General features: G+C 40.4%; 2 protein-coding genes across 4 annotated transcripts; both read left to right on the top strand.

Annotated features, from left to right (window-relative positions):
• The first annotated feature begins 12667 nt into the window (after window positions 1–12667).
• Window positions 12668–72782, top strand: arhgef40 (Rho guanine nucleotide exchange factor (GEF) 40). Of its 2 annotated transcripts, none has more exons than XM_047385596.1 (27): window positions 12668–12884; window positions 21578–21667; window positions 25431–25538; window positions 29205–29490; window positions 30724–31855; window positions 32024–32259; window positions 32342–32533; window positions 32730–32844; window positions 35050–35143; window positions 35259–35348; window positions 36748–36864; window positions 37537–37635; window positions 37754–37905; window positions 42022–42160; window positions 42586–42705; window positions 43168–43359; window positions 43443–43967; window positions 46278–46651; window positions 47027–47276; window positions 48595–48684; window positions 50484–50690; window positions 58130–58309; window positions 58393–58573; window positions 59843–59953; window positions 62558–62667; window positions 65078–65133; window positions 65291–72782. In XM_047385596.1, exons 1-26 carry the CDS (start codon window positions 12882–12884, stop codon window positions 65102–65104), a joined length of 5220 nt encoding a protein of 1739 aa, XP_047241552.1. In that variant the 5' UTR covers window positions 12668–12881; the 3' UTR covers window positions 65105–65133; window positions 65291–72782. The 2 variants fall into 2 exon arrangements, with proteins under 2 accessions (XP_047241552.1, XP_047241551.1); XM_047385595.1 differs by having other exon boundaries at window positions 65078–65121.
• An 18583-nt stretch (window positions 72783–91365) lies between these two features.
• Window positions 91366–117563, top strand: znf219 (zinc finger protein 219). Of its 2 annotated transcripts, none has more exons than XM_047385585.1 (5): window positions 91366–91600; window positions 104925–105009; window positions 105189–107511; window positions 107658–107804; window positions 111219–117563. In XM_047385585.1, exons 3-5 carry the CDS (start codon window positions 105192–105194, stop codon window positions 112403–112405), a joined length of 3654 nt encoding a protein of 1217 aa, XP_047241541.1. In that variant the 5' UTR covers window positions 91366–91600; window positions 104925–105009; window positions 105189–105191; the 3' UTR covers window positions 112406–117563. The 2 variants fall into 2 exon arrangements, with proteins under 2 accessions (XP_047241541.1, XP_047241542.1); XM_047385586.1 differs by lacking the exon at window positions 91366–91600 and adding an exon at window positions 91874–91937.
• Window positions 117564–144179: the final 26616 nt, after the last annotated feature.

Raw genomic sequence — 144179 nt, forward strand, 5'->3', positions numbered from 1 at the left:
GCGTTACCGGGCCAGGACAGATTTAGAGTCCCTCCAGCGAGTTCTGGGTCTTCCCCAGGACCTTCTTCCTCCTAGTGGGGCATGCCTGGATAATCTCCAAAAGTATGACCGAACCACCAAACAACTTCTATGAATGTGGAGGAGCAGCAGCCAAACCTGCCACCAGTCCCACCAACCTACTGAGATAGACTTTGGTTGTTTTGGCCATGGGTCTGGGAACACCTCGGAGTCCCCCAGAATAAGCTGGAGACGGTTGACTGGGAGAGGGATGTCTGGGTTTCCCTCCTGGACTTGGTGCAGGGGCACCGAGTCAGATGATGGATATATGGACAAACAGGTGGAGGGACAGATGGATAGATTAGTGCAAAGTTAAGATCCAGACTGGGCTAAAGAAAGTTGCTAACACTTAAACATATAACATTAGCTCAAGGGCATTTTTAGGGTCTTGAAACATTGGGGGCTTTAGCCCAGACCCAAAATATTTGAATTTTCTTAAGACAGCAACCAAGTTTCTAAGTCTTTTAAAGTTAAAATGACCTAAATGACATGTACCAGTTCTCTGTCTAGGCCGGGTTTTGATTGAATCTAAATTATTGTGAATCAAACAAAGAAACTTTACAATAATTTTACTTGGTTTTTATTTTTTGTTAGAAGCTGAATGAAGGAGAAACAGAGTTTAGGAATGATTAAAAAACGTTTTGCTTAAGGAGATAATGACACATTTTGTTGTATTTAGAAAAAAAAAAAACCTAATCTAAATGTTTGCTGACAAAACCTAAACTCAGAGATATTTACTATGGGCCAAATAAATGTGCTTCTTTTCCCATCTATGTAAATGACCTTTTTAAACGTTACACTCTCATCCAAATGTGAGGCTTTGTGGTCTTAATTTCTTACATTTCCACAAAAGGAAACTGGTATAAAATTTATTTATTTAAAGCTTAGTCAAATGATAAGACCTTAAAAACACACTTATTTAATTTAATTATGCTGAGAGCTTTCCAAACATGTCATTAAAATTGTTCCTTCTTTCATTAACCTGGTCTGTTTTACTGCCATCTTTCCGGCCCTTCATTCCACTTATGAAGACATTTGGTCTGCCAGAAATAATACAGGTCCTTCTCAAAATATTAGCATATTGTGATAAAGTTCATTATTTTCCATAATGTCATGATGAAAATTTAACATTCATATATTTTAGATTCATTGCACACTAACTGAAATATTTCAGATCTTTTATTGTCTTAATACGGATCATTTTGGCATACAGCTCATTAAAACCCAAAATTCCTATCTCACAAAATTAGCATATTTCATCCGACCAATAAAAGAAAAGTGTTTTTAATACAAAAAACGTCAACCTTCAAATAATCATGTACAGTTATGCACTCAATACTTGGTCGGGAATCCTTTTGCAGAAATGACTGCTTCAATGCGGCGTGGCATGGAGGCAATCAGCCTGTGGCACTGCTGAGGTCTTATGGAGGCCCAGGATGCTTCGATAGCGGCCTTTAGCTCATCCAGAGTGTTGGGTCTTGAGTCTCTCAACGTTCTCTTCACAATATCCCACAGATTCTCTATGGGGTTCAGGTCAGGAGAGTTGGCAGGCCAATTGAGCACAGTGATACCATGATCAGTAAACCATTTACCAGTGGTTTTGGTACTGTGAGCAGGTGCCAGGTCGTGCTGAAAAATGAAATCTTCATCTCCATAAAGCTTTTCAGCAGATGGAAGCATGAAGTGCTCCAAAATCTCCTGATAGCTAGCTGCATTGACCCTGCCCTTGATAAAACACAGTGGACCAACACCAGCAGCTGACACGGCACCCCAGACCATCACTGACTGTGGGTACTTGACACTGGACTTCTGGCATTTTGGCATTTCCTTCTCCCCAGTCTTCCTCCAGACTCTGGCACCTTGATTTCCGAATGACATGCAGAATTTGCTTTCATACAAAAAAAGTACTTTGGACCATTGAGCAACAGTCCAGTGCTGCTTCTCTGTAGCCCAGGTCAGGCGCTTCTGCCGCTTTTTCTGGTTCAAAAGTGGCTTGACCTTGGGAATGCGGCACCTGTAGCCCATTTCCTGCACACGCCTGTGCACGGTGGCTCTGGATGTTTCTACTCCAGACTCAGTCCACTGCTTCCGCAGGTCCCCCAAGGTCTGGAATCGGCCCTTCTCCACAATCCTCCTCAGGGTCCGATCACCTCTTCTTGTTGTGCAGCGTTTTCTGCCACACTTTTTCCTTCCCACAGACTTCCCACTGAGGTGCCTTGATACAGCACTCAGGGAACAGCCTATTCGTTCAGAAATTTCTTTCTGTGTCTTACCCTCTTGCTTGAGGGTGTCAATAGTGGCCTTCTGGACAGCAGTCAGGTCGGCAGTCTTACCCATGATTGGGGTTTTGAGTGATGAACCAGGCTGGGAGTTTTAAAGGCCTCAGGAATCTTTTGCTGGTGTTTAGAGTTAACTCGTTGATTCAGATGATTAGGTTCATAGCTCGTTTAGAGACCCTTTTAATGATATGCTAATTTTGTGAGATAGGAATTTTGGGTTTTCATGAGCTGTATGCCAAAATCATCCGTATTAAGACAATAAAAGACCTGAAATATTTCAGTTAGTGTGCAATGAATCTAAAATATATGAATGTTAAATTTTCATCATTACATTATGGAAAATAATGAACTTTATCACAATATGCTAATATTTTGAGAAGGACCTGTAAATGAAACATTTACAGCACAGTCTGTTGTTCTGCACTGAGAATATGGGCCATGAGTTAAGTTCTTACTATTAAACACTTTGAGAGGAAAGAGTGTTATATTCTGGTATTTGAAACAAAAGATAGAGCCTCATCCTGGACCTTTCTTAGACTGTCATCTTTTGTTCTGTTATTAGTATTCATATTACAGTTATTAATAACTGTATACATATGGTATAAATATATTGCCTTGAGTAATCCTGTGTTATTCAGAAAAATAAAACGGTTAACTAGTTAACCTGTGATTAATTTCTATGATTTTTATGTTTCATACTGCACCTTTAAACAACCCAGAGCTGTATGTTTAGAATCAGCACAGAAGATATGAAAAAGAAGCTGGAGGCTTACCTTTACACTTTCTACTATGTCTTAGTGGCACCAGTAGATATTTTCCCAGTGTATTCAGTAACTATTTATTCTGTCTAAATGTAGAACTTGACTGTAGGCCTGGCTGCAGCAATGATATGCAATGTTATGATCTGAAGAACCTTTTTAATGTGTTTAGTAACTTTCATTTTGACTGAACTAAAGGACCAGATATTTTTCACATCACGGTTAATCCAGCTAGAAGCTCACAGAGAGGATTCCTACTGTTTTCAATCACGGCCAGGCCATTTAAGTTTACCTGTAGCTCAGGTGAAAGTCCTTCATCAGGACCCTGATGATGCTCAGAGTAAACCTCGGAATCATGTCTTGCTGGGTGAATCGGTGATTAGCTTTAACTTACAATCAGGCCATTCTGAGTCAGCATTCAGGTTGTATCGCTAACTTAAGCCTGAGTTATGCTGCTCTGCTTCCAGCTGTTCCTGGACACAAAAACCCACCAGGCTCCTTCTTTCTGGTTGGCTCCACGGTTGCTCTGAAATGAGCCCTGTTCGAGGTGCTCAGTGTAAATTTTCAGGTAATGATCGATGAAGGCCGACGGTTCTGGACTGAACATAAATATTCCTGTCAATCTCTAAGATGCTTCACTAAGTATATAGGGCAAATCAGCTTTATTTAGAATATAATTTGCATAGATCAATTCATAATTTCAAGTATGGAAGAATATTAAATTAATGGCTTTGGATATTTACTTAACTTTTTATTTAGATCACTTACTGCAACGTGATAGAATTCAGGATGAGAAGTGGGGGTCATGGTTATTACTTTTTCAAAGGATTTTTTAAAGCCCCAACAAAAGCACAATCCCCACCTAATTTATAACATTACTGGCAAAGTTTTACTTAAAAACTATATTCCATGATTAAGTTATTAAAATAATGGCTTTATCTCATAGCAAAACACAATACATGCTATAATGTTTAGAATACAGAAACAGGGATGGATAATTACTAAAAGTAAACAAGAAAAACTGGAGAGTTCCTTTGTATACCCCTTTAAGATCTAATTTTGCCCTATTTTATATGGGAATGTGAATTTTTTTACTTTCAATCCACTAGCCACAGTGTTTAACCCTTTCTCTCTCCTAGACATGGCGATTGACTGAGCTTTTACTGTAACTAATTATATGTGCTCTCTTTCAAACTCTAACATTGAAAACTGGCTCAGAGTTTATCTGTTCTTTCTTTCTAGGTGAAACGACTAAAGGAGCTACATCCACTAATATTTACTTTTCCTTCCCATAGAAAGTACTCCTGGATCAGTGCTTCTTTGTTCTCTTTGTGTCTCTGCTCTGTTCTCTCAAACCCCCAGTCGGTCGTGGCAGATGGCCGCTCACACTGAGCCTGGTTCTGCTGGAGGTTTCTTCCTGTTAAAAAGGAGTGTTTCCTCTCCGCTGTCGCTACATGCATGCTCAGTATGAGGGATTGCTGCAAAGTCAACGCCAGTGACTGTCCACTGTCTCTACATGCTCATCCGGGAGGAGGGAATGCTGCAAGTCACTGACTGGATGCAATCTGCTGGGTTTCCTTAGATAGAAAAACGTTTTATCCAATTTGAATAAATAACTGAATCTGACTGCACTGTTCAATGGTTAGGATTAATTGGAATGTATGTACCTGATTTTTGTGAAGTGCCTTGAGACAACTTGTGTTGTGAATTGGCTCTATATAAATAAACTGAAACTGAATTTTCAATTTACTTTCCTCTATTTTATTTTGTAACCTTTTTTTACTTTAACTGTGTCTTGTTCTAATAGCTTATGTAAACGGGGTGGTGGGTCTGGCTGCCTTGGAGTGTCAGGGCTGATTTTCTAAGTAAAATAAAATGGGACATTGACCTTGTGCCTATTTGATTTTATCATTATAAAAACACAATAGTGAGCATCTGGTTCAGGAAAGAAAGTGGACAGGTTATGACATTTGTAAAAAGATGGACGTGATATAAAAAATTACATTGGATTTATGTCTGGACTTTGACTAGGTCACTTCAAACCCATGATTAAATTTTTTTTAAAGATGAACTTGCTGGTTTTCTCAGGATCATTGTTCGGCTGCCCAATCCAATGCAGTGGAGTTTATGGCCACAAGTGGATGGTTGGAAATTCTATTTCAGGATTTTTGTTTTATCTGTTACATCAGGTTGACCAGGCTCTAAAGCAGCCCCAGACCATGACACTACCAACACCATGTTTGACTATCGGTATAATAGCACACATTTTTCTGAACTGCTGGGTCAATACAGAAAAAAGGTCCACCTTTTGTCTCACCGGACCACTGAATATTTTCTTAGAGGAGTCTTTGTGTTCCCTGTGTATTGTTTTACCTTCAAACTCTCCAACAGAGTTACTCGGACTCTTTCTTATTGTTGAATCATTAACTCTGACCTTAAATGAGGAAAGTGATGCATACGGTGCTTTAGATGTTATTCTGGGTTGTTTAATGGCCTCCTAGATGAGACATTGATGCCCTCCTGAAATAATATTGGTAGGCCTCCTGGAAAGGTTCATCACTGTTCCAAGTCACCTCTGTTTGTGGATAGTGCCTCTCACTGTGATTTGCCAGAGCCTCAAAGCCTTAGAAGCATCTTCGTACCCCCTTTCAAGACTGATAGATACAATTGACATTTTTTTCTCATTTATTGCAGAACTTCTTTAGATAAGGGCAAAGTTTCTTCATGATTAACAAGGGGCGACTTTATTGTCATAAGGGGGCTGGTTGGTTAGGATTGCTTTTTTCCTTAATAAATAAAATAAAAAACACAATTTTGCACTTGCTCGGGTTATCTTTGTCTGAAAATGTGTTTGATGATCTCAAACATTAGTGTGAACAATAGTGGAGATAAACATGTCTAAAATTACTCTTTGGAGAAGCTCCATAGGGGGAGGGGGAACCAAGCTCAGAACAGTGCTGAAGCTTTCTTTTGCAAAACACCCAGTGGTCCGTAATTGTTCTCTTTGTAACATTTATAGCCTGCTAAGGTTATCTGAGAGCTTTTAAATATCTCATACGGAACCTGAAGTCTATCTGGTTTCTGCAGATGTTCCACTCTTCTGCCTGACGGAGTAAGAACAAGGGGCTCACTGTTTAACCATGTCTTAGTAATGGGTTTGTGTTTTCTTATGCTCACCACTGGAGCATAAAATACCTTTAAGCGTTGAAGTAAATCCAGAGACCAGTTGATCTGTGTTCATTTGAAAAGGGGTGGTGATTTTGGATGTTGAACACAAAGCTCTAAAGGGAATTCAGGGTTTGACACAGGCCCCTCATGGTCTCCTGGGCCCATGTGTGGGTCAGACATCTATAACCATGCAGATTCAGCTACTTTACCCATGGGTCAGTCTCCTATTCAGAAAAACACATCTGACAATAGCTCTGAAGCTACGTGGATGGTTGCCATTATCCATTATCCACACTGTAGAATAGGGAGGTCTATAGATCACTCATATGATTATGCATGAGATGCTTCAGCTAATTGATAAAAAGAAGGTATGAAGAAAGATACAACAGTTATTGCATTGGAAAACTCTCGGCTAGATACCAGAGACTGGAGAACACTGGTGGTTTTTGATATGGCCCATGTGGGCAGTGACCCAGAGAGGCATTAGAAGGGGCGCACATGGTGTGTATTAAAAAACACTTTTTTCTGTCACTTGTGTCCTGAATAAGTTTTGTGTTGCATTTTTTTTTTTTGCCTGTGCAGTTGATGGGGGAGCTGCTTGCTGCCAGTCACAAGAAATAGCATTTTCATTGACTGCATTGAAGTGCGGGTCGGGAGTTGAGGGTAGGAAAGGAGGGGCTTCCCCAGGGCGTCATTCATGCAAGAACCACCACTGGTGGAGAACAGGCCTAACTGTAAAAGTCGAAGTTGTAACACACAGGCCCCTGCAATAGTGTTCATTCCCTTTAAACTCTGATTGTTTGTTGTATTAAGACCTCCATGTATTGTATTGGGATTTCAGATGATAGATCAAAACAAAGTAGTGCATGATTGTGAAGTAGAAGGAAAAAGATACAAGCTTTTCAACGTTTTTATTGACAAAAATCTGACAAGTTTGATGTGCATTTGTATTCAGCCCCCCTGACTGAGTACTTTGTAGAACCCTCTTTCCTTGTAATTGAAGTTACATAATATTTTGGGGTATGTCTCGACAAGCTTTCCACTTCTAAAGACTTTGCCCATACTTCTTGATTAAATAGCTCAAGATGAGTCAGAACAGGTGGAGAAAGCCTATGGAAATGGATTTTCTTAACTGTTTAACTGGGAGCTTTCTCATAAAGCACAAATCTGAAGTTGTGTACTCTAAACCAACTAACTGCAAATGATAACAGGTGACAGATGAACTATTTATTTATTTTTTAAAACAGCCTTTGGCTATATCACAGCGGCAAATCTTTCAGGGTGCATCTCTACCAGCTTTGTTTATCTGCAGGCCGGAGCGAGAGTGAACCAAACCAGATAAGTTTGGCTGGACCCAACCAGTTTACAACATTTATTGTGAAATAACTCTTTTGCAAATAGGAGATCAGTGCTTTATCTTGCCTTTCGGCCAGAGTTCTATGGAGAAAATAACAGCAATTAATAAACGACCCCATTCAGGATGTGCAGCAGTTACACTGTCTGCTTTTCTTCCATTGACTCAGAATAGGATCCTCTGGAGCATGAAGAGTGATTGTCAGATAGGAGTGGATGAATGGGCAGTTGACTATTGCAAAGAAGCAATAGAGGTAATGGTGAGGGAAAAATTTATGAAGGTGAAAAAGGGGATGATGGGGGGGCGGTGGCAATAATGATGTAGGGTTGCTGCCAGGTCTGGTTAGAGAAGATAAGTTGATGGAGCAGGATTGCAGAGAGAGTGTTAGAGCAGGCAGAGACAAAGATTTTGACTATCCTTGATACAATCTAACCCAGCAATACAATCAGCAGGTCTTTGTCAGACACAGAATATTCACTGCTTACAGGAAGGACAGGGGGGATGCAGATGGCAAGGCAGGCAGAAACCTGATCATATACTAGATGCATGAAAATGGACCTGATTCAACAGAGGTGAGAAACTGAATTGATGAACAACAAAACAAAATGCTTGAAACATGAACATGAACTTGACAATGCTGGAACTCTGACACCAAATGCCAAAAACAATCTGGCAGAGAGAAAAAGGAGCATTTAAAGCTGAGCCAGCAGATGCAAGCATCTAGCTAATCAGAAACAGAGCTGCTGCTGACATCAACAAGTTTATAAGCATGAACTCAGAGCAAAAAATGGTTAAACTGTGACAGAGATTGTTGGTGAGGATGAGTTTTCAGATCTTGCCATGCCATTTTTGATTAGATAGAGGTCTGGACTTTGACTAGACCATTCACATGAATATGCTTTGATTTGAACTGTTCTGTTGTAGTTCTGACTGTGTGTTCAAGGGTTTTCTCCTGCTGGAAGGTAAACCTCCCACCCAGTCTCAAGCCATTTTTTAGCTCTTAACAGGTTTTCCTCCAGAATTGTCCTGTATTTAGTTCCATCCATCTTCCCATCAACTCTGACCAGCCTCCCTGTCCCCGCTAAAGAAAATAATCCCCACAGCATGATGCTTTCACTACCATGCATCAAAATAAGGTGTTGTGTTGGTGCTTTTTTATAGTGCTGTGCTATGTAAGTTCTAATCTGAGCAGGGCACATTCTTTCACATGCTTGTTTACATACAAAATATTATTTTTCTTTCAACAGTGACTTTCTTCACTTTTTGTGGAGTGCATGACTAATAGTTGTCGAAGGACTCTCCAACCTGAGCTGGGGATCTCTGCAGCTTCTCAGGAGTTACTATAAGCATCATGACTGTCAGTCTGAGTCTGTGTGTGTGTTGCGTGTGTATTGTGTACTTGTTTTTCTAACCATTCAGTGTTTCAGTTGGTGCTGGAGTTCTCAGGTGCGCTGGATGACAGGTGTTTTCCATCTGCTGATTGCTTGGAGGAGTACTTAGGTGGGAGGCTGCCAGCACTTCGATGCCAGAGTTTTTGCCTTAGTAGTAACAAGCTCAGCCACCACTAATTTTGTGCTTCGTTTTTGGAACTCAAGTAATCTTGCATTTTGTTCCCACGCAGGTTTCTACCTGAGGCTTTGTTTACCTTGCTGAGTTTCGACTCCGTTCCAGAGTATCTCTGAGCATCTGGATTATTAACTACTGAGTTAAGGAACTACCTTCTTTTGGATTTATCTCACTTCCATCTGAACCTTTCGGACACGGACCAAGCTGGCGGCTCCCCGTTTCCTTCGACTCCAGGACCTAGGCATCAGCACACCCTGCTTCTTCCTCCTTCTTGAACATCGCCACCTGAGCTCCTTTTTGTTGGCACCAAGCTCACAACAAAGAAAACAACTGGACAATCCTCCTTCGCAAGTTAAGACTCTGAATCTCTCTACCCCTGGCGGTCCTAGGTACAACAATTTAGTTAGCCATTTCTCAGATCTATGTAATCAGTTGCTTCATATCATTTGTTTGTTCACCAATCCATTCTGCTTCCTTCCCTTACAGTTGGTGTTCCCGGTTCCCGTCCCAGACTACTTTATTGGCAATAAAAAATTTAAAGCTTTTCCTTCTGGGTGTTCTCTGTATGTGGGTCAAATCTATACCGAACATGACAGAACAGTCTGGCCAACAAGACCCTGCAGAAACACTCAGAAGAATTATTTCAGAACATGCAAATCAGCTTCATTCTCATGACTCTTCTCTCCACTTTCTTACAGAGCAGCAGCGTCAAACCAACCAGCAGTTAGTGCAGATTACCTCCATGCTACAGCAAACCATCAATGCCCAGTCCACCACACAGGTAGATGGCACTGCTGCAATCCCGGTAACCCCACAACTGTTCCACTCTCGTGACGTCATTCCCCTAACCCAGATAAGTTTTTAGGAGAAGTAGGTAATTGTAAAGGATTTTTATTCCAATGTTCTTTAGTTTTCAACCCCTCTCCAGGTTCCTTCCCGCATGATGATGTTCAAATTTCATACATCATTGGTTTATTGACCGGCAAAGCTTTGCAATGGGTGGAGGCCAGATTTTCTATTTCTTGTAACTTTGGTTGTACTTTTGAAGAATTTGTTTCTGAATTTAAGCAAACCTGTTCCACTGAAGTGGATCAGTCAGACACCGGAAGGCAGCTGCAAGCATTAAAGCAATGCAATAGACCTCTCACTAAGTTTGAGATAGAATTTCTTACTTTGGAGGAAGCTTCCGGTTAAAATGATAATTCTTTAAGGTGAGCATTTATTCACGCTTTAGACGAGAATTTAAAAGACGAGTTAGCTTTGGTTGATGTTCCTGCCACATTACATGAAGTAAACTCTTTGGCCACAAGAGTGGATAACAGAATAAGGGAGAGAAGGAGAACCAGAATAAAGGAATCGGGTATTAGTTCACAGACTAACGTTTCACCCATTGCAAGACCCACTCAGCCTCTAGCTACCAGGTCGGAACCTATGTTCATAGGACACACTCGGTTAACTCCAGACGAAAGACAGAAACACAGACAGGCCAAACAGTGCTTTTATTGTGGTTCCCCTGATCATTTTGTTGTTGACTGTCCTATTTGTCCCGGACAGCCAAAAGACAGGGTCCGCTAACCTTAAAGGGGGGCTAGCACAATCCTCATCTTGATTGGTCGAAGGGACGTGTTGAATCTTGGTTCATTATTTGCCACTCATCTTGCCTTCAGTCAGCATTTTCCCCGAGCTTTTCTGAACAGAGAAGTGAGGAAAATGAGGAGATAGATCTCTCACATGTACCCTTAGAATACCATGACCTCAAGGGAGTTTTTAGTAAAAACAAGGCTCTGTCCTTACCACCCCATAGGCCTTACGACTGCGCTATCGACCTTCTCCCTGGCGCCCCCTTACCATCTAGTAGACTATATAATATCTCCCACCCAGAACAGAAATCCATGGAGAATTATATAAATGAGTCTTTATCAGCAGGGATAATCTGACCATCTTCTTTGCCTCTTGGGTCCGGATTTTTCTTTGTAGGTAAAAAGGATGGTTCTTTAAGACCATGCATTGACTATAAAGGTCTTAATCAAATAACCGTCAAAAATAAGTATCCTCTTCCACTACTTTCCTCCGCTTTTGAACCGGTTCATGGTGCTACAGTTTTCTCTAAACTAGATCTGAGAAATGCTTACCATCTTGTTAGGATCCGCCGGGGGGACGAGTGTAAAACGGCCTTCAAGACTCCTCTCGGTCATTTTGAATACCTGGTCATGCCTTTTGGACTATGCGATGCTCCTGCTGTCTTTCAGGAACTTGTTAATGATGTACTTACAGACTTTTTGAACAATTTTGTTTTTGTATATCTTGATGACATATTAATCTATTCCAAGAAGATTGAGGAGAATTGTCGCCATGTACGCTTAGTACTACGTCTTTTAGAAAACCGACTTTGTGAAGAGTGAAAAGTGCATTTCATCAAACCTCTGTCAACTTCCTAGGATACATTCTCACCACTCACTGCTTTAACCTCTTCCAAGGTCCCATTTACATGGTCACCCGAGGCTGAAGAAGCATTTCAGGCTCTAAAAAAGAAGTTCTCTCAAGCTCCCATCTTAATTCACCCTGACCCTTCGAAACAGTTTATTTTAGAGGTTGATGCCTCTGACATTGGGGTAGGAGCAGTCTTATCACAAAACTCTGAAAATGGGAGATTACATCTTTGTGCTTTTTTTTTCATGCAGACTGAACAACGCAGAGAGAAATTATGACGTCGGAGATAGGGAATTACTAGGTATCAAGTTAGCTCTTGAGGAATGGCGCCACAGGCTTGAGGGCGTGGAACATCCAGTCCAAGTCTGGACGGACCATAAGAACTTGGTTTACTTACAATCTGCTAAGAGATTGAACCCACGACAGTCCCGGTGGTCTTTATTTTTTTCATGTTTTGACCTCTGTATTCCTTTCAGACCTGGAACTGCTTCTCTGATTAATGGTTACCTCCTTGGTAGGTTTGCAGTTCTTTCATACTTTTTGCATGTTCAGATAATGGACTTTGGTCTATCACATTAAATTTCAATAAAACACATTACATTTGGGGCTGTAATGTGACAACATGTAATGAGTTTAAGGGCACGGCATACTTTAGCAAGGCACTAACATTGAGCAGAAATAGTCTTATATTGCAGCTTGTATCTTGACTCGTTATAGAACTCCATTAAGCCTATTCACAGCATGCTTAGATTCCTCTAGATAAGAAGAAAGAGCATGCAATCACATCAACATAGCATCTTAGGATGACAGTGGAGATTTATTTTATTTGGAGTTTCAGGCTGGGTGGGGTTTTCATTGTCTATTCATTAAAGTTAGTGAGGAGGGAGGGAAAAAAGTGGAAAGTTTGAGAGTTGAGACGGACTGTAGTGCCTCTGTTAGGTGAGAGGAGGCGGGAGGGGGGTGGAAGCGTGTGTAACTGGCGGGCAGTCGGAGAGGGGAGGGGGAATGAAAATGCAGCCTCGACAATCCCACTCTGGGAAATCCAGAGCAGACAGTGGAGGGGGAACAGGGGAGGAAATGTTCCTTTTTCTCCTTTCATACTGAAGCCTATTCAAAAAGGGAGACATTTTAAATGGAGAAAAACATCTGATGAAGAACGAAGTGAGGGTGGATGATGAGTGAGAGGAGAAAGTTTTGAGAGGAAAATGCAGAGAGGAAGCAGAGCCAGGAACGGAGCTGAGGACTATGTAGGAATTCCTGACTGAAGTCATGGTAAGTCCCCGAGTTTTATGAGCCTCTCTGTGTGGAAAATACTGACGGAGAAAAAGACTCCACCGTTAGTTCCTTTTTATGAAATTTATTGAATTAGCAGTGCCTTGCAAGAGCACAACAGCACTCCTACTGTTTGATGTTTTCCCCATGAACTTTAAAACCCCCAAAATCCACAAAGTTTTTAAATTTGTTTCAGAGATATAAATCTTAAAAGTATGACGTGCATTTATATATAGGCCCATTTACTCCGGTACCCCTAAGTAAAATCCAGTGGGACAAATTGCAAGTAAAATACATTGAAGGTTGTGGGTAAAAAAAATCAAAAAGGTCAGTTGGAATGAATGTGCATAATATTCTTAAAACTTTGACACTGGACCTTATTATATGCTTTATTCAGCTATATATCAGACAGCCATGCATTGTTTAGAGCAGAAACTCGTTCAGCAGATCCAACTTCCTGCTTACAGCATTGTAAACTCCCCCAGGCTGTAAATTATGACAGGATTTCATTTGTGGTGACTTTTGCCGCTGGCTTGCACAGGGAACCCAAATAACCCTCTCAATTGCATCCCTTGGGATAATGCTCACATTCCCCCACCCACTGACTGGTGTTCTGACTGGTGACACTCAGAAGCACAGAGAGAGGCCAGGCGATTGCAGACGCATGCATGTACGTATGAACATAAAATTAATCCAAGGGAAAAAGAAGTCACCATAACTGAGCATATATTCCAGCTTCTGTGTGCCATGCAGGGTGGAGCCGTTTGGCACGGAGACGAAGAGAAACAAAAATCAGAGAGAAAAGGAGAGCGAGAGAGGGAAGAATAAAAGTGGAGGGTAGGGTTACTTTTTTTATTTTAGGAGACTTTAACGGTTGCGATGGTGGTTTCAGTGATGCCGCATTTTCCACAGAGGAGCAAGGAGAAGAAAGAGAGAGGAGAGGGGAACAAGGGCATGGTCTGAGGAGAGGGAAGAACATTTGCTCTGCGGTTTCTTCCACCTTGAATGACCAGTTTTGGAAGCTTTGGAAGATTGAAACAGCTACAGATGTGTTTGTGCAATGAAGGCAAAGGGTCACTGCAATTCAAAACTCCCTTTGAACATTTTCACATTTTATCACCTTACCACTCCAAATGTCACTGATTTATTGGTGTAATGTAGTGTAGACTTGCAGCTAGGATTGTGATGAAATGTGCTTCTAGAAGTATTGCCTCAGGGTTGCTGGAAACAAATCCCGACCTCACTGGACTACACAAAACTACATTTTGAGAGTCATGCATCCTTCTATTTCCACCTCCCAAATATGTCTCACTTTATTGGGCTGTCATATACAACCCTAATAAAGTGCATAACAGAATAGGTTGCAACGCGACAAAATGTAATGTCCATGGGCTTTAAATACTTTTGCAAGGCACTATATATGCACATGACAGAAACTTAGCTCCTGTACATGTAGGTGTTAAAATTCACCAGCAACTTGGTCTGCACACACACACACACACACACACAAAGTTATAAAGCTATTCACACATTGGCACTCCTTTGCCAAGAATATGTGGCAGAGGGTATTTCCATTGCTGCTCTCTGGAAAGATTTTGTAACTAGGGGGTAAGTATCAGCCCCTGATTTCAGTCAGTGGACCGCCTAATTTGGCCTAATGAAAGTTAAAGAAAACAGCTTTGCCCGCAGAGGTGGAGATAACAAACCAGACACGATCAAAATCACGTTGTCAGTCACAGGAATCTTGCATTGACGGAGTTTCCTGCAATTGTCCAGAGCACAGTGTATGCCGACCAAGGATGGCCATGTTCCTGCTCAGCAATTCTGAGCTTGTGGCTTTTTTTCTTAGCATCTATGCTAAGCCATCCTCATTATCATATAATATATTTTTAATGCTACAATGAAATTGTAGTAACAAACCCCAAAGATCTCTTGTACAGAGTATTCTATCAAGTTTCAACTGCTGATATCATTTTGAGCCTGTGTGCTTGCTGTTTGGGTTTAGTCTCATTATTAGCAGTGGAAATGCCCTGATAAACCAACATTTCCACATTACTTATCTGCTCATAACCAAACAACCGACAAAGATAGCGATTTGGCAAAGCAGAGCATACAAATGCTAAAAACAGATGATTCCCTCAGGAGTTGTAGAAGAACTGCTAATCAGCGCAAAAAAGAGAGGGGAAGATTTAGAGGGAAAACAAATGCACATGGGAATATACAGTGACATTCTAAAGAAATCAACAAGTAGGAAGCATCTACTTGCAAGAAGATGATAAGAGAAAAAGATCTTTAACAAAATCATAACAGTTTGTCACAAAATGCAGTGAATTGATTTGTATCCTGATAATATTTTACAGATGATTAGGGAGTTTGTAACTGGTGCAATATTCATACTTTAACTTTTAATGGCTAAGTTAAGTGTTTTAAATATTCATGGTGTTGGATTTTGTTGCCTGTAGTTGATATTCCAAATACATTTTGAGTGATTTATACCAATATGAAATAGGAAATAGGAATTTCCCCACTGATGTGGCCACATTTCCATGAAAAATAAAATGTAACCAATCACTTTGAAGAGGTTCTGATGCTGGGGGACGGTGTAATGAATTGTGTGGGTTATTACACCAAACAACTGATCTGAATTTAACCTCTTGGAGCCTAGGCATACTTTAGCTTGTACCACAAAATTACAGTGAGAAATAAATATGGCGGATACACCAAACTGATCAGCCAGAAGTCCATGACCTTGTTTAGCTGTTCCGCAGCAAATACTGGGACCTAACAGTTCAAAAAACGTAACAGATGATAGAGAAAACTGAATGGGCTGAAAAATATGACCCCAAGAGAATGAAAAGATATCTCCGCAACACCTGCAGAGACTAAATTCAACTTTTCTGCTCTTCTACAGACTCCAAGTACACAGCAAAATGTATTGGCTAAAAAAAGTGGATTTTGCATGATATGTCTCTTTTAAGTTTAGGTGGTAAATTAGCTTGCTTGACTTTATGGATGAAACGTAACTGATTTTTGCTAAAGAATCAAATCTGATTACAAGATCAATCTTTATGCAGAATGAATGGGTGTTTTTGTACATCAAGCCCAATGTTGGAATGGCTGACTGAAGAAAAAGTGACAGTTTCAACATTACATAAAGGGAATATCTAGAATGCAACTACAAATGCGTGATGTTTCTCACTAATGGACAGGAATTTAGAAAGTTGAATCAGGTACAATTATTAGCACATTAGATGAAAACACCTTCCTCACGGCACATACAGAGATCATCACAGCATGGTTCATATGAAAGCAACTGTCATAGTTAGTTATATGTTACAAGATTATGCATTAAGGTATGAATACCTTAAAGCAAAAATCTACAAAATTAGCTACCCTTTAGGGAGCTGAATTCCCACAATATATAAGAATGAAGGTACGCCATCCAATGGAGATGAAAATGCTACTGTGGAAGGCTTGACCAAAGGGCAAGTGAAGGCACATGGTAAAGATTCAAGGTGAAACAATTCAAGGTGAAACAATTAAAAATGTCTGAGGTGTCTAGAAAGAAAATGTTAAAATAATTTTGAGATTTACCTCAATGAAACTCTTGATTCTCTCATCTTCTAAAGTGCTACAATATTCTAGCTATGCATAGACTGTTTATTACTTGGGGCTAAGGCTCCTTTTTGACACAAACCTAGTTTCTGATCTTATTTGTGAATAGTTTAAAACCACTTTCAGGCCATTTAGCTCTGTCTGTCTGTATTCTGACCATGTTTCACTTCAGGCTGTGGTCAAGAGAAACTGCCTGCACCTACAAGATTTAATTTGGGTGGACGTTCAAAAATTGTGACCTCTCAGCACCCCAAAGATGAGGCTCAAAATGAGGTTTCTTAAACTTGTCCAATTATCTACTTTAAAAAAGGTAACCGAGGGAAGACCAACACATGGATCAAACTGTCACCATCACCTTGAACTATAAATGGTTTTTGTTTCATAGAAGAATCATGGCAGTATTATTATCTTACCTGGATTTGATTTGGCTGTACCATGAAATACCCACTATAGTTTAGGTTAGATTACGCAAGCTAATTTAAGAAAGGAAATCACTATCAGGCCTGACTGTTTTACTTTTCTTTATCCTCATTTCCCGTTGTCTGTCTATGGTTTACCCCTTTTTCTTCCCTGTTTCTTTTCAAATCATCTCATAATCTTGTCATCCTCTATCAGCTCCACATTTTGTAAAGTCCTCTCAGCCCACTGCTCTTCCTCTCCTTGTACATCTGGTTTCCATCATGGTTGCTGCTGCTCTTGTTTCCCATCGATCTCTCCCGCTGGTCAGCCTCCTCCTCTTTTCTTTCTGTCTGAGCCCATACTCACTAAAATTCTGTCTGCCTCTCTCAATCTCCGTTTCTCAGTCTGCAGCCCTTTTTTACTTCTTTTTCTAAACTTCTTTAACTCACATTTACTCCCAGTTTTGGAGTTTTGCCGGTTTTCTTCTTCACTTACTTTTCTCCTCCCATTTTATTGACCCTTGAATGGATTTTTCTTTGGTCTGTCCTTGCAAAGCATTGGTTTTAAACCTGTATCATTTTCAGTGTTCATACAACACATAAAAAACTGGAACTCTGAGTAAAAACAACAACTATATTTAATGCTTTCTTTTCATTTTTCACCATTTTGCAGACTTGTACATAAATGAGCACTATAGTGATTTACAGTGCACACATGTAAATACCAGCAGCAGACAGAAACAAGACAAAGCAAGAAAATGTTTCCCATCAGGTTGAAATCAAAAGATCAGGCACTATTTTCACAGTTCCACCCATACTGCAATAAAACTAATCCACTGTAACAGTTCTGTCATAGCCAAAGTTGAGGCGCTGAGAGCTTGCAATGGTAAAACTCTCTCCTGTTTTCATGTTCAAGACGTTTGTTTAAACTACTCAAATTTAGATTTTTGCTTTTTGAGGCTTCTTTTTCACATACACTCTCCACCCATTCTGTCAGATCTTCAACTATTTTATGAAAAAGAACAAGCAAAGATTTCAGTCTGCAGAAGCTGCAAAGCTGGTCTAGACATACCACAAAAGATTTGAAACTTTGGTTAAAAGGAAAGGCGTTTCTACAAGGTACTTACTCGGGGGGGCCTAATTGCAAACACACACAATACTTTTCAGATTTTTATTTGGAAATGTTTTTTAAAAACTATACATCCTTTTCCTTTCATTCCTTAGTTATGCACAATTTGTTTACAAATGATATGAAAACTTTCCATGGCACTGTGCACAAAAATATTAAAGATAGAGAGATGGATTCTTATACAGCAGGACTACTCTTTGAGTGACCCTTTAAGTGTGACTGTTTTCATTTTGGCGATAACAACTAGACAGCTTTCCTGGTAACGTTTCATGCTTTAATGGTTCCAGTTGCTTGAGAATACATGTAAAATAATTTTTTATTTCAGCAATGTTGTCACAGAGGTTAGCATACGTATATGCAAGGTTAACATGATTTCTGATTAATTTTGAAGTGTCTGATTTGGGTCTAACTCAATTACGCCCGCAGACCCTTGATGCAGAGGTGCCAGGTTTCACGTGAGGGTCTTTTTATGCCTGTTAGCAAATTGAATTCTTGTATTACCACAGCTTTGTCTCATGTGCACAAATGAGTCTGTGAACACCAAGAGACTTTTTTATTTACATTAGTAGGAATATTGTTGCATACTTGATGATACACAGGAGTAAACATGACCCTAAAATCCTGGTAGTCGTGTTGCTGAAGTGGTTTAAGGTTTAATCACTCTTATACTGTGTATTAGAAATGTTTGTCATATTCTTTGTTATATTATATACAACTGCGTATAAACAGACAAATTGTAATTTTAAATGTAAACATTGGTAGGAATGTGTGTGCACCGCCATGAGAATGCTAGTAATTCAAATGTGTTGAAAAAGACGGTTTGCGGCTGGTGGCCGGTAATAGCCTAGTCATGGGAAAAAGAAAGTTGATACAATCAGAAGAAAAACCTGGAGTGGTTAGTCTCTCAAATTGTTGCCGAGGACTTTTGTTTCCTTTTGTTGCTTCAGTTTATTAATGTCTGCAGACATTCATTTCTGCATAGGTCTCTTAAGGTCCCACCACAGCATGTCAATTATGTTAAGATCTCAACTTTGACTAGGCAATTGCAAAACTTTGAATATATATTTTTCAACCATTCTGTTGTAGATTTGCTGCTGTGTTTCTGATCATCGGCCTGTTGATGAGCTATTTTGTGGTGTTGTGCATGTGGCCTTACATTTTAATTCTGCAAGGTTCTGCATTAGCCCAAACCATCAAGCCTCCACCACTGTGTTTCAAAGTCGGTCTGAGGCATAAAAGAAAACATCACATAATAATTGCTATGTTTACATGAAATCATGGTTCAGTTGATGCTTTAGGAGAAGCTCTTGTTGGCTGTCCTAGCAATCCCCTGAACACCCTGCTTTGCTTTTACTGCACCCAGTACATTCTGTATGTAAGGGATCCTACATTAACCTTTGATATCTTTGCAGAGTTTACAGCATTTTCTCTGATAGACTCTCATTGACCTTAGCCTGTACACAAATCCACCTTTTCTTGTACACATATGTACCCTTGCAAAAACTACTTACACCTGTTGAACCATTTAACATTGTACCATGGTACAAACACAAACTAAGCTCAGCAATATTCAGAGAAAGACTCAAGAGGCCTATGTCAACTCTGGAGGACATGCAGAAATCCACAAAAGCCACAAATCTTCTGATGTTGTTGAATACTTTTCCACAAGTCATAGTGGACACAGTAAACAGGAAGAAGGTGCTCTGGTCTGATAAGGCCAAATCGGGACTTTATGGCCTACAGGCAAAAGCTATATGTGGGAGAAAACTAACACCTGCCGTTGTGAAACATACAGTAGTTGTAGCAGCAGTTTCTTCAGTTGAGACAGGGAAGCTGGTGAAAGTTGATGGAATGTTCGATGGAACTGAATTCAGTGCAATCTTGGAAGAAAAGCTGTTAGAGGCTGCAAATGTCTAGATACTAGGGAGGAGGTTTCCCTTGTAGGAGGAAAATAACCCTGAACATACAGCCAGAGCGGAATGGGTTAAATCGAAGCATATCCATGGGTGAGAATGGCTTAGACATAAATCAAATTGAGAATTATTGGCAGGACTTGATGTTTGATGTTTACCTATAACTGCAGCAAAAATCCCAATAGAACACAATTAAATTTGTGGTTCTAACAAAAAGTGCAAAACTTCAATCTGAATTATTCTGGGTTCACTAAGATATACCATTTTTTAATAACATACAATTTACTGGATTCATGGAGTAGTCGAATAAGTCGAATTAGAGAAGTTTTTTTTCCTTTCTCTTATCTGGTTTGAAAAGTTTTGAAATGTTACACAAGCAAAATCATTTCTAAATTGGTTCTAAATCATAGCAAATCTGGAATTCTGTTTGTTTCACACGAGTTTTGTTCACCAGGACCCAAAGTAATTTTTGCTCTGTCTCTGGAAAACCAAGTCTTGCTGTTCACTGACATTTATGTAAGTGTCACTGTTTGCTTCTTTCCAAATTGGAGCCTAGCACCAGTCCTCTGTTGGTTACTGCCTTTTGCTTTCCAGCCAAGATGGTAGGTAGCTAATTCTCTGTGGTAAATGGAATCTAAGCAACGTTGGCAAAACAAGTTTCAAACGTTTATCCAGTGTCTTCATTCAGAGCTCCAAATTTCTATCAGAAACAATGTGACACTTGTTTGAACCTTGCTCGGGGAACCTAAGCTCTTGGATCTATTTTCTCAAGACATATCTGTCAAAACATGGACAAGAAGGTAGCCATAAAAACTGCAACCTTTTAAAAATATTTTCCTGTTTTTGTTGCTCATTCTGCTCTCCAGCATGGCTAAACGTGATTTGTCTCTATACAGAAAAACAAACCCAAAGAATAACTCTTTATACCCATGAACCCAGTTCTTCGGCCATAAAAATGGCTCGTTCATTTTTTTTATTTCCAGCTCATTCATTCCTGGTTGTCTCTCACTTGCTGCTCACGACGTTTTCCATACAACCTGTTCTCTTTGTTTTCCTTTAATGATCACTCTCAATCTATCCCCTTGGTCTTTGTAATTGTTCTGCCCGGTGTATGTTGTCAGATGACATTCAGAAAGTGTTGTTAAGGTTCAGCGCAGCAGAGGGAAATAATTTGAGATCAGGGGAGAAAATGGGGTGGGATTGAGGACGAAGCTTAGGAAAACAGGGAGAGAAAAAGATTGAATGTCTAGAGGGAAATGTGAAGGGAGGAAGGAAAAAAAAAGTTGTGGGTTGCCATGAAAACAGCACAAGCAGAAGAATAAACAGCAAGATCCTCATGCTCTGCTCTATCGCCCTCCACCTCCTGGGCCAGCCCTGTGTTTTCAGATGTGCACGCCTCTGCATCTATTGGGGAATTTGGACAATGTATATGTTTACTGGGGGTAGGTGTGTGTGTGTGTGTGTGTGGGGGGGGGGGGGGGGGTGTTCGACACTTTCCAGATCATAAGACAAAGAGGAAGTTGACAGTGGTGTACGTGTATATATTTGTATGTGCGGGTGTCAGCAACCCAGACATGGGCGTTGACTAAGTGTCCGGTTGTGGATTAACCCTTTTTTCACCACCCTTGTGTTCCTTAGGGTTCGGAGGCAATGGAGGACTGCGTGCAGGGAGCCCTCTCATCCCTTTATCCGCCTTTTGAGAGCACGGCACCACCCCTCCTCTCTCAGGTACACATCACCATCACACACTGTAAATTTATTTTGAGGATACACGCTTGCAAAAGTAAATGTTCTTCAGTTTATGAAGTGCTTGGAGAAAGAGTACTCAGCTGATGACAGCCAAGTTAAACCTAAATTTAGCTGAATGGTTATTAATAGCTAAATACTGCATCAAGTAACGTAAAATGTCTAATTTCACCAACATATAGATGTTTACATAAAGTCTATAAAAAAGACACTGTTTTTTTCCTCACTGTCTGACATTAAGAATTAACATAAGCACTTCTATTATCTGAGTTCTGAAGATTAAATACATTTCCTTAGTATTTGATTGAATTGTTGTATGACCTAGGTCAAACCTTTTTTGTATCTTTCCACAAAAAATCAATAGTCTGATAGAATTTTGGCCCATTCCTCCTGACAGAACCTATGTATGTTTGTGGGCTGCCTTGCCTATACACCTTTATCCAGTTTTGTCCACAGATTTATATAGAACTGAAATCAGAGCTTTGTGATGTGCCATTTGGAAACATTGGGTTTTTAGTCCTGAAGCTACTTAGTGGCTACCCTGGTGGCATGCTTAGTGTCAGTGGCCATTGGGAAGATCCATTTGTGCCCAAGCTTCAGCTTTATGGCTGATGTCTTCAGATATTGCTGTAATGTTTCTATGTTCTTTCTTGACGATGCCATCTGTGTTCTGAAGTGCACCAGTCCTTCTTGCAGCAAAACATTCCCACAATATAATGCTTTTACACCCTTGGAATGTTGTTCTCAGGGTAGCAAGTTTCTCAGTTTTTCCTCCAAATGTAACAATGGCCATTATGGTCAAACACTTTATTTTCTGGCCCCTAGTCTGAGGCTAAGGTTCTCGACCAGCAAAAAGTGGATTGCTCCCACCTGGATTTCAGGGTATATCTCTGCTTCAAGTATTTAGGTGTCATTTTCAGAAGTGGTTGGAGCAGGTGATAAGCATGTGATTGAGTTACAGATTGGGACTTTATCTGCAGTGATGCAGGCTCTGTTTCTGTTTGTTGGGGTGAAGAAAGAGCTGAGCAGAAAAGCAAAGCTAACAACTTACCAGTCCATTAACAATTTGACTCTCACCTATGGTCACAAGATATGGATCGTGACCAAAAGAACAAGATCCTGGATACAAGCGGCCGATATTAGCTTTCTCCATAGGGTCACTTCACTGAGGCTTAGAGAGAGGATGAGGAGCTCCGATTTCCGTAGGGAGCTCAAATCAGAGCAGCTACTCCTCCGCATCGTAAGCTGTTAGTTGAGGTGGTTCTGGCATTTTCAGGATGTCTCCTGGACGCCTCCAATTGGTGGTTTTCCAGGCAGGATCTACTGAGAAGAGATTCCTGGGATAACCCAGACGTTGCTGGAGGGACTTTGTTACCCGTCTACCGTGGGAATGACGTCTGATCCCAAAGAATGAGCTGAGGAGTACTGGTGGGGAGAGGGATCCATTACCTGGACCTACTACTTGTTTGACTCATTCTCAGATAAATAAAGACAATGGAGGGATGGGTGGACCTTAATTTTAGTTTCCTCAGACTACAGGACACACCTCCAAAATAGAAGGTCTTTGTTACTGAGTGCATTTCAAACTGTAACCTTGCTTATAGTTTTGATTTTGTAGTAATGACTTCCTCCTCTCTGAGTGGCTTTTCAGCACATGTTGGTACACGACTCATTTTACTGTGGACAATGACAACCTTCACCAGCTTAAGTCACCATGTTCACAAGATCTCTTGCTCTTCTTCTTTATATGCACATTTTACACCAAAACACATTCATATCAGGGACCCAGACATAGTTTTTGTCCTTAACAGTATGATGCCTCAACATTCTCAGAATATTTATGTTGGAGTACAATTGCAAACAGATAACACCTTCAGGCATCTAATAATTTTACCCAATTTGATCCAGATTTGTTGAGGATTTGTAGTTTTTAGACGGACATATCAGAGCCATAATTGCCCATAATATGTTTTTCTCATAATAAGTTGGTGTACTACAGATTACTGGAGACTCTTATCAACTACTCAAGTTTAGTAATCACTTTGTTTCTGATCAGTTTTCTTTGTTACTATGAAAGAGTCATTGTGATTTTTCTCTTGTGATCTCAGGTCACAAACTTAGGGCTTTGCCACATAGAGCCAAATTACATTTTTAATACCCTTAAAAGTTTTTTTTTCATCTGTTGTCACATTGTTACCACAAACTTTGTTGATGTTGTATAAACTGACCAGCATCGGCTGCACAGTGGCACAGTTGGTAGTACTGTTTCCTTGCAACAAGAAGGTCCCGGGTTCGACTCCTGGCCAGGGGTCTTTATGCATGGAGTTTGCATGTTCTCCCTGTGTGGGGGTTCTCTGTGGGTACTCTGGCTTCCTCCCACAGTCCAAAAACATTACTGTTAGGTAAACGGGCTTCTCTAAATTGCCCTTAGGCCTGAACATGTGTGTCTGTGTTTTTATTTTTTTTACATACAACAATCTGAAAAGTGTGGTTTGAGTTAATAGTGTTTGACCCCCTTTGCTCTGACACCTAAGTTTAAACCAGTTTTCTCTCAGAGGTTTGTTAGAGAACATTATGGAAAAAAACAGCATCATGAAGAACAAGGGAAACAGCAAACAGGTCAGGGAGGAAGTGGAGAAGGTTAAAGCAGGGTTAGCTTGTATAGCAATATCCAAAGCTTTGGACATCTCATGAAGCTTTGTTAAATTTATCATCTGAAGAGTATGGCACAGCTGCAAACCTACAAAGACATGACTGTCTACCAGGGAAAAAGATTAATCATTAATCACAGAAGCAGCCAAGAACCTTATGATGTCTCTGGAGGAGCTCCAGAGATTTGCAGCTCAGGTGAAAGAATCCCCACTGCCAATCTGACCTTCATGGAGATTTGGCAAGAAGAAAGCCATCATTGTAAGACAGACATAAGAATTCCTGTTTGCAGTTGACAATATGCTCTAGGTGTCACAGGAGACACATGGAAGAAGAAAAGACCAAACTTGAACTTTTTGGCTTACATGCAAAATGCTGTCACTGTTGGAAAACTAACAGTTCATGTAAACCTGGAGGAAAACTTGTTGAAGGCTGCAAGACTTAAGACTTGAGAGGAGATTCATCTTCCAGCAGGACATTGATCCTAAACAAACAGCTAGAACTACATGAAATGGTATAGAACCATATATGCATGTGTTAGAATCACATAGTATATGTAAGCTTCTAAATCTAATTGAAAATATTTAGCAATACTTGAAAATTAATTTTCCCAGAAGCTCGCCAACCAGTTTAATTAAGTTTGAGCTATTTAGCAAAGACGGAAAGATGGAAAAACAGTTTAATCTCTAGATGAACAAAGCTGGTAGACATACTCTCAAAGACTCGCAGTTGTATTACATCTAGTTTTACAAACTATTGCCTAAGGACACTGAATAAAAATGCACAGCACACTTTTTTGTATTTTTATTGTTTAAAATGTTAAAACCATTCATCCTTTTACTTATGTGCTACTTTTTTTTTGGTCTTGAGGAGTTTGTGGTTGTAACATGATAAAACACAAGGCACTGCATATACATTTTAAGATGTTTGGTCTGAAATAACAATACTTTTACTTCATAATAGGTTTATGCTGTGAAATGGACTAGAATTGTTCTCTAATTATGAGATGCAATTCATTGTGAATACTCTAATCTACTTTTTAATCTTAATATTTTTGCCTATTTGTTTGTTTTCTGATCTTCCATCTTTTCTCCAGGTCTTTTCAGTCCTGGAGTCGACCTATCAACACGACAGTCTGCGCTACCTCCTGGACTATTTCGTACCCGCCAAACATCTCCTGCACAAACTTCAGCAGCATGCCTGTGTGAGTTCCAGAGTGCAAGCTCATTGCATAGCAAGAACACCCACAGTGCTGCCTAATCAGAAACAGAATCAGTTGTTCCATGCAAAATGCATACTGTGGGAAATGTGTCAGCTGCTGACTTCTTGAATCCCTTGCTGAAAGTTGTCTCCTGGCGGTCATGCCTTGGTAAAGGTGATTGACCACTCAGTCCAAATCAGGCCTTAAGTCGTCAAAACAAATCGAGCTTTATAGAGATCGCTGGGCTGTTAAGTGGAATGTCTGAAGTCAGTTTAGACAATAATCCAAGTCAAGATTTATGTTTTCTTCATGAGCCTAAACATAAAGTTCAAGTAATCTGAGATAGGACTCACATTCAAGTGTGTCTCAACTCAAATTCCAAAATAAAATCCCTGATTAGGGTTTTCTTCTCCTTCTAATGCCAGTCATAGTCTAGATAATTAAACCAAAGTCTTCGGATTATTATCAAGTCCTAAAATTAAGGACAACTGAAACAAATTTCTTGGTCGTTCAAGCCTGAATACAGCCTTTAGTCCTACAGAGAAAACCCTCACCTTATGTTTTGGGATATAAAGGTCAAGCAAGAAGATGCGTTACCAAATGGAACATCTGAGCATGTATCCAATGGGTCGAGGGTTGTAGGAGAAGATCTGAGACTACATAAATAGGAAACTACCAAAGGCACCAAAATGAGTAAAAGTAATAAAGGCACAAGTTATAAGTGATAAAAAGAAGCAACTTTATAGTAACACGGAATCATAACATTTTGACACCTCAGTCTACAGCATATACGCACCCTTATGATGATTAAGCAAAAACTTATTTATACTCCTAGTATATTTAGCTTTAAAGGAATCTTTTGACTCTTTACCAACATTTTTTACCATTCCAGTTTTGAGACGTTACGACAACGACGAAGTAAAAGCCCCGTAACAACACTTTTTGGAACAGAGTGGAAGAATCTACACCTACGTTTTAAAGTATATAACCCAAAGGGAACACTTTCTTCTCTGTTTTTAGTTTTATGTCAGTGGCTGTGGTACAGTACCACATACAGACCTGCCATAGTGTTTTTCCATGGATGATGACAAAGCAGCATTGTGTTTACTTTTGACAAGCTCAGTTTTAATCAGGAGAAGACGGTAAGAAAAGTGATACAACAAACTGATTAAGATAATTTTTTACACAAGACAGAGATGAACTCGCAGACAAGTGATGCATAAGTATGAGGTTTTGCTTATTAATTTAGCACTTCTATATACAAAAGTCTAACACTATGGTTAAAATCACACTTTGCTAACTTTATATTAGTGATTCCCTCTCGAGCAAATTCAGCATAGCACAAGACAGAAAAAATAATATGCAATGTGTCCTGAAGCTAATATCTGATCTTTAAACTTAGCAGCTCTTTTATTTTACATTCCTGGACATTCACAAAGGCAAACAACTGATGGGCTTCTGTGCAAGTGTTAGTGCTTCAGCTTTCTGACATTCTCTGTAGAGTTTTCCACTCTAGACACATACTAAAATACACGTCCACAGGCAGGGATTGTGAGTAAATGATGTTTTCATTGTTGCTGAGTGGAGTTGCCTAGGACGGGAGTCAGACTGTGAGTCATGACAATAATTCCTTCCATATGTGATTGTATTACTGCTGTGAGAGAAGGAGGAACTTGCGGAGCGGCAGTAAGACTTTGGAGGAGAGACTGGAGAGAATGAACATGACCTTCATTTACTGTGCTTGTGTTCATTGGTTGAAAAAAGGGAAGATGTAAGTAGCAGACTATAGTGGAGTGACTGAGAAAGTTTGCGGAGTGGGAGGTGGGGGAGAACGCACAAACACTGGGGAGAAGTGGGTGGAGAGGAGAGGACCACGGGGTACAGAAAGTTTCAGAAAGTATGTATGTCTGAATCAGACTTGATTTTTCACGCTTATATCCAATTGTGAAATATATTAGCCTTTTACTTGCCTAAAGCGTGGCCTGAGCTGGAAACAGACACAAAAAGAGACAGAAGAGAGGCTTAAGGAGAAGAAATTAAAAAAGGGCAGGGAGGTAAAAGGAGGAAACATGGAGGAGAGGTTGAGGAAGGAAATTTAATGTGATCACGTTTTGTGTGTCTGGAGGGTATGAGGAGGGAAGGAAGCAGCCGTGTGTCAGTGTTTTAGACGTGACTCGGAACAGCGGAGCTGTGCTCAGGCTTCGAGCACTGGGATATATATCTGACACAGCATTCAATAAGCTAGAATTAAAGCTTGAGTTAAGTTATATTACAGTAATAGATCACACTAATAATGGGGCACGGGATGCCACAAGACACTTTCATTCTTTGCCTAAGGTCTTCTATGTAAATGTCTTTTGTTTACCCTAATTGATTTAAACAACTGCCTGTCTTTCACACTAGCTGGTTTATTTTCCTGCTATAAACCAGTGGGCTTTGTGAAACTTGCTGGCTTTTGTGTTGAGCTGGTCATCTGTAAGTTGCTGTCTAACTCACAGCTCTTCAGAGTTTTCCCATTGTGCCAGTTCATAAAAGCAGTTTTACAATTTGGAAAACACCACGTCAGTCTAACTTTTGTCTTTGGTACCAGCATAAGGCCAGTTGATCAACCCTAATGCTGACCGGTGCAGAGTAGGTTCTAGAAATTCTGTTTGTCAGATTTACTAAGTTGATGTGAATCATGCAGAAACTCTCCCTATGTCTAATGAGATGGGATCCATGAGTCCATCAGTTAATACTGACTTAAAACAGAGGGATAATACAGCTCATATGTTTTTGCTACTTAGAGGTTACTTACTATGACCTCTACGATTACGAGATACCTTCTACAAAAATTTCCTGAAACTTATCAGATACTTTCCCAAAGCTTACGTGGTACTTATCTGAAACCTTTATTGAACGTACTGGTTGCTTTTCTAGAACATACTCAGTACCTTACGGGATCATACTTGTTACTTTTCTGGTAAATGCTTTCCTGGAGCTTACCTGATACTTATCAGAGCCTTTTTTTGAACATACTTTTCTGGAATATACTTGTGACTTTCCAGAACCATTTTAGATACTTTCATCAAACCTTTTTTAAATTACCAGGTACTTTCCCAAACTTATTGAGTACATTTCTCAAACCTACTGCATATTTTTAGGCTGTTTAATTATTTTATTAATTATGTAGTATTTTCCCAGTACTTAAAAGTTGTGTTTCTGGAACTAAGAAAGTATCTTCATGAAACTTTCTTGGAACTTTTGGGGTACTTTTCTGGAACTTATTGAGTACTTTCAGGTACCAGACTATGTTGCGAGGTGACAAAAAATTTGAAAATTTCCCAGAATCAATAGAACATCTTGATTACTTTCCTGAAACTTACTGGTTACTTTCCTGGGATTTACTGTTTACTTTTTGTGGAATATACTGGTTCCCACAGCTCACAGATTACTTTTCTGAAAAGTACCTAGTCAATTTTGGGGAAAGTACCAAGTAAGTTCCTAGAAAGTTTAGGAAAACATCCTCTATGTTTCAGGATTAAGGACAGTATTAGTGAATCTATGAACCTGATGATATTGAAATGAAAAACTTGTCTCACAAAATTTACATTTTATTAATTAAGTTTTTTCTCTCTTTCCTTAATCTATTTACCACATTATCTCCCTGTGCCCTTTTCATGGCTTCAGTCTCAGTATTTGGGATGCTTGTTCCTCCACTCCGGCTGGCCCCTCTGTCTGGGCGAGAAAGTGGTCGTTCAGCTCTCCACCTTGGACTGGAGGCTTCTGCGCAGTAATGACTTCTACCTGCAGGTGGTGCCCTTTTCTACACGCTGCCCAAGACTGGCCTTGAAATGTCTGGCCCCTGGGGGTCGAACCGTACAAGAAATCTTGGTCCCTGAGTCACAGCATCCCCTGGTGTTCACCTCTGAATGGCTCCATTGTATCAATAAAGAACGGGGTCACAAGAGAGAAGGTGACGTGTTTTGCTCATACATACAGAGCTTATCGGTATCAGTTGTGCAAATAACTTCGTTCACTAAATAAAAAAATTATGATATGATATTTATCTTTGATATGAGGGTCACAATGTTTCTTAAATATCTTATTATAATTTGACAACTGGTTCAGATCCTGTGTCTTAGTGGGTGAACCTATGTTAACTTGCAGTAGCTTCATTTTTTCATTTTCTGGTATGACTTAAATGGTTTCTTACTTACATGTTGAAGTTTTTTGGCTCTCTTGCTAAAAAGTTGTTTTACTTTCTAAAACAGCACTTTAATAGGTGTTGAATTTGACTATTCCATTGCAAAAACCTAATTCTAGTTTTTATCTTTTCTACTTTCATTTTTTGCATGGATTTTGAATCTCTGTCCTATTGCATTTCACTACTTTAGCTAAACTTTCACTGTTGAACAGATGGTATCATATTTGATTTTAGAATTCGTTAGTGTACAAAGTTCCCGGTTGACTATGAATTGTAGTCCAAAAAAAATCATATCATCAACTCTCCAACATCATACTTGTTAGGTGCTATGAGGAGATCTCAACTCTGGTCTCACCTTTCCCTATAAAAACAATGTTTTCTTTATCAAGGTAACGCTTATGCAAGCTGAGCAGCCTTGGAGTTCTCTCTCGCAAAAACTTAGCTTAATCACCAGTGAAACAAATAATGAGTGAGTGAGTCTGCAGAAGTGAGCCTGACAATTTACAATAGTTTGTAAGCCAGTTAGTATCCAAGATGCAATGTCTCTTCATCTTGCATGCATCCAATGAGCCAAGGGTTGAAAACACATATTTCTTATTTCAATCAATCAATCAATCAGTCAGTCAGTCAGTCAGTCAGTCAGCCAGTCAGTCAGCCTGCCTCTCTCTCTCTCTCTCTTTCTTTCTTTCTTTCTCTCTCTCTCTCTCTATCTATCTATCTTTCTTGTCAATTTATCAATAAATCAATCAGCCTTAAAGTTATTTTTCAATGAATTATTCAGGCTTATGATTGAGATGTGTAAAAATTTAGCAATAGCTAATACATAATGTCATGATTTAATAAATCATAGGGAGTTTATCTGAAGTAATATTTACCTTTTTATGCTTTGTTTTGTTGTTATTTCCTGAAATCTTTTTTTAGCATGACTGTAGTTCTTCTTTGTTTATTTTACAATCAATAATAACGTCAGAATAAGAGAAACCTTCTGTCATCTTTGTACAGTTGGAGGAGGACTCGACACCTGTCTGGTCAGTACATGTGATGGCGTGGTACGACTGCCGTGGAAGGAAATTGTCTACCCAAAATTGCTACATGACCCTTCTGAAGAGCTTGGCCTGGTTTCTAACCGCCTTTCCAGTGAGGGGGGCGGCAGCCTTGGTGGGTGGGGTGGCTCTTCCTCAGGAGACCTAGACTGGTCTTGGGATGAGGAAGAGGATGACAGTCTACTGCCGAACAGCATGAACTCTAACACTGCCATCAGACGAAGGTGCAGCGAAGATGGGCTTGGGCGGACTGCAAGGCAACCTCAGATGGATGGGGATTATGTGGAGCTTTTGGAGCCCAGAGGAGGACCAGATGGAGGGGTTGATCCCAAACAGAGGTACTTAGAGATGCATGGGATTTGTAAGACCAGAACCTTGCCCTTTTGCAGGAGAGGTAAGGCCATCAAACTTCGCAAAGGAAAAGCTTGGGGTTGTGCAAAAACAGAAAGATCAGGAAGCTTTCGTGGTGCCTATAGTACCAAGGAGAAAGAGGTAAATCGAAAGGATGATTTGCTACCAACAAAGCCTCCAAAAACAGTAGAAGGAACTGCGAGAGGAAGGCTGTCTTACGTCTCCTCTTCCCATGACTCAGATGAAGGAGATAAAACAGGCAGACGCAGCAATATCCTGGAATGCCGCAGCCTTTATGTTGATGGTCCACTGAAAGAGAGGAGGCCTGGTGTGGGCAAGGAGAGAGACAGCAATGGCTTCCCCCAACCGTCTAGAGATGGACACCAAAGTAAAGACTCCCAGAGCAGCGACAGCTTGGTAGTAAATGAAATCTATGACTTAAGTAGTAAAAGTGGCCACGATGTTGAGGGTCAGTCGGATCATGGTTCACATTCAGACTCTGTGTTTGAGGATGCAGATAAACCACTGAGTGGAGACAGTGATGCTGTTACGCCAACATCGGATGCACCAGAGAGGCTATTTACTAGAGTTTCTGAAAGTAAAGATACAGTCAACATTCAGTCTAAAATGAGGAGGTCATCTAAACCAAAGATCCCAGATGGAAGGGTTGAAGAAGAGACCGAGGACAGAGCGTGTCCCAGAGGAAAAGAAGTTAAAACAGCAGGATTCAGAGCACCACGGTATGGAAATATTAAATTTTGTTATAAGATATTGCATACTTTCCATATTTGCACACACACATATTAGACTGAATTGGATGGCACAAAGAAAACTTCCAACTAGGGAAAAATATGTTACGCTAACCCCCTGCTGTACCGCAGTAAAATTTTCCTGTGCTTTGTGTTCAGGAGGAAAAGGAAGGGAAAGGGTGGCAAAGGAAGGGCTAAGTCTGGTGGCAAAAACCAAAAGGGTGCAAAACTACAGGGTAAAAGTCCCCTACCAAGTCCCACAGCCTGTTCTGCATCTACAAAGCTGTCAGTCCCAGAGGAAAACCAGACTGAGGAAACAGAAAAGGCTGATGAACCTGATGGAGTGCCCACAACTGTTACTAAAGGGAAGGAAAACACAATGATTGGCAGCACAGGTGGGGGACAAGCCGCTAATATCGGATTTTACTTAGTCCCCGGGTATCCTTAGTGTTGTTTCTGATTTTTTTTATCTTCCAGTTGAGACAGATGATGGATTGTTGCCTGTGTGTAATGACCAGTCTGGCACATCTTCATTAAACCACTCGACTGAGGAGGCTGTATCATCAGAGACATGTCCTGACCAAATAAATGGGGTTACCACGAAAGAGCCTGCACTTCTAAGGGACCTGGATGCAGAATTACTCCAGTCAGGGAAGCTACAGCTGACAGGTGAGCCTCTTTAATTTCCATCCTTCCTGTTTATGCTTCTTGTTTGCATTTCTTCCAATCGTTTTATGTAGTGTATAAGATGAAACCACAGAGACAGGGTAGAGCTATGGATACAAACAAGCAGGTCAGAAAGTAGTTCCAGTATTCATCATGTCAGTGATCTTGGGCTTTAATTATTGACACCTCATCTCTACAGGTACAGTGGACAGATTGGGACGAGCTCTGGTTTTCACAGATGCAGAGACATCACAGGAGGGCATCTGCTCGGAGGAGATGACACGGATTCTTTTTTGTTACCACCACATCACTCGGTAAGCTTGTGTGCTTCCACACTAATTTATTAAAGCAGGATTTATTGTTCTGATTCTGATGTGAAAAACGCCCTAGATTAATATTTTATTGTAATTTCAAAATGTCGCCTTGAGCATTTGCCACACCTTCACTTTGTTTAGTGGGGAGAATAAATCTTACTAAAATCACTGGGAGCCCCTTTAACAATTCCTACAGTATAAATTATATGCAACTGATGTGTTTTCATCTATGCTTTTTAGCAGTTTATTTTTTGATCAGAGTGTTGAGGAACTTCTTATTAGCAAAAGAAAGGTCAGTTTCTCTTAGCCATTTTTCAGAATAGGAAAGACAAGAGAACATATTTAATTTGGGCAGATTTTTGTTGATCCTCACAAGTCAGGAAAATGCAACATTAAAACAGACTCTCACCTAAATGTTTCCATGGTTAGAACAAGAGCAATACTTAAAGAGTTTAAAATACGTGAAACTTTTTTCCACCAAGTGTGTAAAAGGACCCAAGTTGGTCTTGCGACCTCGTTAATCACTCATATTACCACAGCTTTTGTCAACTCGCCCTTACGGCTGACTTTTGCCGGTGTTGCGGTTGACTGTTGTTGTGTTGTGAATGCAGGCAGTCTGTGCAGCCAGCTGGCTGAAAGCACACAGTGATTCTCTGGGCAGCTCCTTTCACTTCAGATCCTTTCATTCCCAGGCCAGCCGAGAGACATAGTCCCTCCAGCGTGTCCTGGGTCGTCCCCTAGGCCTCCTCCCGGTGGCCCCTCTCTTCACCCGAGTGTCCAAAACATGCGGCCGAAGGTCTGATGATATGACAACAAAGTAGATCACTGACCTCCTGCATAGGGTATCCTGGTGCCAAGTGCACTGATGGACACCCTTATGTTTGAACATGGTGTTCATTATGGACAATCCGTGACTAGCACAGAAGTCCAATAACAAAACACCGCTCGGATTCAGGTCGGGGAGGCCATTCCTCCCGATCACGCCTCTCCAGGTGTCACTGTCGTTTCCCACGTGGGCGTTGAAGTCCCCCAGCAAAATAATGGAGTCCCCGAGAGGGGCACTATCCAGCACGCCCGACAGGGATGCCAAGAAGGCCGGGTACTCCGCACTACCACTCGGCCTGTAGGCTGAAATGATAGTCAGAGACCTCACCCCAACCCGAAGGTGCAGGGATCCACTCTCATCCACTGGGGTAAACCCCAACACTAGACGGGGGGCAGCAAGCAAACCCACCCCAGCCCGCTGCCTCTCCCCGTGGGCCACTCCAGAGTAGAAGAGAGTCCAGCCCGTCTCGAGGAGATGGGTTCCAGAGCCCACGATGTGCGTGGAGGCAAGCCCGACTATTTCTAGTCGATATCTCTCGACTTCTCGCACAAGGTCAGGCTCCTTCCCCCCCAGCAAGGTGACATTCCACGTCCCTAGAGCCAGCCTAAGAATCCGGGGATCGGGCCACCGAGGTCTCCACCTTCGTCCGCCACCCAATCCTCTTTGCACCGGTCCCTCACGGTTCCCCCTGCAGGTGGTGGGCCCACTGGGGGATGGTCCCGCGAGGAGCAACCCTCCACCACGTTAAGGTGGCGTTTCAAGGAGGGGCAGGAGGATTCTCTGGGCAGCTCCTTTCACTTCAGACCGGTCGCTCTTATGTGCGCTGAGACAGAAGATCTTTAGTGTGGATAATGTCAAACGCTATCGATATAGCCCCTAACGCATCAAGATGCCCGATACAAATAGCCTAATATGTCTAATGAGTTATTTTGAACTCAACTTCTTCGGTTCCACGCCCAAAGCTCACATCTGTGCAGGATATCAGCAGCTTGATTTGTGTTTTGTGGCTTGTCTGTATGTTTACGATGGAACTGTTTTGTGAAAGAGGCTATTCAGTCAATCAATCCATCTGTCAATTAATTAATCAATCAATAAATCTTTATTTATAGATTGCTTTACACACCCAATTAGACCAAATACTGTACAGATCCATGAAATTAAAGAAATAAAATACATAAAATTAGCAATAATTTGCCATTGATGTTCTAATAGGTACTTCATACTGCTGTTTTACTTGACGAGCTTTCTACAGACCTCATATTAAAAAAATTCAGATTTACAAACTCTCACTGACTATTGTGTCCCTTTGAAAACGTTACACTTATCTTAGGAAAAAATGTTTTGTCCACATTCACATTTCTTGTTTTATCTCTCACCAGGCCAGAAGCCAAAGAAAAGGGGCTAACGGTGCTAATAGACGGCAGACGCTCCCAAGCATCTACTCCTTGCATTTCTGCACTTAAACGCTTCCAGGTGAGGCGAAGGGAAAACAAAATAGTTAAGATAAATGTGCCAAATATTTGCTTGTATGCTTTAATTATCCTGCAGATGGGCTAGTAGCACAAACACGTGTGTTCATGCGTTCCAGGTCTCAGTTCCTGGTGGCCTAGGATCTGTCTTGGTTTTGGTGGAGGAGGAGCAGCAGGAGTCCTTTCCCTTATCTTTGGAAGGGGCAGAGGTGACCTCATCCAGATAGCATGTTTACAATTTATCCTCCAACTCACCATGAAAGAGTATTGTTTTGGTGTTTATTTTTGTTTTCTTTTAAACTGTTTTTATTTCTTGTAGTTGTAAATCTGAAAAACTAAAAATGAATGTGTCTTAATGGTATAATTTAGATTTTTATTTTAAATGAGCAGCAGTTAGCTTGTAGAAAAGTGAATTAATCCTCTAAGAGGAGGAAGGCTTTACGGGTTGAGCAATGGTTCATGTTGCCAGCTATATTCACGTCATCAAGTGTGACTCGAGAGTTCGCTAAGAGTGGAGTAAACGTTTGGATTTTGCAAAAATTTTGGAATATATGTCAAGCTTTAATTTTGATACATTTTCCAGGTGTCATAGTTGTTCAGAAATTATCTGAGCAGACTCAGGCTGATCAGGCGGACTGATACAGCCACTACCCTCGAACAACCTAACTTTACTTCATGTTAAGCTGAGAAAACAGGGACAAACTTAACTACTCTCTCTTGTGAAAATGTAGAGAATTAATATTTTCAAATATATTGCTGTTTCCCACAAATATGAACACTTTAAATTTAAGTATTTTAAAATAGCTAAAATCAGCTAAATAGCTGTTAGTCTTTCACAACCCTTATTCAGTTTTCTACAAACTCATTGCAACATGATGTCTGTTGTACAGCGGGAAGAGAATTATTATTAATAATAACTTCACATCCCAAGTATTCAGATAAAAGGAAATTCAGATTTGTATTAAGTTTACTTTAAAAAAGCACTTATGTAGCACTTATGAGGTGTCAGAATCTTACCTGTACCAGACAGCCGTCTGAACAAACTTAGTTGGAAAAATCAGTGAGTCACTAAGCTGAATTTTTGACATCAAATATTGTTGCTGTTCATGTGGGGTTTTTATTTATTGGCATGGTAGTCCAAGGTCTGGTGATATAAACTAATGCTCCACATGAATCTTGATGCCTCACAGGGGCAGTGGACCAGGAACCCACGTTTTTGAGGGCCGCAAATTCTTTTACTTAGGTTTTGCTAGCATTGTACTTTATGTGGTGATTTCTGCACATCTACTCTTTTCTAGTGCCTGCAAGAATCAAGTTATAACTTGCATCTGTCAGCTCAGATTTTTTTCAAGCACACTTGCTGCGCAAATTTCTCTGTGATATGTTGTTTGTATTACAGCTTAGCAGTATAAAAACTTTGCTTGTGAAAGGGAAACCCCGCCCAAAGTATGTTAACGCTGTTAGGAAAGAACAGTACTCCTGGACTTTCACCTCATTTTTCTACGCTTGTGATATTGTTTGCCAGGAGCCTGCTTGTTTTAAGTTCTCATTATGTCCCGGTCCTAATAATTTATTGCATCGTTATATTCTCTTCCTTTTTTTTCTCAGATCCACGTAGTGAGGGGTACAGGAGTTCTTCAGCAATATGTGGACCGTCAGCAGCTTCCTAAAGAGCTGGATGGAGACTTCAGTCACAGTCACTCAGACTGGCTGGCATTCAGGCTGGTAAAATCCTGCTTTGCCTTTTCTGTTTAAATCAAAGAAAGCTTCTCTGTTGTCACTATTAGAGACACAGATCCGAGGCCTCTGCATTTAGTGAATTTAGTGTGGAATTGAGCAATTATGGGGAAATTGTGGTGGAAAACCTTACCTAAGGTGTCCAAGAATTACTGACAGGCATGTTTTTGTGCCATTTTTGTGAGATTTGATTAAACTTTTTCTGGAGGGATTCCATACTGGCTATGAAAAGTTACAGTGTTTGCAACTTTAAAATGTAAAAAAAGTTCAAGGGCTCTTCAAACTTTTCCCAGGCAATGTATGTGTCATCAAACTCATTAGTTTAGATATATTAATTTTCCTCTTTTTATTTCTCTTATATCAAAACTAATATAGTACGATAAGTAAAACCGTGTATTGACTGATTAAGGTGGGGTAGTTTGCTAAAAACATTAGTGTTCCTCCAGTTTATTGGAAGCAGATAAGGAAGAAGTGAAAAGGCGAGCTAAAGAGAGGAAAGGAAAGTTGAGGAGAACGTGGTTGGGAGGTGTGAACTTCCGATCTGAAGTGGATGACGAGGACTTTTATGTCTTTACCAACATATAGTTCCTGCTCCTTCAACCAAACTGAGCTCACATCAAAGTCACTAATTCCACTTCTGCTCTGCTTATTTCCCAACAGAGGTTGGAGAAACTGACAGAGCGCTGTGAGAGCGCCCTCTCTCTGCTTGGAGAGGCCCTGCAGTCAATGGAGAAGGAGGAGATGCCAAATGACATTAAGGTTTACTGCTGTCCATCTGCTATCAGATGCTTTGTGTCCTTTCTACTTGTTGTGTTAATATTATTATGTCAAAAACAAATGGAACGAGGTCAAATTTGAAAAAAAATATATTCTTCAGGCTGTTCCTCAGAGCATTGACAAACACAGACAGCTCATGGTGAGTGTGCTGGCTGACCAACGCTTAACTGAGCTGCAGCAGAGGGGCGGAGCCTGGCTAGCAGGACTGACTAACTGTTCATCTGGACTGGCACAGAGGTCACCTGACTGCAGGTACCAGACACCTCATTTTACCTGTAGCTTCATATTAACTTGTTTACAACTCTTTTGTTCCATATACAGTGGTTTGTAAAAGTATTCATACCGCTTGAACTTTTCCACATGTTGTCTCATTACAACCATAAACATAAATAGATTTTATTTTGTGTGAAAGACCAACACAAAGTGTTATACAATTGTGAAGTGGAAAGGAAATTATACATGATTTCTGTTTTGTTTTTACAAATAAAAAACCTAAAGGGGCATTATGCAAAAGTATTCAGCCCCTCTGACTCAATACTTAGTGGAACCACCTTTTGCTGCAAATACAGCTACAAGTCTTTTAGGGTATGTCTCTACAAGCTTTGCACATCTAGTGACTGACATTTTTGCCCATTCTTCTTTGCAAAACAGCTCAACCTCAGTCAGATTAGATGAAGAGCGTTTGTGAACAGCAGTTTTCAGATCTTGCCAGAGATTCTCGATTGGGTTTAGGTCTGGACTATGACTGGGCCATTCTAACACATTAATATGTTTTGTATTAAACCGTTCCATTGTAGCCCTGGCTTTATGTTTAGGGTCGTTGTCCTGCTGGAAGGTGAACCTCTGCCCTAGTTTCAAGTCTTTTGCTGATTCCAACAGGTTTTCTTCCAAGATTGCACTTTATTTGGCTCCATCCATCTTTCCATCAACTCTGACCACCTTCCCTGCCCCTGCTAAAGAGAAACACTCCCAGAGCATGATGCTGCCACCTCCATTACTGACAGTGGGGATGGTGTGTTCAGAGTAGGTTTACACTTTACAGTTGTGCCATACTCTTTCCATTTCCAGATGATGGATTGAACAATGGCTCCATAAAATGTTCAAAGCTTGGGAAATCTTTTTATAGCCTAAGCCTGCTTTAAACTTCTCCACAACTTTATCCCTGACCTGTCTGGTGTGTTCCTTGGACTTCATGACGCTGTTAGCTCCCCAATATTTTCTTAACCAACCTCTGAGGCCGTCACAGAGCAGCTGTATTCGTACTGAGATTAGATTATACATAGGTGGGCTCTATGTAGTCATTAGCAATCATCAGGCAAAAGTGTTTGAAATCATGTATAATTTTCTTTCCACTTCACAATTGTATAACACTTTGAGTTGGTCTTTCACATAAAATTCCACTAAAACATATTTGTTTGTGGTTGTAATGTAGCTATATGTGGAAACGTTCAAGGGGTATGAATACTTTTGAAAGCCATTATACAGTACAAAACGGTGAAAGGTTTTTGAACTACCTTTTGCTGTAATTACAGTTCAAGCCTTTTGTTGTATGCCTTTATCAGCTTTGCCTATGTAGAAACTTAAATGTTTGCACATTCTTTTTTAGTTCAGTCAGTATGAAGAAAACCTGGGAGGTGGAAAATTAACACTGCACCTCAGCCTAAAAACACCATCACCACCTTGACACATTGTGGTGGCAGCATAATCCTGTGGGAATGTTGTTCTTCTGCAGGAACAGGGAAGATCATGGGGAGATGAATAGAGCTAAATATAGAGCAATCCTGGAAGAAAGCTATTTCAGTGGAATGGTTTTCATAAAAGCATATCCATGTGTTAGAATGGCCCAGTCAAAGGCCAGACCTAAGTCCAACTGTGAGTCTGTGGCAAGACTTGAAAATTGATCTTCACAGAATCTATTCATTCAATCAGGGTAAGCTTTAGAATCAGGAATCTTTATTGTCATTATTTATACCCATAAGGAAATTGTTTGTCGAGACACCGCTCAGAATGCACATAGATAAAAGAAACACACATCAGGAGGAGAATTGGAGCACTTATGGCAGCTGAAACCATCTCTGAAGTATTTACATGATGATGTGGTATGACGTTTTTACATAAAGGACAGCTCATGCTAGAGCAGCCTATGAACGGACATCGGTCATGAAATGAACTATTGAGTGTCTGCAGGGGGGCGATGGCCTTCACAACTCCGGGAAAGAAAGTGTATTTAAGTCTGTTTGTTTTAGATTTAATGCAGCTGAACCGCCGTAGCTTTAGCTATTTAATGAATATAATGGGCAAAGAATTTCAGTCTCTGCACCTGTAACTGCAGTGAAAGATGATCGTCTGTCTGCAGTCGACAGAATACAAACACATGCCACACTTTATTTGTGAAAACATTTCTTTCCCCTTCACAACTCTGCCCCTTTGCACATAGTTTGCATTTTCTTGCATGTATGGGTTCTCTGGCTTCCTGATGGAGATAGGCACCATTCACCCAAAACCATGCACTTGCAAGTGGGTGTAGATGATGGGTGTATTGATAACAAAACATGAAAAAGTGTAAGGGGTGTGAATACTTTTACTTGAGGCATATGGATTCTAAATTCTGTGGACATCTGTGCAAAGTACAGGATGTCTATAGCACATTTGCATATTTAGTTTTGATCGTGCACTGCAGGTTTTTGACAGTCTATCAGACATGACACCAGGTCTTTTGACTATATTTACATCTTGTCGGGTCTTTAACCACATGTTATCGCAGACTATCCCTAAAATAACAGGCAGATAAATATTGTTTGTTAGTGTTGTCACTGCCACTCAGCTAATGATGTATCCCCCCTCCTACGTTCTGAAAGTGGTTAGTGGTTCAGCCGCAACGTCTCACTACCCCCACACACACAGTTTCAGCACACTCAGAATACCAAGAGTTTATCAGGAAGTACCGATTCCGAGTCAGACTTTTTAAACTTTTTATTTTAGTATCTGCGATTGGTTGTACATGTTGTTAATTCATGAGTGCAGTGCTGTGAAAAGTATTTGCCCCCCTACAGATTTCTTCTGTTTCTGAAACATAAATGTTTCAGATCGTTAGACATGAAGAGCAACCAAAGCTATCCAAACCAACCTGGCTCTATTTGAAAAATTAACCAACCCCTCTTGTTAAATCATGAATTAACAGTAATTAACTAAATTTTTCAGAAAGTCACGTTCAATTTCTTTAGTCAAAAACAGTCCTGATTACTTCCAGGCCTGTAGAATCAAAAAATCACTTAAATGGAACCTAGCTGACATCATGAAGTAGGCTTGAAATTTTAAATAGCAGCTAATCATGTCGGATCTAAAGGAATTCAAGAACAGAGAAGGAAAAGAAAGTTATAAAGCTATTTATAAGGCTTTGGGTCGATAACTTGCGGAGAGCGCTATAAACCAATAGGGAAATCATGAAAAATTGCTGAAACTTCCAAACAGCAGAACAATGGTCCAAAAACACAACAGCAAGTCCACCTATGAACGGCTTCAACAACAAAATAAAGGCTTTGGAGTGGCCTAGTCAAAGTCCAGAGTCCATGCTGTGGCATGACCTTAAGCATTCCATGGCTGATTTCAAACAATTCTGCATAGAAGGGGAGTCTAACTTTTCTTCAAAGCGATGAGAATTAGCCAGTATTCACAAACACTTGACTACGGTTGTTGCTGCAAAAGGTGGCACAACTGGTGTTGATTTTAGGAGGCAGGTCGGTGTGAACAGCTTTTGTTCCCCCTAAAAAGTGAAATCATTAATTGAAAATTGTTATTTTTTTGCATTTACTCAGCTTATCTTAGTCTGATAATAAAATCTGTTTGAAAATGTGAAACATTTAGATGTGACAAAAAAAGAGCTGATTCCTTGTTCACATCAAAGCACTATAGTCTGCTAATTTGTTGTGGATACAGAAGCTGCAAGTCCTCTGTTTCAAAATAGTTGCCTGAACGTATCATCCTTTTTTCAGTAACCGCAGCAAAATGCTCGTAGCTGCTGCATTTTCCTTCCTAATTGTAAAGCTCCGTTCAGGTTTAAGATTTATAATGAGGCTGCATATATAGAAAATCAGACACAATATTGATACTTTTTCAATTATAGCAAAGTAATGACAAACACAACAGCTCTATTTGACCCACCCATTTGACTAGTTTGGTCTTAAGTGGCACACTGTTTTCCCATTGAATGGCTCCTGTTTGCCTGAAGCATTGATTGGTCAAGATAAATTGGGTTTAAAAACTAGTTGCTGGTAAAACCCACAAAAGTTGTGACAAAAATGAAAAGCTGAAAATAAGGAAGCTGTTTGAAGAAAAATAAGAAGAATATTCTGGTCTTTGCTTCTGCAGGGCTGCTCTCGCTGCCACATCTAAACTCTACGACAGCGTAGACGATGCCCTCCATCAGCTCGTTCGGGTTTCCAACCGGAGAGGTTGTGATCTGGAAGCACTGGGACGACTGGCAGGACTGGTGGACAAACTGGAAAAGGTGTGTGAATATATATGTCTGTTTTTTTATTTTGGTAAAGAAACAAATATTTGAAAGGTCATATTAACATATTAAGATGCATCAACAAGGAAATAATATATTGCAAACTGTTTAAATTTAGGTTTTTACAGCTCTTAACCCTTGTTGTTACTTCCCTGTTTTGCTCCTAAAATGGACTTGATGGAAACTCCCAGACTTATTTCTACTTCTCAGATTTTCTTCCTCACTTCCTCTCAACACCAGAGCCAGCCTAATGTTGCTTGCAATGAGACAAAACAATAAAGTAAATACTTCACCAATAGCAACAGGCTCACTTCCTCTCTCATGCATCTTCAGGCATCTTCTCCTGTGATTTCATGTTGTGTACAGTGACTCATGTCCTCGTCTCCCCCCTCTTCCTGTCTCTGCTGGCCTTCAACCCACAGTGTGACAAAGAGATTGAGCAAGTGCAGTCCCAGCTGGAGGAATACAAGGACCCTCCTCTATCTCTCAGCAGGCTCTCTCTGAAACAACAGAAGTTCAGGACGTTCAGAGAAACAGCCAATGTGAGTGACACAAACACATTTGTTAGTGGGTCTGCAGTTGTTTCATACAGTTAATAATCAAACACATCAGACATTATAAGAGCTCACAGTGGGAATCAGATCCAGTCAACTGATCTGATGGGATCTGTCTGTGTGAAGCCTAGTCCACAGAGACGCCACATGCCTATAGGATTTATTGCTAACAGCCTGATACCAGAAATCCAGAGAAAGTTTTAAAACTGCATTTCTTTGTTTTCAAAAATCGAGTAAAGGTTTTACAAATTACAAGCTGTGTAAAAAAGAATCTGTAATCGGTGTAGAAAAAATCTTTTTAATTTTCCTTTGGGATTATTACAGCTTTACTAAAATAAATTTAATTGAATTTTGTTCCAAATTTCTAGAGTTCACCTTTAGAAGCTTCTACGGTTGATTGAACCTTTTTCCACAGAGGGTCTCCCTAATGGGTTTCCTGGCCTCTTTTAGGAGCTGCACAGTGAGACTTTGTCAGTGCTCAGCGATTTGGAGGGCTGGTGCGAGCTGAACTGGGCTGGTCTCAGCAACATCCAGATCCGCCTTCCCCTTGTAAGGGAGAAGCTGAGAGACATGTCCCACTGTCTGTCAGACTGCTGGACCACTCTGGACAACACACAGAGGCTCCTGTCCACATTGACAGAGGTAATGCAGTGCAAAGTTGCAAATTCGCAGTTCAGAAATCACTTAGTTTTCAATCTTATTTTATTCTCCTGTATTCCGTGCAGGCGACCCAGTGGTGCGATGCAGTCTCTTCTACCCCCTCCTCACCCACTACCTCTTCTTCCACCTGCCCTCTTGCGTCCCTCCCTCCAATCCCACCTTCTCGTTTCCAGGATGCACGGTCCTTAGCCCTAGAACTTGGAGGCGGGGCACTCCTCGATCTATGGACCCAGACAGTAGAGCGCTACCAGCGGACTGTAGCACAAGTCAAACCCCGATTACTCCACTCTGAAAGGACACAGAATCAAAGCCAAGGGAAGCCCAAAATGCCCTCCGGCAGCAACTTTTGGGACGTGGTGGGGCCTGACGGAGAGGGCGACTGGGGGTTTGGAGCTACAGGAGGGGAAGGGGGATTACAGTCTTGGGGGTCCCTGGCGTCACTGTTCAGACCACAAACCTGCTCCACATTGAAGATAGGGGAGGATAAAGGGAACAAGAAAGAAGGTACAGGGGGAGGAAATGGAGGTGGAGCAGGAGGAGCTGGTGGAGGGAATTTCCTGCAGAATCTTCTGAATCCTGTAAAGAAAAGTGTGAGTTATTTTGGTTTTGTCTTAAAATCTACTATTCTCCTTTTGAACTTGGTGCTCTGTACAATATTTTCTTAAAATCATTTCATGCACCTTACCCAGAATACTTTAATACATTTTGTCCAGTCACAATTTTTTTAAATTGAGATTTTATAGGACAGATCAGCACACAGTGTTGCATAATTCTGAAGTTCAAACCAAACAATTCTTGATTTTTTTAATGAAACTCTGAAAACTGTGGATTGCACTGCATTTTACCCCCCTAACCGGGTAAGTAGCTTGTTGAGCCACCTTTTGCTTCATCCACAAACTTTTTAACGCTCGTGCTTTTTTAGATTGGATGGAGAGTGTCTGCAACTATCAATCTTTAGGTCTTTCAACAGATTCTCAGTTGGATTTAGGTTTGGACTTTGATTGAGCCACACTAACACATGGCTGTGCTTAGATGTAAACCATTCCCTTGCAGCTCTGGCTGCATGTTTCATACTGCTGGAAGGTGTACTTCTACTCCAAACTCATGTCTTTTTCAGGATCTAACAGGTTTTCTGAGAGGATGTTTTTGTGCCAAGAAAATGTGTCCCACACCATTACACCACCACCACCAGCCTGAACCGTTGGTACAAGGCAGGATGGATCCATGCTTTCATGTTGTTGACACCAAATTCTGACCCTACCATCCGAATGTCGCAGCAGAAATCAAGACTCATCAGACCAGGCAACGTTTTTCCAATTTTCTATTGTCCAGTTTTGGTGAGCCTGTGCGAATTGTAGCCTCAGTTTCCTGTTCTTAGCTGACAGGAGTGGCACCCGGTGTGGTCTTCTGCTGCTGTAGCCCATCCGCCTCAAGGTTCGACGTGTTATGTGTTCAGAGATGCTCTTCTGCATGCCTTGGTTGTAACTTGTGGTTATTTGAGTTACTGTTGCCTTTCTATCAGCTCGAACCAGTCTTGCCATTCTCCTCTGACCTCTGGCATCAACAAGGCATTTGCGCCCACAGAACTGCCAAACACTGCATATTTTCTCTTTTTTGGACCATTCTCTGTAAACCCTAGAGATGGCAGTGCATGAAAATCCCAGTAGATCAGCAGTTTCTGAAATACTAAGACCAGCCTATCTGGCACCAACAACCATGCCACATTCAAAGTCACTTAAATCACCTTTCTTCCCCATTCTGATGCTCGGTTTGAACTGCAGCAGATCGTCTTCACCATGTCTACATGCCTAAATGCATTGAATTGCTGCCATGTGATTGGCTGATTAGAAATTTGCGTTAACGAGCAGTTGGACAGGTGTACTTAATAAAGTGCCCAGTGAGTGTAGACCAAAACATTTAATTTTTGTTTTATCTGACTTGAGCACCTGTGACCTGTCCAGGGTGTACACCACCTCCCGCCTATGGACTGCTGGAGATAGGCACCAGCTTCCCTGCGACCCACTATGGAAGAAGCAGTAGAAAATGACTGACTGACTGACTGACTACTGGAGCACCTTCTTCCACGAGTTTACTGCCCCCTACAGGGTTTTTAGCAACTTGTTTATGGGATTCCTCTGGGTTCCTTTAAACAGGAACTTTCTTTTTACTACTAAAAGCCAGAGTTTTGGAGTGCAGGACTAATAGTTGTCTCATGGAGAATTCTCCCACCTGAGCTACGGATCTCTGCAGCTCCTTAATAATGCTCCTGGAGTACAAATATGGTCTTCTTATCCTACCTAACCACGTCCTACCCCGTGGTTTCTGGGACCCTACACGGTATTGTACATGTCATCTATATGGAGAACAGGATTCCAGTGGCTTTATTCATCAACAACTTTCTTTTTTTCCACTCTTCTACAAAAGTCCAATGTGTGAACTGCATGACAAACAGTTGACCTGTCAATACATTCTCCCACCTAGCTCTTGGCAGCTGCTCAAGAATTACCATGTGCCTTTTGGCAGCTTTTTCAGATTTACGCTGTTACTGCCCAGTCTGAGATTGTAGCCATGTCTTGATGGGTTTGCAGTTGTGCTATGTCCTTTCCTTTTCAAATTTTGGGTTGTGAGAGTTTGAAAGTTTGGGAAAGTTTCCCCCTTGACCTGCCTGAGAAAGCAATTTATATCAGGCCACTCTCATCTATTTGCAAACCATGTATCCTTTTCCATCTACCGCACACTCATGCACTACTTTGTGTTGGTTTGTCACATAAGATCCAATTAAGTCTTGTTGTAATATGATGAACTTTGGGAAAGCTCAAGAGGAATGAATAATTTTGTAAGTTGCTTCATAACAGGTTACAAACTACATTCTCAGTTTCGACATCTAAATTATCTTACAGCCCACAGAGGCCCCGCTCCCTGCGAAGCCTCCCAGGAAGCGCCACCCCAGCTTTGACCTCCAGGCACTCCTGGCCCCCCGCAAAGGCGCCGCCACCCCAAAACCAGAGTCTCCCGTTGGTGGGACGAGCCGTAACTCGCCCATGTCTTGGCTGGGGCGAAAGAATTTAGCCGACCCTGTCGTTGCCACCAGCCTGGCTGCAGCTATGCCTGGGTGGGGTGTTGGAGGAGGAGGTGGAGGAGGAGTGTTGATCCGAGGTGTAGAGGTCAGCAGCAAAGAAGTGGTGGATCACACAGGGTCGCCGCGGCAACACGTCCTGCTAGGGAGGACAGAGAGGGACATGGGGGCAGACAGAACTGGGTCAACAGCACAGAGGTATGTGGCATTCTATCCTGTTTTTCTTCTGTAAATTGTTTTTGAAAATATGGAAATTTGACAGAGTGCATAAGAAGCAGCACTTGGCCTAAAACTCCCACAACCAACACACTGAATAAATTACATTAGATTAAGCGAGACTGAGATGAAAAAGAAAAGCGATGCATCATTTTAGGGATCAATCAGCATGCAATCTCTGATCATTTTTTTTCATCATCATCTCTTTGATCTCTGTCCACTGCCTGCTGCTAGCTTCCTTGCAACCTCTCTGCTTTCTTTCATGATATTTCTCATTTAAAAAAATGAGCCAATTTATTTTCTTATTCGCATTAACATTTACTGATTCCTGTTCCCGCTTTCCCGTTCATCCCGCAGTAAACTGTACCTGCTCTGGTGTAGGATGCTGAGCTCAGAGAGACAGTATGTAGCTGTCCTGAAAGGAGTTGAAGAAACATACCTCCCACTACTGGAGCTCTCTGACACCCAAGCATCCATCAGGGGGAAGGGAGAGTTGCTCTTCCCTAACTGGGGCAGCCTCAGTGCCTTTCACTCGCAGAATCTGCTCCCTGCCATGGAGGGAGCTCTTGTGCAGAGTTTGTTGCAGCAGGACTGCTTCAGCAAATATGTAAGTTCCAAAATCTGCTAGAATGTCTTACTGTCACTACCTACTGTATGTTAGAAATTCAAACTTTTAAGAATTAATAAGCTTTATTAAAAGGATAGTTTACAGTTTCTGAATATGGAGAAACTGACAGAAAAACCACTCCCCTGATGAAGCGCATTCTGTAAAAATAAAACAAAAAAATACTTTTCAAGTAATTTATTAGAACCAGTTTTTTTCACATACGGAGTAAATGTTTCACAAAACAAAGGTAATATTTAAAACCTATCATTAATTGTATTTTCTCAAAATAAAGTGCTCTTAAATTTTAAAATTGTGTTTTAAACAATTTCTGTTTAATGTTAAAAACATAGGCTAGCTTAAATATTTATGACTGAATGAGAGGTATAGATATGTGGTCCAGAAATCTTAAAGGCACAGAAAGAGACCTTTTAATTTAGCACTGAAATGTGACCTTTACATCAGATACCATCTTCAGCGTCATTTTCCTACAGCTGTTACACTGTAAACACCACAGGGGTGACCATGCCCCATTAACTGGTCTTAGAACCCCCAAAGAAAAACAGTTATTTAGGTCCAAATAACAAAGTATGTGTTTTTTTAGATTCAACTTTACATTCTACCTTGTGTTGCCCCCATGGGTGTGTTGCCCAGGGTGGAGACATATACGCTATATCAAAAAAAAACACCTCTGATTTTAGGCGTTTAAAGTAAATGCAGCATTAGTTGGTTTTAAAGCTCTAGATGTAGACTATTTTTTTTTTTCCTTTACTGAACGCTATCTAATATAATGCTCATTAGAGGCCCCACTTTAGCTAGCAGCCATCCTAGATGTAATTGCTAGTCTTTTCTATGTTACAGTTCCTCGTTGGTAGTCCAAACTCAGTTAATCTATAAGGCACCGACTAATATGTACTTAATCCCACCGCTTCAACAGCAGTACAGTAAACTTTCATTTTAATAAAGGTTACATGTGAAAATGTGAATACAGACACATCACACTAAAGTTTTGTAATACTGACCCAAATAGTGATTAATAAACTTAGAAAGATAAATATTTAAAGACACAGCTGGAGAAAAAAATAATTGGTGACGGGACAAAAACCAGAGCTAGCTAAAGCCATTCTGAGGTTTAGCTAGCTAAAAATGTCTAACATTAATGAAATTATAACCTATAACTTTTCTAAGCTTACTTTAAGAAATTTGATCTAGTTGACATTAGGTTTTCTGTAAACTGTATTGCTTAACTTGTGTTTCTTTGAACGAAAGCTAACATAAACCAAACCTGTAATCTTTATTTTTTCCTCCTATGCATCCAAAGCGGGAGGAATTTATCCAGTATTCCCACTACATCCGCTCTAAACCAGACATGGATTCAATGCTGGTCACACAGGCTGCTGAGTTTTTTAAGGTAGGAATCCCTACATTTCTCCTGGTAATTTAAACAGCTGTATGTAAAAGCCCAGTTCTGCTTCCATAGATATATTAGCAAGAGATTCACAGTTTGTTTTAATGGATTTTACCAACATACTATTAACTCATTAAAAAATAATTATTTAACCATAAAAAAGGGGAAAGTTTTGGTTTAAAATTAACTAAAGCTTGTTGTTGTTTTCAACAATTTGTTTTCAAAAGACAATGCAAGACTATCAGTCCAAGTAATTTTTTTGAGCTCAAGCACAAACCAGCTTTATTTGTCAGTTGCAGCAATTAAGCTGTATACAGTGATGTTAATTATCTGGTCAGTATAAGACCAGAAAAACCAATTAAAGGCAGATTATAGAGAAAGTAATTTGAGCATCCAAGATACAATTAACTAAAACTAATCCATCAACAGCATGATGAGATTACCAAGACAACTTTACACGAAGAGATCAAAGAGCCTGAGATCTCCGAGTGCGCTAAAGATGTGCTCACAGACAGATCACCACCAGGTGGCAGCATCCACTCATGATGTCACAACCTGCCACTCTTACAGCAGCTTGCACACATGGCAGATAATGGGAACAGGCAGGTCTATGGTTATGGTAATGACTGTGGAATGGCATGACGGTGATGATTGTAATGGCAGTGAAAACAGGAGCAGTATGGCTAGTTTTGCAGTATACAGCACTCGGTCTTGGCTCAGGTTGAAGAAACAAAAAGGAGGTCTAACAAGAAAGTCGAGCTACTTCTAGCTTATCAGACTAAAGTGGCTTTTCCACTTTGTTCAATTTTGCAATAAGTTTCACATCAAACACTATTAGTAATGGATTGCAAACCAATTCTGTCCTCAGATAAAAGAGAATTTAGAATGTGTACTGCTAAAAAATGGCTTTCTGTAGGTTTATAAAGTAGTGCCACCATCAGCTACCATGACATTTTTTAGATTGGATTTGACTACAGATTACTAGCTGAGCAGCTAGCTTAATCCTTCAGGGAAAATAATTTATTTTCTCATTACTGAAGTTGTTCAGAGAGCTGTTAAGACTGTTAAAACTTCTAATTGCCTTAAAAAAAAATGTCCGATGTCAAGCATTCAATCATTGTCACATTCACATTGGGCGGTTATTTACAGAGAAGCCAATGATTGTTTTTACAGGAAATGGAGGCAGGAGGCCGCGGGCAACCAATGTTCTTCCAATGTGAAACATGTTCTAGAAGCAAAGTGAAGTAGCTGTCTGATGTTAAAGCGGTGTAAAAATTTGGCTTTTTGAGATTAGGCTTGTTTTAAGACAGTAGATGCTGTTAGTTTCAGCCTCCAGGACCTGCTGACCTGGACTTTTACTAAATTAAGACTCTATGAGTTTTCCACTGCAAATATAATATGAACTGCTTATAAGTTTCTAGCAGAACCTTACTTCAGAAATACTAAACTATCTCTTTAAGTCCTACAATTTGCATGACTAGATCTTCATGAATTGCATTTTTAACTCATCCCAGTAGTCCCCAATCAGACTGCTATCTTGGAAAGTTTCAGGCTAAAACTTGAACTCTTTCATTTGTTCATTGAAATGTTCCTGAGCAGTTTCTGTTAAGCGCAAGCAGACATTATACTGTCAGCGAATATTTTTGCGACGGAGAGCCGTTTGATCTGTAGAAAGTGACACCCACACACCAGAAAGATTTTTTAATGTGAAACCAAAGGACAGACATAGCTGGCACTCACTCTGCTTCTACATTTCGGCTTTTGTCAACCTCTGCATACTCTGTCATTCTTCCCTTCTAAAGTCCAAACTCCCCCAGGCCTCCCCCCTCTCCCCCCTGTCTTTCCCTTACTGCCTGCAGGCTCCCATTCAAAGGCTGGAGCAGTACTGCGAGGCCCTGGAGGAGTTGGGGGGGTTAAATCTGGCCTCAGACTCCGCCCTCTCCGTTCTGAGACACGCCCAGAGGCACGGCGAGGACCTCAGGGCCAGTGACCTCATCGTCGGTTGTCCGGTGAGAGCGCCTGTCCCACTTTATATGTCTGCAACTGTCAAGTCCCACTTTCTTTTCTTAGATGGAAAAACCTAAATAATTTTGATGAGGTCAGGCCAGGGGGAGGGAGGGAGGGAGGGAGGGAGGGAGGAGAATGTTTTCATTTTAGTTTTTATTCGTTTTTACTCATCAACTAAGAGATGTAATTATTAGGTGCACAAGGTTTACATAAAATATTCATATCCTTTCAACTTTTTCTTATATTAAGACAGTAGACTTAAAAACTGCAACATATTATACAGATCTTTTTTGTTTGACAAAAAGAACCACACAACTGTAAAACTGGAGGGAGACTGATATTTGATTACACTATTTTTACAAAGAAAAATCTGAAAAGTGTGGCATCAGTTTTTATTCAGCCTCCATAAATCAGCACTTAGTAGAAGCACATTTTGTTGCAATTACAGCTGCAGTTTCAAGTATGCTCGGATCTAACCCATTGGATGTTTAGTAGTGTTGCTCTGTTGGAAGGTGAACCTTCACCCCAGTCTAAAGTCTTTTCCAGCTTTTACCTGCCTTTCTTCCAAGATTGCCCTGTATTTAGCTTCATCCTGCTTCCCATCAACTCTGACCATCTTCCTTGTTCTAAAGACAGATGTATGCAATGGATTTTATTCACTGGTAACAGAGTAAAGAAGGCAGAATACAAACGAACACCACATTTTTCAGATTTTTCATTTTTGGAAATTAAAAGAGGAAACATTTCCTTCCACACTACATTGTGTTGGTTTGTCAAATAAAATCCCAGTGAAATACATTGAAGTTTGAGGATGTAACATCATCAGGACAGGTTCAAGATGTAGGAGGCACTGGAGTGCTAACGAATCCTACTAAAGATCTGAAAACTGCTATTTAAAATCTTTTGTGAAAACATGTTTTTTCTCATAAAAATAGTTAAGTACTTATTCAAAGTCTTTTGAAACATAGGTTCATCTTATCTTACTGAACATATTACCCCACTTGTGACATGTACAAATGGAGGAAAATGGGACTGAGCAAAATAAAAAAGAGCAAAGATATTATTTTTCTATTCAGACCAAAGAAATTGTTTCGCCTCGTGAAATCATTTTGAATTTTCTGAGCTTATTTAGGATTTGTAAGAAATACTTTGACAAAAACATCTCTTGACCTTCACATTGTTAGTCTAACGCAGGAGTATCGTTCAGAGACAGTCATGATAAGGGTTGAACACCCACACACAAACACACACACACACAGAAAATCACAACGTATATATGAGGGGAGAGATTAGGAGTGCACAAACACTTCCACTGAGCCACTTCACATCGACAGCTCTCCACGCAAAAAGCGATTGTAAGTGCAGGTGAGCGTGTCTTTCAGTGGGCGTGTGTGTGGGTGCTCATGATGTATGTGAAGCCTCACTTGTATGATGACCCCCTCACCTCTTCAGGGTTTTAAAAATAAAGCTGCGTACCGGTGAATCGCTGTATCTCTTTATTCTACTTCAGCAGGAAAATGTTTGTGTTGCTTTCGATGTCTGTTTGTGCTTTTTTAAGCCTGGTATCTCGTCCCTGAAGGAGCACTATACAATTTCTGACTTTTATGAGTGCCTGTCTGCCTTTGTTATGAGTCCCAACAGTACAAAAAAGTCTCAGCCCTGTAATTGACGCGAACAATGAAGTCACATATTTGCAAAAAGACGTGACTCATCTGGCCAATTAGAGCAAAGATCCAACAGATAAAAAAGCGTCCATGCGAAGGCAGCGTATGCAACAATAGAAGGCAGTGGAACAATAATACTGCTTTGTCTTTTTCTCTATTGGACTGCGAACAAGGCATTTCAATCTTTACAGATTAAATGTTTTTTGGACACAAAACTAGAGAATTTGGTAGCTGGAGCCGGGCTGGTCACTAGGGTGTGATTAAGCTGTCAAAGAAAATGACTTTTGTTTATATCTAGTTAATATAAAATGCAACAGCAACTTCATTCAGCCCCTTAAATATGTGCTAAAGTGATCAGTTTCCAGTTTGAAGGTAGTTTTTAAAAGTTACAGTTTCAAAACTACAAAAATGTTGCCTTTTCAATGGGATGCTTGAGAAAATACCATAGTGGCTGGAGTTTTCTTCAGGTTTGTTGAGGTTAGGGTAATGTGAGTCTGCCCCTCCCACATATGGAAGCAAACCGATACCATATTTCAAATGAAAAAGTATTTCCAAAAATGCTTTTTCATTTTAAGAATGTGGCTGCATTGTTTGACTCATAAATGAAATTAGTAATCAATAATCCTATTTGCATTTTAATTTTCTTCTTCAAGACTGCTCATTCTTTCACTTAATTAAAATGAAAAAGAAAAAGACATTTGAGATTTATTTTTCAAAATATGCCTCAGCAAATAGATACCAAAATTCAATTTGAAATGTAAAATTTGAAAATGAATAAGCATTTCCAGAAATGCTTTTTCATTTTAAGAATGTGGCTGCATTATTTGACCCATAAATAAAATTAGTAATCAATCATCCTATTTGCATTTGCATTTTCTTCTTCACGACTGCACATTTTATGCCATAATCAAAAAGAAAACAAAGCAGACATTGCTTTTTCGTTTTCGTGGTCTGCCCGCAAAGTACTGCCCAGAACTCGAAAACGAAAAAGCATTCCGAGCGGCGGGCGCAGCAGAGTGACGTCAGCAGCCGCTCTTCCTCAGCTCCCTGCTGACCGAGCTACCCATCTTGTTCAGTAGGGGGCGCTGTGCACGTCTGCATTGCATTACATTGCAAACGTGCCGAGAAACTGATTGAATTGCAGCAGGGCCGAGCTCATTTTGTGGCAGGCAGAACTGGCAGTTCCGGTGGCAGGCTGTGGCATCCTTTTGGCAGCCTTATGGCCTGGGACATCCAGCGTGTTTTTAAGCATTTATTTATAATTTTCTGTGAGTGACAATTCAGAATAGCCGCTCGTGCTCTATAATAAACCGGCGGTTTGTGCAATAAATCTTCGTCATCCTTTCAACACGTCACACATATACATAGTGCTATTTATTTTCCATGTCAAGTAAATACAATCACCTTATGTTATGGGTCTAAAGCTGTTTATTAAATAATAATCAATAATTAAATCATTATTTAAAGGTAACAGGTTATAACAACAATGACATCCCGTTTGCCGATAATCAGCATTGGCATCACCTCCGGTGGCAGCTCCACAGACACTATTAACAATAATGACAACCCCTTTGCCGATAATCAGCATCAGCTTCCATAAAAACAGCGGCAACAGCATTGGCAAGCTTTTACGGCCGGTGTGGCACCTTCTGGCATCCTCGCAGAATCCCCTGCCACCCTGCGGCAGGCTGTGGCAGTTCCGGTGGCAGCTTCGGTGGCAGGCTGTGGCGGAAAGTGTCACAGCCTGCCACCGGAACTGCCAGTTCTGCCTGCCACTGCCACAAATTGAGCTCGGCCCTGCTGCAATTCAATCAATTTCTCGGCACGTTTGCAATGTAATGCAATGCAGACGTGCACAGATGGGTAGCTCGGTCAGCAGGTAGCTGAGGAAGAGCGGCTGCTGACGTCACTCTGCTGCGCCCGCCGCTCGGAATGCTTTTTCATTTTTGAGTTCTGAGCAGTACTTTGCGGGCAGACCACAAAAACGAAAAAGCAATGTCTGCTTTGTTTTCTTTTTGATTATGGCATAAAATGTGCGGTCTTGAAGAAGAAAATGCAAATAGGATGATTGATTACTAATTGTATTTATGGGTCAAATAATGCAGCCACATTCTTAAAATGAAAAAGCATTTCTGGAAATGCTTATTCATTTTCACATTTTACATTTCAAATTGAATTTTGGTATCTATTTGCTGGGGCATATTTTGAAAAATAAATCTCAAATGTCTTTTTCTTTTTCATTTTAATTAAGTGAAAGTATGAGCAGTCTTGAAGAAGAAAATTACAATGCAAATAGGATTATTGATTACTAATTTCATTTATGAGTCAAACAATGCAGCCACATTCTTAAAATGAAAAAGCATTTTTGGAAATACTTTTTCATTTGAAATATGGTAACGATTTGCTTCCATACACCCACTTTGTGACGTGTCTTGTTCACCAGTGATGGTAGGATGAAGCTGGATAGATGAGTTGGGGCCTAGTCTCCTACATAATCTGTCATGCTGAAGAGAGGATTGAGCTGAAAGGCGGAGGTTGGGTTTTATCAGTGTATGTACATCATGACCCTCACCTATTGCCTTGATATATGGACTATGACCAAAGGAATGAAATTCTGTATGCAAGAAGATAAAAGCCCTAGAGATGAGCGAAGAGCTTCGTTATCCGGCAGGAGGTTAAGGTGGAGTCACTGATCCGCATCACCAAAAGGAGTCAGCTAAGGTGGTTCAGACATTTGATCAGGATGACTCCTGGAAATCTCTCTTTGGAGGTTTTCAGAGTACATCCCATTGGAAGATGACCCACCTCCAGAAGACCATGCAATGCATTAACTCTAATTGCGCAGCATGGGCTCCTGCTGGTTCTGTAGCAGTCTTCATTATATATAAGATCACTATGTCACACTCGTTACACAGTCCCACGTAACCCCATGCAATTAATAGTGGCTACAAGTTTGTGACTGCATGCAAGAAAATAAATAATATTGGTGGAATGACTTCAACCCCCAATTCTGTGTCATGATTGTTCAGCTGATAGCTAGGCGTGTTGTAAATTACTAAAGTTAAACCAAGTCTCAAGTTATTGCTTACACAGAAGAAACCAGACTGAGTCAGAACATCTAACATTTTGCTTATGTAGCAGAGTTGATTGTTACTAGCATGGAGATATTGGAGTTATTAATTTTGACGAAAGTCTAAATTTGTGAACTCCTGGAGTGTCACGAGTTATGATGTTCTCCTAAATATAATCAGTGACATCTGATGTTAGAACTCTGATGTTTTGAGTCCTATTGTGACCAGTGACAGCTGGTTTTAAGCTAATCACTTGGTACATCAAAAATGTGCAGTTGTGGTTTATTCATTCACATTTATGGACAGTGCAAACTGTTCATAATAATGCCCACCCAGGGACGCCACTATGTTGTAAATATGAATCTGAGAATATTATTGTATATTTAATATTAATATTTTAATATTAATATTTTAATATTTTATCAAATAATATTTCAGTCTGTTAAGGATTGTCCTGTGAATACCAGCCCCATCAAGGCGATGGTATTAGGACAGAATGGAAAGGTGTGAGACGAGCTCTGGCATTATTGAACAGCATAAACTCTGCACATATATGGAATGAATTCACACAATTTCTTAAAATACAAGAATTTATTAACAAAAATAAGTCAACTCAAAGTCAAACATATTTCAATCAACAAACTCTTTACTATGCTAAAACAATCCATCTAAACTACCAAGCAGAATTAAAGAATAATCAAGACTAATGGGCTATGTACAATATAAACAAGTTGATTAAAGATGATTGGAAATCATGACCAAAAAGAGTGATGCAACATTACCATGCAATGTTTATGTTTGAGAACCAAGGATTATCTTGAAGAATCTGGAAGTGAAGTGAAGTTAGTCTTGGAACTAACTTAGGAAATAATCAGCAAACGTTTAGACAACCCTGCACAATGCAAGATCAGGAAAAATATTATTTTAATAAAATAATGTTTTAAATAATGATCTGCTGAATAACACCAACCTCCTGGATGACTAATTCTCAACGGTGTCTAATTAACTGCCTTTATTTATTGAAATAATACTTGAAGAAATATTATTGAGTATTTTGGAAAAGAGCCAAATCTTTCTGGAGAAATGGGGCTTAATGGTGTTTACTTAGTTATCAACTCTAGTAAATGATGTTCAGGGACTATTATTCACTAGCTTGAAAACCAACAACCTTTCTTTTGACTAGCCTTAATGCTAGCAAACACGTGTCCTTACCGTTAGCAGTTAAGCTAATAAAGAAGCTTAGCACCAGAATCAACACATACCTTTAAAATACCAGGATTAATAAAAGGGTTCAAATGCATAAGCGCGGACGGCGCGTTATGAGTAATGTTCTGGTTAAAACCACCCTTTAAATAAAGTTTATCTTAACTTTAAAACATACAAAGAACACAGAACCTGCTGTAGCTAGCCTACTAGCGCTAAGATAGCAGGATTTCACAAAAACAAAACTTCATAGAATGAAAACATTCAGATTATTTAATCCTAAATCTGTCTCTATATTATTCTGCCCAAACACTTAACCTCATGAATTGTGGTGAGGAATGTTGTCCAAGTGACGAAGGTTGAAGAGATATCCACCGTGAACAAAGGTTAGCTTCCCGCTAACCTCCAGGTGTGGATGAAGAACGAACGTTGTCCGCTGCAGTCTTCCTTCCAGACTGCGTCTTAGCCGGGGCTCTTCTCGAACACCGCTTGCGTCTGCTGGGCCTCGGAGAGACAGTCAAGTAATGCTTGTACCTTAATCATCCCCGTTCATGAATGAAAATACCGGATACACAAACAGTATTTCATTCTACTTAACTTTGTATATGATCGATGATCGTATGGCTTTGGATCTAGTTGAATTTTATGTCTTTTTGCCAGCAAAAGACATCAGCGCGCTTTGTTCCCTCCTATCCCGATGGTCATCGGTGTGGAAGAGAAAGACTTGTGGAAAGGTGGGGCTTATATGCGGGCAGTGTCATCGTGGGAAGTCCTCTGCTACCCCCCTTTCCCCTTCGGAATTGTGCTTTTATTTGGGTAATGGTGCCACAGGAAGTCCGCAGTTATCCCCTTTTCTGGCTGTGGCGGAAGAAGGTTAATGCACTTTATTTTGGAAAGTTCCAGGAATGTCCGTACCAGAGTTTTAGTGTTGAAATCCCAACACTGTGTTGAGGTCCCAACAGGCGTAAAGAACACATGTAAACCATCAAATGAAAAAATGATCTGAAATGGGCTCTTGTTACCCGAATATTTTATGTCTAAAAGACAAAAATTCCAGGGGATATGTTAGTTCTCGTAGCTTGTTGCCAAAATTAGTTTTCAAACAGTATTACCTTAAAAAGACTGATGGGTAATGCTCTCTCTGTTATCTAAGCCATGTTTATCTGAATTTTGCTACCAGAGAAAAAAACACTGTGGCAATGATACACAGCTGACTGACAGCACAAGCTGTCAGTCAATGGGAAGTGGGAGCTACTCTATACTCAATCTGACAGTTGAAAACACCCTACTCTTTTAAAGGTTTTGACATAGTAATCTTTTTTAATTGGTCCATGCCTCTTTATAGATACTAACACGATACAAGATCAGTAAAAAAAAGCATCCCTTCAAAACTCAATTCAAGAATAATTGGCCCATAAAGCTATGATTAGGTTATCATTTCCTTAGGAACTTTTCTAGGTTAAAAAATATAAACCAGAGGCTAATATGTTTTGCGATGTTCAGATCTCAGTAGCAGAACGCGGTGACCTGGTGAGGCAGGGTGAGCTCACCGTGTGCGGGGGACCTCGGAGGAAACGAGCAGGTGTCAGGAATGTCTTCCTCTACCAGTACGTCATCATCTTCACCAAGCAGAAGAGTCCGAGTCCGGGACGCACCATCTACAGTTACAAGCACAGCATCAAGGTGCAGTTAGAGGCTGTTTTCTTAAAATGCTGATACTTGAACAAATAATTCAGACGTGACTCCATCTTCTTCTTATTCTACAGACAGGTGAAATGGGTCTGACTCAGAGTGTCGGTGATGAGGGAGTGAAGTTTGAAATCTGGGTCAGACAGGCTCCCCGGACCAGAGACTGCATCACCCTTCAGGCCCAGGACAGGGAAGGAAGGGAGTCCTGGGCTCATGACATAGCCCATCTGCTGTGGACACACGCCATAAACAATACAGGTACACTATAATCTATAACATCAGAGGCATCCAAATGCTATTTTTAAGTTTTTTATACAGTGAATGGCAGTGCAGCATTCCTTAGGTTTCTCTTGGATTTTTTGTTTTTGGTCTGAAAATCTAATATTAAAGAAAAAAAAAGAGCACTAACCTTAAATTATGAACTATCACTTCAAAAAATGACTTAAACAGAACTTGTCTGACAACATGATGTAGGCTAACACAGATCAAAACGCAAGACATCAGGCCCAGGTCTAAAGAAATTCAACAACAGGTGAGGAATAAAGTCTTTGGGACATCAGCAAATTATAAAACAAACACACAATACAAGAATCAAATATTGTGGTGGATGTATTATGGTCTGGGCTTGTTTTTGTGGTCTCGGACCTCGAAGACATGCCATAACTGAAGAAATTTTACTCTCCAGCAAAAAATCCTTAACATGTAGATGTGAAGGCCCACTCTATGTATGCAAGCAGCGAGGCTGTTTTTCAAGAATTATTCCACATTTGTCTCCCTTTGTCCTGACTCTGTTCCCATTAAGCTTCAGATTTAAGCTGAAAAAGTGATTCACTCAAAGGAATCTGTAAAAAGCGTTAAAGAAAAGTCAAGCTGAGAATATTTATGAAGAATCGTTAGCCTTTAAACTGCTTTAGTAATGGTCAGGATCTTCTTCTATAGATATGTGGTGTAGTTAATGTTGATGTTATCGCCACTTGCTGCCGGAGCATAGGTATTACAGCAGTTTTGACTGGAATCTAATAAGATATGTAGATACAGGGTTTTTAAAAAACTGAAAGTCAGACATTTCCTGTTTAAAATGCAAATGAGGCCTTTTTTTCAAAATGTGTAAGACAGTATTAATAGCATTTCCAAGAAGTAGAAAACATGAAAAATAAACCTAAGATTTCAGTTTTCTTAGTTTGTGTTTAGAAAATGAGCATAAACAAAGGCAAAAGAATATCAAAGAACTGCTCTTTATCTTGTGTCTGAGCTTTGCTTCTTGCAGTTGGCTTAGATTTCAGTATCACACTGCAATATGGTGCTCAGAAGCTTCTTATAGATAGGGATTAATTCTGTTTAGATGGCAATGTCCCTGTAAACATTGTGTTGTTCAAAAAACAAAGTGGCAACAGATTGATGCAAGCAGTGAAAGAAAACTTGTGATATTTCTGTGATTTTAACTATGATCTAAATGAGAATGTGTGACTATTTGAAGTCACATTACTAAAGTGTTTTTTTCTGAATATGTTTTACTCTTCCCATCAGAGTTGTGTCTGAAGGAGTCACTGTGCATGGGAGTTTCCAGTAAGCTTCTGCTGGATGCTACAGGAACTCCAGGTTCAGAGCTGGACTCTATCTGCAGTCTCAGCGACAGAGGTAGGAGCACAGTTCTGCTTCTAACTGTACCAGTAGTCAGCCCAGAGAGGAAAAGGATGTATATACTGTGCTTGAAAAGGTATCCAGACCTCATGAAATCTTCCACATTTGTCACATTCAAAACACGAACTTGTGATTTTGTGTGATCAACACAGAGAGGTGTGTAATTGGGAACTGGAAAGAAAATGAAACATGGTGTTCAAAATTTGTTCTGGTGGTGTTCAAAATCAGATGTGCCTTTGTATTCAGACTTCGCTTTGGTGCCCCTAAATAATATCAAGTGCAACAACTGGCCTTCAGAGGTCACCTAATTACTTATAGCAGTAATCAATAGGAGCTGTTCTGTGATAGCCTCATAGGTTTTTTTAGAGAACATCAGCAAACTAACAGCATCATGAAGACCAAGGAACCCAGCAGACAGGTCAGGAAGAAAGACATCTCACAAAGCTCTATTCCATCCATCACCTGTACATGAAAGGAGTACGGCACAACTGCAACCTACCAAGACATGGCCGTCCACCTAAACTGACAAGGAGAACAATGATCAGAGAGATAGCAAAGAGGCCAATAGTAACACTAGAGGACCTGCAGAGATGCACAGCTCAGGTGGGAGAATCCGTAGACTTGACAACCTTTAGCTGTGCTCTCCACAAATCTGGTCTTTATGGAAGAGTGTCAGGAAGAAAATCATTGTTGAAGGAAAGACAATAGAAGTCCCATTCCAAGATTGTCACATGCCAGCAAATATGTGGAAGGAGGTGTTCTGCTCTGATGATGGCCTACATGCAAAGCACAGTGTGTGACATCTAACACCCTCAACAAACTATCCCCTGGGTGTAACACAATGGAGGCAGCATCATGCTGTGGTGATGATTTTCTTAACCAGGGACAGAGAAGCTGGTCAGAGTTGACGTGAAGATGTACGGAGGTTAATACAGGGCAATATATGAAGAAAACCCATTACAGGCTGCAAAAGACTTGAGACTGGAGCAGCGCTTTACTTTCCAGCAGGACATACAACCAGAGCTACAATAGAATGGTTTATATTTAAGCATATTCATGACTTGGCCAAGTCTGAATCCATATGTTATCGAGAATCAGTGGCAAGAGCTGAAACTCGATGTTCATAGATGTTCTCCATCCAGTCTAACTGAGCTTGACATATTGTATTTGGGAAAGACAAATTGGCAAATATTCAGTCTCTAGGAGTGTGGAACTGGAGGAGACATACCTAAGAAAGACCCAGGAGCTAAAAAAAAATGCATCCCACACTTTTCAGATTTTTTTATTCCATGAACAAAATAAAAACCTTGAATCGTTTTTCTTCTTTTCTCAACTCTGTGTCGTTCTGTCACAAAAAATCTTATTAAATTACATTGAGGTTTGTGGTTTTAACAGCAGAAGATGTGGAAATATGCACACTTTTGCAAGGCCCTGTTTCTAATGAGATTCAGGAGCTTCTGCCTATAATGCACTTTCGCAGCAATAGAGAGTTTAAGCATACATTGCATAATGTTTCGCCTGCACCTTTTGTTTGATTGTGCCTGTAGTGGTCGGCCATTACATCATACAGTAATTGAAAAACGAGCTTTTCGGACACATTAATGAAATCTCTTTGTTCTTGAGCTACTTGGAGCAGTGGATCAATCTCTTAACAGAAAATGTATCAACCTTCTGTAAAGTTAATATGGTTGATGAAATCACTGTAGACGATACACTGCGAAGCCTTTCCGTGCATTTGCAGTTATATTTGTTTAGTCAGTGCATGATACCTCCAGAGGTCCTGAACCAAAATCCTCTCCAAGGATATGCTGTTTGTTTCAGTTATGCAACATTAAAAATGAAACATTGTAATATAAATCCCGAACTGTCCAACTTATCTATTTTCTGAGTAGGTTTTAGGGGTTTTTATTGCATCTTTGTTGATCTTGCAGAAAATCACATCTTTGGCTTTTGGCAGCTGAACAATTTCAAAGTAGCCAGTTGTTTCTGGAACGATCATGAAAAACTGAGGCGTTTAGAGAGAAGGAGACAAGTTATAAATAGATAAGATAAGAAAGCTAGATCACACTCATAAATCTGTCTCTTTAAATACAGGGACTTAGGGAACACATTCATGAGAGTCCGGGGGAAAGAAAACTAGCCTGCTCTGCAAACTGCTGCCGTATAAACATCAGGGTCTCATGCAGCATTCGTCCACAGAGTTTAGCTGTTAAGCACCCTGTCTGAAGTATGATTCCTCTGATTTTAGACCCATTGAGTCTCCAAAGGCAACTGTAACCCCTGAGCCAAAGTGATTCCCTATTCACACCTTGGTGTAATGCACATTCTGTTCACCAGGTGTCTCGTTGAGCAGTTGTCAGGCCATGAAATTTCCTCAGGCACAGAAACTGATGCTGGAGACATAAAAGATGACAAAAAAAAAAAAAAAAAAAAACATTGCCACAATCGAAGCATGCAGACAACCAAAAAATGCTAAATGAGATGATTCATTGGGGAGAATGTTCTCTACCCCCATCATGGAAACATGTGCTTTTGGGCTCAAAATTCTCAACGTGTGTTATATGTTGCGTCTCTGTTTTAATTGGACCCTCTTTGCCTTAGTCCACAGTAGCTGCTCAGACTCTTCCTCTGTCGGCAGTCAGAAGGAGGGGGGATCCCCGGCATCTGGGAGGGACCCCAGGTCAAGCTCCGGATCAACAAGCTATTCACAGGTGGGATCAGTGTTTACACACAAAACCCCAGCCAACCCTAGGTGAATGAAAGCAGTTTTTATTTGTAGGAATTACTCAACACTGGAGAAGGAGCCATCTTTTCCAGTGGCACTTAGGAACCTTTGTAGGAGTGTACGAGTGTTAATGTGTTTCTCTACTAGCCAAGGATCTATCAGAGTGCAGTCCTCAACATTAAACATGGTCAAAGTCAGACTTCAAAATCATTAGAACCCCTAAAAACAACAGACATATTGACCCAAACAAGCCAGCAGCTCAAATTTGAATCACATTCTGTCTCTTAACATTGCTTTGCAAAACTATGCATATCCCATCAACTTGTTCTCATCTTGTCTTGTAACAACCACAAACTTCAGTGTATTTTATTGGGGTTTTATGTGATAGGTCTATACAATCAGAATCAATCTGTTTTAAACATTTTTACAATAGAAATATGAAACGTTTGACATGTATGTGTATTCAACCCCTCTAAGTGAATACTTTGTAGAACCACCTTTTTCTGCAATCACAGCTGCTGGTCATTGGCGTATATCTCTAACAGCTTTGCACATCTAGAGACTCAGATGTTTTCTCATTCATCCTTGTAAAGTAATTCAGACTCAAAAAGATTAAATGGAGAGGGGCTGTTACCCTCAATTTTCAAGTCTTCCACAGATTCTTATTGAATGTACCTTTAGACTTTGACTGGGTCATTGTACCACATGAATATGCTTTGATCTGAAGCTCTGGCTTCATGTTTAGAGTTGTTGTCCAGCTGAAACTTGTGTCAGTTGAACAGTTTGTAAGTCCCTGCTGATGAAAGGCCTCCCCACAGTATGATGCTGCCACTACCATGCTTCCCTCTGGGTATGATGTTTTCAGGGTAATGTGCAGTGTCCACAATGGATAGGGATTTACATGATATATAATTTCACCAAGTTAAAGCTTACATGCCTTGTTTCAAACTTTAAAGACAACTGCAACACACCTCAGTTCAGAGACAATGTCATTCTGAAGGTTAGTGGTGGCATTGGGTTAGTTTTGCAAGGCACTGTGTGTCTTATTTCTGTCATTTATAATTTTGAACTGTACGAAAATGCGTTTCAGTGAAAAATGTCTAACATACATACTGTAGAGACATTTTTGAGGCTGGAAGAAGGCCTTCTACTCTCAAAGATGTGGAGGTCCTCACCAAATAAATTGTCATAATACCTCAGGAAATGTACAAAAAGCTGCTCAGCAATTTTAAGAAGAGTTTGATTGCTGTCATGGCAAAAAAGAATTTTCCACTGATTATCAAGAAAAGTATAAATCATTTTTGAAATACGTTTTTTTTTTATGTAAATGAAAGCTTTTTTTTTTTTTTCAAACTGACACTCTTTTAATCTACTCCCCTTCTGATTTCATTTCAGAAGCAAATTTATTTACGTATTCAATAATGATTTTAAATATAAATCTGTGTGAAAAATTTTGAGCCTAACTGTATCTGCCTTCCCTAAATGGCATGTTTTTTTGTCTTTCCCATTTTGAAAATTGGCTGGGAGAAATTGGCATCTGTGTCACATCATAAGACCGTACCCTAGGAAAACAGGAAGTCAAGTGAAGTATCTTTTTACAGAAATTGTTTAGAGATTAATATGTTATTGGAAATGCAAGTGGTGCTTGTTGTGACACCAGTATAAAACACAATAAGGATTTTTTTCCCAGCTGCAGGACTGTAAACATTAGTACTTTCAGCGTGAGATTACAATTCAATTCAGTTTATGTATTTAGCTCAAATTCGCAACGCATTATCTCAAGGCATTTTATACTACTTAGATAAGAAAAATGTATTCATTTTTTTTTACTGTTTGCAAATTCTTTGTATGTTTTATTGGCTCAATATAAGCATACAAATTCATTATTAGTTACAGTGTATGAAGAAACACTGATTACTTATATCCCAGGACCATTTGACTGAAAGTGTTGGTTTAGGTGAAAGTCTACAATTAATACATTATGAAGAGATTACCGTTTCTCTGAGGTTTAAAAGTGGCCATCCTTAAATCAGACAGGCACTTTTCATATGCTGTGCTGAAACAAAACACTAGACTTTAGCTGTGAACAAACAAGAATGCCAACCCAGGATCTGATGCATTTTTACTATTAGCAGACATCCACACATACACAGACACACACAGACACACACACTGTACAAACACACACATTCCCCTGATCTCCTTATCCAGCAAACAGAATATGACAGATTGGCAAACAGACTGCACCGGGAACAGATTGACGGACAGAATGGATAGGGGCAAACACGCACACAGCGATGTGCACATATTCGATAACAGGTTGAAGACGCCTTTGGTATGAGCCTGGTCTTTAACACAGAATCTAAAATATGACTTTTCTTTTTTTCCCTCCACAGAGTCATTCTCCCTCTACAGCTGTGTGACTGTCATCTCAACAAGAGTGAGTTTCATTGCAGGTTTCTTCCTCCCCTGTTGCTCTGTTTTAATTGTGCTGCTCATGTTGTTTAATCTGTGAACTGCTCACTTTGGGATGTTAGTAGTTTCACCTATTCCTTCTTTTTTCACTGTGAAATTGTTAACATAAATGTATGTTTCTTTTGCCTTTTAAGAAGCGGAAACTGCACTCAGGACTTTTTTAAGGCTTCCATCATCTCTAACCAAACTCAAACTGGACTTCACCGACTCCATCCAAACTTCTGCAATAAACCAGCGCCCTCTCTTGTGCCCTTCAACCAACCTCCTCCGAGAGTGCAAACAATGCCAGGGGATTAGGCGCAGCTGACACCCCTCCGCATCCAAACGGGATCAAAAATTGCCCCCTGTTTAAACCATGACAAGCACCAGTGGGGCTCTCTAGCACTCCGCCATTTTGGGTCTGCCAGTCTCCGCTGCTGGCAGAGTCATCGACACCAAGGCACTTCAGCTGCACAGTGCGGCCATTGTCTGCTCCGCAACTCCCCACTAGGCCAAACCACTTGGTCTGAACCACTGACTGGCTGACTGTACACATCACATGCTCTGGCAACGGATAATAAACAGGAAGTAATATGCAGGGTGTAAATGTGGTGTGGGATTGCAGAATTTAGGATGTATTATGTACTTTATCACCCTCATAATACTGAATGGAAGACTGTATACTTTTTATCTGGCCGGTGTTTTATTTGTGTGTGTGGCTTGGGTTAGGTGGGATTGGATCTATGTAAATTAGGTAACAAGCACACTCACACAAATACACACAATGTCCCTCGACACATGCAGTCACTCTTATTGTTATCAGACAGTGGAGCACTGTTCACATTCACATGTTCTCTCCCTCTCACACACACACACACACACACACACACACACACACACACACACACACACACACACAAACACACACAAACAAACATTGCCCAGCTTAGAGCCTGGTACAGTGGCTAAATGAGGCGAGCCTATATCTGAACACGTACAGATGATGAAGAAAAGTGGTTAGCAGATTCATAACTGTTGGAGTGTATAAGCAAATTATATTGCTTTTTATGAACAGTAGTAAGAATTTAAAGCAATAATTATATTTAGTCATCTTTTAAGTGTGATTAACAGTGCTGTGAAATTTCTTTTTTTACCCCCATTCAAATTTCTTTTTTGTCACACTTAATATCAAATGAAGTCTAAGATCAGATAAATATAACCTGAATCCATATCATATTTTTCAGATGATTATAGTGTGTTGAATCCTGCATTAAATGAAATACTGAACTGGAACAGAACCTGCTTGACAGCATGAAGTAGGGGATCCTAAAAGCCAAGATGTCATGTCAAGAACAAAAGGGAAAAAAGTTATTGACAGCGATCAGTCTGAAATGGGTTACTAAGATGTTTCTAAGACATCGGGACTCCAATGAACCAAAGAGAGAGCCATTATCCACAAATGGAGAAAACATGGAACAGTGATGAGTGTTTCTAGGTTGGCCAGCCTGAGGATCAAGGACTTCTCTAGGAGGACACAAAGCAATACAGGAAAATCAAAGGGACCGGAGGCCTCCCTTGTCATTAAAGGGCAGTGTTCATTTTTCAACATAGAGAAAGTGACTGGAACTCACACATGGATGCCATTGTTGCACAACACGTAAAGCCACAGGTGGATACAAGGGATCCAACATTTGTACTGAAGCTAAAAGCTGACCTTTTGGGGGGGCTGTGTTCTTTTACGTTTGGGGTAAAATTAGTACAACATTTCAGAAAAAGAAGCTAATACCTTGAGTTATTGGTGATGGTGGTGTGACTGCTGCTTCTTGACCTGGTTGAGTTGCTGTAACTGAAGGAAAAATATCTGTTCTCAAGCAGAAAATCCTAATGGAGAATCCGGCCATCAGTTTCTGACCATAGGCTCAAGGATATGCAGCTGAACAGTGTAGCATACCAGCAAGTCCATGGCAGAAAAAAGAAAGTGGCCTAATCAAAGCCCGGACTTAAAAACAATTGTTTAGCTGTGACTTGATCTAAACCAGGTAGCTCATGCTGGAAATATGGTCCAATTTGACAGCATAAAAACTATTTTGCAGATTAGAGTGGGCCAAAATACTTTATAAGACTTCCTGCCAGCAAGGGTGGCACAGCCAGTTATTAGCTTTTCACATAGACCAGGCTTACTTTGATAGATGTTTTTTCCTTAATAAATGAAATAAATTGAAAACAATTTTGTAATTAATTTGGTTTATCTTTATTCAGACTTGTCTGATGATCTGAAACATTCAAGTGAGTCAAAAATACGCTAAAACACATCTGTAAGGGGGCAAATACTTTTTCACAGCACTGTATATTAACATCTTGGTGCCTTAAGAATCTCCTTTAGTGTACTGATAAGTAGTGAAACAGAATTTTAATGCTATACCTTGTATTGTAAGATGCCATATTCTATATTCCAAAGGTATAAATGGGTGTCAGTGCAATGTTTATTTCTGTTTTAAACAATATCGACTAGTTTTGTTTTTCACAAATTGTCTGCACTCTCCATAAAATGGAGGAAAGTGGATGATTACATTTGCTTTATTCTCTCTTTACAAGTTTTATTCTTTCAGTTAGCAGACTTGAACAACATCTGAACCTTTTTAAAGAGCAATATAACAAATACGACTAATGGCAGATTTATGTTTGAAGAAGGAAGTTTTTGCAGAGTGTACAATTTCAGCTTTGTGGATGAATTTTGGGTTTTATCCAATGGCTTTCTAGAAGTTACATATGAAAGTAATTATGTCCATACAGCAGATTTGGAGGTTGAAGGAAGTATTTAGCTTATCTTTGCATTGAAGCAGGAAAGCGTGATGGCTAAGATAACCACATTTCAGCACAGCTAAACATCTCTACATACTGGGGATAAAAAAATACAGTGCATGGTACAAAAATTCAAAATAGAATAGCTTTTTACTGCTTTTTTAAAAAGCCACCCATTTGTACAGTTCCTTGCAAAAGTATTTCAACTCTTTCTAAATTTGTCAGCTTCAGTGTATTTTGGTTTAATTTTATGTGATAAAGCAGCATAAAGCAGTGCATAATGGAGAAGTAGTGGAGAAGAAAAAAGAAACAAGGTTTTTGAATTTTTCAAATAAAAATCTGCAAAGTGTGGAGTGTCTTTGTAGTTGGCCTCCCTGAAACTTGAGACTGAAATCTTTGTTCATTCTTCTTTGCATACACGCTCATGCTCAGTCAGATTCCCAATTTGATTTAGAGTCTGTACTTTGATCGGTACGATTCCATTGTAGCTCAGAGTGAATGTTTAAAGTTATTGTCTGGCTGGAAGGTGAATCTTTGTCCTACTCTTGGATCTGTTGCAGCCTCGCTTAGGTCTTTATCCATGATAAACATGTATTTATTTAGCTTCCAATCAGCTCTGACCCATTTCCTGATCTCTGCTGAATAAAAACGTCCCCACAGCATGATTCCAACAACACCATGTTTCACTGTGAGGATGGTATGTTGGGTTTCTGTAACAAAGCATTTTACATATAGGCCAAGAAGTTCCATTTTGGTCTAATCAGACCAGATGTTTGCATTGTCCCCTACTATATTGTTCCCAACTTATGGTGGAGGAACATGCCTATTTAAGTCTCGATTTAAAGCTGTGACATGCAGATGCACACACGAGTGGCAAGGGGGAGGCAATATCAAAGAAACGTCAAATAGATTTTTTTTCTAAATAACCGCGGAGAAGAAAAGAGAAATCAACCTTGGTGGTTTATGCCCTTGTACAGATGCTCGTATGGACCAAAACTATAATTTACCTGGCGTTTTATGCCAGGTCAATGGTGTCCATTTCAAATACAGCATGTTCGTAGTCCTCCCCCTCCCCCATTTACAAATGATGGATTGGACAGACGTCCATAAGATGATAAAAGCTTGGGATAAGTAAACTTAGAGTTCAACCTCTTCACAATATTATCCCTCACATTTCAAGTGTCTCCTTGGTCTTTATGACGCTGAAGTATCAGAATAAAGGGGGCTGAATACAAATTTATGTCACACTTTTAAAGATATATTGATAAAAAAATTTTTTGAAGTTTCCTCAATTGCTTAAATATTCACTGCTCTGTGTTGGTATGTCACATTATATCCCAATAAAGTACACTGAAGTTCGTGGTGTAAGGTGACAAAATGTGGACAACTTAAAGGATATATAAACATTTGGAAGAGACTTGAGTTAAAGCTAACAACAGATGCAAGGAAGTTGGAGAATAAAGCTTAAGATTTCAATACTGCACACCTTGATTTTTTAATCAAGGTGACATCATTCAAGGCCTGATCTGGCAGAAATACATGAAATGACCATGACCTCTAGGTGACCACCTAGTAAAGTGGAAGGACTTATTGTGCTAAAAATCTCTAATGGTGCGTTATATAGCAACAAGGTTGTCCTTGGTTGACTGAAACATGTAAAAAATTCATAGTCCCGTCATATCTTTCCATCAGAGCAGCCTCTCAGAGAAGGATGAAAAAATTTTAATTACTCAATTAATTCAGCCTTGCATTGATTCCACACCACTTTTACCTCCTCTTTCTTTGAAACTCGTATTTTTTTTGCTCTATTAATTTCTGGAATTGCTCAGTGGAATTTCTTTATGAAGCACAAATGGAAATATGTGTTTATCGTAGTCACTTGTTGGTAGTCAAGAATATTCCGACAGTGACCTTGAAGTGCTCCGGTTGATACAGATCTGAGACATGTAGAGTGAGTTATGGTTCTCCAACAACACCTACCATAAAGCGATCCTTAAGCTAATCTAGAAATCATCCTTGAACTAAATCAAAATTGTACAAAGCATTTGTGCTCATTTTACTAATCCCATTTTACAAATAAGGTCAGTTTGTTTAAACTAATTGCTAATCAAAGAGCATTCAGAGGTGTATTTTGAGGCCACATGAGGCATTTATTCACTTATTTGTTACCCTTGTCTAGAATATGGTTTGGATCAGACGGTTAGAAATGAATCCTGCTCTCTCTGTGGTTTTAATGCTAAATTTAAGGCTAATCTGTTAACGAGGTAGGGGTAAAACTTGTTATGCATTTTGAAATTTTCACACTATACAAAACTGTAGTTTGCGACTTAAAAAAAACATTTTTTTTAATATATATATTATTCTAATGAACAGAGAAGCTTCTTGCATTAATGCCACCATGGACGAACCCCTCTTCTGCTGCCATAAGCTAGTCTCCCCATTCTTTACAGGCAGCAGGGGACACCAAGTCAACACACAGGAACACCAACTCACCATTGACTGCATTTGTATAAAAGAAATAGACAACTTTTTCAGAGCACAACTCCCACCCACTTTTTAATGCCTCCCCGGACAACTGCCCATATCAAAAAAATGGCTTTGCTTATAACTGAGCGTCAAATATCTTGCATCCAAACTGTTCAAATCGACAGTGACACTAGCTCCAACTCTTTCTCAGTCTCAGATCCAGGTAGATTTTTACAGGCTTGTTTAGGTTGCTGTATATGTAGGACATATTCCAGGTAGTTGACATCTATGGACATTATGTGGTTATATAAAGTTGTTCAGCCCTTGCATTTATTTGGCCCAGAAAAATACAGTGAAGGTGTGAATTCTTTAGCCCATAAATGTAGTTTTATTAGAATTTTTATAGATATTGAATTTATAACACCGAATTTGTACCCTGTGCAATTATGTATGTGATTTTTTTATTTTTTTACTTTAAATTCGCCAGCAAAAATCTCGCCTGCAAAAATTTGCCTGCAAATGTGTTGACCTACTGGTGAGCCAAGCAATCAGCACTAAAATGAGTTGAGCTAAAAAGTCCTGTCCAAATTTTGCCTAAACAAACATGCTAAAAGACAGGCTTGGTTAGTTCATTTTACCAACCATAACCACATTTTAATTACATTTCAAAATCAAAATATGTTTTGTTTTTTTATAGACATCTTTTCAAATTTAACTACTCAAACACATTTTTATGTTCCTTAGACTGACGTCATTGGTGTCTTTCTATGTTCCACAACATTTTGCTCAGGGCCTTTTCTTGGGCTAATGGCTCAGGGTCATTTAACTTCAAGTCACACTCAGATATTACCATTTTACCTCAAGATACTTACTATTATGTTTCTCTATGCCACACCATTCCCCTTAGATGTGAAGTGTTTTTGATTAATTCTGGAGATTAATCTTATAGAAATAAATCAAATTAGAGTAAAAATGTATTTCATTTATCTGAAGATTCCAAAGACCCGAAGCACACATTATTTTTTTGTTTGTTCGCTTTTTTTTACCAGAAACTTCCTGGGAAAAAAGACTAAAAAGTACAAAAGCTGTAAATGGGTGAAACAAGGAGCAGCTGGAATAACATTACTTCAGTTAGCTTATGTTAGCCAAATGTGCTTCCATACATCACTTTATATGTACCACATCTAAAAGCACATATTTTGAGCTTTTTAGAGTCCCAGGAATACTTTTTTCAACCTACGTTGTGATGTAGCTCTTTCTTTAATAGGTACATTTTTGAGCCATTGCAAAACAATTTCTCAGTTCCTCTTGTTAACACACTGCAACTTTGAAAAATCTTAAAATATTCATCATCTTTGTGAAGCAATTATAACAAAAACAATTATGTTTTTTTTATTTCATAGTTCGCTATTTTCATAAACAACGTTACTTGCCGTCTTGTTCAGAGTTGCCTACATGGAAAAACCACACCGAGTTAGCTAATGCAGATTTGATGCTAACGTTTTGAAACAAAGGGAACTAACTAGCTAAGCAGCTACAGTGGGCAGTTTTTGTCCACTCATATTTGAATGGACTAGATGCTGAGCTAATACTGCTCCTGGTTATTGTGGTCATATGGTTTTCAACAGTAAAAATATGCAACTGATATTTTCATAGCACAAAAACCCATATCACTACAATGTCAAAAACTTTCCTTTAAGAGACCTCAAAACTACCGTAAGAAGGGATAAAAATAACTATCACTTCCTTCTCTACTGTGCTTCAGTTCCTGTAGACCTATTAATAGCTGTTTGTTACACTGTGGAGTGCTTTTTACATACTTGGATATGGAAATTACAGGAATAGACGGATGCATAGAATTTACAAAATGTAGCTAATATTTTAAACAGATCCAATGTAATTAAAAAAGATGCATTGTTAAAAAAATGTCATGTTTTAGGTACAGTGGTACAGTTACAGGATGCAGGGGAGTTTGTGGCTGGTATGACGTTTCATATATGCATCCGAATTCAAAAGTTGCAAATGGCTATTGAGCCGTTTCTGAATCAATATGTAATTTCTTGCCTTGAAGAAGTCGGCACACTTCGCAGCCTTTAGCTCTTTGGTACATTGCAATATATTGGAAGCGATGCAATAAACACCATCATTCATTTATACTGGGGCATACATTGTCTTTTGCAGAAACCTCTCACTTTTGTGAACAGTATTATTGCAATGACACTTTTTTTCTCGCTTTTGTTGGATGACAAACTCTGCCAGATGTTTACATGTTTTTATAAGCAAAGTGGAATGTTGGAAATGCATGTTTCGTTTACTTTATGGTCGTCCTTTTGTACTTTTCTGTGACGAATAAAAAGTGGGCTCTGAATTTAAAGCGCACCTATTGAGCTTCAGGCTTGTTTTCTCGCAGGCCTAACATTGGGCATGTAACCTTGTAAGCACCAGAACTTGCTGTAATGAGTGTGTGGTCTCCTCTGTGGCAGCCAGCTGTGCTGCTGCGGCCGCACAAAAACCAGAATGATTAGATAACTACAGTACAGAGCCATATCAAATAGTTCCAGGGATCAAATTCCCTTAAGGAGGGAGTGCAGCTTCAGAATCCATCTGTGCATGTGAGGGGCACCGAGAGAGAAGTGGGAGATAAAGTGAAGAGGGTGGGGGCAACAGGAAGGGGCATAACAGAGGGAACGAGAATGGGAGCGACAGAGGAGAGGGACAGGAGACAGTAGGTGGGAATGATGGGAAATGAGCGAGGGCTAAGGGGCAGACAGACAGAGAGGCACAGTCAAGGGGAGAACAGGGAGAAGGGGGAGGGGGGGCTTATAGAAAAAGGGAGACACAAAGTAGAGTTAGAACTTTTTTTTTCTAATGTTGAGAACCAAGAGAGCTGCAGAATAGATGGAGGAGAGAGTGTGCGAGGGGTAAAAAGGGGGGATGTTGACAAAGCAGCGAGACTGTGGCGAACAAAGAGAACGTGAAGAGAATGAGTCGGGGGAAACATCAAAGGGATTTTTCAGGCCCGGTTACCGGGACAACAGACATTTGCATGCGATTAGCTTTTTACATCATATTAAGAAGGGTTAGAGTGAGGGAGAGACGGGGAGGGGGGTTATGGGGAGAGGCAGGGAACTATAGATCGTACACACACACAGACACAAACACACACTGTATGGAGAAAAAGAAAAAAGGAGGCAAGAAAAAGAGGGACATTGGTCATCTCAGGCGGATAAACTGACTTATAGGCAGCCAGCCAAGCGTTTCTTTTGTAAATGAGAGTACATGTTGGGGGGAGATACAGTAATATGCCAGCGCAGACATTTTCAGTGAGGGGAGGTCAGAGCAGGCACTGTGTATTTTATTTATTTATGATTTTCTTTTCCCTAAGGAATTCAAGTTTGACACCAATAACTGAAATCGTGTTCTTCAAAGCCACTTACATTTTTTATTTCAAAACTCACCAAATAAGCAGAAACGTGTATGAAATTTGCAGCTTATCCAATAAAACAAAGAGGTTACACCTGGATGGACCTAGTTTTAACATTAGAGGTGCAATATGCAATAATATCTAGAAAATATTATTTAAATTATTTTTAAAACTGACATGAAATCACAACACTATCTGAAAGTAAAGATATTTTTTTATGTTGACTTATTATATATAAACACATATTGTGCAATATATTTACATATAAAAAATAAATCGTAAATAATTATACAAATTATTTATTGAATTTACCTGAAATCATAACATTTATTGTCTTGAATTAAAAATATTAGGAATTTTGACTTAAAAAAGTGTTAAACATATAAACATATATATATATAGATGTATTTAAATAGATTATTTGAGCACATAAAATTAAACACATGTATGTGATGGATTGTAGTTTTACATACTGAATCCATCAGTCATCAAAACGCCAAATAAGAAAGAACACCTCACACTACCTTCCCTCCAATCACAAAAGCCATTAAACATGTTTCTATGGGCACACACCCTCCGGCGTTTTTACACATGTAATATTATCCCACCCTATCTCCTCTCCTCCACCTCCCTCCTTCATTCCTTCCCTCACTCCTGTCTCTCCATCAGTCCATGTCCCCTACCCTTCCCCTTTGCTGCTTTTCATCTTGGTCCCTCTTTCTTTTTTCTATCTATCTTCCTCACTCCTTCTTAATTTCCACCTTCCTCCCCCCTCAATTGTCTCTTACCCTCTCTTTCTTCTGTTTGATTCCTTCTTTTCATTTTTTTCTCCTTCTATCTGGCCTTTTCTATTGCTTCTGAGTGTGTGTGTGTGTGTGTGTGTGTGTGTGTGTGTGTGTGTGTGTGTGTATGAGATGCTTCAGTGCCCTCAGTATTGTGGCTGCATTGTGCCAGTAGGCGTCGCCGAGACAGCATTGTGATAGTGTGTGTGTGTGTGTGGGTGTGTGTGTGTGTGTGTGTGTGTGTGTGTGTGTATGTGTGTGCATGGGGGGGGGGGGGGGGTGTATTACAGTATCAATACCCTGACACTGCGACAAAAAAGGACAGCAGCCGTAGCCACATATCACTCCACCTCTGCACTCCTCCTTCTCCTCCTCCTCCACGCACACACACCTGCTCCTCCTCCACTCCCCCCTTCCTCCCCAAATCAATTTCTCCACCCCTCCTTTCAATTGATTTCCCACCATGTCTCACTGAATATGTGCATATTGATCCTCCTCCTCCTCTTCTTCTTCTCCTCATCCCTCACTCTTTTCTTTTTGACTCTCTTGTTTTACTCAAATATCTATTAGATTTCAACCCCCCCATCTGCACCCTTATCCACCACAAGCACACACTCTCATTCCTCATCTTTCATTTCATCTCTCCAATTCTTTCTCTCTCTCTCTCTCTCTGTACCATCTCTTCAGCCCCCCTTGCTCCCCCATTGCACCTCCCTCCTTGTCTCCCTCCCTCACGGCTGTTTTTTTTTGTTGTTTTTTGTTTTGTTTTCTGTATGTGTGTGTGTGTGTGTGTGTGTGTGCGTGTGTATGTGTCTCCGTCTCACTCACTCTCTGCATATTAATTGGTGCATTTCTGCTGCGGCGGAGAAAACAATCAAAGCGTCAGGGGCGGGTGATGATGCCATTGTGGCACATATGTACCAAGTGCATGCACACAAACACACACACTCTCACACACTTCTAGGGACAACGACAGACAGACACAGCATACCTACATATATGCACATGTTTACATAGATCTAACCTGCTGACATGCAAAACAGGCCCAGATGCACATTGATTTACTGCGTGCACACACGGAAACAAGCGTGTGCTGCATACATGCCACAGACACTAAGTCAGTAACACAATAGCGGGCTTACAATGGCTGATCCAGGAGATATGTTCTGCGTCAGCAAAGACATTTGAATTTCTGAGCCAACATTTACCTTCACACAGTGTGTGAGCACAGCACATTTAAATGTGAAAAAAATAACAAAAAGCAAACAATAAAAAAACATGCCTGCTGATGAAAATGTTCCAACTTTTTTTTCTGACGAGGTTTTCCCACATTGTGAGACAAACGCTCAGAGGTAAAAGCAATATTCAAAATGCAGATGGAAGACAATACAAAAACTGCCCCCCCAAATGATGAAGATCTTTTTTTATGAGTATTTCAGGTCGGCATGTTATTGTCAATCTTCAGTAGGGTTGGAACGAAATCTTGTAGCGCGAGATGTGATATTAAAATGCTACAAAATGACTCGTCAACATGATCTGTGTCTCACAAAGGGCTATTTAGCTGTCACTAACATGGGACTCTTGTCTGGTGAGGCAAGTGAAGGAAAATATTATGAATGCTTTAAGCTTGACACCTTGTATTCGTGTTTGGCCCTCTTATTTTGAAGTAAGAAAGGAAGTAGTTCTTTCTGTTGGAATTTTGGGTCAAAAGAGTCAACTAATAAAGACTGCTGGTCAGGCTAGCTGGCAAAAGTTGCTTCCAGAAACATTGTAGAAGCTACAACCAGAGAGTGATGGACAAAATATGAGTGACTTGTTTATGATATAAAAACACTTACTGACTTACTGATAGCTGTGGAAATGCTAAAGTTGGCATCTGTCTTTAGATAAGCTGTTTTTTATTGTCATTTATTGACTTGGTTAAACTGCATAAACAGAGTTGGGGATTTGTGAAACCTTAAAGGGATACGTACATCAGGAACATCGCAATGTGTCGACTCAGTTGGCATGCGTCATTTAACACCATTGCTTTGGAGAAACACGTTCAAAGGAACCCGTTGAATATTTAACCTTGAACATAATGATGCTGTTTTTTACATGATAAATGTGAACTGAGCGCAGCTCTCCATGGCATCATTAAACAGTGCTCTTTTTGGAATTGAACAAAAAGAGACATTTTCCCTTGCAGGTAAGAGCTTGGTGACTGTTGTATGTTTCTATGTGTGTGTGTGTCCAGGCTTGTTTCAGATTGCGTACACATATATCTATCTCTGAAATACCTGTTATTGACAGTTATCTACTCTCAATTCAAAGTTGACATTAGACATCTTCCTCTTTGCCTTAAACATAACAAAATAAACTGATGGCTCATGCCCTAACCATCTTAACAGCACCCGATTTCCATTGTTACTGCTCAAGATTATGGGGCAGGCAGCATGGTAGAACTTGCAGGTAAAGCCAAGACAAAAAATAGCCATGAATATGCACTTTTATCCATTTAATCGCTTCCAACTTTGCCCTCAGAACATCAGTTTAGTATAGATAAAATAACAACTTAACATTTGTCTATAACTGCATGAGCAAAACTTCTGTCCACTGACAAGAGGAACCCTGAGTCTTTGTACTTTGAATAAAACACAAAGTCCTTTTAATAACATTTTTGACATTCATATGTGAAGCTTTTAGTATTTCCACATTAAAATACAAATTGCATGGGAAAAGAGAACAGGAGAGAACTAAGCAGATGTGAAGAAGCTGGGAAAGCCCAGGTTGACAATAAGTGACTACATAACTGATTCATAAAAAGATTCCTAAATGAAAGAGAACTAGAACTCTTCAGTTCAAACTGTGACTATGAACTGAATTTTTTAGGTGTTGAATTATGGTACGAAGATGAACAATTCAGTTTTAACAGTGAGAACTGAACTTAGAACTAGCTCTGAATAAAGGTGAACTGGCGTGGCACGTTTAACTTACATTGGCCGCATTGTGCTGAAGTTAGCTGAGACAAAACTGATTACTGGACTTCAACAATGGGCAGTTTTATCACAAGTGCCAACCCTTGAGAGTAGAACATATTTGAACCACCAAACAGTTACCAACCTGATGTCGCTAGTGTGGGTTGACTAACAGAAATTTGTAAGGGTGTATTTTTTTAAGCATGTGCCACCAACGTGTGTTGCTCTATACTTGGTTTGTGAAAACAAAAGTGTTCTCAAAATAATGGCTACAGTTTCATCATGGATACCTGGACTTATTTATATATATATATATATATATATATATATATATACTGGTCCTTCTCAAAATATTAGCATATTGTGAGAAAGTTCATTATTTTCCATAATGTAATGATGAAAATTTTACATTCATATATTTTAGATTCATTGCACACTAACTGAAATATTTCAGGTCTTTTATTGTCTTAATACGGATGATTTTGGCATACAGCTCATGAAAACCCAAAATTCCTATCTCACAAAATTAGCATATCATTAAAAGGGTCTCTAAACGAGCTATGAACCTAATCATCTGAATCAACGAGTTAACTCTAAACACCTGCAAAAGATTCCTGAGGCCTTTAAAACTCCCAGCCTGGTTCATCACTCAAAACCCCAATCATAGGTAAGACTGCTGACCTGACTGCTGTCCAGAAGGCCACTATTGACACCCTCAAGCAAGAGGGTAAGACACAGAAAGAAATTTCTGAACGAATAGGCTGTTCCCAGAGTGCTGTATCAAGGCACCTCAGTGGGAAGTCTGTGGGAAGGAAAAAGTGTGGCAGAAAACGCTGCACAACGAGAAGAGGTGACCGGACCCTGAGGAAGATTGTGGAGAAGGGCCGATTCCAGACCTTGGGGAACCTGCAGAAGCAGTGGACTGAGTCTGGAGTAGAAACATCCAGAGCCACCGTGCACAGGTGTGTGCAGGAAATGGGCTACAGGTGCCGCATTCCCAAGGTCAAGCCACTTTTGAACCAGAAACAGCGGCAGAAGCGCCTGACCTGGGCTACAGAGAAGCAGCACTGGACTGTTGCTCAGTGGTCCAAAGTACTTTTTTCGGATGAAAGCAAATTCTGCATGTCATTCAGAAATCAAGGTGCCAGAGTCTGGAGGAAGACTGGGGAGAAGGAAATGCCAAAATGCCAGAAGTCCAGTGTCAAGTACCCACAGTTAGTGATGGTCTGGGGTGCCGTGTCAGCTGCTGGTGTTGGTCCACTGTGTTTTATCAAGGGCAGGGTCAATGCAGCTAGCTATCAGGAGATTTTGGAGCACTTCATGCTTCCATCTGCTGAAAAGCTTTATGGAGATGAAGATTTCATTTTTCAGCACGACCTGGCACCTACTCACAGTGCCAAAACCACTGGTAAATGGTTTACTGACCATGGTATCACTGTGCTCAATTGGCCTGCCAACTCTCCTGACCTGAACCCCATAGAGAATCTGTGGGATATTGTGAAGAGAACGTTGAGAGACTCAAGACCCAACACTCTGGATGAGCTAAAGGCCACTATCGAAGCATCCTGGGCCTCCATAAGACCTCAGCAGTGCCACAGGCTGATTGCCTCCATGCCACGCCGCATTGAAGCAGTAATTTCTGCCAAAGGATTCCCGACCAAGTATTGAGTGCATAACTGTACATGATTATTTGAAGGTTGACGTTTTTTGTATTAAAAACACTTTTCTTTTATTGGTCGGATGAAATATGCTAATTTTGTGAGATAGGAATTTTGGGTTTTCATGAGCTGTATGCCAAAATCATCCGTATTAAGACAATAAAAGACCTGAAATATTTCAGTTAGTGTGCAATGAATCTAAAATATATGAATGTTAAATTTTCATCATTACATTATGGAAAATAATGAACTTTATCACAATATGCTAATATTTTGAGAAGGACCTGTATATATAGACAGCAGCAGGTGAGACTGGGGAGCATCTTCTCCCGATCCAGATCAATAAGTACTGGTGCCCCCCAGGGGTGTGTTTTATCCCCACTCCTCTTCTCTCTGTACACAAATGACTGCACCTCATCGGACTCGTCCATGAAACTCCTTAAGTTTGTAGACGACACCACTGTCATTGGTCTGATCCAGGATGGTGATGAGTCTGCATACAGACAGCAGGTGGATCGGCTGGTACACTGGTGCGGTCAGATCTACCTTGAACTGAACCCACTCAAGACTGTGGAAATGATGGTGGACTTTCGGAGAACACCACCCCCATACACCCCCCTCACCATCCTCAACAACACTGTATCGGCCGTGGACCACTTCAGGTTCTTAGGAACCACCATCTCTGAGGAATTGAGATGGTCTTCACACATAGACACTATTCGGAAGAAGGCCCAGCAGAGACTGTACTTCCAGATGCAACTCAAGAAGTACAACATTCCACAGGAGCTGCTGGTCATCTTCTACACTGCCATCATTCAGTCTGTCCTGTCTTCATCCATCTCAGTGTGGTTTGGCTCATCCACAAAACAGGACAGGTCCAGACTGCAACGAATAATCAGGACTGCAGAGAGAATAATCAGAGCTGACCTTCCCTCCATCCAGGACTTATACAGGTCTAGGGTCAAGAAAAGAGCTGCCAAAATCTCTGCCGACCCCACACACCCTGCACATAAACTGCTTAGAGTTTTACCTTCAGGCCGCCGCTACAGAGCACTGTTTACTAAAACCAGCCGCCACAAAGACAGTTTCTTCCCCCAGGCTGTTTCTCTGATGAACATTCAATAGAGTACAGAACAACAGCATACAGATGTTGCAAATGCACCTTTTCTATTAGATATGTGTATATTGTACATTGTAAATTGTAAATGTGTATATTCTGTAATGCAGAATATTGCATTGTACATTGTATATTGTACATTGTAAATTGTAAATTTGTATATTCTGTAATGCAAAAACAGAACAAAAGAGCAAAGTGTACCGGAGTCAAATTCCTTGTTTGTATGCACGAACTTGGCAATAAAGCTGATTCTGATTCTGATTATGTATATATATATATATATATATATATATATATATATATAAATAACTCATTTGATCAACCCTGACAATTTTAAAAACACATTTAGACACAGGCATCATGTAAACAGCTTTTCAACTTTTCAACTTTCATTCTTTAACCACATTTAGTGGTTAAAGTTTCATAGACAGAAGCCAAAGATTAGGCTTGACATGATGGACATAAAGTACTGTGATTATTCTGACTTTTTGCTTTTGCAACACATTTCTGCTCTCACTCTGTAACTCTTTTCTGTAATAACTGAGATCTCAAATGGTTTGCCTCTCTGTTCTGTGATGGTTGACATGCAACACCCGACTTAACCCTGGTGTCAAAACTCAAAGAAATGAATACTGCAATAGAAAGGTTGAGCTTAATTCAAATGGAGCAAATACAGCTGAGAATGAAGACCTTCTGAAAATATTTTGAACTCACTGAGGAGCTGGCATGTGAAAATAACTTTCTTCAAGGCCAGTGATAATAGGATACACTTCAAATGGCTACATCCCATATCAGACATAACTGCATGCAGATCTGGGATGTGCATTCAGCCAGGTTCCCACAGTCATTCTAATATAACTAAAACTTCTAACGGCAGTAATAGTTACAGGCCTTCACTGCTTCTTTCTTGATATCTTCCCCTCCTAATAGCAATTGTGCTACATAATTGTAAACTGTGTAAAATCCAGCTGGCAGTTTTCTCACCTCCAGCTGAGATGTTAAGGATATAATAATTAACTTGTTTTCGATCTAAAGACTGAGACAAATGTGAAAGTAATATCCTCCTTGAGCTTTAGCTTGTTGTGGTGGTATTGGCTTGCTTTCACATAAAAAATGCAGCTTTTGTTATTGCTACTGAAAATTGTAAGAACTTACATGTGGTTGAACAGTGAAACGCTGCTGCTGTGGCCACACTACCAGAAATTCCTGGTTTTAGTTTCTTTTCTAGATGTTCTTGTCTGCTCTATGGTATCAATGTGGACTGTTGAGTGGTTACAGGCTCAGACAACTCACAGAAGGAAAATGTTAGACCAATGCATTTCCTTGTGTTCTCCACATACACATGCAAGCTTTTTCTGGGTACTCCAAATCTCTCTCTATAATACAAAAGCAAACATTTTAGGCTGTTTATACATAAAAATATTCCCTAATGTTAAATATGAGAAAAATCTACAAGATTGAAGGGAAGAAGGTTAGCTTTTACTAGCTTTAAGTAATTTTTACAACTGTGCTTTTTCATATGCTTTTTTACTGGTAGAGGCTGATGATGTTTAATTTATCAAAATTAAAGGAAGGAAGTTTGGATATTAAATGCAAATAAGAGGAAACAATTAAATGTGCCCACAGAGTTAAATAGAAAGCAAAGTACAAAAATCAACAACAACTACAGAACAACTGGGAAAGACAAAGTGCTGCATGGAAAGTACCCAAAGCGAATTACAGAGGCAGATGTAGACCAACACAGAACAAACCAATGGCTCAGCACAACAGGGTTGAAAGCAGAAACAGACAGCCTGACCATAGCAGCACAAGAGCAGAGCCTAGCTACCAGATCCTATCACCCCCACATCATGAAAGATGGAATCAACATACTACGTAGGTTATGTGGAAATTATGAAGAGACCACTGACCACATCAGGTCAGCTTGGCCAGAATTACCAAAAACTGAGTATACCCAGAGGCATAATAAGGCATGTGCAGAGAATACAAGATAAAAACAACAGAAAAATGGTAGAGACATCAGTCCCCGACAGTCACAGAGACTCAAGAAGTCACCATCCTTTGGGACATGCCAGTTCAGATGGATGGAGAAATCATGGCGAACAAACCAGACATTGTCATCAAGAACAAGAAAGAAAAGGTTTGCATGCTGATTTATACTACAACATCATCAGAAAGAAATACCTCGATAAAAGTGAGAGAAACACTCTCTAACTATAAAGATCTGGAAATTGAAGTTATCAGAATGTGGAACATGAGAGCCAAAACAATACCACTGGTCATAGGAGCACTAGGCCTTGTGAAGAAATTACTGGAAAAATTCACCAAGAAGATCCCAGGCAACATCAATTTTAAAAGGTATTTAAATAGAAAATGTAAATTAATCAATCAATGAATTAATTAACTAACTGAAGAGTTTAGGGAAGAGAGGCAAATACCATGCATAAAGTCTGCAAGTTGGGATGTGAACCCAGGACCTTCTTGCCACCAGGCAACAGTGCTAACTCTGTGTTATTTGTATTAGCATTAATTGTTGAGTAATGTGGCTCAATGTCTGTTAAAAAAAAGCTTTATTTGTTATTAAACTTAAAAAGTGTCTGTTAAATACTTATATCGTCAGGCTGTTTTGGAGCCATAGCAGCCAAAATATGATTCATCCTCTATAGCGGGATATAAACTCACTGAGGTCCAGTTCCAAAAATTCCTCCTAGTAAAAGGTCCGAACGGAAGTCTGGCTTTTGTCTTTTTGTGTCTTACCTACCCAGATGTCCACATGTTAACTTTTAACAAAGTGCACTTTTATAGTATAGCCTTGCAGCAAGAAGGTCCTGGGTTCAACTCCCAAACGGGGGTCTTTCTGCATGGAGCTTGCATGTTCTCTCTACACATGCGTGGGTTCTCTCCGCGTACTCTGGCTTCCTCCCACAGTTTTGTGTCCTTCTAAATTGCCTTTAGGTGTGAATGACTGTGTGCATGGTTGTTTGTCCTGGGTGTCTCTGTGTTGCCCTGCGATGGATGGTGACCTGTCCAGGGTGTACTCTGCCTCTCGCCCGTAGACTGCTGGAGATAGGCACCAGCTCCCCCGTGACCCACTATAGAGGAAGCAGTACAGAAGATGAATGAATAAAAGTAATCCCTGGTAAATAAATTCAAGGCCTTTATTTCAGATTAAAACAGAAACCTGAAATAAAAAAAATACATTTTAAAATTGCAAACAGAGCATAATAACATTTTCCTTAAATTGAAGAGGTCCCAGTCTAAAGAACTGAAGGCTGGGAAAAATAAAAACAGAAAAAAAAAAAGTGCAAGCAAACTTGTTTTCTTTTTTTTTTGCTTAAATTAAAGAGGAACCAATTTAAACAAATGGAAATTGAAAGTAAAACACATCAGCATTTTTCAGAAAACAATAGGTGAAAAATTAAAACAAAGCTCATGCAGACATACAGGTGTTTATATGAGCATATGAGGCACAAGTTTTGAACTGCCTGCTGGAAGAATGAACATAAATTTCTCCGTCCATTCATCTTTAAAACAGCAGTTTTCCACATCAGCCATTTTTTTTTTTTGAAGCAAGCCTTGCCATCACCGCTTCCAATTTCACTCTGCTCCTGTCCGCTTACTGTGCTGCCTGCACAGGGAAAACGACAGATTTGATTGGTTCAACTGAGTGACATCATTGTGTAATACCTGGAGTAGAGGTGAGCCCCAAAACACACCTCATCTTTGTTTGGCTCTGCATCTAAGCTGTCTATCGCCGTGGACGTCGAAAAAAATGCTCCATGAAAAAATTTATTGGATTGCCTAAGGGTCCGGACAGAACCATTGCTTGGTTCTTTCAGCGCATGAAAACAAAGAAAGCTGGAGGACCTGATAATGTCTCCCCATCATGCCTGAAAGCCTGTGCAAATCAACTCGCGCCGATCTTCACCTGGATCTTGAACAAGTCACTGGAGACGTGTGAGGTCCCTTCTTGCCTCAAACGATCCACTATCATCCCGGTGCCCAAGAAACCCACCATTCTAGGATTGAATGACTACAGGTCTGTAGCACTGACGTCTGTGGTCATAAAATCCTTTGAGCGGCTGGTGTTGAAGCACCTGAAAGACATCACATGCCCCCTGCTGGACCCCCTGCAGTTTGCTTACCGAGCAAACAGGTAGGCAGATGATGCTGTCAACTTAGGCCTACACTTCATCCTGCAACAACGCGACCGTCCAGGGACGTACTCCAGGATCCTGTTTCTAGACTTCAACTCGACCTTCAACACCATCATACCAGACATCCTCCACCAGAAGCCCACCCAGCTCAACATCCCAGCCTCCACCTGTCAGTGGATCAACAGCTTCCTGACAGACTGACAGCAGCAGGTGAGACTGGGGAGCATCCTCTCCAGAACCAGATCAATAAGTACTGGTGCCCCCCAGGGCTGTGTTCTATCCCCACTCTTCTTCTCCCTCTATACAAATGACTGCACCTCAGCGGACTCGTCCGTGAAATTCCAGAAGTTTGCAGATGACACCACTGTCATTGGACTGATCCAGGACGGTGATGAGTCTGCATACAGACAGCAGGTGGATCGGCTGGTACACTGGTGTAGTCAGAACTACCTTGAACTCAACCCACTCAAGAATGGGGAAATGGTGGTGGACTTTCGGAGAACACCACCCCCATACACCCTCCTCACCATCCTCAACAACACCGTGTCGGCTGTGGACCACTTCAGCTTCTTAGGAACCACCATCTCTGAGGACCTGAGATGGTCTTCACACATGGACACTATTCGGAAGAAGGTCCAGCAGAGACTGTACTTCCTGATGCAACTCAAGAAGTACAACCTTCCACAGGAGCTGCTGGTCATCTTCTACACTGCCATCATTCAGTCTGTCCTGTCTTCATCCATCTCAGTGTGGTTTGTCGCATCCACAAAACAGGACAGGTCCAGACTGCAACGAATAATCAGGACTGCAGAGAGAATAATCAGGGCTGACCTTCCGTCCATCCAGGACTTAAACTGTTCAGAGCTTTACCTTCAGGCCGCCGCTACAGAGCACTGTTTACTAAAACCAGCCGCCACAGAGACAGTTTCTTCGACCAGGCTGTTTCTCTGATGAACATTTAATAAAGTACCAAACAATAGCATACAGATGTTGCAAATGCACCTTTTTATTTATATATGCGTATATTTGTATATTGTAAATATGTATATTCTTTAATGCAAAAAATAAAAACCAGAGAGCAAAGTGTACCGGAGTCCAATTCCTTGTTTGTATGTACGAACTTGGCAAAAAAGCTGATTCTGATTCCGGTCCTGATTCAGACCGAGATCCGCTATTTGATGATGTCTGCTCCATAGAATGTCCTGTGACTGTTTACATGAAACTTGACATTAGGCTAGATTTCTCATTGCTCAATCATCCATTTTCCATAGCCTATTGTTGGTGCCTATCTGCGGCATAAAAAAGGGCAAGAGGTTGGGTACACCCTGGACAGGGGGCCAGTCCATCACTGGACCAAGACCGACATGCACTAGGCCAGAGGTGTCAAACTGCAGTCCTCAAAGGGCGGTTGTACAGCAACTTTTGGATCTGTCCCAAATCCAGCACGCCTGAATCAAATGTCCTCCTCGTGCACTCAAGTTCAACAGAATGTTGCTAATGACCTAACTATTTTATTTAGCTCTATTGACACTGAGACACGTCTGAGAGTTGAAGGACACTGAAACACGAGGACATCTGTGCACTTGACTAAAAACCAAACACATTTACTCCGATACGGATTTATAATGACCAGGTAACCTAACATTTATCTGTAAACTTTATACAGAAAGGCCTAAGGAAAATTCCAACCTTTGTGTTGTAAGAAGAGAGTGCTTACCACTAAACCACAGTGAAGCAAGATTTATTATTAATCAATGTGAAAAAAACTTTTGGTTGTTCCCGACAAATATGAATAATGCAACACAAGCCATTTCGTAGCTAACAAAGGGCAATGAGAGCCAGTTCCTTTCCCAGTGTTTTCTATGGCCACAGGCCAATAAATCATAAAAAAGTTCTCTATAGATTCAGCCAATCTATGTAACAGAACATATAGGATAGCGCTGAGATTTCCTGCAGGTTAATGCTGATGCTTCTACATGGTTTGGAGATGTGCATCTGAGAAGTTAGAACAAAAAGCACGAATAATGAAAACAGAGCAATGTAAAGCATTAAATATTATGTTTGTATATTGCATATTCATTTCTTTAACACAGAAATGTTTTTGCTAAGACTAAGAAGAAACAGATTTTCTTTTTCATTTAGGAAAAATGGTATACTGATGACCTTTTTCTCACCCATCTAGGATCATTAGTACAACTTTATTTCACCCCAGGTGAGTTTGACTGTCAACATTTGCTTGGTTTCACAGTGTTTTCAAATTTAAAGTAAATATTTCATATCTACCAGTGTTGGTCTGCTCATAGTTTTTTGTGTTTATTCAGGGATCATAATAAGCCATAACTTATAAGAGTCAATTGAGCAAATTGGAGATCAGTGTCAGAATAAATAGAATTAGGGTGTAACATAAAGTGTTCAGAAAAAAATATACAAGTTCACTAAAGTTTACATGAGATTTGAGCATGCTTGTGAGTATTTATCTTCATAATTCCTGAAAATCCTTAACTACAAAAAAACAAAACAAAAAAAAACAACAATGGTTAAAGGGTATGAGTATGAAACAGTTAGGTTACAGGTTCCAAATGGAAGTAGAAAATGTGAAATGGTGAAATGTGGGTTCAAAATGGGGGTTAGAATTGGCAAAGGGGAAACTTGACCCAGTTAAGCCCAAATACACCCTTAAGGCATAACATTCTGACCACCTGTCAAATAGACCAGTGGATCATTTAAGTTTTGTAAGTTGCAAGGTGGGGCCTTCATGGATCAGACTGCAGTGCACATGATCGGCAACAATGCTAGGAGGTACAGGGGTTGGACAATGAAACTGAAACACCTGTCATTTTAATGTGGGAGGTTTCATGGCTAAATTGGACCAGCTTGGTAGCCAGTCTGCATTGATTGCACATTGCACCAGTAAGAGCAGAGTCTGAAGGTTCAATTAGCAGGGTAAGAGCACAGTTTTGCTCAAAATATTGAAATACAAACAACATTATGGGTGACATACCAGAGTTCAAAAGAGGACAAATTGTTGGTGCACGTCTTGCTGGCGCATCTGTGACCAAGACATCAAGTCTTTGTGATGTATCAAGAGCCACGGTATCCTGGGTAATGTCAGCATACCACCAAGAAGGACGAACCACATCCAACAGGATTAACTGTGGACGCCAGAGGAAGCTGTCTGAAAGGGACGTTCGGGTGTTAACCCGGATTGTATCCAAAAAACATAAAACCACGGCTGCCCAAATCACGGCACAATTAAATGTGCACCTCAACTCTCCTGTTTCCACCAAAACTGTCCGTTGGGAGCTCCACAGGGTCAATATACACGGCCGGGCTGCTATAGCCAAACCTTTGGTCACTCATGCCAATGCCAATCGTCGGTTTCAATGGTGCAAGGAGCGCAAATCTTGGGCTGTGGACAATATGAAACATGTATTGTTCTCTGATGAGTCCAACTTTACTGTTTTCCCCACATCCGAGAGAGTTACGGTGTGGAGAAGCCCCAAAGAAGCATACCACCCAGACTGTTGCATGGGGGTGGATCAGTGATGGTTTGGGTTGCCTTATCATGGTATTCCCTTGGCCGAATACTTGTGCTAGATGGACGCGTCACTGCCAAGGACGATCGAACCATTCTTGAGGACCATGTGAATCCAATGGTTCAAACATTGTATCCTGAAGGCGGTGCCATGTATCAGGATGACAATGCACCAGTACACACAGCAAGACTGGTGAAAGATTGGTTTGATGAACATGAAAGTGAAGTTGAACATCTCCCATGGCCTGCACAGTCACCAGATCTAAATATTATTGAGCCACTTTGGGGTGTTTTTTAGGAGCGAGTCAGGAAACGTTTTCCTCCACCAGTATCACGTAGTGACCTGGCCACTATCCTGCAAGAAGAATGGCTTAAAATCCCTCTGACCACTGTGCAGGACTTGTATATGTCATTCCCAAGACGAATTGACGCTGTATTGGCTGCAAAAGGAGGCCCTACACCAAACTAATAAATTATTGTGGTCTAAAACCAGGTGTTTCAGTTTCATTGTCCAACCCCTGTATATGTCAAAGTAACATCTACACTTCCCAACAGAGCCCACAGCATCGCACTGTCTGCACTGCCTTGTCTTCTTCCTAAGTGCATCCTGGTGCAATATGACACCCAGCCATTCAAATGATGTTAAAGAAAACATGTTTCATCAGACCAGGCCACCCTCTTCCAATGCTCTGTTGTCCAGTTCTGATGTTCACATGCCCAATGATGACCAGTGGACATGGCCTTAGCATGGATTCCGTGACTGGGTTCAGATGCACTGTACAGGTCCTTCTCAAAATATTAGCATATTGTGATAAAGTTCATTATTTTCCATAATGTCATGATGAAAATTGAACATTCATATATTTTAGATTCATTGCACACTAACTGAAATATTTCAGGTATTTTATTGTCTTAATACGGATGATTTTGGCATACAGCTCATGAAAACCCAAAATTCCTATCTCACAAAATTAGCATATTTCATCTGACCGATAAAAGAAAAGTGTTTTTAATACAAAAAACGTCAACCTTCAAATAATCATGTACAGTTATGCACTCAATACTTGGTCGGGAATCCTTTTGCAGAAATGACTGCTTCAATGCGGCGTGGCATGGAGGCAATCAGCCTGTGGCAATGCTGAGGTCTTATGGAGGCCCAGGATGCTTCGATAGCGGCCTTTAGCTCTCTAACGTTCTCTTCACAATATCCCACAGATTCTCTATGGGGTTCAGGTCAGGAGAGTTGGCAGGCCAATAGAGCACAGTGATACCATGGTCAGTAAACCATTTACCAGTGGTTTTGGCACTGTGAGCAGGTGCCAGGTCGTGCTGAAAAATTAAATCTTCATCTCCATAAAGCTTTTCAGCAGATGGAAGCATGAAGTGCTCCAAAATCTCCTGATAGCTAGCTGCATTGACCATGCCCTTGATAAAACACAGTAGACCAACATCAGCAGCTGACACGGCACCCCAGACCATCACTGACTGTGGGTACTTGACACTTGACTTCTGGCATTTTGGCATTTCCTTCTCCCCAGTCTTCCTCCAGACTCTGGCACCTTGATTTCCGAATGACATGCAGAATTTGCTTTCATCCAAAAAAAGTACTTTGGACCACTGAGCCACAGTCCAGTGCTGCTTCTCTGTAGCCCAGGTCAGGCGCTTCTGCCGCTGTTTCTGGTTCAAAAGTGGCTTGACCTGGGGAATGCGGCACCTGTAGCCCATTTCCTGCACACACCTGTGCATGGTGGCTCTGGATGTTTCTACTCCAGACTCAGTCCACTGTTTCCGCAGGTCCCCCAAGGTCTGGAATCGGCCCTTCTCAACAATCTTCCTCAGGGTCCGGTCACCTCTTCTCGTTGTGCAGCGTTTTCTGCCACACTTTTTCCTTCCCACAGACTTCCCATTGAGGTGCCTTGATACAGCACTCTGGGAACAGCCTATTCGTTCAGAAATTTCTTTCTGTGTCTTAACCTCTTGCTTGAGGGTGTCAATAGTGGCCTTCTGGACAGCAGTCAGGTCGGCAGTCTTACCCATGATTGGGGTTTTGAGTAATGAACCAGGCTGGGAGTTTTAAAGGCCTCAGGAATCTTTTGCAGGTGTTTAGAGTTAACTCGTTGATTCAGATGAGTAGGTTCATAGCTCGTTTAGAGACCCTTTTAATGATATGCTAATTTTTTGAGATAGGAATTTTGGGTTTTCATGAGCTGTATGCCAAAATTATTCGTATTAAGACAATAAAAGACCTGAAATATTTCAGTTAGTGTGCAATGAATCTAAAATATATGAATGTTCAATTTTCATCATGAAATTATGGAAAATAATGAACTTTCTCACAATATGCTAATATTTTGAGAAGGACCTGTATATTCTGACGCCTGTCTTTTAAACCCAGCAGTAACATCTTCAGCAGTCTGAGGTATGGTAGTTCATCTGTTGGTTTGGACATGGGGGCTAGCCTTCACTCCTCACATACATCAATGAGTCTTGACACAACTTGCCACTGTTTTCTCTTTGGACCACTTGTGATAGATAATGACTGCTGGAGGCCAGAGACACCATAACTGCAATTTTGGAGATACCGTGACCCAGTTGTCTCAAATTCGTATGCTTCCCAATTTGACCTGCCTCTAACACATTGACTTTGAGGTCACATTGTTCACTAATGTGCCCAATATATTGCTCCCACTAAGGTGCCGTGACAAACCAAGAACCAGGGTTATTCATTTTACCTGTCATTGGTCATAATGTTATGCCGGATTGGTGTATATATCGTTAGCAGTGAGGCTTAGCTGTATGATTACAGCTTACAAATTTGTCCTCTGCATTTTCATTCTTAAAATCAAGTTTACTTAGAGTGGTTCAACAGTTTGTTTTTTTTACTTATTTTACATATTATTTTATTTCATTTTTTACCTTGTTTTTTTTTTTTTTGGTTGGAGACCAGCTCCCCCCTCCTGAAGAAACCTTTTAGTCACTTGCATTCACGTTGGGACCCAAATATGTGAACTTTGTTTCTTCCCCCGGCCATGTGCTTCCGGGATGGTTCACTACAGCATTTAAACTGCCTCTTGCCCCCCACCAACCCTTTCCTTCACTTTTATAACACTTCCATTGGTGAGAAACTTTCTCCTTCTCCTTCACCCTCCAAAACAAATGTGTCTAAACTGTCAGCTGCCCTCCAACCCAGATGCCATATTTAGGATACAAATGTGAAGAGATGACAGCATTGTAAAATGGAGCCCGTGCTGAGATTATAATTAACATTTCCAACCTACATCACTCTCCCTCCCACTTCTCCTTTGCTCTCCCCTATTCACTCACTCCTGTACGATAAATTGGGGGGGTGAATAGAAGAAAGGAGAGAAGGGGAGAAAGAAATGAAAGGGAGATGGAGGAGGAGAGTGAGAGAGAGAAGAGGGTGACCAAACGGAGGGAGGGAGGGGGAAACGGCGTATGCTTGTATACAACCCTGATTTCCATTTTTTTCCCAACTCGTAATGTATTTAATTCAAGTGAAACGTAATCATGACGTGTCGTGTCATTAATCTCCTCGCCGCCTCTCCCGTAAGTACACTGAGTCTTTACTTTCAACATATATCCTATATCTTCATTTATCCATTTCATTTTTTCCCACTACTATGTTTACATAGCCCGTGTGTATACTTTTACACTCGGTGGCATGACACAGCGGTGATGAAACATTTCCAAAAATGGAGAATTTAACTGCGACTCTTGTTGCCTTTTTCCCCACTCTCTCTCGCGAGCGGGATAATGGTAGTTGTTGATGTGTTTTGTATCTCTCTGCTTCTTTCATGTGCAGTTAGCTCGCGCGCGCACACAAGGAGAGATGCGCGCGCGTGTGTTAGCATGTGGAGTGATTGGCATGAAGCACGTATGTATGGTATGTATGTAAGCGCGCTCGCTCGCTCCGGACAGACTTTCCGAGGGTCATGTATGTAAAAACCCGGTTTTGTGTCGGTGCGCGCGTGGACGACATGCGTTTTAGCTTCGTCTCATGTCCGTGACGTGACCGAAAAAAAGAGGAAAAAAAAAGGGGAGAGAGAAAACCGCTGTTTTCAACGAAAAGCCGTCAGCGTAACAGTTTGAACAAGTCGACTCGCTAGGTCGGGGCAATTTTTAACGCCACTTTAAATTGGTCGTAAGTGCCCCAAAAGTCACTCGGAGGGTTAAAAGAGGAATTTGTTTCAAATTTGAGCAACTTAAAAGTAAGTTGGGAGTTCGTGTTATGCACCCCTAACAATAAAACAATGCGACGTTTGAGTTTGAAAGTGAAGTAGAGTTGCTAGAATGAGGTTACCAAAGCATGACGATGAAAAGCCATATTTAAAAAAGTGTTATTTGCGTAAGTTGAGTTGAAGGTGGACGCGATTAGCTCGACTAATTCTCTTTGTTGGAGGCACATTAAAAGGCATTGTGTGTGGCTCGTTGTTTGCGAGATAAGCGTCGTCACTTTCATTTGAGCTTTGCGCAAAAAAAAAAAAACCCAGTTCGAGCGACGTTGTTCCTTTCATCGTTTCCGTTTTTTACTACAATGTTTACTATCAGGCATTTAGCTGTCCTAACATCACCTCAGAAAGTAGCATGTGAAGTGTGGCATGCGGGTTTGGACCCTGTGAAGACAAGTTACCGGCTTTCAGCTCTGATGTTAAAATAAACAGGATTTTTTTCGGATGCTTTTTGGGACGGATGTCGTTTGGAGATTGGCACAGGGTTAAAAATGAAATCCATGATGGCACTTTTTTTACGCCCTCCTCCTTTCCTTTTGCTGCTCGCTCACTCGCCTTTTTCTCCCCTCCCTTAATCTTTTGTATAGAAAATTTAGGAACAAAATGGAGCAGGGGAGAGAGCGATAGATAGGCTGACATGACACTCACACACGCCACCCCTCCGACTTCTTCTCCAAACTACATCAACCCTCTGCTGATGGTGTTTAATCGCATTCTTTTTCTCTGGGATACAATCTGCGGGGCAGGGTTAATCTCGTTTGAGTCGGGGTGTTTATTAGTGCATTGTTTGTTGATGGTTATTTATTTCATTAATGTGCCTCTAATTGAGATGGCCGCGAGAGGAGGAGGAGGAGGATAGAGAGGGGAAAAGAGCGTGCTGAAAATGGTTGCACGTTATTGACGCACATCACAGGGGCGAGGAGGAAATTCCTGTCGAGATAAGGAGCAGACGTGTCATCTGGCCTGACCAAAAGACACTCCCGTCGCCCTATTCTATATCCAGTGGAATATGTTTAGGAATCCTGAAATGCCCTATTTTTACATCCACCCAAAATGTCACTCTCTTGAGAGCTATGTGTGTGTCCTCAGTGGAAGTAGGTTGACATTGCTGGCTTGTCCTATAATCAGAGACGTTTTTGAGCATCTTTAAACTCTTGTTTATACCCAAGTTTTATTTTCTATTAGTCTTTTAAAGTGGCTTGCAGGGCCTCTTTGAAAATGTATTAAACTAACTTTTTTGTTACGTATAGAAAAAACATAATGGCCAGTGTTTCTATTTGCTTTGCTTTTTTGATGTCAGTCAATGAGATAAAATCTAAAAACAAGTGTCTACACTACAATTCATCTGGTGACATCACAAGTTCTTTCGAATACATTAATTTGTAGCTTTTCTTATTTGCATGTTTGTAATCAAATTTCTCTTTCCAATGTGTATATTTGTATTCTTTATGGCTGTAGCAAAATGTAGGATCTATACATTAGTACACTGCCTGAACAACAATAAAATACATGGAAGGAGTGTGTAAAGACAACCAGGGCAGACTCAAGTGACCAAATCAAGTTGTTTATAAAAACATGATCATTATTTTTCATTAAAAGTTCCAACTACTCTTCCTGTTTACCTGATGCACCACCTACTATTTGTGCCAAAACGCATCTCCAGGCAGATAGACTCATGAACTCAATTGAGATCATAGAAGTCAAAGCTTTTTTTTTTTAAAGATAAAAGGTTAAACCATTTGCTACTCAAATATTTTGGAATCCATATCAAAAATCACTTGTTTGCCACAATGTTTACTAATGCCATCTGATCAGGCCGGTTCTTGTTCCTCCTGTGATGTCATCAACCTAAATACACACAAAGTGGAATTTGCACTTTTTTTTTTAATGTGCGCTTTATTTATACTGTGAAATCTGTCCGTTGAGCTCCATGCTTCCCTGGTGTGGTTTTACCATACAGACTTCACAAATTTTCTCTTTAAGAACAATAATTTAAGTAAAGATAGGAACAGTATTCAAAACATCCTAACTAGACAATTATGAGAGGTCAGAAATTAAAACACTGTTTACTGTTTAACTAAAGAAAAACGATCACTAAGTTGACATTTAAAACTGTTTTTAGCATCATATATTAGCATTCCAACCAGTTATCATGACTGGTTTCTTAAACAGCCATCTCTGTGTGTCTTCTCTGAGAATGTAGTTTTGTACTTTCACTCAGAGATTTCCAGAGGGCTACCAACATTTTCAAATCTTTAAAACAATAAAACAGAACAACTTTGCAGTAAAATGTTCAGCCTTCCTGTTATCTGGTAAAGTTTTGCTCTACCGCTCTCCCGCAGCCTAAATGAAATGTAGACATGTCATTATAAAGTTTCCTTTGAATAGCTGCTTACAGTATATCTCTGCTTCATCTGACCTCAATCGGATGCACCGTACTGATGCTAATAAATAGCCAACTTTTGTCTTCTTCACTCAGTAGCACCGTCCACTCTGAAGAGAGCTGTTGTGAGTGTGACTTGGTAGCGCCTTTGTTTGCTGCGGTTAATGTTCAAACAGGATCGGATTTTTTAGTTTCTGTAAAAAGTGGGAAAAAACTCCAGCTATCATTTGGTGCATCTCTAAAAAGTATAATTCAAAAAGGGCACTTTTAGTCAAGATTTGGATTCTTTGCAAACTCGGACATAGGAAGAAAACCAAAAGCATAAAAAATGTTTTTCTTCTACTCCGATCAAGATGGTAATCGGCTTGTTTAGGTCACCAGCTAATTTCTTAGTGCATCTCTGAGAAGCATAATTTAAAAATCTGATTTTAAGTCAAACTTTTTGGACTTCTGGATTTTTGTCAACTCATACGTGGCAGAAAACTAAAAACCAGGAGCTTTTAATAGAAACACAAAGCGTTGAAGTCTTTTCCTTCACATCTACAGGTTGTCTGCTTTTTGGTAACAAGATGATGATTTCATATGAAACCCTGTGCAGGTACTCAATCATCCAGCTGCACTAATGAACATTAAACACTGGCCAACATTAAAAAGGGTCTAATGGGTTTTGCTCATTCAGACCCCTATCTGCTTTTTTGTGTTCAAGTAGTGTCCTCCTGCTCCTCAGCCACCATCAATGCCGCCTACTTGCTATCTTTGTGCGTATAGTACTGCGCTGTACTTGAGAGGGCCACACACACACTTACACACACCATGGAATCCAGGTGGCTTCTGGGAACAAGATTGTATGCGAAGGAGAAAGAGATGGAGTAAAAGGGAAAGGAGTGTAGCACCAATCAAGGCTTCTGATTGATATAATTGGGTCATTAGTGCGCTGCGGGAGAGGCACCTGCTTGCCCTCAGTTAGGGAGAATCTACTGCATTGTGACATTTTGAGACTGTTGAGAGTTCTGCCTGCTGCTCAGGATTACTGTGAATTTAGAGCATTAGGGTCTTACTTATTTAGCATGACACTTTTGCCGCTTGATTGAGTTTGCAGACTACTTTTCAAACAATCTTAACAGTAGAAGTGGACAGATAGTTCATGCTCCCTCCTGTGCATGTATGGGTATTCTTTAAAACACAGCAAACGGAGGAGCTCAGGAGATGCCTGCTGTGATTTTAAACAGTTAAGTCAAACAGCAAAAGGCAGGTGATCAAATGAAACCATTGCACTATTTTTAAAAGTCATTGATCAGATGTCTGCTCAGAGACAACAGTACCTTTTTAGCTCATTACTAAAAATGTATCCTGCCAAAATTCATTTTCACCATAAAGAATAACATCATCCAGCTTTTGTTTAAAAGTTTTTTTTACTCAACTATTAAGGATCTTTTACCATAACCAATACTTTTCAATTTCTCTTTCATTCACAAAAATTTAAGAACATCTTGGGGTTCAGTATCTTGCTTAAAAAGGCACACCACCTACTTTAAAACACTTTTATTTGGCAAAGTTGGTCATTTGATTAAGCTGGTTTGTTTACAGGCAGTAACTCTCCTTTTACACATAGTCCACACTTTAATAGAGTTTTGGTCAGGGCCATTCTAGAAGTGTGCTTAGCCTGCCTTATCCACTCCAGAACCAGTTTTAATGTCTGCTTCGAACATTTTTTCTGTTGGAATACCCAATTGTGTCCAGGTTTCAACCATCTAGCTGATGGTGCGAGGGGAAGTACAGATATTCCTCTTTCCTCAGTATTCCTTTCAACTGGAGAAGTTGACCTGTATTATGGGTAGTCAAAACAGCCTCCCAGCATGATGCTGCTGCCACCATACTTGTCAGGTTGTATAATGTTTTTAGGTTTGAAAGCCTCACCTTAACTTCTCCAGACACTTCTTGTAATTGTGGACACATAGTTCTGCATTTGTCTTATCTGACCTTAAAACGTTCTCAAGAATGCATTTGGCTCATCTGTGTGGAAACTCCAAATTTCAGATATGGCCAATGGTGTCAATTTTGTAGCAGAAGATATTTATTGGTCAGCACCTTCTCACTCCATGGCAATGTAGATCCTGTTCCACTGTGAACTCTGATGTTCCAGCCTTTTCTTGTTCATGATAGGCTTGAGCCTTGGCGGTTCCCGGGTTGTAGACATTTTAGGGTCACGTGGTTAAAACTAGAATTGTACGATATACCAGCATTAATATCAGCATTGGTGGATGTCAGTCATTTTTTAACATATCGGTATCGGTCCAATAAGTAAAACTGGGCCAATATTAACAACCAATGTTTATTTACACCTTGTTGCCGTTTGTATGTGTTTCATGAGGAGTAAGGAAGGGGTTGGTCATGTTTGGCCATGTGACAGCGATTCAGCGCAGGATTGTGGGGTGTTTAACTAAAGCAGAGGAGCAATGTCAGCTTGCTTGCCTGCAAGCTAACATTTCAGCTAGCAGAGTCTCTTCCTGTTGAGCCGATGTTGAGTCTCTTACTGTTGGGGCGATATTGGATATCAATATTGGCCCGAACTTTAATATTGGTGCATCCTTGGTTAAAACTTGACTAGACTTGGGTGTTCCAATATGAAAGTGATTCGAAACAAATCTCAAAATGGCATTTGAAATGGCAAACCAGGCTTTGGCCTTCCTAAAACTCTGACCTCAACCCCAATTAGTTTAAAACCGTCTCATTGGGCATGTCGGGCGTCAACAATACAGCATAGTTGTTTTTGCCTGACTTACATGAAGGCTCTTCCACTAATTCAGCTGATGACTCAGAGATCTAACAGAAAACCCTTCTTTTTTTCAAATCGGTCTCATCTACACAGAAAAAAACAAAAAACAGTGGCCTAATAGTCACTTAAGTATTTTTGAGATGCACTGATCTGGGTTTTACTGGCGGATATCAATTTTCTGTTCTTTGGATCTGACCTACTGATTACATATTATAGGATCTATAACATATACTTTGTGTTAGTTCACAGATAAATTAACAAACATGAATCATAAGAAGAAAGATTGCTTAAAACTTTAATAAAAACATTCTAAATATCTTCCTAGTCTTCCTGCTTTGTGTGGTCTTTAATTATTTTTATGAGAAAAACAGGTGCTTTTACATCATACTGTGTAAAATAGTAGTTAGTGTTAAACCAAGGTTTTGCTATTGTAAAATAAAGATAAGATCATTTGGAGTTGTTTTAAAGCTTTCTAACCATCCTGCATTAGCCACAAGCACTTAACCATGCTAATTGTGGTTAGCATTTCTAATTGTAAATCACTTTCTATTCTGCAGAGAATGTTGATCTTTACGTTAACTCAGAATTTTTCCAAAAAGCTGCCAACATTTTCAAATCCAGCATGTTCCCGTGAAGTCAAAGGGTATAATAAATTAAACAGCAACCATTCTGTAATACAGCGTAGTTCAGCTTTCCTGTCATATTCTGAACTTGGCTCTGGGTCAGTAAGCCCCTTAGCCAGTTGACAAGATGCCCCTTAGATGGATATAAATTGACACCTGTGGCAGATGGCTTCCTTTTGTACCTGGAAAATGTCTGGTCAAAATCACTACAAAAGTACAAAATTTCAGAGGAATTAACTGAGCATTGTCCGAAGTTCTAAGTTGTGGCAACCCCCTTGAACAGTTGATATGGCACTGTAGAAAATGTTTCCTTTTAAAACACTTCTTATAATTTCCTCTGACTTAATTTTAACACCTCACTGAAACCCCTGCTCTTGCAGTAACAAATTCCACACTGAAGAGTGTTGCGGGTTAGTGCGACCTGAAGTCATTCAGCAGTCAGAACAAATTTGGTGTTTGGGTTTCCAGCAAGCCAGTCACTGGTCAAGTCCAGTCAGGCTAAAAACTGTCTGATTGCGGTTAGCCTGCCGTCTTGTCTGTGCATCTCTTCTTTAAATTTCAAGGAAAATGAAACAGATTAGAGGACCATGGTCCTAAACCTTCATTTTTTTTTTCAATAATCAACCTAAAATAAGGTGCAGCAAAGAGCATGCAATTTGATGATGCGTTTACAGATTTTCCAGTTTTGAGGCAAGAAACAAGTTTAACCTCCAGAGCTGTGGTCAGAGCCAACCTAAGTTTTCCATCATTACCCAGATGATTGGTGCCTCACTAAAATATTCATCAGGTAGTCTGTAACAATAATGCCAGACCTTCCAAAATCAGCGTATCTTTGTTTGGAATGGACAGATTCTCATCAAGGACCTTGTTCCTGGTAAAAAAGAATGTAATTGTAGTTTAAAAATACACTTATTACATAACTGTTGCTGTCAAAGGATCTAAAACATATAAATAGCATAATGTGGTTGCGCTTGAAGCAAAGCGTCACTTAGAAGGAGAACACAGCCTTAGTACATTTCCCCAGAGTGAATCAAGAATCAACTTATTATTACTCTACAGTTACTATTTTTTCTGTTGTAAGGATCTTTGTTCATGTTCACATCAGATGTATGTGATGCAAAAACTCCACAAGGAGGTCACAATGTAGGGTCGGCATGCTTGAAGCTGTTGCTGATGGGGAGGACAAAGTGTTTGAAAGTATTTGGAAGTATCTCAGAATATTATTGGACTGATTGATAGTTCTCTGGATCGATTTGGATCTATGATGAGGGAGGACGAATAATCAGGTAGATGTTGGTTCATCTGCGGAGGTTCCTGTGTCTTCCCTTCTTTTACTTCTCTTAAGTCGAGCCCAGCAGGTGATATTCAGCACGAGAATTTTCAGTTTGAACACACTGAATTATTTTCTCAAATTCTTCCGTCTCCAAAGGCTTCAGTTTTAAAATGCCAAATCAGACGAGTCAGTCAGCACCTCCAGCTCAGCAGTTCAGACGCAGGGTGGCCTGTGTGACTTGGAGGCACAGTATTGTTTTTTCTGCTGAAGCGCTGTGATGTTTTCAACGTTCGGATTCACTTGCTCAGATCTGGCACTGTCGCGACGCTCCCAGAACGGTGCGCTAAAGCTGCGAGTAAGTGTCAGCTCGTGTTCCCCGCCGGAGGAGGAATTCATTCAGAAATAGAGGAAGCAAAAGCTTGAGAGGAGGTTAAGAGGTGGTGTGGGGGAAATGTACGTAGTAAGGGTGAAAAGGGGGAATCAGTCTAAAACATAAGATGCTGTCTTGGTGTTTCCACAAGATTTTGCTTATGTAGCTGACCTTGGATGAAGAAGTATGTGCCAAGAACAGACAGAAAGTTCTACCGTGTGCTAACATATTTCCAAAAGGTCAACCACATTCCAGTTTTCAGTAATTTACCAACAGACTGAGCCAATTTTCTCCTGTTTTCACACCAAAATGGTTCAAATGAGAACATTTTCTGTAGAAGAAACCTTCCCAGTCAAATTTCTAAAAAGTTGTGTGGGGAGACTCTCATCCTTATCTCTGTTGAAGGGGGAAAAGGGAGGGCGCGAGCCAGGCAAAGTTGAAGTGAAGCGCCAGGGGTTCAGGGAAAGGTGAAATAAAGGAAATGAATACCGTCTGTGGGGAAGTTCGCCACGTGACCGTGCGAGAAACAAACGGGCATATTGTACAGTACCTCACAGAGAACTGACTGCCTTCACTTCCTTTCTTGGTCCCTGTTCTTTTTCTTTTTGCACTTTTTCTTTGTGAGTGTGTGTGTGTGTGTGTGGTCCTTCTCTCACACCAAAAGTTATCTCCAGAGGATGCCTTACCTGATACACTCTTCCTCTCAGGAGATGATATCAAACAATACAACTGGAACAAGGGACCTAGAGGGATGAACCTAGAAAGATACAGTGCCATGAACAAGTTTTTTTTCCCCATGCAGATTTCTTTCTAACCTGAGGAAATACAAAGAAGAGACATTTAATGAAGATTTCACTAATAAAAGGAAAAATACTGTACAAACCAACCTGCCACGATATGAAAAAGTAATTGCCGCCTAAACCTAAACTGGTTTTGCCACCTTTAGCAGCAACAATTGCCCTTTTGGTGTCTGTGATAACTGAGTTTTTTACATCGCTGCGGATGAAATCTTGGCCCCCTCTTTCTTGGGGAATTATTTTTATTCATCCACACTTGAGGGTTTTTCCTAAAAAGCAGCCTGTTTAAAGCCAGAGCATATAAGTCGGATTAAATTCTGGACTTTGATGTGTTTCGTTTTGAGCTATCTCAGTCTACTTCATGTTGTCAGACAAGTTCTATTGAAGTTTTAAGATCCAATAGGTATGGACACTAATAGGTCTATGATGATCTGGAGTATTTAGATAAGAAAAAAACAAAGAAATCTGTTCTCAGGCATGTTTCTGCCATTTTTAAATCCCTACTTTACATTAAAACAACGGGGGGTCACAAACACAAATGTATAAACTGTTATTTGGGTATAAACGAATGATAACATTTACCCAAAGCCTCTCAATGTGACACACATTCACAGTCATTAAAGCCTTGCTGAGCCGATTTTGCACCACTGCCCACACACATAGTCAAAAAAGCACGAAGCAAAAGGGCCTCACACCCTGATATTTACATTTACAACACGCAGCCTGCTGACATGTACAAACGCGCACTCACCGCCTTCACTATAATACTGTTGGCATTTAGATAGTGTCATAAAAACCTCCCAAAAATAAACTTGTCTGAACATATTGCACTCTCGCTCCTTTTGGCAAATGTTTACCAGGGATGTAACGTATGACTCAGCAAGCCCCCCTTCTCAGCACACAACTCCAAGTCAGGAGGGGTTATCGGTGTTTAAACCATGCAAATGTGCTTTGATTTTTAAAACAAGGAGGGGTGGAGTGGTGGTGGTTGGGGGGGTCATCAGTTACTTCATTGCCCACAAAGTTACGCTGCAATTACTGTAATGACAACATCTCTGCGCTGCTTAAACCCGCCGCACCGGCGCTTTTAAGCTGTCATTACCTTATGTCATTACACTCCCACATGAACGCTGGGAATTTCTAAGAGAAGAGAAAGATCTGCAAGAGTGAGGGAATCCAGCGAAAAAACCCTTCCGCCCCCCCCCCCATCATATCCAGTATTGCACCTTGCAAAAGTATCTACACCCTCTGTACTTTTTCACTTTTTGTTTTGGAAGCACAAACTTCGATGTATTTCTTTGGGATTTTATGTGGTGGACCAACCAAAAAGTAGCTCATAATTGTAAGGGGAAAGGAAAATAAAACAAGAAATAAAAATCTAAATGTGTATGTTTGCATTAAGCTTCACCTCATTCTGATACCCCTAACTAAAATTCAGTTGAACCAGTTGCAAGCAGATGAAACCAAAACTGAAGTTTTGGCCAACATGTAAACAGCCCTGTGTGGAGGAAATCTTAACACTGCCAACCTCCCTGAACACTGCATCAATACCATGCTGTGGGGATTCTTTTTTCCAAGCATACCCCAAAATAACTGAAGCTGGATTTGCAGCAAGAGTATTGAGACAGAGGAGCTAAATACAAATGGATGCCACACTTTTAAGATTTCTATAAAAGAAAATGGTAATCTTGCTCAAAGGTGAGCCTCAGTCTGAAGTCTTTTTCAGCCTCGCACAGTTCTTCTACAATTGTCCTGTATTTAGGTCCATCAATCTGTCCATCAACTCTGGTCAGATCCTCTGTACCTGCTGAAGAAAAGTATCCCCACAGCATGATTCTGCCACCACCATGTTTTACCATTGTTATAGTGTGTATAAAGTGATGTAGTGTGTGGTCTTTTGATTTTATTTAGGAGTATCAGAGTAAGTGGTGCTAAATATGAATGCATGCCATACTTTTTTTTTGTAAAAAAAAAAAATGTTTTCTATTCCTTCCCCTTTACAATGTTGTGCTGCCTTAAAATAAAATGAAAGTTAGTTGCTGAAGGCGAAGACATTGTGTGAATACTTTTTGCGAGGCACTGTGTCAACATGTGCTGACACCCAACTGTGTACATAAATCCCATGTAAGACCTGACATGAAAGACCCTACTTTCCCTCAGTACGCTTTTTTAATCTGATTTTCCCTGGAACCCCTCGTCTTCATTTACAACTATGTGGTCTTTTGGAGTACAACCGGCAGGTTGAGGGTGTATTGCATATACCCATAATGTGAACAAATGTGCCTCTTGACCATGTCTGGTGGGGCTTTAGTTCCCTGGTTCCTCCGTGCATTCCTCGCTTCATTTGCACCTTTGTTGTTTCTGTCTCTGCTCCACCCGATTCCAATCTGATTTCTGCCCCTCCGCCGGCCCCGGCCCTCCCCTCACTGGCCCTCCCCTTCTCTTCCCTTCCCTCCTTCCCCTTGTCAGCCTTCCCTGCATCCTTTGCTGCACCTTATCGCCCTCTCTTCATCTATCCAAATTTTCTTCATTGGCATGACAGGGACCGGTGGTTGGCGACAGCCGCCGTCACGGTGGAACAATGCGCTGCGATGCTGATATTCATATGATAATAGCATCAGACTGGAAACTGCAGACACATCCACACATTCAGGCTTATTTTGCTTTCTGCCCATTTTTATCTGTGTAATTGCTGTGTTTATTTTTTTAAAAGCCTCTAACATCTCTTCATATTATTGTGGCACACTCTGCTAACCTCTGTTTCAACACGTCTTTTTTAAGCCTCTCCCCAACACCATGTTGACAATCAAATTAAATCATCTTCATTCCCATGGCCTCTGACAACGTTGTTCTGAAGCTGCCCTGTTTGTAACAGCGCTGTATATTTCTCTGCGTCTGCCTCTTCTCTTTCTCTGTCTGCCTCCCTTCTCATTTTGTTTTTTTTCGCTCTTCGCCATGTTGGCAGGGCCCAATCTACCAGCTGATATCAGCATTCCCTGGCATTCTGCCAACTGGCAACACTGCAGGAGAGAGAAATAAAAAAGGGAGAGAGGGAGCGAATGAAAGAAAATTAGTGAATAATAGACGACGGGAGGGTGCGAGAGGATGAGAGGGGGATGGGAGAAGTATGAATCGGAGAGAAAGAAAAGACAGACGAGACGGGGAAAGGAAGATGGGAAGAGAAAGAACAATAATTGTGGATTAAGAAAGGCTGTGTGAGTGTTCATGTGATTGATATGGGGTGATATCCCTATGAGTCATAGCTGAGCTAAAATGTCAACTGGCTACATGAGAATCTCTTTGTCATCCAGCCTCGGTGACACACACACAGACAAACACACACACACACACGTCCTACAAACATATATGATCCTGCTGCCATGTGAATGGCAACATATCTGCCACACCTGCGAGCACAGATGTTCCATTGTTTGCCACATTGATTTATGACCTTTTGTTGCGGACGCATTCGCTGCTCCTCAACTGCACCGAATGATGGGCAAAAAAACACAGCCTGAATGTGCAAACATTCAGCCAAACTGTTGTGCACTCCAAAATATTTTGGGGTGTGAGTGAATGAGTGAGCTTGCTCAATATGCTGTATATCAGTTTATGTTTTAGCTGATGGTGTTAACTCGGGTGACAGTCGCAGTGCAGTTAACGCAATAGTAAAACCATTTGTAAATTACCTAAACAAGTCGCCATGACTAAGCAAAGTACGGGTGAGTGCTACCACACCCGAGCAGAGGATTCAAGATTTTATTTAAGCATAAAAATGCTGCTAGAGTATGTGTGTACAGGAAGGGTGTGTGGGGAAGTCAAAACATTGCGCGCCCATCCTGTTTGGGACAGTCCATGTCCTGCGGTGGTCTCCTTCTAAACAGACGCACACATATATATAAATGCACACTGGTGTGCAGTCACACTCCGGCTAATCATCCCATATGTGCTGACAGTATGCAGGAGAGTCCCATGAACACATGTTGGAGGAAGAACAGGTGCACACCTGTTACACACTGAAGTGCACGTGCTCGCCCACGCAGGCTGAGGAGTAAATGAAGATCAAGTGACGAGTTTCTTTTATGCGCATACATTGAAACGTTTTTCAACCAGTGAGCATGCGTGTCATTTGCTTTTGTTGATAGAAAATGGTGATGGAATGTGTTCAGAGTGTCTTCAATGCAAATTGCTTTTAATCCCGTTCAGCATAAAAACAGCCACCTCCAGTTTGATGCTCAGTGTTTTAAATCATCGCCTCTTAATCACAGCCTCTAGTTAAATAATCATTAAAATATATGATTGTGTGTACTTTTTCAGCTAAACAAAAACTAAGAAATGTTTTTTTAAGCTTGACATTGAGATATTTATGTTAAATCGCCCATTCCGATGATTAGGTTTATTTGCTTATGTTGTCCCCAGGAAATTGTTGAAGGAGGCTGCCTCAGAAGTGTATCCACCCTTGGCCGAGACACTAAAGAATGGCATAACATCACACACACTGCTGGTAAATTTCTACCCCTCCTTTATAGGCAGGATGTATAAGTATATACTCACATACTTCAATACATAAAAGCAGACACATGTAGAAATCATTTCAATGATTTTTCTAGAATTTAAAATTCAAAGATATTTTACTCATCAGTTATCTTTGCTTTCAACTTGTCTTTGTTTTTCCTTTGATAGAGGATGGATTCTCCACCAGAGTGTGTGTTGTCTCTTACTTGTGAGCAGCCCCAGTCACCACAAACGCTGCCATCTCTTGACCACAGCCCTCAAGCCTCTTCTCCTCTTCCCGACAGCCCGGTTGTCCTGCCGATCCACAGCCCTGAACCTTCCCCGCAGAGTCCCGACACCACGCCGTATTTCCCTCTCTCTCCCTTCCCCTTGCAAGAGGTCAACAATAACGACGGCCTTGATCTTGATGGAGAAGATTGCGAAGAAGAACTAGATGGAATACCTCCATCCCCGACCCCAGCAGTAGCTTTGTTTCCAGGGGGAATCACTCAAGATGCGGGATGCGGCCCCGGTTTGGATTCTTCCCCAGCAGACACACCATCAGCTCCGTTCCTTGGGTATGGCGCCCTTGAATTGGCTCTTTCTTCAGGACAGGGTGGAAACTGCAGTGATGAGCTAGATCTCCAACTTTTTCAGAAGGAAACTGGTACCAGGGCCACACCTGGAGCTGGAGGGGCCTCGCCTGGGCCTGCACTCAAGTTTCCCTGTCATGTGTGTGGGAAGAGGTTTCGTTTCCAAAGCATCTTGTCGCTTCACGCACGAGCACATAGTTTGGACCGAGACCGAAGAGCATCATCACTATACTGTACTAGACCCCCCTCATCTTCACTGAAGCAACACCTCAAAATCCATCAGAACCACAAAGACTTGTTTTCCAATCACAGAAGTCGCTCAAATCAGCGCTTACTGCCAAAAACTCTCATTCAGCACCTCACAGGGGAGGAGGATGTCAATGGAGAGGACAAAGGTTTAGATGATAATCTGAAGACGGACCAGAACCCAAACTTTTTACTGGATGACAGCACACCTTTGACCCCTCCACTCACAGAAGACCCCATATCTGTAACCTCCCCCTATTCTTCTACGGGCGAGGGCTCGTATGTTGCTACGCCACCTACGTTTCGCTGCCATGCCTGCAAAGGAAAATTCCGCACAGCTTCTGAACTGGCGCGTCATGTCCGCATCCTCCACAACCCGTACAAATGCACCCTTTGTCCTTTCTCTGCCAGCCAAGAAGAGAGTCTGGCGTCTCACTTGCAGGAGTGCCACCCATCCCCTGAGGTGTCGGCCTTGACAACATCCTTAAACTGCAGGACCATCATTGACACACCAGTGCCCACCCCAACCCATACCCCTGCCCCGACCCCAAGTAACCCTCAGATCACATCGGCCGCTGGGGTCTCTGCACCCTCCTCAGTGCCAGCATTTCGCTGTGATACTTGTGGCCAGAGATTTACTCAGTCCTGGTTCCTGAAGGGACACATGCGAAAACACAAGGATTCCTTAGACCATAAGTGCCAGGTGTGTGGCCGTGGCTTTAAGGAACCTTGGTTCCTCAAGAACCACATGAAAGTTCACCTTAACAAGCTTGGCCTCAAAGCCGGACTGGGAACCCATGGTATTCTTGGGAGTGCTGAGCAGCAGTCCAAGGGCTCTGCTAGTACTCACACCCTCAACTCTTTGTACTCAAGCTTGCTCATGGCCCAGCGAGGAGGTGGAGCCAGAGGTGGACAAGGAAGATCTGACAGAGAAACTGGGGGTAGGATTGACATGAGCTTAAGCAAGTCAGCCATCCTGGGATATCTTGGCTTACCCAGTGATGGCAGTGGGGCCAGTTGCATGGAAAGGCTTCAAGCAGCAGCTCAGGTGGCAGAGATGGGAAATAGCGGTGGAGGCATTAGTGGAGGCGGCGACCCTAGCAGAGGAGGGGGAACATCCAGAGGAGGTGGCACAAGTGAAACCACGTCAGCTATTTCAGAAGGAGGAGACCAGGCAACTTGGTGGCAGCTGGTTGCTCGCAGCCTGGCCATGACTCAGCACCAGCAGAGGCCACAGCAACGAGGGCAGCAACGAGGGCAGCAGCAAGGCCAGCGAGCTCCAGGTCGAAGTTCAGTGATCACAGAAGCAGACCAAATCAGGGCCTACCGATCAGGCCTAGATCCCAGAGGAGAAACGGGAGGAACTGGAGGACCATGGGAATGTCCAGACTGTGGAAAGTTGTTCCGCAGCCTGCAGCAGGTGGTGGTGCATGCTCGCGTCCACACTCAGAGGCTACAGAATCGTAATGCCAGCGAAGAAGAGGGGACTGCTAATCGAAGAGGAGGGGGGCTAGGAAGAGGAGGCGCCAGTGAAGTGAGACCGGAATCCCAACTTCACAGCAGTGGATCCCAGCAAATGGGAGATGTAAGACAGGAATCAAAATCGAACAGTGGTGGATCTCAGCAAACAGGAACAGTCACAGGATTTCACTCTGTTATTTCAAACTTCAAAGGTATCACATCTGGTGCATTTGGTTTGTTTTCCTCTTTTCTTTGTTGTTTGCATGTTTAAAGCTATTGTTATTTATTGTGTCATTTTTTTTTTATGTGACAACAACTGTTATGTTTTCATTTTCTCCACTCTTTTCTCCACTTGCAGGAGAAAACGGCTTCGCAGCAGTCTCCTCCATGCCCTCAGTTCCCACCAGGGAGCGGGTGCGTGGCAGAGGGATAAAAGACTGCCCCTACTGTGGCAAAGCCTTCCGCTCTTCCCACCATCTCAAAGTGCACCTGAGAGTTCACACAGGTGACATGCTGCTTGGGGTTTAATAAGCTACATTTCTCATTTTCACCTCTAGAAATCCCTAGAAAAGTTTTTTGAATGTTGTCTCTTTTTTTAGAACCTCTTTATTTTTCTACACATTGACCCCAGAGAGCTGACCGGTGTTAATCATAGATCTCTACTGCAGGCAAGTGAGCGGCTCCTATGGAGCAGCTCCTGCACAAGAGTAGAGCTCGGGTACATATTAACTGTAGCTTCTGAAGAGAAAATTAAGCCATGCAGGGGATTTAAAACTGGGAATGCACTCACTTATCTTACTTGGTGCACCCTCACCTCCAACTGCAAGGTCAAAAAAATATAGATTTTCTGAGTGGTAATTGAAATGATGCTAGCTTATATAACTTAAAGCTATTGAGTCTAATAAAGGACAAACATTATCCTGTTTACACCAGAGTTGGGTCTGAATGAATAAAAGAGTAAAATGTATACCAAACACTATTCAAACCCTTTAAACTTCTACACATGTTGTAATGTTACAACCACAAACTTCAGTGTATTTCTCTGGAACTTAATGCCACTTACCAACACAAATTAGGATGTGTTGTCAAGGCGCAACAACCAACTTTGCATATTCAGTCTGAAATGTTTGCCCATTCTTTGTAAATAGCTCAAGCTTTGTCAGATTGGACAGGGAGTATTTGTGAACATTAATTTTCAAGTCTTTCCACAAATTCTCAATTGTGGTTAGGTCTGAACTTTGATTAGGTAATTCTAAGGCATTAGGAGTTTGATCTAAACCATTGTAGCCTTGGCTTTATGGATTGGGTCGTTGTGCTGCTGGAAGGTGAACTTCCTCCCTAGTCGCAAGTCTTTTGGAGACTCTCGCAGTTTTTCCCTTTAGGATTGCCCTGTATTAAGCTTCATCCAAATTTCCATCAACCTCCCATAATTTTCCATAACCTTGCTGAAGAAAGGAATATCCACGGCATGATGCTGCCTCTGCTGTGTTTCACTGAGGAGATGGTGTTAACTTTCCAGCAGATATAACTTTTTGCATGTAGGCCAAAAAGTTCAACTTCGTTCTGTGGATTTTGTTTAAGTGTATCAAAGTGAAGGAAGCTGAACACAAATGCACTCCACACTTTTTAGATTTTATTTATAAAAAAAAAAAAAAATGAATCTCATAATTATGTAATACTTGAAATTAATTGAAATAAATTCAAGTTTCTAAGCAAAACAGTAGAAAATGTGACAAAGAGCATGTGTCCTTTTTCCTTTAACTTCACAATTATGCACTTAGTGTTATTCTTTGACACAACTCCTATTAAAAGGTGTTGAAACTTTTACACGCCAAAATGTGAAAAGTAAAAGGCGTATGGGGTCGCCAGATCTACCGCTACACCACATGCTGTCCCCCTAAATAGACTTGTTTTTTGTTAGAAAATCATGACATTAAAAAGACGTTTGTTTCATAAGTGGTACTTGGACAAAAAAATAAAACTGGCCTCTCTTACAGTGGTTGTTAATTGGTGATCCATATTCATGCACACTATGACCATTTTTCCTTATTATTTTCCTTTGCCTGATGAATCTCATTAAAATTAAAGACCATCTTGTCCATTTGCGAGATCTTCACCGATCCCCATCAGCTGTTCGCTGGAGCATATCCAAGACCAAAGTGCACTTTGTGAGTTCCTCATAGCATTCTCACAATCATCACCCGCAACAAAATACAGTTATGAGCTGACACTTCATGTATATTCAGCTTTTTAATTTTGTGGATAAGATCTTTTACACTTTTCATATGTAATAGGTTTCCTGCTGTTGACAAGCAACATGATCCTTTAACAGCAATGGAACACTGCCATCTTCCTTTAAACTGTGCAACAACAGTTCCCGCTGCACACTAATAAAATGAGCACATTTGTTCAGGTAAAATGTAGCCCAGTACCCGATGGCTGCTAAATGCTGCTGTCTCTCAGATAACTGCACTTACAGGCTGCTGTTAACATTGTACTCTATGGCATTCACCTAGTGAGGTCTTGTTCCTAAATTCACTGAGATACTAAAATTGGTGCCTTGCAAAAATATTTCCACGCTTTGAACTTTTTCACATTTTGCCACATTGCAACCACTGACTTCAATCTATTTTATCGGAACTTTATGTGGTAGGCCAATACAAAGCAGCACTTTGTGACGTGACGTTAAAGGCTAAGTGTTTTTACATTCTTTTTTTATATATACAAATCTGAAATTTGCAACTTGCATTTGAATTCAAACCCCTTTTACTCTGATAATCTTAAGTAAAATAAAGTGCAACGGTCCACCTGTGTGTTATTTAGTCTTAGTATAAATAAGCTTTTCTGTCATGGCTTTAAAAAGGTTAAAGCAGAGTTAGGTTATAAAACAATATCTTAAGCATTGAACATCCAGAGCACTATTTAATCATTCATCTTCTATACTGCTTATTCCATAGTGGGTCACGGGGCAGCTGGTGCCTATCTCCAGCGGTCTACGGGCACCAGTCCATCGCAGGACAACGTAGACACACACTCATTAACACCTAAGGGCAACTTAGAGAGACCAAGTATACAGTCATGTTTTTGGACTGTGGGAGGAAGCTGGAGTACCCAGTGACAACCCACGCATGCACGGGGAAGAACATGCGAACTCCCATAGCAACAGTGCTACCAACTGTGCCACAATGCGGCCCAATATAATGATGAACTATTTAATCAATCTTCTGAAAATGCAAACGACCTCTAACCTTCCTAAACATGGCTGTCCACTTCAATTTATGGGCTGCAGTTTAGAATCCAGAGAAGCAGACACAATTACCAGGCCATTGTAACTCTGGAGGAGCTGCACAGATCCACAGCTCAGGTGGGATTTATCAAACCGAAGAAGCACTAGTCACGCACGTAACATATCTGGGAGAAAAAAAAAGAGAACCATGTTTTTTTGCTTCCACTTAACAATTATGCACTACTTTGTGTTGGTCTATCACATAAAATCCCAGTGAAATAAATTGAATCATTGGAGTTTGTGGTTGTAACATGACAGAGTGCAGAAATCTTTAAGGAGTATGAATACTTCTGTAAAGTACTATATATTGTATGCTTAATCTTCTCTTTCTTCCACAGGTCAGTTTTTTAAAAAGGCCAAGGGGTCTTTTTTTACAATCAAGGCCCTTTCCACAGCCTAAGATGAAACATTTCCAGATTCTTTCCCCATTTTGACAAAGCTTAATATCAGTGTAAATAAAAAAGTTATGAAACACCTGTTCTTTAACAGCAGCCTTATGTTTTTGTATAATTTTTAATGATGCATATTTTTGTATTATCTACTCCTATGTTAGGCTTATTCATTTAGTGACTGAGAGCTGTGATCCATTTTACACATTTCCAGATGTATTCAGTTTGATTTTACTTTCTGCAGGTGAGAGACCTTACAAATGCCCCCACTGTGACTATGCAGGCACTCAGTCTGGGTCACTGAAGTACCACCTCCAGCGGCACCACAGGGAGCAACGCAATGCCTTATCAGCTTCCTCCAATTCCTCCTCTGGCCCCACTTCCAGCATCCACACATCTGGAACCCCTGGACTGGTCAAGCAGCGTCGATCGCAACTCAACCATGGCTTGATTAACCGAGGCACAGCTGATACACCCACTTTGCGGTCCGGCCAGCAGTCCTGGCTCCTGGGCCTTCCAGACCAACGGGAGCACCGGAAGGCTTTGGCGGCTTTAAGGGATGTTGACTTGGAGACCCAGTACAGGTATCTGTCTGGGGTTATGGGGGCACTGTACCAAGGAGGAATGGAAGGAGGTTGGATCAGAGGGTCCCCCCCACCAAAGACTACTAAAGTGTCCCGACGTAAGCCTCTCACTACTAGTCGAATGGTTCAGCCACAAACTGACAAGGATGAACCCACGCCATCGACTCAGGAGGGAGGGTTTGAACCTTTGGATCTTTCTCGTCGCACCTCGCCCAGCCATGGAGGGATGGAGGAGAATGAAAGCATTAGTCCAGGAGATGGAGGAGTTGTGTTTGGTGTGGATGGTGGAAGGGATGGCTCAATAGGGGTTAAACTGAGCCAGTGTTTGTTTTGCCCTTTCCATACATCATCAGCAGAGTTGATGGCCATGCATACCCAGGTGAACCACACAAGTAAGTCCAGGCGCAAGAGAGTCTCCTCAACTCTCCTGGATGATGACAGAGCCCAAAGGGCCACCAAGCCAAGGATGGATAACTCCGACCTTGATCCTCTCACAGTATGGAGACATGTAAGTGAGGGAGAATCCTCAGTTCCTGTGGGGCACTGGTCTTTAAATCAGCACCAGACCTCCAACGGTCACTCTGAGGATACAGCAGATCACCTGGACGATGCTTCTTATCAGCAAGACTCTATGGCTTCATTGCCCAAGAATATAAGGGAGAGCCCAGCTGTCAAAGAAAAGACAAAGGAGGAAAAAGAAGACCTCAGTGAGGAATTTGAAGAGAACATGGAGAGCAGCAGTGTGGAAGATTTGCAAGATCGGGATCTGAGAATGTCCCTTGACCTTTCACCAGATCTGAGCTCCAACCGCATGGCAGCAGAGGATGAGAAGGTCCTTACAAATTAAAAGAGAGATAGCTTCAGTGTTTTTAGCTGTACATGTGATTGAACCGAAGACAGGGAATTTTGCAAAAAGGCGTCCCTTCATAGTTTAATTTATGAAAAAACATAGAGTCATGAAGATTGTTTCAGCAAAATGGAGGGACAAATGCTGCTTTAGTGTCCCCTCTAGTATGATTTGTCTACTTTTTTGTGACTGTTTAATCCTCCACAAGATACACTAATATTCCTGTAATATCAAAGGAGCATGGACATAACTTTTCAGGATTTTTGTAGGCCGCTTTTTTGTATTTTTCCCCCTCGAGATTAACTCCAAGGTTGATGCTTTTTGAGATGACATTGTATTCAACAAACATCTGCTAAGGGTCTAGCATCATTCCAGAATCACAAACTTTAAGATACATTGCTATATGAGCAGTGTATTCCTGACTAGTATGCTGAGGGAGCTGAACAGGTAACTCTCCTGACTGAGCAGTTTGATGCTGTCAGCTTCAGCTTCCTCCTCAATCCACAAAAAGTTTCAAGCTATTTGGCATTAATTTAAGGCATGAGGTGACTGTTTCCTTGACTGTGTATCACTGCCTTGTTTTTCAGCTCTGTGTTTATCGATTACTGTCCTAAAAAACTTATCTGAAGAAAGAAAAGTTTGTATTTTTTTTTTTGTTGTTGTAATCAGTTAGTGCCTGTTCATGTATGTTGTTGAAAGAGTCTCTGGTGTTGCCCGAGTCTCACATAGGTTGCTCATTTTATCTGAATATACAGTTTCAAATGATTTAAATACAATATATTTGTTAAAAGTGGTTCTAGGGTCTTGTGAATAGTTGTAAAAGAAATGCTATGTCATAGCGTAACGTTCTCGACACAGACTGTAGCTGGTTTGTGGTTCTTTTCAAAAAGAATTTTTAACAAAGTAGACGATGACAAAATGTTTAACGACTACGAGATAGAAATGGGTCACAGTTTAGAACTCAGTGTTTACAATGATAGAGATGTTGCGGTCCGTTATAGTGAACAAACAATAAATCAAGGGTTTGTTTGACGGCTGTTGGGGCGAAATTGACCCCTCTTTCACAATCAGTTGGCACGTTGTTTTATAAAAGAAAACAAACACTTTTTTGTTCCAGATAGAGGATAGAAAATGAGAAATAAATACAGGGTCACTCCCAGACAAGACTACACGTGAGAAATATGCTGTTTTGGGTTATGGTGTCTTAAACTTCTTTCTTTTCTGTAAAAAAAAAAAAAAAAAAGACAACGGTAGGAGTAATTATTAAAACACTAACACATGCTTAGACATCCCAGTAGTATATGTGTAGCTTTTGTAAAGACAAGAAAAGAAAAACCCACAGACTTTTGTTTATCATTTCAAGATGCTTACAGAAAAAGGTTATCAATATAGGTATTATTGATTATAATGTTTGTGAGCTAAGACTAGTTGGAATGTCTATACAGAGCACTGTGCAAGGTTTGAGTTCCCAAAGTAGTTGTTTTTATGTTGACTCTATCGATAGACCAAACCTTTTGTTTTTCCAATGGCAGTTTTTGTTGTCATTTTAAATGTGTAAGTGTGTGGTTTAAGCAGATTTACCCCATCAATTAGCAAACTGTTGGGCAGTGTAATTGAAGCTCAAAGTATAAGTAACTATTGCTATGAAGTAAGCCACAGAATATGTCAGAGATTTGAAGGTATAGCTAATGATAGTAGGTGGCACTGGTTACCGCCAACTAATTATCTTGGTATTTGATGGGGTATAGGGCTTGTGGAGCGATATCAGAGCAAATTGTTTATGCTGTTAGCAGAAACAGTCTCCATTACGATTTGTACACAACTATTTAAAAATTAGCGTAGCACTACCAGATGTTTCCGGAGAATTTTTTTAAATACATTTAACAACCACAAGGTCTGATAATCTCCTGTCTAACTTATGCCAATGTGTTTTGTGTGTAGAACATTGTGCTGAAGTGGTAATGCTAATGCTAATACTAGCTTGCTTCCTCTTGGTGGAATTTTGGATGTAACTTTTTTAACATTTCAAACAATTATCGGTCAATTGTTAAAGTTTTACATATAAAACAAAAGAATCATACACTGATCATTTTAGCTACACTTAAAAACTGATAAGACAATAAAAATGGAAGTTAGGAGGCTATGGCTAGATGCTTTCTCTTCAGTGTGATTATTTTATTCTTTGACACCTTTTAACATTTCAGACAATTGTTACAGTTTTACATTAAAACCAAAGAAGCCGAGGAATGATAAACTTTTCATTTTAACTACAATTTTTAACACATGCAACATTGCGGGTTCAGTTAATGAGAATAAAACAGAAAATGTCTTTAAACCAATCACTTGTTCTTTGTGGTACAAAATGCACCCAATGCGGATATAAAAAGACACATAGTCAGTATGAAATGTCTGGTGGCAGAGAAATCTTAACAAAGTACTTTTGCAAAAATTGCAGGAGTACAAGATTGCAAGGGTGCGAATTAACTAGCACCCTGTACTTAAGGGTCCTGACCTGCCCAAGCTTAGTTTGGCTATGTGTAATGTAGTTTAACCATCTGTACATCAGCTGGTTGAATACATTAAGGAATGTATAACTTTAAACGTCCTCACCCTTATGGTACTAGATTTTAGAGACTCCACGGTGTTTTGGTGGAATCTCTTATTGCTGTACCCATGTAACATGGGCATGTGAAGGCATATTGTCATTAGAAAACGATTCTCCAGCTTTGGCTTTACTAGAGATTTGGCTTGGCAAATAACCGGCTGTCACAGATTCTGTAGAACTTTAATTTCATTAGTGCTGTAGCCCCAACATGCAATATATACAGCACATGTGCACCTCTGCTACAGATGTAATTGCGACTAAAATGTCACGGCAATCCCCCAATAATATAATTACCTAATCTCATGCTATGCAAATGTTTCACTTAGTTTGCATTCCAGATGCTTAAAACTGAAAGTGATCTACTTTCTGATTAATTTATCTAATAACTATCTAACGACTTTTGGTCACTCATAGACCATTACAATTTCTTTCACATAGGGTTAACCTAGCCATAAATATGAAAAAAAATAATGGAGATGTCATGGCAAAATCAACATACCCGGTCCTGACACAGCAGAACACTGCGATCTCCACACCATTGATCCCAAAACACATACACTATTCAGAACGGGAGCGAATCAGAAGTGACAGAAAGCCTTCAGAGATGTGACAGAGCCTGATATTCCTCAAAATCCCCTTGAATTTGTCACGTTTCAGACTTATGTAAGAAGTGTTTTTTAGTACGCCAGCATACACGGCAATATGATGAAAAGTATGACGGCAGCTCTACTGAAAACAGTTTTTGATGAAAACACGTCCACATGTTGAGTTTATTTAGAATATTCTCCAGTACTATCTGGTGGCTCCATACTATGTGTACTCAATGATTCAGCTTAACTTAACATTGGTTCTGACGTGAGCTACAAGAGCCCTTCTAGGATTACTGCTACCACACCTTAATGTGCATTGTGTTTGGAGTCCGTTTTTTAGAGCACCTTATGAGTTTTGTAGTGAAAAAGTCCTTTAGTGGTGTCTCCTTTACAACTACTATCAATGCCACCGTGCCTTCTGTTTCAAGCACTTCCTGGTGTATTTTCTAAAACTCACCAAAAGCACTTAGCCTATATCACACTTTAACTTCTCTCCATCTGTTTTCTCTCCATTCATTTCCATCCATTTTTATCTTCAACCCTACCTGTCATCACACTTCATATTCTAATTGTTTTTTCCAATGTCTTTGCTTCCTGGCTGAGCCCTCTCTCTGATGGAAAGGTGTTTTCGTGCTAGCTTCTCCTACTCCTCAGGCCCCTTGGGCCTTAAACAAGGTCACTAGGCCTCATTTTTACCCAGACTAAAAGAAAATGGACTACCTAAGCCCTAGGCAATTAAAAATGACTGTAGCTGTAGGGTGAGGCTACTTGTAGTCATAATACTAATCCTTGGTAAACCAAAGCCCGACTCTTTGATTCTTGAATGATGTTTTTAACGTCATGAGGTGCCAAAACATGTCCAATGTGACACTAAAGATACAGAAGCTAGAGAAAGGAGAATAATTTACAAATTCTCTGTTTCTTCTCATAATTTTTTTTTTTTTTTTCCATCCCCTGCTTGCTCTTCCTCCATGTCCTAATCTCATCCATAAACTGTCTCTATAGCACCACTTGAAGGTGACGTGTACTATCTGGTATTGAGGCCTTTATTAGATTTTTGTTTTCTTTTTGTGTGGTGTTTGTTCAATGCCGTTGAGATGGAAAAATGCTCTTATAATAAGTATTATGTTTTTTGGCATTATGGTTAAAAAAAGCGAAATGTAATGTTGAATGTTGTACAGATAGCTCTAGAGATGTTGTGTTTTTGTTTGTTTTGGTTTTTTGAGAGAGCACAAACTTGAGCGATGGCCCCTTCAGCTTTTCCCACTGGCAGATGGGAGTAAGATCGCCAGCCAATCATTGTACTGTTCACAATGGTCCTGTCACCATGACATATTGATGGACGCAAAGTGACGCTGAAGTTTACTGCTTTGAAAAAACAATAAAGATTCTGGTAAACTACATCTTGATGCTTTAAAAAGGCAAGAAAGCAGATGTGATTTTGTGTACCAGGAGCTAAATTGACTTAAAAAAGATATTTCTTAAGGTAAATTAGTATGAAATTGTTATTCCTGGTTTATGTGTGTTTAGTCCTCGCATTTTTAACATTCTAGGTGTATGTTTCCATTTCATGCAAAAAAGAAAGAACTTGCTATTTATTTTGAAAGAAAATGGAACACATCTTATTTAAATGACTGGTTCAAGTTAGAAAAACCTTTTGAAAACAACCGTTTCTAAGACTTTTTGAAGCTTCATCTCATATCATGGTTTCTGTATGGCAATGTTGGTGGTTTTTTTTAACATACTTTTTGTTTAATCAGTTTTTAACATTAGTCATTACCTTGAAATGACAAATCTCCCATGAGGTGAAGGGGCCATGCTGGGTTTGGGCTCTTGTGTAGTTGACTGCCATTGCAGTGAGGGAAAACTGACCTAACATAGTAGTGACTAATATAACTTTGTGGACAAATGAAAAAAAAAAAAAACAAGAAACACATTAGAAATAAAAACATGGAAAGAAAAACATCTGTCTTTTTTTATGCATACCCACCTAGGTTTTCTTTATATTTTCACTTTTAACAGTCTTGACACACGAATTACTGGGATAAAGAGACAGGGCCTTGAACTGGAACTTTCTTACATTTTGGCAAATTGCTACCACAATTGTTACTGGGATTTTATGTGACAGATCAATATAAAGTAGTGCCTAACTGGACTAATTTGTGCAGCTCCTGACTGCAGTTCAAGAATGCTCCAAGTTTGCTCTGCCTATGGAGGCTTTTTTATTTTTAATTACCAACAAAATGTTCTCACAATGGAAAATATCAGGTACAGCACAAAGTATTTGTCTCAATAAGGTTTTTGCCATTCTCTTCAATTTTATAGTAATTAGGACTACATCTATCCACTTTTACTCCAAAGCAGACTTTGGTGCACCCAAATCTGCCTTGAAATCATTTATTAAAATCTTGTTAAAACAAACATCTTTTTTTTTTAATTAAGCCCAAAAGAATTTGCTAACTGGATGTGTTTTGTTTTAATAAGAAGAACCTGTTAAATCTTTCTTTGTTTAGGTTTTGGAGCTACTATGATTTACGTATCCCTTTCCTACAAAACAATCTGACTACCTTACTGTATTTGTTTAATTAATATATTGCATGCTTGGTTTATCGTTGAGCAGAAGACAAAAAGTTTGGACAATTCTGGTGAAGATGAAGGAAAACGTCGTGATTTTCAACATGCAACATTTTTTACAGATATAAATCCGAAAGGTGTGGCATGCATCTAATTGCAGGCCCCTTGAAACAATAGAGCCACCTTTCAGTCCAAGTACACCTGCAAGCATTTTGGGATATGTCTCAACCAGCTTTCAACATCTAGAAACTGATATTTTTACCCATTCTTTTTTGCCAAATAGCTCCAGCTCAGTCAGACTGGATTGAGAATGTTTGTGAGGTAAATTTTCAAATCTTACCAGAAATCCTCAGTTTGGTTTTGCTTTACTTCAGTTTTACTGAATGAAGCCTGAGGTTGTCTTCTATATGTTGGGTGTGAACATCATTCTCAACCAATGAAAATGCTTTGATCTAAACCATTGTAGCTCTAACTGAAGTTTACGCTTGATGTCCTGGTGGAAGATGAAGCTCTGCCCCAGTCAGATGAGCCATAGAGCATTTAACAGGTTTTCTTTCAGGATTACCCCGTATACAATATCAGGAAAATATGAGAGATACTATTTCTAAAAATTGCGATAACAATACACAATGCCCCCATTGTCCCCTGCGAGCTTTAGCATCTCAGCCAATAAAAATATAGATCAGGTGTGGGCATAAAGGGCAGTTAGTCTATCCAATTGGTCAAGTATATTATCAATATGCAGAGCATGAACACATGACATCTGAAATATAGTATCCTACCAAATATTGTGTCTAGGTTCTTTGCCATTGCGATATTGCATTCTCTAAAATTGCAATGATGATTGTGACTCAATATATTATGCAGCTCTTGTTCAGAGTGATGTCCACTGTCCGTTTTTTCATAACACAGGGTTATGCCAGAAAGTTTTATGTTTGGTCTCGTCTAAGGAGATCATATTTTTCCAAGTTTGCTGCGTCCCTAAGATAGTTTCTATGTGGGGGACGCAGGTTTTGAATTTTCCTTCAACAAATCAACAATCTTATCCGGAGTTACCACAGGCCTCTTGGCTGCTTCTCTGAGTCATGCTCTGCTTGCATGGCCATGTCTTGGTGGTTTTACTGTTGTGCTGTACTCTTTGCATTCTCAGATGATGGATGGATGGATGGAACAGAGCCCCGTGAGATGTTTTATAACCTAACCCAACTTCTCCACAGCTTTCTCCCTGACCTGCCTGCTGTGTTCCTTGGTCTTCATGATTCTGTTGTTTATTGTTCTCCAGCAAACCTCTGAGGCCTTCACACGGCCGTGCCATTTGTACTTTGATTGAATTACTCACAAATGGACCGTGTGTACTAATTCGAGCCTATCGCTTGCGATGAATTTTATTTAGGGGTATCAGAGTTAAGGGCTCTAAATACAAATGCCTTAGATTATTATTCGTAAAAACCCATTGAAAACGAAATATTCCTTGTATTACAACTTCACAAATATGCACTACTTTGGGTCGGTTTATAACAAACCCCCAACCCCAGAAAATACAAAGAAGTTTAGTTTTAACATGACATAATGTAAAAAACAAATGACAGAAATACTTTTCCAGGGCACTGTATTTATATTCATTAACTACTCTAAGAAGATGTGCAATTCCAATCTATATCATCAGTCTATATCAGGGTTGTCCAAAGTGATTTTGATTTTGCCCCCAGCTGCAACTCGAGATTGTTGCACATTTGCCCTCCCAGCAAGGCTTGTGGACGCAGATGGAGACTTTTTATTTTAAATTAGAGCAAAATTATTACAGAAAACTTTAAATCATCTTACAATGGAAAATGTTAGCTACAACACAAAGCATTCATCTTTTGGTAACAATGATTTTCCCTTTCTTTTTTATTTTATAGTTCATAGGACCCTATCTATAGGGTCCTATGCACCCAGATCTCCTTTTAATTGATTTATTAAACATAGCTAAATGCAGCATGCATTTTCAAAGAAAAAGAGACCAAAATCCTGTTTGTATAGAAGAAAATAGACTTAAAAAAAACCCCAGTCCAAAAGAATTAGCAAACTGGATGCCTTTCAGTTTGCATTCCTTTCCTACAAAAAAATCGGACTACTTATTTGTCACAGTATAATGCTTTGAGATTTAAATAAAAATGTATGTTTTTGGCCCCCAAATACTTCTTGACCATTTTGGCCAATGTGACAAAACGTTTGGACACCTCTGGTCTTTATGCTCATATTTTATTTCTTGGAGTAGAAAACTAAAACTGGTGGAGGAGGGCGCCCTCATGAGGACACGAGCTAAATTGCAGCCTAATGTTAATGCCAATATTCCTGCGCAGAGGTTGAAGTCATGAAATGTTTTAGGAAACATATTTGAGTAGTTTTCATGTCCCAAATAGAAAAATAAATGATTCTTTTTTTGTCTTTTATTTTAACTTTTACCTTGTGATCCAATTTACTTCCAATTTGCCTGAGACAGAAAATGAGTGAAACACATTATCACATTTCTCTTACCTGCTATTCAAATTGTGAAAGGGTTTGGAGACTTAGAACAGTCACAGTAGTTTAAGTACACCACTTTATTATTTTATACTAAATTCTAAAAGGGCTACAACAGCCCTCAAATGCCAAACAATATCATCAACCATAACCAGAAATATAACAGCACCATCTAGTGGAGATATACGTAATATATTTGAAAACAGGGCTAGTTTTAGGCATCCATCCATCCATCCATCAGTCTTTGGGCGAGAGGCAGGCAGTACACCATGGACAGGTCACCAGTTCATCACAGGGCAACATAAAGTGACACACAACCAGGCATTCACACACTCATACCTATCAGGACAGTTTATAGAAACCAGCTAACCTTACAGTCAGATTTTTGTTCTGTGGGAGGAAGCTGGAGTACCCAAAAAGAACCAAACAAACATGGGGGGAACATGCAGAAAGACTCCAGAAATGGATTGAAATCAATGTTGATCTTGTGACAAGGCAAAAGTGATACCCAGTGTGCTCATAGTTTTATGCAGCTGATCCTAAGATGGTATAATATATTGTAATATAACATGTAAATCACTTCATTCCACTTATGGGTAACACTGCATTTAAATTTCAAGAAACACAAATCCCCACCAGAACATGCAGACAATTCGTTTTTTTTTTTTTTTCATTTTCTCTCTCCAAATACGTACATTTTATTTTTAAATCTAATTCTGGTCAGTTGTGTGTAATTTCTTCTGGGCTTGTGTCATTCTTCTTGCATTCCGTTTTCTGTTGATGTTTAGCAACCAGCTGAAGCCAGTCTGTGACTCTTTGTCATCTTGTTGCACCTATTCATTATAGTTTTCTGTCCTTTCCTTGTGCTGTTATTTTAACTACTTTAAATTATTCTGAATTTGCATGCCATCACATGAGTTTTTTTTTTTATGTGTTCTTTTAGATAAAAATTTTTACTTTTTTTTTTTAATGAATTCTGTTAGATCTAGGTATAGTTAGGAAGAAACTAATTGAAAGTTGCTTAAATGTAAAAAAAAAAAAAAAACTTCAAAAGATTCAAACCTAGTTTGTTTTAAATGCTCTGTCTTAGGGACATGTGTTTAGTAACTATCGTTTTAAGTGGATTAATGCTCTGTGGATCATGCCAGTGATCAGTGGATTACAAATCTGCATATATGGGAGAAAATCATAATATGAATCAGTGGAGTGTTTGCTGAATATTACTGTATTTAGTCGATAGCAAGTCTTAAGATTTAATTGGATACCCTAAACCACCCTTAGGACTGAGTGTTTGTCTGACCAGGGTGTACCCAGCCTCTTGCTACCAGAGACATCAGCCCCCCACAAGGATTAATGGGTTTACACAATAGATGGATGGATTGTATCATCTGCATACATCTAAAAACCTGCACCATTGTACAGCATCAATGCATCAGGCTGCCATATTCTATTCTAAAATTAAAATTTTAATTTTGTATTGAACATTTTTAATTAAAAATTTAAAATAATTAAAATTAATTCTAGAATTGCGCCACTCAAGGTGGCAGCAGGTTGGAATAGCTCTATTACTTTTCATTCTGATAGATTCTTTTTTGGGAACTCTTCCTCTTGTGGTGGATACAGTTGATTTCTTTTTGGACGACTGTCCTCTCCGGCGTCGGATGCTGTGCTGCTTGGAGGATTTTTCCTAATACTTCTCTACTTTGGACATTTGTTATGATGCATTGCCACGGCAACGGGGTTGTTTCTTACAACTGGGAGCAGCTGATTAATATCTCAAAAGCTCAAATAATACTTCAACTACAACCCCTGATGAGTTGAAAAGGAGACGCCGTGGAGGCAGAGCAGGAACAAAGAGAAGAGAGAAAAGGAGGAAGTTCAAACCATCTCTTCCGTCGATTATGATGGGCAATGTGAGATTGTTGGGAAACAAGTTGGATGAACTCCAAGCCCTACAAAGGACCCAGTCAGAGTACCGGGCATGCAGTATTATGTGTTTTACTGAGACATGGCTGCAGGATCATATCCCCGACTCCAGCGTCTCTCTGCCGGGCTTTTTAACCTTACGAGCAGACAGAGATGTAAAGAGGAGTGGCAAATGTAATGGAGGTGGACTGGCAGTACTTGTGAACAACAGATGGTGTAATCCAGGACATGTAACTGTGAAGTGTCATCTCTGCAGTCCAGATATTGAACCGTTGGCAGTACGTTTTCGTCCATATTATTTACCCAGAGAGTTTACCAGTGTTATTTTGGTAACAGCTTACGTTCCACCTTCCGCTGTTGCCGACACTGCATGTGATGCCATCAGCTCAGTTGTGGCTAAGCTACAGACACAAAACCTCAATGCGTTTGAGGCAATTTCTGGTGATTTTAACCATGCTTCCCTCTCTGCTACACTTCCAACATTTCAACAGTTTGTCAGCTGATCTACAAGAGAAAACAAAATGTTGGATTTGTTTTATGCAAATTTCAAGGAGTGATTCATCTCTACAGCAAGACCTCCTCTTGGCAAATCACATCACAATCTTGTTTTTCTCTGCTCAAAATATAAGCCCCTTGTTCAGAGGCAACCTGTAATAAAGAGGACTGTGAGAAAATGGTCACAGGAAGCTGAAGAAGCTCTGCAAGGTTGCTTTGAGGCTACAGACTGGGACGCACTGTGCCAGCCACATGGAGAGGACATCAATGCCATGGCTGAGTGTGTAACCAACTATATAAACTTCTGTGTGGATAACATCAACCCCACCAGAACCGTGAGATGCTTCCCCAATAACAAACCCTGGATCACCAGTGACCTGAAGGACCTGCTTAACAAGAAAAAAAGAGCCTTCAGAGAGGGAGACAGAGAATTATTGAGGAGTATACAGAAGCAACTTAAAGTCAAGATAAGAGACAGCTAGTAGGTGTACAAGAAAAAGCTGGAGAGCAAGCTTTAGCAAAACAATATTAGAGATGTGTGGTCAGGGATGAAGAAGATCACAGGCTTCATGCAGATGGATGATCAGACCAATGGAAGTCTGGACAGAGCCAATGAACTGAACACATTCTTCAATAGGTTCAGTTCAGAAACAAGCTCAGCATCCTCCTCTCCTGCTCACAGCCAAACAGACATCCCGCCCTCCTTTGACCCATAGGACCCACAGCTGTCCAGTAACACCTCAGATGTTCTACCTTCCACCTCAGCCCTAGACCCTTTTGCTTCTACATGTTTGCCTTCAACCATATCAGAAGATACTGATGGTTCCTTTGCAAAACCCTTCCACCTGTGTGTCTCAAGATGTCAGGTGAAGATGAGACTAGAAAGACTGAACCGGAATAAGGCTGCAGGTCAAGATCATGTCAGCCCTAGAGTCCTGAAGGCCTGTGCAGAGCAGCTCTGTGGGATTCTGCAGCAACTCTTCAACCTTCAATATTGGCCCAGAAGAAGGTTCCGGTGTTGTGGAAGACCTCCTGTCTTGTATCAAAGACAACTCACCCATCAGTCCTCAATGACTATAGACCTGATGCCCTGACATCCCACATCATGAAGGTCCTAGAGAGACTCCTGTTGGCCCTCCTGAGTAAGCAAACAATAAACTATCAGGACCCCCTTCAGTGAAGGTGGGTCCTGATAGATGCCATCATACACCTGCTTCAATAAACCCACTGTCATCTGGACAAAGCCAGCAGCACTGTGAGGATCATGTTCTTTGATTTCTCCAGTGCATTTAATACAATCCAACCTGATTTGTTTTGTCAGAAACTCCAGAAGACTCAGGTGGAGGCCTCAACAATCTCCTGGATCAAAGACTACCTGACAAACAGACCACAGTTTGTGAAACTGAAGGGTTGTGAGTCTAACCAGGAAGTCCGCAGCACAGGAGCACCACAAGGGACTGTATTCTCACCATTCCTTTTCACTCTGTACACCTCAGACTTCCAGTACAAGACAGACTCCTGTCACCTGCAGAAATACTCGGATGATTCTGCAGTCGCGATTGTTTTACTCACATGAGAGGTAATCAGGCCAACTTCTTCTCAGTTCCTGCATTCCTTGGTGTTTCTATGCTTACCTTTTCATTGTGTTCCTTTCAGGAATCCAATTTTCCAGTTCACACTCTGTTTCTGGATTCCAGTGCTCTCAACTCAAGACTTCCTCCTTCATAGCTACTCTGGCTGCTCCCCTGGCTGGTTGACCCCCTGGTTCATTCTGTCAAGACTCTTCAACATCTATCATCCATCACTAACCTGCCTGTCCACTCTCCGGCACTCCACCACCTCTCGCGTCTCCTCCTGGAAGAAAGAATGAGGAAATCATTACAACAAGCACCACTCACCACCACCTGCCGATTTGAGCCTCTGTGGGTACACCGACCTTTCCACCTTGGAATCACACCATGTCACTCAACAGTAAGACAACTGTCTCATCAATAATTTTTATCATATCTCAACCATATCCAACTTCTTAAAACAACTTACCTCTCCTCCTCAGTGCAGTCCTGGATGTCTCTTGTGAACCAGGAAGAACTGTTAATTCATTTACTTATCAATAAGCAGGCAAGGCAAACAGGCTCTGGATGACAGGTCAGACAAAGAGCGGTTCAGACACCTTCATGAGGACTATTACAACGAGGCACGTGATGTCACCCGATACGGCAGAGCTAGGGTCGAACCCTGAAACCAGCCCTGGGGACAGGATTCGTTGGTAAACGCCTGGTGGCCGGGTTTCTCCTCGTGGGACCCAGTCGGGCCAAGCCCAAATGAGAGACGCGAAGCCATCCTTCAGTTGGCCCACCACCTGCAGAGGGAACCATGAGGGACTGGTGCAAAGAGGATTGGGCAGTGTACAAAGGTAGAGACCTCAATGACCTGATCTACGGATGCTTAAACTGGCACTAGGGACATGAAATGTCACATCGCTGGGGGGGAAAGACCCTGAAGTTGTGTGGGTGGTTAAGAGATATCGGCTAGAAATAGTCAGGCTCACCTCCACGCACACAGTAGGCTCAGGAACCCAGTTCGAACATGGTGGTGGACACAGGCAGTAAGGGATGCCGTCAAGCGGAAGGAGTCCTATCGGCTCCAGTTGGCTTGTGGGACTCCTGAGGTGGCCAACGGTTCTTGCTATCTCCTGGTCTTGCTCATGGGAGAAGGGAGCGGGAGATCGACAGACGGATCGATACGGCTGCCACAGTAATGAGGATGCTATGCCAGTCCTTTGTGGTGAAGAGAGAGCTGAGCCAAAAAGCTAAGCTCTCGATTTACCTGTCAGTCTACGTTCCAAATGCACCAAATTTGGGTCATGACCTAAAGAACGAGATACAGGGCTGAAATGAGCCTCCTTCACTGGGTGGCTGGGCACTCCCTTAGAGATAGGGTAAGGAGCTCGGCCATCCGGGAGGAGCTCTGAGTAGAGCTGCTGCTCCTCCACATCGAGAGGAATCAATTGAGGTGGCTCAGGCATCTGAATCGGATGCCTCTTGGACGCCTTGTTCCAGGCACGTCACAGCAGGAGGTGGCCCAGGAAACGACGACTGCTAAATTTATTTTGATATTTTTTAATATAACTGTTTAATATGTCAAAATGTTGCTCAAACTACTCCCCCCTGATCAAATCGTGATTAGATTTGTTGAACACCTAGCATTCTCTGTAAGCTAGTAGAATGGAAACCAACCTGGCATAGATGCACAATAATAGTGAAAAAAATAGATACATTCACCACGGTCATAAATTTTTGTGTCTTATGTATTTGATCGGTTCTATTCCTAAGCAAACAACACCAACTACACATTTTTGTTATCATTAACAAGCTTTTGGCATAATTTTGGCTGGATATTTGACAATTGTTGCATGTAGAATTGGAGTTTATTTAAACTGATTCATTTCCTGGCACTGATTCAGTGATTAACCATAGTTCACACATGGTCATTCTTGAAGTTTAAGGTTAGCTTGCGGTATTACTCAAAAAACTGTTTTGATGTGATTTTTGGGATCATTATACCAATGGAACACCAAATGTTGTCCTCAGTTCAACCACCTAGATGTTGAGTTGAGGGGGAGTTAAAAACATGGAGGTGTGTATTATCCCATCTACCTTCTGCAATACACCAGTACTTTTGATAGCAAAACAGCCCCATGGCATGATACTAACACCACCTTGCTTGACAGTTGGTACAGTGCTATTTGGTGTAAAAGCCTCACATTGACAACACCAAACATACTTCCTTGTCATTAATGCAAATTAACTGAATCTGAAAAAGGCATTTGTCTTGTCTGAAAATTCCATCCGAGTTTAAAAGCGTCCATTTTGGGGCAGACGCTTGTTTCTTACTCAGGAGCTCAAAGCCCAAATGTAAAACTGGCTTTGCGGCAGATAGTGACACTGGTTTTTCAGTAGTTTACAAGATATAGACAGTAATCTGTCACTTGAATAAGCTCTCAATTGCTTATTTGCATGCTCAGTCAATTTGGAGTAGGTTCTCCGTGTTAACACTGTCAGTAAATATGACTATTTAAGAGCTAATGGCTTCTCCATTGAATTAAAAGGCTATTTCACAATTTTTAAAGAACCTACAACTGCATTTGGTCATGTCTAGTTTAAAGCTAGATCACTTAAACTGAAGTGGATAGTTTATATGAAGCTGCTGCTCTATGAGCATTCCAAACTGAAAATAGAACAAGTCATGCATCCCTAATGTCAAGGACATTCTCATTCATGATGAGTCTATGTACATTTTTTCTCTAGAACTCTAGGTCAGGAGTTCACAGCTGCAAGTGCTGGTGTTACCCTGCTTTTAAATGTTTCTCTGCAGCACATTTGAATTAAAATGAGGGGATCATTTAAAAGCATCTGCAGAACCTTGGAATGCCTCATTAGGGTCCGTGACCCTAGCTTTCTTTTAAACGGTTACTGATTTAAGGAAACTACATGAAGACATCAGCAGGGAGATCCTGGTTCGTTTTTAATGAATAAACCCAAAGGTGGAAAATCTAATTTTTAAACTGTGGATTAGAACATAAATGTGCAAAACGTGAAGCAATATTTGTTCTTGGTGTATGATGTTATTATAGCAAATGTGAGAATGAAGTATCTATTGACGCTGTTTGGTGGAAGCTTAAACTAGGTTAAATAAACTAGGCTAACCGTGCTTTTGTGCCCATAAACATCCGTGTCGGAGCGCATCAGGCTGCTCTCCGGTGACTGCTTCAGACTGAGTGGGCGACACCGCGAGACCGACAGAGCGAGAGGGAGATAGGGAGAGAGGAAGAGAGGGAGACAGGGAGAGAGGAAGAGAGAGAGAGAGGAAGAGAGAGAGAGAGAGAGAGAGGAAGAGAGAGAGAGAGGAAGAGAGAGCGCGCGCTGCTGTTGCACATAAACCTCACCGCTCCACGCGCTGCATCCTCCTTCTCTCTTTATCTTCAGTAGAGAGCTGCAGTGCATTTGTCTGTCCTTCTGAGAGCCCGCAGCTTCTTCACTCCGTACCGGAGAGTGTGCAGCCGCCAGCAGCGTTTTCACCTGGGTGACAACAATTTTTCCTGCAATTTTTCTGCGGTTCTGATAGTCTGAACGACTAGAAGACACACCTGAAGTCCACTTCCAGCTGCACAACTCGCACCGCGCACACGCTTCCAACATGAGTGAGGTGAGTTGGAAAAAGGCATTAATTTAAATCTGCCGACCTGATCGGATCAGAGCGGGTGCACTTCATACAAGTCAAGTGCAATCTAAGTGAAATGTTGCGCGCCGCAGTCCTGTGTTGGGCAGTTGCCTCCCCGATTACACGCGGTTAAGTCTAGTGTCAAAAAGGTGGACAGTCCATTGCCCCCCACCCCCCTCACACCCACTTCTCCGCAGCCTGAAGGCGCGGCTCCAGATCCAGAACAGAATGTTTTAGTGCAGCGCTCCTGACTCCTGCTTGGCTCTGGTCCCGACTCTGACAGAAACACTGCAATGAGCAGAGCTGACACCAGCTCGCAGCGCCGGTGGGCACCTTAGACATCTGGTGGGTTCTCCCAGAGCGGCGTCTTAGGCTTCTGACATGACATTTGAAATCAATCTTTATGCAAAATGTGACATTTACTCACTGAAGTGCTGTGCATTTTGTGCAAGGCGTATGCAAAAGTGGAATTTTTATTTTTATTTTTTTGCAAAACTCAGTATATTTCTTTAAACCTATGACCCAGACTTTTCTGTACAATCAATCAAACTTACTTTAAATATAGTTAGTTCTAGAATAACATTTGTTTTGGTATTGTTTTTAAACTGTTATTTAACTGAGATCAAATCTACCAAAAATAAGCCTCCACACACTCTGATGACATCATGTAATTTTTCCAAGTAACGTCTTTTTTGCTATGACAACAAAAGTTATGTTTTTTTTTTTTCAGATTTGAGGGTCCACTTAATGTCTGGGAATGTAATTTTGATGCTGTACAAGCGCCCCCTTGTGGTCTGATAATTATTAGCCAGATTGTTCTGAAAGTAAGCCATTGCATCAGTTTCAAGCATCTAGCATGCAGTTGGGAGTGAATCATCTGCATAGTGTGGTATGACAATGATTAATGTTTTCATAAAGTTATTACAGCTATATTAATTGTGCTATCTTTGAGCCACAGTTCTGTCGGCTGTGTAGCAGTGGCACACGTATGTAAGGTACATGGACTGTGTGAGCTTTTCTTCTCTTTCAAAAAAAAAAATCATGGCTGCCTGACTTACTAGGAAATCACACTGCATATCCTAAGGTGTTACACTTAGTAAGGCATACATAAATTGATGGTGTGTCTTCCTATGGCACATAATAAATTCCAAAATAAAGTACAAGATGCAATGCAGTGAGTGAGTGAAAGAGAATTTCAAATTTCTGAAATAGCATACCAGGAAGTGCTTTTATTTTGAAAATGAGGAAGAGTATTTGATGATGCTAGCTTAACAGCGAGATAATTAGATGTTAAAGGTAAGTTAAACAGTTTTATTTTGTACTGAAATGATCTGAAGTCATTTGGTTTGAGAGAAGCCCATGTGACCATAATTATGAAGCCACAGCTAATATCAACTAATTGTTTTGAACTTTTAATACACACGATCCATAATGCCACTGGCTGATAAGTAGAACCCACACTTTTAGTAGAGAATATGCACATCACATGTTGATGTTGTGGCCTGTAGTTACATACAGGTTGACTTTCACATCTTAATATATGAGTTAAATCAGTCATTGGACTCGAGTTTAAGACGAAGAATCTAGATCAAGTGTTATGTCCTTAAGTCTAAGTTAAGTCTCAAGTCTTTGTTTTTCCAACTCTGATCCAAGTCTGAGAATCAAGTCCCCATGTGTGGCATTAGGTCAGAGTTTATTTGAGTACATTAGAATTGTCTTTTTGTTATTTCTGCTTAGATCCCAGGAAAATTGAGGATAGTTTGTGAGGAGGGTGTAGACAGACGAAATTAAACTTGAATATTCTAGGATATGAGGAACAACATCTAGGAGATGAGACAATGCATAATAATGGGCTCCAAGATTTATGTCTTTTTCGGCACAATACGATTTTAGGATTTTGGAGTAAAATGTGCATGAATCTTAAATAAATTTCAAAGAATTTCAGTTCAGTGTAGATTTACCTTGCTCAGGTTTGATCAATCAAAGCATTTTAGAGTATCAACTAGAGTATAAAATGCAGGAAACTCTAAAGCAGATGTCAACTTTAGGCCGTTAGTAGCTAGCAGTTAGCTAGTAGTACCATTGTCACAGTGCTTACAAGCAGTTTGTATCTTTTCTGTTTTTTTTTTTCGACAGGGTCTTCAAAATACTGCTACACAAACAATTTAAAGGTGTTAGAAGCTTTTTTAACCGGGTGTTGTTAGCTTGACCCGATGAACGAGCGGTCTTAACCGACTGCTACACAACAGTCAGTGATAGACATTTCTTTGAAGAGAGACATTGGGATGTTTTAATATTATAAGATCTTGTTTTGTGACATCTTTAGCAAGTATGCCAAGTGTTTGTTAATTTCAACTGATCAGTTTGATTCTTGTTCCTTTTCTGATGTAATCAACTCAAAGAGCAACACAGTTTCTTTTTCTTCTGTGCGCTGTTTAAAAATCGAATTTTGTAAAATCCTGTAATAGAAATCCATATTTCAGTACCCAGCTGTGTTTTTACTGTGTGTAAACATGCTAATTAAAGAAAATCACAAGATAGTATCTTTTAAAAAATAATGCATCATAAGAATCTCTAATTTCCTGCAGCACCACAGCATTAATCATTCCCAAACGCTCTACATTGTGTTAGTATGCATCCCTTTATCCTTGCATAATAAAGTGCTTAGTGAGGCTTGAATCACTGCAGGCATTCAAAGTATGCCTACTTTCTGTTATGCAATATGGGTCTATGCAGCTGGTAAACTTTATATTGCTCTAATGACTTTTCAGTTGAGAATGCTCACAAAACAGTCAGAAGAAGAGTTAAATATAACAAAAACTACACAGTTGGAGTCTGATGTGCAGCTGGCTGTTCAAGTTCTCAGTAAGAGCCTCATTTCCACAAAGATGTAATCATTTGGCATTTATCAAAACTCTGACTTGGAAGTAGAAAAGCTATGGAATGTAAATAAGTCGCAAAGCTCTTTCAAATTAGCCCCTTTAGAGAAGGTAAAACCTGACACATATTGTATTGAACCTAATGTGAAAAGGCGGGCTTTGCCTTTCACTGGCGGGAGCCTGGAGATGATAATCAGGCAGATTAAAGAGGTAGCCATGTTATGTAACTTACTAACTCATGCGGTGTAGTGTGTCACATCAGGAGGTGCAGAGATGAATTGATCAATTCCACACAGATAAAAATAGCAGCCCCATGGAGTGATTATTTCCTTCCGCCACAAAGGTAGAGCATCACTCCAGTGGGAATGCTTGCTCTGTGTGCAAACTGTATATCTTACTATATGGTCTTGCCATTTACTCTTTAGCCCTGTCCTGATGGAATGTGCTACTTCAATTTGATATGTAGCAGAGGATGGCAAAAGTGCACATGGTTTAATGTTTGGAATGTAAACACAATGATAGATGGAGCATTGCTAGTGACCTCCTTAGTTGATTTAAAAAATCTTGTTTTAAATTCTGCTTCCTGCATGTGTGCAAAGTCTTCAGTTAAAGTGAAATTAGGTAGGCATGTTGCTAATGCCTTCACTTTGTCAGAACAGAAGTACATCACCTCATCAAAGTCTTAGTCTCTTCAGATGTAATTAAAAAAGTTAGAAGTTTGTTATGAAGAGTAAATTAAGTAATACCCCCATTAAAGTATTGCGTAACGCAGTTTAAGTGCAGATTTTTTGGGACATGTCGGAAAAATCATGTGCATCACAATTTAGAGACGCTTTATATATTGACAGATGTGTCATTGCTACGGTATTTAGGGTTAAGGCAAGTAAAATGTAATTTCATGCTATAACAACTTCTCTCCACAATACAAGAATTTATTAGCAAACTACTTTGACTTCAAGTTAAAATACTTTAGTCAAGAAACTCTTTAACTAGACTAGTAACATTCCGAATCAAAATAAGCTTTATTCACCAAGTTTGTGCACACAGACTTGATGAATAATAATAACTTGGCTTTGATCCACTTAGCTCTCAATGAGAAAATGTGTTTTAAATTCTATATATATATATATATATATATATATATATATATATATATATATATATATATATATATATATATATATATATATATATATCTATATAGATATAGATATACATAGACTTCAATTAGTGAAAATATGCATGGTATTGATCTGTGCACTCTAACTGTTAAAATTCATCAGAGAGACAGCCTGGGGAAAGAAACTCTGTGACACCTAGTTTTTGCAAATAGCATTCTGAAGCTCTGATCCAAAGTAGGGCTGCAAATAATGATTATTTTGCTAATTGATTAATCTTTTCACCATGTTTTTGATTAACTGAATAATATTAATTTAGGAAAAGGTGTAGTTAACAATTATTCAATTACTAAGTTATAGTTGACAAATATTTCAATAATTGGTTCAAAATGATTAATCCAATTAATTGTTTCAGCCCTAATCTGAAGGTAAAAGTCTAATTGGATTGTGTGCAGGATGTGTGGCTTCTAATTGTTTGTTGTAATCTACACCTATCCTGTTTTGTGGATGAGCCAAACCACACAGAGATAGATGTGCATAAAACAGACCAAATAATGGCAGTTTAGAAGATGACCAGCAGCTCATGTGGTAGGTTGTACTTGATTTGCCTTAGGAAGTACAGTCTCTGCTGGGCCTTCTTGCGAACAATGTATATGTGTGAGGACCATCTCAGGTCTGGAAATGATCCTCAGTGGACACAGCGTTGTTGAGAATGGTCAGGGGAGGCAGTGTAGGTTGTTCTCCGGAAGTCCACCATTGTCTCCACTGTCCTGCGCAGCTTAAGCTCCAGGTAGTTCTGACTGCAGCAGTGGACCAGCTGATCCCCCCCTTGTCACTGTCCTGGATCAGACCAATGGCAGTGGTGTCATCTGCAAACTTCAGGGGTTTCACAGACGAGTCTGCTGAGGTGCAGTCATTTTGTACAGAAACAAGAGGAGTGGGGAGAGAACACACTGCTGGAGGACACTGGTGCAGATAATTCTTGTGTGGGAAAGGATGCTTTCCGGCCTCACCTGCTGCTGCCAATCAGTCAGAAGGCTAGTGAAACACTGACAGCTGGAGGCCGGTACATTGAGCTGAGTGAGCTTCTGGTGGAGGATGTCTGGGTTGATGGTGTTAAGGGCAGAGCTGAAGTCTACAAACAGGATCCTGGCGTACATCCCTGGTTGGTCAAGGTGAAGCAGGATGAAGTGTAGTCCCAAGTTGACAGCATCATCTGCTGAACTGTTTGCCGGGTAAGCAAACTGCAGGGGCTCCAGCAGGGGGCTTTCAGATGCTCCTACACCAATCACTCAACAAGTTTCATGACCACAGATGTCAGGGTGACAGGTCTGTAGTTATTTAACCCTGTGATGGTGTGTTTCCTGGAGAAAACTAAACTAAGTACAAATTATAAGAATAGAAAGAAAACTAATTAGCTACAGGGAAAAATAGTAAAAGGGAACAAATAAGAATAGAACTGAAACAATGCAGTGATATCACAGTTCAGTTTGAATATGTATGTTTGAGAACAAAGGAATTGGGAATGGGGCCAAATTAGCTTTAACACCTAATAATAAACACAGCTGCTAGGTGTTCAAACAGCCAGGGATTCAGAGTTTTTACCAGTCTCTTTTGTTTTCTTTTTTAAAGATATTTTTTTGGCACTAGTGGCCTTTATTTATTTTGACAGTAGGTAAACATGATAGAGGGGTAGAGAGAGGGGGAGACATTTGGCAAATGTCACCGGGTCCAGGACTCAAACCTGGGACAGCCGCTTCGAGTACTGTAGCCTCTGCATATGGTTGCGTGCTTAAGCCCTACACCATCAGCACCGCACTCTCTTTTGTTTTCTGTGCGTAGTTCAGACCTTGCTCCCTGCCATGGTTGGGCCCGCCACATACAGTATCTCACTTAGATGTCTTAAAACCCTTAAGACCCTATTGTCTTATGTTCCATCTAACATCTTGTACTTTCTGGTTCCCAACTTTACTCTAACAACTCTTGGATGGATACAAGCTAAACCCAAGACCTGGTGCATCAGACTGCAGCTGTATTAAAAATCCACAGATAAGCCACTAAGCAGTAGAGTGCCCCCTTTATTGCCTCATACCTTTAAAACCTCACCTTTTGACATTTACTCAGAAAATTATCTGAGTTAAAATCCCTAAAAGTTTAGAGTGCCATGTCTGATAGAAACAGTAAAATAAGTGAGATATTTTAGTGTGTTACATTTTAGAAAAACATAATGATAGCAGCATAAGGACTAGAAGAAAATCTGCCTGGAGGTTATCTAGACAGGTTCATTATCTTGTTGTAATTTGTGTAGGAACTCAGGGGTATGTATCATAGCACTGCAGTGCACCCTCCCTATCTGTGAGCCACACTCAGTTTAATTTACTAAGTAATGGGAATGTACCTTTAAGCTGTATTGACAGATTTGCCTTCTCCGGCTAAAAATCTAGGCATCCAATGCCTCATTTCCTCCTCTTTCTTTTCATGAACATCTATTCATCCCTGTGTCTCTCTTTGGTTCCCACCCTATTTGAAAGCTTGACTGTATTCTCCTTAGCAACAGTCAAAGGACTCAAGGCAGGGTATTAACGCTAGTCTGTACACATCCGGGAGTCGACATATGCGCAGCGCAAAGAAGTTGAAAAGAGATGAAGGGGGGAGCAAACGGTGGATGGGATCGGGTTTTATTTTGTACAGATATGAAGAGAATATGCAGGGATGGAAATGACTTTGGGGATGTTATGCAATTCATGTTTGGCAGTAGTTCCACTTTTGACAGCTGTTCGCTGGATTTTCTTTTTATCCCCTTTTGCTCTCTAAAACAAGACGGCATTAGGAGGACAAAAACATGTAGTAATTTTTAATACTTTTAAAATAACGTTCGTAATCCATTAGCGGCTTCAAGCACAGCAGGGATTGCACACATGCTGTAAAAGGATGTGCTTGGAAGCGTCATTTAGCAGACTCCCCATCCTTCACGAAAGCCACCCTGTTCCTAGTGAGCTGGCAGGGGGTAATTATCAGGCTTTGATGTGGCTTACAGGCCAATCTGAAGCTAGTGAATTGAATCTACGAAAATGGCACTTCTTGTTTCTGTTTTTCTCTCTCCATCTGTCAGTTTTCCCCCTTTCGACTGTATTTTCCTTCCCACCCCCATTTTCCCTCCAACTGAGGTTGTACAGCATTGAGGAGTCTGAAAATCACTGGCTTCCCCCTACTCCTTCATGGAGGTATAATCCTTTTATTTCTGTCTATAAATACATTTCTGCTGAGCTTTTAGATGCTTTCTGCTGCCTCTTTTTCGTTTCCCCCCTCTGACAGCCGTTACAGCAATAAGCCTGGTGTTTGTGTGTGTTTGGCTTAAGAAATGTACTGTAGATGTGATCGTGAATAAAACACCATTGAGATCTAAGCAGATACATGCTCAGGGGGAGAAATGGGAAACAAACAGAGAATGTTGCTTTTTAGCCATCATTTGTTCGTGCATCGACCCAATCTGCTTCCAGTGTCTCACCAACAGTTGAAATCTGAATGTTAATTTGTAGTTCATTTGCAAAAGACTTAAAAAGGACCAAACTTGCTGAGGAATTTACTCTCCTTATAGTAAAGTACTTATTTATATATCTTAGGAGCAGTTACAAAAATTATTTGTAATGCTGAAAATTACACAAAAAATTTAATAAATCATGACTCGCACAAATATCCTGCTCTAGATAAATAACCTTTACTGTTTTTTGTGTAAAATTTCAATTCAGGCTCAAATAATCTAAAAACTAAATGAATGTCATTTACAATTACAGAAAATTATTACATTTGCTGTCACCGAAGTATTACTTGCTCAAGACCTTTGCATCGATATCCTGTATTTCATAAATCACAATATTCCTAAAGTCTTGCTACCATGGGAAACATATCACCTGATCAACACCTGTTGAAATAATGGCACTGACAATAGTTGAAGCTCACTTTTTCAAATGCGTAATGGAAAGGACTAATTTTTAACCATTTTTAACCAGTTTAGTAGAGTCTTTAAAGTAGCAGTGTGGTTGGATACCTGCATAAATGTGATAAGAGTTGTTATAATCTTTATTAATAATTTGTTGAACAGGGCTGGCCCCAAAACAGAACCCTAAAGGACTCTCCATTACATACTCATAGTGTCTGATATGGCTTTTTTATGGAATAATGATATTTATGTTAGGAAGAAAAGTAATGATCCTTTCCTAAACAATACCTGAGTGGCGCACAAAGTAGTGAATTCTATGTTTAACATCTGCTCAAAGATTGTTATTTTCAAAAGATACTTTTAATCTGACAAACAAGCCTCATCAGATTGTATTACTGTAACAAGGACTGAAATGGCAGAGCCTTTCAACAATCGATTGAGCTAACATGAATCTTTTTTTAAAACCAGTTGTAATACAATAAACATTTGACAAGATCAAGGAAAAGGCAGCTGCTTTTAACTCTCATTTTACTCTCATTAATGTCAATTATTAATCAGTTCACATGTGACTCTACCTTCCCTGATAAAGTTAATTCATTAGCCCACCAACCAACCCACTAACTAGCCAACAAACCCATCAACTAAAAAACCAGCCAACTAACAAACCCACTGATCAACCAACCAGGCAGCTAGCAAATCAAGAAACCCATTAGCTAAGCAACCAACCCGCACAGCCAATCAACAAATGTAGCAACCAACCTATCCATTAAATAACCAACCTGCCAGCTAGTCAACCACATAAATTCCAAACAAGAAAACTATTAACTAAACAACCAACAACAAACCCACCAAACACCCGGCCAGCCTGCTGACCAATCGACCAATAAACCCGCCCACCCCATCAACTAATGGGCCAACCAACAAGCTTATGAATAAAATAACCAACAAAACCAATTGACCAACCCATCAACTACCCAACAAACTAAACAGCCAACCAAGCATATTACCACCCTACAAACCAACCAATCATGAAAACAGTAATAAAAGCATAAATCAGGCAGGTTGAGCAGTCAGTTACTTTGCTCAGGTCAACTTAAAAACCCTGAGTTTTGACTAGATGGATGTTATGGATGAGAACCTCTTGAATACAACAAATACCAAGTTTTACTTACCACTTCAACGTTTGAAAACCTCACTTTACCAATTAATCTTCATTCTGCATGCTGGCGAAACAGAACAGAGAATTCCTACCACAGAAGGATAAAAACGAACTGTAGCTACGATAGAGACTTGTCCAGATGACACACATAAGCTTGAAAGATGGAACAAGATGTCACAAAAAGGAAAAATTGAAAGGTCATGTTCATATTTGTGAAAAAACACATAAAATTTGGTGACATTTCACAAACTGCCGTTAGACCTGTCAGGTTCAGCATATAAAACACTAACATTTACTTGAAGTGTCTTATTATAGGAGATTTTTGTTTGGTATCTTCAGTTAAGGTGCATCTTGTGTTCCTTACTCACTTTAATGGTAGCACACGTCAAATTTAAATTAAACTTTAACTGAACAAACGTTTAAAGGAAGTAAAAGTATTTTCGTATAACACCAATTCCCATCAACCTCCAGGAGGCCCAGCTATTCCTGAGTCCATCTCACAACACACAGACCCCCATCCGCTCACTTATATAAAGCCATTAACTGGCATTGTGCTATTTTTAGTGGGCAGGTACAGCGTGTTTCAGCATGAGATGAGATTTTTATGGCGAGCTGAGCCACAGATTTTAACAGGCTCTGCTTTTAAAGCTCAAAGTGGTCACGTAGTCAGAGGTAACATGTGGCGAGATGATTACATTTATCAGGGTGAAAGATTTTCTTTTAGCTTTACATGATTTTATACATATCGTGTCATTTTGATATTTTACACCAGGTTTAGATAAAGATTTGTTAGATACTGTAGGTGTACATTCTGCCAAAAAAAGAAATTCTATAGTTTTGTGTCCTACATAGCCTTTTGACACAACACATAAGGGATATAACCTTTTACAGTCATGTCCAGCCAGAGGCTACAGACATCAAACCAAATTACATCTTAGAGCTCACCTGTAATTCGAATTATATTTAACTCCAAATTTCATTTGAAGCCGTAGCCCATCAGTTATAATTATCACGGACGTGCCCTAAAAGCAGCGGACAGAGGTCCCGGGGGGCAGAGCAGTCTAATCCATTTAATGTACAGTAAGTGCAGGTATAAGCAGATGTTCAGTTTACACAATCCACATCACCACACGTCTGGCTGCGCGGCCAAACACAGGCCGTTAGCTGACTGCCCGCAGAGGAGGGATGGGCAGAGGGGGAGGACTAGTGTAGTGATGGGGAGTACAGTGGAGATGGGATGGAAACAGCAAGTGGGTGGGAGGAAAATTGAAGAAAATTGAAGAGTAGAGTGCAGAAAGGGACAGAAGAAGAGATAATAATGCCGAAGAACATAAATCTAACACAGGCTACGAACTTCAGGGCATCTGAACACTCTAACGTTGACAAAAAAAAGGCCAGCAAATAGCATATATTATGTAAAAGAAGAGGAAAAAGAGGCAGGGATCTGAGAGATGCATAATTACATGGAGAAAGCCCCATATTTCCAGTTTTCTTAGCATAAATGTGATGAAAAAAAAAGTTGCTCCTCTAAATAAATGCGTCATCCCTCTGGAGCCAGTGGTAATGAATCTGGCATGTCAGCTTATTTTGACATGTAATTATTGCATCCCTCCAGGGTTAGTTAACACATTTATGGTGTTCATTTATCTTTAAAGCCAAATATCCAGCAATGTTCTAATTTCATCTGCATGTATAGATAGAGCTACAATTTTCTCAAACATAGGACAGAACTGCCTCATCCTTATAATTAGCATGCTCAAAACCTCTTGACAAATTACAGTAAAGATTAGGTAATCAATTGGCTGGGTTCTGCAGACCTACAGATATCATTTTTCCGTCTATATTTAATATGTTTTTCCATACGTGGTCAAGATGACATTCGAGAACCTACACAGCTTCGTGGAGTGCATCTGACTCACAGCATTTACCCACAGCTATTTAAATGTTGAGTCTACATGTATCCTTTATATAAACCTGACTATTCCTGGCTAAAACAAGTATTCCAATTAGTCAGTCAAAGTACATTAATGCTAAAGAATAAATTACTGTAATATGAGTGTATGGTGGAGTGTAAAGACCACATTTTGAAAAATACCTTTATATTTGTCTATCCATTCATTGTCTTCTGCTTATTTAAGATTGGGATGATGGTCCAGAAAGAAAATCCAGCTATTTCTCTCCCCAGTGCCCCCATCCAGCGCATTCTGGGGTATCCCACGGTGTTCCCATGCCAGAAAGAAAATTAATTCACCATCAATGAGATTTTTGTGTGGTCCTGAGTCTCCCTTTAAGGGAACGTGCTGAGAAAGCCTCCAAAGCGAGGCTCAAACTGTTTGATATTAAGGAGCAGTTGCTCTAGTTCGAGCTCCTTCCAGTCACCTCATGGAGGAAGGTAATTTCAGCCACATGTATCTCTTTTTTTGCTAATGATCCATATTTCATGATCATAGATGAGGGCTGGAACTTGAACAGCTGGTATATCGATAGTTTTGATTTTTGGCTCAGCTCTTTTTATCTTCGATAGAATGGATCAGAGGCCACATTACTACAAATGGGACCCCAGTTTATCTGTCCATCTCCTGCTCCATTCTACCATCCCTCATGAACAAGCCACCAAAATATCTGAACTCCTATGCTTGAGGCAAAAGCTGGCCCCCGACCGTAAAGGTGCAATGCAACTTTTTCTTAATCAGGACTATGGTTTTAGACTAACAACTGGTTCATACCTGCTGTTTTGTCCTCACGACCAGTGTCTTGTGACAGAAGTGGAAGAGATTCAGGAAAAATCCATGTTCTATTGTTTCAGCAAATTCCCCATTTGGTAACTTTCTAGCTCATGGCATTAATAGCATTTGCCAAAAAGGAGGGGCAGCAAAGCAGTCTGTAAGCACAATAATGTTTACAAGCATATGCTTTTAATTTTAATGAACAGCTACTTCTGACTCCCTGTGCTATGCTGATACACCCCTTATGATCTTATATGGAGGTGGAGCTCCTTTTTGGATGTTAGGTAAACAATGATCGGACATTTAACATGTTCTCCACATTTCTTTACACAATGAAAAAGTCTAGTTTGGAAACCTTTTTACAATGCAGCCTCTCCATTCAGTTGTATTCCCAGAAATTATCTTCAGGGGACAAAAACATTCCTTCAGACATTTTTCTAAGCACCTGTACACATATATACTAGGGTTTCACTTCTTTTGTGTGTCTGAGAACAATACAAAATGAGCTACTGCAAAAAGCTAAAAAGTATCAATTAGCTGATAGTTAGCCTAACTGTTAGCACTGATTCTTTGCTGAATACCATGATAAAATGTGGACATTATATTCCATTGTAAATCAATTTGATATATATGTACATTGAAAAAGATATTCCTTATTATTGAGAGCAAAGTGTACCGGAGTCAAATTCCTTGTTTGTCTGTACAAACTTGGCAATAAAGCTGATTCTGATATTCTAGTTCCAGTAAACTCTGGTGTTACTTTAAGATAAAAGGTAAAAACAATGAAACCGTAAAACAGGATTTTTTAAACTGTAAATTAAAGTACCTTTAAAGACATATATAACAACATTAGCCAAATACTTCATGATCTTGTAGGAGGTTAAATAGATTTATATAATGCATGGACAAGCTAAAGTCATTAATTGTCTTTCAACTCATAAAGTTGGGTTCGACCCATAAAGTTTTCCCGTAAAATGTAATCTTTCCTCTCAATTTTTTGTGTGTGAGCGTTTGTTGATCAGTTGATTTGTTTTTAAATAATAAAACAAATAAAGGCAGTTAGAGATTTTGGAGGAAATTCCTAGTGTTTGATTGTGCTTTCATTTGTAAAATGAATAATCTGCTGATTATTAAAGTAGCATAAAAATGTGATGAAATTATACGCCAAGGCCCCGAAGTAAATGAACATGCAGATGATCCATAGTACTCGAAGAATGACCCAGATCCTCTTCAGTATTAGTTTTGGGTATCCATATAAGACAGAAACTGTGGGCGGCTTTAGATTTTAATCATCTCTGACAATTGCAACCGTCTCTCTTGGACCTTATATAAGTGATTTAATACTTATTGTGTAAATTCCGTGAAGGCATGGCTTGAGATCAGTGCAGGATGGAGAGGGTCCAACTAGGGATGGGATAAAGAAATGTGACAGAAGAGTTAGGAAACAGCTTGGAGAGGTGTATTCCCCAAAGGAAAACCTTGCTGTAAATGAAGTGCGTTGTGCTGAGTGAAAGAAGGAGTGAGCCGGTAGAGGGGTGGGTGTATGTGCTCTTACTTCTGTGTTTGTGTGGAGCACGAGCGTCTGCACGTGTGCGTCCATCTGGAGCGTTCATGCCAGACGAGTTATCCCTGAATAGACGGTGTAGGCTCCAATTTTTCTCCCAGAGCTCGCGCGCAACTTCCTTTAACCACCCTCCTCGCCACAATGCATGTCTCTCTCTATTTTGTGTCCCTCTCCCTCCATATGTGTCTTTCTCCATCTCTATCACCTTCAGCAGCTCCCCAGGGCAGCTTGTTAAATGCAGCAATCTGTTTCTGTCCCCCATCTCACCCCCCTCTCCCTGCTTCCTATCCCTTCCTCTCTGTCTCCGAGCCTTTCTCCGAGGCTCCGCTCATGAATCATAGCACCAACTACTACATGGAAAGAAGGGAAATCCCTGATAGCGGTAGGAAGGGGTGCTGATAAAGACATATCTCAAGGGGGTGTTAAAGCCAGCTAGACGTAGAGGGGGTGGAAGGGACAAGAGAAGAAGAAGAATAGCTGGAATAAAGGGCTGGACAGATGACATAAGAGTTATTATCTAAGGATATGAAGGGCAGAGGTTAATATTTAATTTGTGATTTCAGCCCCCTCATAGACATTATATGTGACATCACTGGTGAAGCACAAAGATTTTTTTTCTTAAGAGAAAGTGGTTCAAACCTTAAGCAGCTGTGCTTGCAGTAAATTGTGTTGATACAGTTGCTTTCTTACAGGAAGCTGCTCTGGTCAGTAACATTATTCTTCTGTCTATCTTAGGGTATCTTCACTGGAGCAAAAGGGGGTTAAGTGCCTTTTGAAGCTAATGGTTGTAGTGTAGGGGAAAAGCATTTCAGGATTTCCCAGTTGGTTGTGAACATGACCTGACAACATTTCTTATACATACTAGACATTTTTGTCAATCAATATTAATATTCACTTGTTTTTTTGGTTCTCTTTGCCAACTCACTTTTTAATTTACTCTAATCTGAATTATTATGGCTATTACAGCATGCTGTCAAATGGAAACCCAACTGTGGGTTACAATAAGCGGCTTGTTTGGGCAGTCTTTGGTCAAGACAATGGACAGCCCTATGGGGGAAGATAATAGACAAACAAAAAGGGGATTTAAAGATCAGGGTTATTATGACATCTGTGTAATTCAAATCTGAATATTCCAGCTGTAAGCATCAAGATCTACCACAGTGGTGTGTTAGTAAAACAGGCCATGTTACTGACCCAAATCTGAGCTGAAAAAAATAATCTTGTGAAGATTGATGGCCTTTGGGCTACAAAACAGTTCTCAAAAACGCCAGTGGAGCAAATATTAATCCTTGAGGTACACCTCCATTTTATATTAATTTATATTTGATTATTTAGTAGCAAATCAGTTAAACTAATAAACAAACAATCAAGCAAAAAGAGAAAAGTAGAGCTACACAATTTCGAGTTTTGTGCCCAATTCACAGTCTTTGGATATATAAATCTTTGATCAGCTGATACCAGTTTTAGTCAATTCTGATTATGTTGTCATGATAAACAATAAATCTCTAAGGGGACATTACAAAAAATTTACAAAACGATACAGGGTACAACATGTTGTCAAACAAATGATTTAAAAGAGTGTTGTCGTTCTTTATTCCCCAACTGTGTCAACACGACGTGGCAGTTCAAGAAGTACTTCCTTTCTTACTTAAAAATAAGAGTCTAAAAAAGATACAGTGCTTCAAGCTCCAAGGACAGGCTTTTAAACCCAGGTTCATATTAGTAGCTTAGCCTTAGTTCAACAGATGAAGTCACCTGACAAAAGCTATAGGAAAGGACTTTGCCACACAGTTTCCACTTTGAAGAGAAATAGGGCAGTATTGCTATTCCCCTCTGCTTACTTTACAAGAACATCTCTTACCTCGATACTTTGCTTATTTGATAAAACTGTTCATCTGACAATTATTTTTCCACACACGTGCTCATGTTTCAGAATGGATGTTTTACATGGTCCTGTTCAAATTAACTTTGATGGGAGATAATGAAAACCAGGGGCTGAGATCAAAAAGGTTTCCATCAGAAAGAGAGAGGAGAACATCGTCTTTAGTAAACCGAGTTATTTTTGCAAAAAAAATGGCATTCACTGAGTTTCGTGCAGTAGTCAACTGTTAATCCTGTGGAGTTAAACTGCGATGTATTCATCCATAGCAAAGTACAGCACAAACGAGGTGGAGTTTAACAAGTAGTATATGGCTGTTTCATCTGCAAAACTGCAGTTTTTCTTGTACTAAAACCAACAGTAGAACCAAACTTGGTGTTATTGGACAGAGGAAAAGAAAAAAAAAACATTTAGAGAAAATTATGATGAGACCCTATTATTCAGAGAGCGGTGTATAGGGTGAAGGAGCTCTGTCTCCACCAAGACTGGCTGCTTTCAGCTTGGTCTAGAGAAGTTTGATAGATATCCTCCAAGAGTGCATCTCTTAAGAACCCAGAACAATGTCTAAAGCACTGCAAGGTCAGGGTTCATAAT

The sequence above is a fragment of the Girardinichthys multiradiatus genome, chromosome 14 (assembly GCF_021462225.1).
Source record: "Girardinichthys multiradiatus isolate DD_20200921_A chromosome 14, DD_fGirMul_XY1, whole genome shotgun sequence".
Lineage (NCBI taxonomy): Eukaryota > Metazoa > Chordata > Actinopteri > Cyprinodontiformes > Goodeidae > Girardinichthys > Girardinichthys multiradiatus.

Coding starts and splice junctions, on each gene's coding strand:
- znf219 (XM_047385585.1), top strand. CDS start 105,192: ATGGATTCTCCACCAGAGTGTGTGTTGTCTCTTACTTGTGAGCAGCCC. Junction 107,512..107,657: donor TGTTATTTCAAACTTCAAAG/GTATCACATCTG, acceptor CTCCACTTGCAG/GAGAAAACGGCTTCGCAGCA. Junction 107,805..111,218: donor GCACCTGAGAGTTCACACAG/GTGACATGCTGC, acceptor TACTTTCTGCAG/GTGAGAGACCTTACAAATGC.
- arhgef40 (XM_047385596.1), top strand. Junction 46,652..47,026: donor ACTGGGTCAACAGCACAGAG/GTATGTGGCATT, acceptor TTCATCCCGCAG/TAAACTGTACCTGCTCTGGT. Junction 58,574..59,842: donor ACACGCCATAAACAATACAG/GTACACTATAAT, acceptor TCTTCCCATCAG/AGTTGTGTCTGAAGGAGTCA.